At 39.6% G+C, this 116,889-nt stretch overlaps 2 protein-coding genes across 3 annotated transcripts; one reads left to right on the forward strand and one right to left on the reverse strand.

Moving 5' to 3' along the window:
• Window positions 1-236: 236 nt before the first annotated feature.
• Window positions 237-41,237, reverse strand: cers2b (ceramide synthase 2b). Of its 2 annotated transcripts, none has more exons than XM_084385850.1 (11): window positions 40,891-41,237; window positions 18,918-19,094; window positions 16,365-16,482; window positions 16,159-16,277; window positions 14,364-14,421; window positions 14,213-14,263; window positions 13,262-13,354; window positions 8,091-8,219; window positions 7,475-7,581; window positions 4,189-4,342; window positions 237-1,534 (listed from the first exon to the last, which is right to left on the reverse strand). In XM_084385850.1, the coding sequence occupies exons 2-11, from the start codon at window positions 19,088-19,090 to the stop codon at window positions 1,391-1,393; spliced, it is 1,146 nt and encodes a 381-aa protein (XP_084241976.1). In that variant the 5' UTR covers window positions 19,091-19,094; window positions 40,891-41,237; the 3' UTR covers window positions 237-1,390. The 2 variants fall into 2 exon arrangements, with proteins under 2 accessions (XP_084241976.1, XP_084241977.1); XM_084385851.1 differs by having other exon boundaries at window positions 18,918-19,091; window positions 40,891-41,221.
• A 4,983-nt stretch (window positions 41,238-46,220) lies between these two features.
• Window positions 46,221-73,361, forward strand: LOC311276242 (uncharacterized protein). The gene is made up of 14 exons (XM_084385813.1): window positions 46,221-46,323; window positions 48,060-48,137; window positions 51,488-51,664; window positions 54,505-54,681; window positions 57,158-57,334; window positions 60,168-60,344; window positions 62,817-62,993; window positions 70,080-70,229; window positions 70,422-70,516; window positions 70,667-70,717; window positions 70,960-71,338; window positions 71,441-71,617; window positions 71,809-71,958; window positions 72,226-73,361. Exons 1-14 carry the CDS (start codon window positions 46,278-46,280, stop codon window positions 72,270-72,272), a joined length of 2,058 nt encoding a protein of 685 aa, XP_084241939.1. The 5' UTR covers window positions 46,221-46,277; the 3' UTR covers window positions 72,273-73,361.
• Window positions 73,362-116,889: the final 43,528 nt, after the last annotated feature.

Raw genomic sequence — 116,889 nt, forward strand, 5'->3', positions numbered from 1 at the left:
GAATTCATGGTGGAAAACTACATTGCCTGTTATGCTGTACAGAAAATGCCACCAATCAAAGCAAAACACGCCAATAGATCTCTTTAGCTCCGCCCACTCTCACAAAGCACTGCGAATTATGTAATCGAATCTCCCTACACTCTAAAAATACTACAATATTTGCATGTTTTGCAATAAACTTTATATATATGTATCTCAACATTTATAGTTTTATATTTCTCTATCATTTTTTATTTGATTATGCTGTTCACAATGCTTCATCATGGGATTGTAGTTGTTTCTGTCACTAAAGCTGTGAAGTTTTCAAATACTTTTGTGCTTAAAGTCAAAGTTTGTATTTGTAATGTTATTATTCAGCTCATAGCTGGCTGGCTTGGTTCATGGCTTATAGCGCTTTAACAAAGACTTTTTAAAAATTCCTATGGGATTTAATGGAAAGAATACTCCCGGAACCAGCGCCGCTATTCTGAGAGAACTTTATAACTTGCAACTGCGAGTTTATTTCTCATAATTCTGATAAGAAAAAAAAAAAAGAGATTGTGAAATATAAACTTTTTACTTGCAATTGCGAGTTTATTTCATACAATGCTGACTTAATTTCTCATAATTCCGAGTTTCTCACAATTCTGACTTTATTTCACGCAAAGAAATGTGAACTCACAGTTGCGAGTCATAAAGTCCAAATTGCACGAAATAAACTAGAAAAAAGTCAGAATTGTGAGACAAAATATTTTTTATTCCATAGGAAAGAGATTGCAGAAACCCACGAGAAAAGCAAGGCATGAAAAAGAGCAAAGGAAGGCACTATTTAAAGGGACAGCTCACCTAAAATAAGTGTTCTGCTGTCATGTTGTCCACAACCCACATGGCTTTTTTTTTATTTAGGACATAAAAGACTAAAGTTTAGCATAATGTCTGAGCTGCTCTCTTCCATACAATAAAATTTAGCTCTAGAATGCACAAAAATGCACAATAAAAGAAGTCCGCGCGACATGAGCGCTTCATTTCAAGTCGTACAACAACTTCGAGACTGACTTGCTTGACTACTGTGGTCACCATTGACTTTCATTCTATAGGCAAGAGCAGTTTGGACCTTCTGCTATAAATAACTCATAGAGGTTTGGAACAACATCAGTAACTGATATTGATTTTTAGGTGATCTGCTCCTGTAAGGCAGCATTGCTCTCTGTTTGGCACTTGGGATCGATGTGCCTGTGTTCATGTGATGACTGTTACTGTAAGTGTGTGTGTGTGTGCGTGTTTGTACTCTGTAGTGTACAAAGCGATTATCTGTTGGTAAAACTGGGATTGTTCCTCTGTTCTCCACTCCTCTCTGTTCTGCTTCAGGAGGGTTTGTGTTTCTGAGCACTTCTCCTGTCCTCTCAGGACGTCACTCTGTTTTAGAGTGGTTGTTGTTATATGTCGCGTGACCATTCTGAGCTGGTCCGTTTTTCTTTATCTCTCCGTTTTTCATCTCCTCTTCCGACTCCGACTCCGTCTCGTCTCTATCGGACCTCTCGTCTTCAACCGACGACTGTTGGGTAAGAACAGGAGAGGAAATCACAAAGACAGAAAGACAGCCGATTTAAAGGGATGGAAACTTCTGTCACCTGTATGACTGTCTATCTTCCAGGGAACAAAACGTGTGATATTCACACAGCTCACGGACCAACTGTCCAATTCCACACAAAAAAAGCATAAATGTGATAATGACTCATGAAACAGTGAAAAAGAAGTGTGCTTAAAGGGATATTTCACCGCTGGAAAGATGAATGTGTATTTTATGTATTAGAAATGTGTAATTATTTTAGAAGTTGGTGCCTTCTAGACTGAGAAAAGCCAGAAAATGTATTTTTGGCTCATGTGGATGAAAGACAACAACTCCCAGAATGCACTTGCTCCGCTGCCCTACGAGGCCACTCCCAAGCCACGCCTACCGGTTACAGAGGGCAGTATCGGAAGAAATGATACAACTAGGCTACTAGTCGACTCGAAACTGAAAAGACGCCGTTTTATGGTGAGATCCCCCTATGGGCGGGTTGAACACATGCGGGACGAGCTCCTCCTACTGGCTGTAGTCTCTCGCCTCTGGACAGAAAAAGCCTCTGATGAGCTGAATGACGATTTTTGCGACATCAGAGGTTTTTTTCCAGACACACAATACAGAAATCTCTCGTCTCAGGGGGACATGAGGGAGGGAAGCACGGTCACTCGAAAATACTACCGGGTTTCTACTGATACAAAGCTTAATGCTAATCGGTGAAGTATCCCTTTAAGAACGTATTGAATGTGCACTTGTAGTGTGCTTCAAATCTTCTTCTTTTTTTTTAAAACTACTGGCAGATAATACAATATTAATTAAAGCACAACAAAATATTATTAAAACAAAATGATATAAAATGTACTTTAAAGAAAACCTTTATTCTGATATTATTAAAGTGCACTTTTTAAGTGTACTTAAATGTGTTTAACTGTATTAACTGTAGTGTGTTATTCAAAATGACATTTAAAGTTAATATATTTTAAACATACTAAATTCAAACTACATCATTACAAATGTGTAATTACAAATATATTTAAAACCGTGGCACTTTTCGGTAACACTTTATTTTACAGTGTCCTTGTTACATATGTTACATGTACTTACCATAGAAATAACAGTAAATTATGCATAATTACATGCAACTAACCCTCAACCAAACCCTAATCCTACCCTAACCCTATAGTAAGTGCATGTAGTTGCTTAATATTACTCAGTATTTAAATGTATTTTTACAGTGTAGCAAAGGCACCTTAAAATAAAGTGTAACCTTCAAAAAATGACACTAGTTTCAATAGAAACTACATTAAAGTATATATTAGCTTACCATAAATGGCAGTACATTCAGCAGAACACTTTTACCATATTTTAAAGACAATATAAGTTATGAAATAACATATAAATATGTACTTAAGTCCTACATAAGTCGTTCAAAAAATGTCAGCTAATTGCATTTAATATAAATTATAACTATAATACATTTTCATTAAATTGTAATTAAAATGCAATTAAAAGCATTACATTCAGTTCTCACTTAAGTATGTACTTTAGTATGCTAAAGTGTCTTGTTTCTCTGTTCACTCAAACTCTCCTCCTCACCGTCCATTAAGACAATATAGACACACGTCCTCTTCCTGGCAGATTCGTAACATCTTTAGTTGATTATAACTTCTTAATTATTGCCCTGATGGTCAAAATGGGGATTTTCAATTCTTTAGCTATTTTCTTACAGTCACTTTCTATTTTATGACGCTCAACAATCTTTTGCTGCACATCAGAACTATATTCTTTAGTTTTACTCATTGTGATGGATGATTCAGGGAATTTGGCCTTTGTGTTTCCTCATATTTAAACTCCTGTGAAACAAGAAGTCATAGCTGGACAATTTCATGTTCCTAGTCACCCTGGTGTGCTAATGGGAATATACTTCAGAGATATTTTTCTCATAAAAAATGATAGGGGTGCCAACAATTGTGGCCGACGTGTTTTGGAGAAAAACATTTATTTCATAATGTGATTTACCCCCCACTTTCAATTCTTTTACTTCAATGAAAGGTTAGATTTTTGCACATTTTTTGAAGGAAAGATCAAAAGGATAAACAATGCAGATTTATTTTTTACAGCCATTTTTTATCATATTTATCAGGGGTGCCATCAATTCTGACCACCACTGTAAGTCATAAGTCATGACAATAAGTCAAGACATAAGTCATGATCCTACAATATAATTATTTAAATTATAATACAGATAATAATAAAAATAAGGAGAGTTTCAGTCATGTATATAGTAGGCCTAACAGTTGTGATGCAAAACACTAATCTAAATTATATAAAAATTTTTAATAGATATATTTAAATTCACATGCATTTGTGTATTTATTTAAGTGTTATTTTTATTATTTATTTTATGCTGTGGGAATACAAATGTAAGAATCTCTCTTTAAGATCTGCTGATCCTGAACTAATAAACTAAGGACCAAACTGGTAATTGAAAATATGTTAGTCGTACTTTACAGAGAATTTGCCTTTCTCAAATGTGTGTTTAGTCACCCCCGGTCTCCCATGTGTACAACCTTGCACTATTTTCATGAGATAAACGGAAACACTGTTTATCTGTTACTGATAAAACTGAATTCACACAGACGTACATTACTGCTCAAGAAGCGGAAGGCCAGGCGTATGATCAGAGCGGCCCAGAAGATGTGCAGACACAGCAGAACCATCAGCAGCCCGTTAAAGAAGTAATATCCAAAGAAAGGAGGGTACAGGGTCACGGGATACACCCACGTACAGTACATGATCCTGTGAGAGAGACAGAAACACATGAGTTACTGTATATGCAGGGCTTGACATTAAGTTGTTTCCTCAATAACCACTCAGTATTTTCACTGGCCACACTTTTGCTGTTGAGAAATTGCCTTTCATTAGGGGTGTGATGATACACCTAGCTCACGAGATGAGAAGATACATGAAGACAAGACGAGACAATATTTTAATGCTTAATCTTCAATGAGGATATTTGACTGGAAAAATGGTCTTTTATTCCACTGAATGTTACAAAATGCAAAACAATGCGGGTTTTAACTAATCTAGGGCTGCCAGTAATGATTATTTTGGTCATTGAGTAATCAGTCGATTATTTTGACGATTAATCAAGTAACTGGATAATATATTTTTTTGTGTGGTAGTAAAAATAGACCAATAAACCATAGCCTTTAAAGGGGTCCGATTATGCCCTTTTATGAAGTCTTGATATTGTGTTTGGGGTAGTATACTAGAATATGCTTTCATGCTTGATTGTTCAAAAAACATATTTTTTCACATATTTTACATTATTACAGCACCTCTCTCCCCAGTCTGGCCTGAACACGCCGCTTAGTTTCGGTTTAGATGAAGCCCCTCCTTCTGAAATGTGAAATGTTTTGTGATTGGTCAGCTGGCCCAATGTTGTCCAGATTGGCAGCACTAAGTGCGTGTTCGGGAAATGTCACGCCCCTTACCATAACCCGGCAGAGGGGTGACCACCCGAATCCACCATTTAATCACGATACTTGTGGGGAAACTATGGTAACACAAACAGTAACAGTAAAACCTAAGGAGCGGTGAACCATCTTACAAAAGCGTCTCTTTAAAAGCGACAACACTGGCCCCTTTCACACAGCAATCCCGGCAAATTACCGTAAAATTGGCAGAACGGATTTACCGGTAAATTCAAAAATGTGCTGTTCACACAAGCAACGGCGTTCTGGTTTTTTACCGGTAATAGACCATTCACACATCAGTCCCAAAACACTGGTCAACTCTGTGATGATGTCATTAACTGGAACTTTATGCCTTGTTCCAGGAGAAGGCTAGTTATTTTATCATACGTGATAGTATCTCTAACTTTTGTTGCCAAACCTCTTTATCCGCCCGGACGAGGAGAAGCGCTTTAGTTTCAGTATCACTCCAATTTGAAGACATTTGTAAACAGTGCTGAGTAAACGCGTCATAATTTTATGAATGGCCCAGAGTTGCTCTTTCAAACGGCTTCTGATTGGCCCATATAACTTCTTACATCAGCGCGTTCTGACCTCGTACGTGCAAAATTCCGTTAATGTTACAACTTCCCGTATATTTCAAAAGGTCCAGTTCACACATGATCTGTTACCGGTAATTTACAGTAAAGACTGTATGTGTGAAAGAGGCTACTGTCTTCTCTAATGCAGCTCAACCAGGCCACACACCCTTTTTTTTGGCATATCCCGTGGGCAGGGATTATTTAAATGAGTAACATTATGACTTCACAAAGCCCGGAAAAAAATGTGTTGTAGTTCAAACGAGTTATTCGTTGTAGTTCTTGAAAAGTAAATTCTGTTAAATAAAATATCTCTCTTTGAGCTTTGTAACCTTGCAGATCTTTTATTCTCAAACAGAAACACTACACACTAACTAAAGTTAAAAAAAAGTGAAAAAGCATAATAGGACCCCTTTAAAATGGCTTAAAATAATGTATCAAAAGCAAGTAATTACATTATATAAACAATCAACTTTTGTACATTATTTTTTATTTGATGATTTTTGCCTTTATTGTGATAGGATAGTATAGAGTGGACAGGAAGCGAGGTGGGAGAGAGACGGGGGACGGGATCGGGAAAGGTCCACGAGCCGGGATTCGAACTCGGGTCACCTGAAGCACAACGGCGCCATATGTCAGCACGCTGCCCATGAGGCTATCGTGCCGACAACTTTTTGAAAATTCGCATATTCAGAAAAATATTAATGTATTCTGTGTTGGCTGAGGGTTACAAATGATGGTGAAATGTGAAATGTGAAATGACGGTGAAATGACGCATGTTGCGTTTCCAGATGAACGTAATAAGCAACCCAAACTCACAGAGTATACAGAGAGTTTATCAACCGAGCTGCTGAGACGCATGTATATGATAACGCCTCAGACTTTATGCGTTCCCAAATGCACTTTAACCTAAACAAACAGCAAACAGAGACTGAGTTTGTGTGGAGCAGCATTTACTGTGAACGGAGCCGCTCTGAGCCGCTGGAAGAAACACGTAACCTGCAGGCATGTCGAACTTCACTCTGAAACCCGCAGTGCATATATTTATTTAACTGAATATAAAAATTCAGCCTGTAAAATGTGGCTAGTGATTGTGTTACACGCCACTGCTAAAATGTCAAGCCCTGGTTATGTGACACCAACTGTAAGAGCCAATCTGAACAGTTTGTATATTGATTATCATTTCTTTGCTTCTTGTTGTTTGTTTGAGGTAACAGTAAATTTAAGGTGCTGTTCTATATTTTTATTTTGTAATGCACATTATATTCCTGTATTCATGTCTATTTATGTATTTTCTATATTATTTCTTATGTTTATTCTGATGTTTAATTCCTGTTATGTTTCTCTATTTGCCGCTCCTACCTATTTGAATATACACGTTGAGACCGGTTTAGACTTCTTTCGGTCAGACTTTAGGATTAAACTTGTGTTTAAGGTGTATAAGACAACACAAGTAAAACATATCCATTGCATAAAACCATAGGTATATGGAATTCAAAGGATTTTTTATCTTTTTTTTTGTTTGTATTTTGTGGTTTTGTTTTTGATTAAAGTCATACTTTTTCACTTTATGACGAGTAAGAACTGTTCTCCTGCCATGTTACATTAGCTCTGTTGCAAAACCTAGTGAGCTGCCTTGCTGTCTACTGCCTACATAGGCAGCTGCCTTCTAAGGCATCATACTAATTTGCAATGTTTTACAGTATTACACACACTTACTTCTTTGTCTTTGTTCTCAATCAAACAATTTAACACCTGGCTTTACTTATAAAGTATAATCTATCTTATATCCACAGAACAACTGTATCATAATCGAAACTGGTGATGACAACGTGTGTGTGTGAAGAAATTGAGAGAGAGACAGATGAGATGTGTACCGGAAAGGGAAGATGAAGAGGCGTGTGACGATGAAGATCGCAGCAAACAGGATGAAGATGTAGTTGCATGCGTTCTTCCATCTCGCGTAGTTAAACATCTTTGCTGACTGAGAGAGAGAGAGAGAGAGAGAGAGAGAGATGATATGAGGGAGAGAAACTGATGTGTATAGAAGAGGTAGAGGGAGACAGAAATGGTTTTTCTACTGATATACATGTCATGAGTTCTTTATCCAAAATCAAAAGTTTGGGGTCTATACGATTTTTGTAATGTTTCTGAAAGTCTCTTATGCTCACCAAGGCTGAATTCAATTGATCAAAAATACAGTAAACCGACAATATTGTAAAATATAATTGTAATTTTAAAAAGCTGTTTCCTAATTAAATCTATTTTGTAAAGGGTAATTCACTTCTGTGATGCAAAGCTGAATTTTCAGCATCATTACTCCAGTCTTCAGTGTCACATGATCCTTCAGAAATCATTCTAATATATTGATCTGCACAACTAATATGTCCAGATCTTTAACCACTAATATACACAACATCTATCCTAGTCCACTCTCTTGACAATATCACATTGACGTCCCATTGGGTGTCTGTCTCTGGTTGTTCTACTCACCTCTAGTAGATAGTCAGCTGAATCATGCATGAACATGATGAGCGTTCCCGCTCTGATGTAATTAACACACCAGGAGAAACTGATCAGTATGATGGTGGCCACATGATGAATGATCTGCTCATTGAAGTCCTGGAAGAAAGCGTAAGATAACACTGATATCATTATACCATTATGAGATGTTCATACTACGCCTCTCATTTTAATGTGATTCATTATAAAGAAAACAGTGCAATAAAAAGGAACTCAATCATGATCCCTGACTCACTAGTTTAAATTACACACAGCTAATACATTTCATGTGTTTGAACAGTCATTTCAGTTGTTTATCAGGCGCTGTTGCTATTATACCGGCGGGCTAAATGACTCTTGCGCTCAACACAAATCTAAAATGGGTTGGTCTGAAGTAGCTACATTACTCATAGGTGTGGTTTGGGCGTAACGTGAAATAAACCAATCAGAGCGTCATCTCACATTCCCTTGAAGAGCATGCGCGCTTGTTCCATGCCGGTTTACTATTATAACGGCGGATTTGCCAGGCGCACGCCAGGAGCGCTTCACAGCCGAGGAGACCGATGTTCTCGTCAGGGCCATAAAAGACAGAGAAGTGACATTGTATGGGGATGGGAGAAACACATCCAAATAAGCTTCGGTTAAACAGGCGTAGGCCTATAATCATTATGGTAAATGTGTAAGCTAGATTTATGCCTATTTTTTCACATCTTCATGAACACTACAATGATTTCCCTCGTGTGGTATATTTTTCCTTGTAATTATATGTATGGTTTGCAAAAATGGCAATTGCTGCGTCTGTGTGTAGATATGAGAAGCAAAGTGTATGCGCGTTGTGCACACGCTACATTATGGCCAAGCATGCACCCTTAAAATAGCATGCTATAAAAAAACGCATCACTGAAAACGTTTTTGTGTTTCAGAAAACAATTCCGCCACTGACCAGGAAAAACCTGGTCTAAAGTCAGTGGCAGAATTGTTTTCTGAAACTGCAAAATAGCACCAGGGAACGTTAGCGCCGGAACACACCTCCTCTTTTCGCTGAACCGCCCCCGGGAGCGCAAGTTCATTCCCTAATTTACCGACGTGCGTCTGTGGAGGGAAAAGTCTGCTGTGCGTCAGGTGCAAAATAGGAATGATACATGCGTCGGTGTACAAAGTCAGTTGCGCTGGGTGCAAGATAGGGCCCATTATGTTAGTCAATTTATCTTTCATAATTTTGTTTATAATGACCATTTTCCACCCTCCTTGAGTGGATTTGTGTGAATATTAACATATATTTGAACAGAAACTATGACATGGACATGGTTGCTCCTTTGCACTTGCATGAAAATAGCCCAACACCATTGTATAACGAGCACACTCGCGCCCTCAAGAGAGCAACCTGAAAAAACTTTGCACAACTGGAAGAAAACAAAACTAGAGGCATTTCGCATTTCGTGGCAGGAAAGTGTTATAGCACACAGAAATGCCTTAGAAACGACTAGATTTGCTTACTTTTCGACTCTCTTAGAAGAAAACAAACACAACCCTAGGTATTTATTTGATACAGTGGCTAAATTAATGAGCAATAAGGCTTCAAATTCAGACGTTTCCAAACAGAACAGCACTACAGCAGTAACAACTTTATGAATTTCTTTACTTGCAAGATTGATACTATTAGAGAGAAAATTATAACCATGCAACCGTATCAGATGTCATGTCATAGACTCCCTGAGGAACAATTCCATTCATTCTTTGCTAAAGGAGAGGAAGAATTGTCTAAACTTGTTAAATCGCCAAAATCAACAACAATCACAACTGTGTTCCTTTTCAGAAAGAAATGGAATCTGTGAGGATTTCATCCATTACAAATGATTTGCTCTTATCATCCGATCGTGGTTATATCTCTTTATTAGTGTTACTGGATCTTAGTGCTGCATTTGATGTATGGTTCATGGTTCAAATCATACTTATGGTTCAAATCATATTTATCTGACTGTTACCAATGTGTAGCAGTAAATTAAGAGGTTTCATATTGATCACAAGTTCAGTACAGAGTACGGCAAGGTTCAGTACTAGGACCATTTGCTTTTCACCCTGTACATGTTACCCTTGGGAGATATCATTAGGAAGCATGGCATTTATATTTTTTCACGCCCTGACGAAACTTACCAATTCACAAAATTAACGGAATGCATAATTGGATATAAAAAATTGGATGCCTAGTAATTTCCTTCTACTTAATTCTGAAAAAAAAAAACACAGAGATTCTAATTATTGGACCAAAAACCTCTGCATGTAATAACCTAGAAAACTGTCTAACACTTGATGGATGCTCTGTCAAGTCTTCGTCATCAGTTAGGAACCTGGGTGTGCTCTTTGATACCAATCTTTCATTTGAAAGCCACGTTTCTAGCATCTGTAAAACCGTATTCTTCCATATTAATACTGTATATATATATAAATTATGACATGTTGTCAATTATGTTGTAATACTCTACTGGGTGATTGCCCTGCCCTCTGTCATTAATTACTCACTCTCATGGTGTTCCAAACCTGGAAGACCTTCAGATCTTCACCATAACATTAAGATTGAAACACTGTAGTCACATGGACTGGGGGGGTCAGAAAGTTCTCGGATTTCATCAAAAATATCTTAATTTGTGTTTAGAAGATGAACGAAGGTCTTACGGGTTTGTAACAACATGAGGGTGAGTAATTAATGGCAGAATTTTCATTTTTGGGTGAACTAACTCTCTAATAAACAAACTCCAGCTGGTCCAAAATACAGCAGCTCGAGTTCTTACTAGAACCAGGACGTATGACCATATTAGCCCCGTTCTGTCAACACTGCATTGGCTCCCTATTAAACATCACATGCATGTTAAAATCGTACTAATTACCTACAAAGCACTAAATGGTTTAGCTCCTCAGTACTTGAGCAAGCTCTTAACTCATTAAAGTCATTCACTTCTATTGCAATTTCAAAATTCTGGCCAGAATATCAACTGCATATAAATAGGATTTTCCTATTTTGCACCCAAACTCTGGAACAGTCTTCCAAGGCTTGTTCGGGAAGCAGACACACTTTGTCAGTTAAATCTAGACTAAAAACACATCTCTTTAACCTGGCACACACATCACACATTATACATTTCTATTATTCAAATCCCTTAACGGATTGTTAGGCTGCATAAATTACGTCAACCGGAACCGGGAACACTTCCTATAACACCCAATGTACTCATTATTACATCGTAAGAAGAAAGGCATCTACGCTAATATCAGTCTGTCTCATCCTTATCCCGCGGTTACCGTAGTCAGCCGGATCCGGGCCATATCCAGATCAGATGGTGGACCTGCGCCAAGACACGACCACAACGCAGCCCTGAATGTCAGCAAAGACCGTGTCTACTAGACAATCCCCTGTGAAGGCATCGTCGACATGACAGCCATCGGCACTGATCCTCAGCAGAGACCACAAGAGCCATTTCTGACAGGGCAAAAGTGCACTTAGGGCGTGTCCGAATCCATTTTTGCTAGTTTAACGACGGGAAAAATGGTCGGCGCTCCCGGCGCATGGTCTAAAAGGGTTGTCCCTATTCTCTTAATGAGTAATGGGTGTGTTTTGGGCGTAACATGCAAAAAAACCAACCAGATTCTCATCTCCCATTCCCTTCGCTATTTCGTTTTTAAAGATTTCTATTTACATGCCGGAATTTGCAAGCGGAAAAACTGAACGCGTCTCCAGAGCGCAAACGGATCTGCTCGTGCGCGAGGTAAAAGCGTGCAAGCAGATCATCTACGGGACAAGCCGGATTACACCATATCTTTATGTACACAATATTAATCTTTTACATTGTAATCCTTTTATTTTTAATATTTGGCTAGTTTGTGTGCTGTGTGCCCTGTGTGTGTAATACGCATTTGTGGACCCGCCTATAGGTACACAATACTAAAGCGCTCTTTAAATAACAAAAAAAAAATGTGTTGGTCAATGGTGCAGTCTTATTTCAGTTCCCTCAAAATAGCACCACGCCAACAATGCGCCTGAACACACCTCGTTTTCAGCCCAGCAGCCCTTGGGCGCATAAATAGGCGCAAATGCATTTGCAATTTAAACAACGTGGCGCAGGACATGAAAATGATAACTGCGTCGGGCTGAAACTAGCAGAAAACACTTGTGTCGCACTTGGCGCTGCATTGCGCTGGGTGTATGATAGGGCCCTTAATATTCAACAATATCATTTATATGACTGTACTGACGCTGTTGTATGAGAACTGAACTGAGCTGGACGGTGACATCATTTTTTTTGAAGAAGTGCTTTATAGATTAAATGAACTAATTTAATAATTGATGACCTTTGTAAAGGATCTTAATCAACACTCAACTGACAGCTGAACAACAGCAGAAATGCATTTTCTTGTTATCTCTGTAAAGCTGCTTTGAAACAATCTGTATTGTATAAAGCGCTATATAAATAAAGGTGACTTGACACTATAAATTAACCCTTAAAAGCTAAGGTGGTGGTCTAAAAGTCCACATCACAGTTTTTAACTTCCATATGGAAGTAAAATAATGACAAATGTCTTTGAAAAAGCATGTTGTCTTGCACTGAGTTGCAAATGACAAAATAATGCATTGCATTAACAGTGCTTGCATTTTTTATGCATTGTATTTTCGAGGCTTGCATTTTTTGGGGCTGCAATTCAACATGGTTGCATATTTAATCTGTAAATATTCAAAAGGAAACATTTTAACACACAATAGCATTTTTAAAAATACAACAATAAATATTCACAATCATTTAAAAATATTTTATTAAAATTACCACTACAATATTCAACAGGCAAGTTTCGGTTCACTTTTTTTTTGCGTCATAATTCCACAAATTCAGGTTCAAATGTAAATGTGTATAAAGGTTTTCCTTTTTCTAATGTCAGAGAGTTGCACAAGATTTTTTTTTACTATAAGTAGCACATGGAAACATATTCTAAACATCTGTCATCAACCTTGCCGCAAAAACAAAACAGCCTGCAATGATTCCCATAAACTGCTGCTTTGAATACTGTTCTGCTCAAATAACAATAACTAGGTGTTTGAATAAAACGATTAATTGAGATGCAAAGATGAGGTTTGCAGTGTGATATGATGACGGTATGACTTATGGCAGACTTACTTTACGTTTGACATCAGATGCCACACTGAAAAGAAGCGAGGTGTAGAAACCCAGTTCCAGCATGTAGTACCAGTACTGAGACGGCAGGAGGGTCTGAATGAGAGAGATACGGTTCACTGACTCAGAGCTTTCAGCAATCTGACATTTGATGACATGAGCTTTACAAATAATGAGTAAATTATCCTAATCTAATGGCTTATCATCAACAGACTTGGCTGCAAATTCAGTTAGAAACAAATCATATTACGTGAGTAAAAGTGGGTAGTATGACCAAAACCTTTATCAAAGAATTTCTATCACTTTTACGGTATCATTTATCATTGTACTTCAACTACTGTACTTGCAGATAATATAATATTAATGAAATATAAGGCCACTTAAGTGCAGTTTAAGAGAGTACACTTACATGACTGTTTCTTAGCAGACTTAAATGCATTTTTACAAAGTACACTTTTGCAATAATGTGAAATTAAAAGGTTTACTTTAAAGTACATTTTAAATGTGTTTTAATAATCTTTTGTCGTTAAAGAAGTACACTTATTTGATGTGTTTACTAATATACAAAAGCACATGTAAAGTACTTTATAATTTTAACTGCAGTGTGTTATTCAATATTACATGTACAACATTACATTGTTCACACTTAAGTATGTTCTTTTAAAGTATATTATTTCCAGTATTCCAAAGCAAACTTTTTTTTCACAAGGGTTTCTCTCTTTATTTTGAACTTTATGGGTGCTAAAAAAAAAAAAAAAAGATAAAAAAGCTCCTATTCAAATGCTTGGTTCTTATTCACCATATATGCAGTATGTTAAGTTTGTTTCTAATTGTTGTAGGTTCTGTCTAATATATTCCATTCGCTGGAAATGACAAGATGCCCTTTAAAAAATTAGCAGCTCTACATGATGTCTGTCTTTAGTGTGTCATGTTTATAAAGGAGATATAACTCACGAGAGTGGGGAACCCTTTCCACATCTCCTTTAGATCGTACAACCAGGGTTTCTAGAGAAAGAGACAGAGAGGAAGGATTGTGTTATGCAATAAATCAGCAGAAGAAATAAACTCAGAGAGTTAAAACAGGCTGAAACTGCAAATGACTTACATCTATCAGTGCAACAAGACCACCAATGAAGGCGAGAAGATAAAAGGCGAATCTCCAGCTATGAAAGAACAAAAGGGTCAAGGTTAAGTTTAGTTAGTACGGTCCAGTTATTCGCTGCTGGTAGATGCTGTAACAGCACCATTATGGGGTCTTTTTTCCATTTATGGTCATTCTAAAGAAAAGCTGTGCATAAATGTTCTTCAAGTACTGTAACATAAGACAAATATTTCATTATATTACAAGTTAGTGATGCACCGAAATTACGCGCTGCTCAAAAACACTATGTGAACTCACTCGAGGCCCAGAGAGAAGGAAATGAATAGTGGAATAAAGTCGTTATTTTTGTTGATTTTTGCGCACAAAAAGTATTCTCGTCGCTTGATATACTTAAGATTGAGCCACTGGAGTCACTTGGACTATATTAACGATCTCTTTAATAACTTTTCTGAGCCAGCAAGTTTCGGTCACCTAGAAGTCTATGGAGGAGTGATCCAGCTCTCAGATTTAATCAAAAATATCTTAATTTGTGTTCCGAAGATGAACGAAGGTCTTACGGGGTTGGAACAACATGAGGGTGAGTAATTACTGACAGAATTTTCATTTTTGGGTGAACTAACCCTTTAACCCTAGAGAGCAGCAGTTTGATAAATATAAGCATTATATTACATATTTATTATATTTTGACAACCTGTTGTCTTGATGTTTGAAAAAATTCCATCATGAAAACAAGTTTTTATTATAGCCACCATTCAAATTATTATATTTTAACAACGGATTAGAGGAGAAACATAATTATATCATTAAAAAGTTAATATAAAACGCCTTATATGAGATCTAAAGTGACCCTATTATGCTTTAAAGGTTCCTGATTTTGTTTTGGAGGGCTCCTACAACAGGTTTACATGCATTCAAGATAAAAAAACATCACCTCATTTCTCAAAGAGAACTATTAGTTTGAACTATTCATTCTCTGTTGAGATTGGTCTACCGCTTACAGCGCACTAGAAACGAAACGCCTATTACCATAGTTGAATTTCAGCTTCCTCAGAGCTTGATACACAGTGACGTGAACAGTAATGACGATGTCGGGTTTTCAGTATCAATTCCAGCTCGTGTCCTCATCCTTGTATAGTACATCAAAGTGGATTTGCAGTGCTGAAAACAGCACAGTCGACAACACGAATCACTCTTCCAGGCCTCAGCTAAAACTACAGTGTTTGGGGGCGGGTCAAAGTAGACGTGAAAACTTTAGTTTCAGTTTCAGTGTTTCTGTAAAAATAAATTTGACTAATTAGATTTTTTTTCACCACTATTTGATCAGTGACATTATTCAGGGTGGTCCCACACTATAGAGATGAATGGAAATGCTACACATAGAGAACCTCCTTGGTTACTATGCACATCCTGAATGCATAGTTTCTAGCCATAGAATTCAATGTATTAGGCTTTAAAACATTGAGATGGGTGTGTCAAAAAAATGCGCAGTGCTGTGGGCCTCCGAGACCAGGATTGAAAACCACTGCATGTGAAAGAGCCTTTAAAAGTTTTACTAAACATATGAATAATTGAATAAGTGCCAAACACCAGCGGGAACACTTCAGAAGAGAGTCACCTTTTATACAGAATTGACTCAAGCTTATACACGGGCAGTTCACTTACAGAAATTACTTTTAATAAACCTGCCTGTAATGTAATCTCACACATTAGCAGCTAAAGCTCATCTTGTTGTAAATGGTCCACGGTAACAGGACTATAGAAAGTGCATGTGTAGAACAGGGTGTTGATGTGTTTTTACCTGGCCTCACCAAACTTCTTGAGAAGGTTGGGTCTGTCTTGATTCCTGCGCCGCCTGAACCAGCACTGGACCTGTCGCTCTGTCCATCCCGTCTGCTTGCACAGTTTCTCAACTGAACTCTGGATGGTAAAAACAAAATGAAAGCTGTTGTGGTAGTGTGGGGCAATTTGTGATTAATTTATAAGTGCAGTTAGAAGTGTACGCACCTGTGGGGGGTTTTTAGTTGTGTTGCAAAAGTAGGACTCCAGTGTTAGGTTGTGTGTAACTCGCCTTTTGACCGTTTCCTTAATGCCCAACAGAGAAGCTACTGGTGTAGCAACATATCTGAACATACAGGGACATTTTTTTGAAAAGAAATTAATACTTTTATTCTGCAAGGATGCATTAAATTGATACAAAAAATATATATATATTTAGAAATTTCTATTCATCAAAAACAACAGTTCAACAGAGAAGGTAGAGTGGGGGCTCTGGAGGAGGACATGGAGCTGGAGAGAAGCGTGACAGGGTGTGTGTGTGTGTGTGTGTGTGTATGTGTGTGTGTGTGTGTGTGTGGGGGTGGGGGGTCTGACAGAGGGAACCACCACGGAGGAGATGATGGAGGGAGGAGCCAGGAAGGGGATGAAGGCAGGAGGGAACATATAGCATAGCCCAGATGAAGGCCCACGGCAGAACTGATGGTGTGAGGAGCCAAGGTGGAGTCAGAAATCCGACCACCAGCGGTGGAGCCAGAAGAGTTGGAAACCTGGGTGGAGCCGAGGAGACACAGAGACCGGGCGACACCATAGGTCCTGGAGGCCGAGGCGAAGCCAGGGTGCTGGAGAACTAAAGGTCCTTGCAGACTAAAAGAATATAAATATTATATTCGCATATAATAAATATGACCTCACGTTGTGTCAATCACGTTTATACACTACCTTGGAAACTTTTCATCGGTCATAAAAAAATTCGGATTGGGTTTGATTTTGAGCGTTTTTCGCATCCGTAGCTAAGCATTTTGAGAGGTGTTTTGACAATTCAGAGCCACTGAATGACGAATATGAAAAATTTGGACTCAGTGTGCAAGGACCTTAAGGTGGAGGCAAACAGAGCCGGAGGGGTGGAGGGACGAGGCGCAGCCAAAGACCCGGAAGTCCGTGGCATAGACAGAGCAACGACTGACCATGGCGTAGCCAGAAGGACAAGGGATCCCAGTGGAGCCATAAAGACGACGATACCAGATGAAGCAGAGGGAGAGAGGAGACAAGGTGGAGCCGAATGGTCGACGGTTCAAGGTAGAGTGATGGTTCAAGGTAGTCAACGGAGACAGGGGGTCCCCATGCCAAGGCAGAGCTGGAGGCCGGAAGACCCGAGGTGGATCCGCAGAGCAGAGTGGAGCAAACAGAAGAGAAGCAGAGGGACTGAAGGGAACCAGCGGAGGCGGGGCCGATGAACTGAAGAACACCAGGGTGGATGGGATGCCCTGGAAAAACCTCCAATTCTTCACACAGTTATTTGGAAGTTATGCACAGCTCACCCTCAGTGGTGGGAGTATAGGTGAGGCTCCACATCATGCCCATAAACTACACTAACACACTCTCTGGGACGGACATTGATGCCGGCTCACACACCTGGTCAGACTTTTTGTTGGGCTCGGTCTCCAGGACGAGGATGGGCTCAGGCATGGGCTTTGTGGCGGGCTAAGGCTCCAGGGCTCGGGCTCTAGGTCCGTGGAGGATTTGGGTTATGGCCTGGGGAGGACTGGAATAGACAAATGCAATCGGGAAAGGGGCTGGATCTCGAGCACATTCCTCGTCCATTTCCTCCACAACAAAATCAGAACCATCCAGCCAGAGAACATAATTGGTGTACTGGGCTACTGATGTGCTATCATTTCCCGGCGACAGGAAGACATACAGATGGTTATCCAGCCCTTCCGTAAAACATGCTTTGAGTATGTATTTCCTCCAAAAATTCCTCCACGTACCTTTACAGGGGACAACCATTTTGACCACTTAAATTGTAATAATTTTTTACTATATTTCTGTTTTTGCTGTATTTTCATCAAATAAATGCAGCATGGTGAGCATCTTTCAAAACATAAAAAAATCTTACCCACTCTAAACCTTTGAATGGTAGAGTAGTATCTACGTATAGATCATTTTATTATCCATATTTATCGTCAATGGACCATTGTTGTATGTATTCCATTTATTGTACTTTCATGCACTGTTTTCTGTTGCTCCTGTCTTCTTGTTTTTTTGGACTGTGCATTTTAAATGACTGAATGAATTGGTAAATTTGACCCTTTGGACCCTTATTTGATTATTAGTTGGAATTTTAGAGAGCTGCTTTGCAGATTATATATTTCTCTGTATTTTAGTGCATTGATTCCAATTCAGCCTCTTTTTCCTTCTCTTTGATACTCACAGTAATACAAAATAATTACAGGATAAATGAGAAAGAAAACGAGATAAAAGCAAAGACAGCTTAGGATAAGAGAGAGAGAGAAAGAGAGAGAGAGAGAGAGAGAGAGAGAGAGAGAGAGAGAGAGAGAGAGAGAGAGAGAGAGAGTAAAACGAAGGGAGTGACGCAGGGAGAGAAGACATTAAAGAGAAAGCATGTCGACAGAAATAGAACTGAAGACCTATTTATAAGCATGCCAGACAGAGGCCAAGAGAGAGAAAGAGACAAAGCTTATCAAATATCTGAAAAAGAGAAAAACTGAGAAAACAGATAGGAAAAGAAAGATGAGTGTAGTGATGTAGCTTTGGACCCACCTCTCAAAGACCTGTCGAATAGCCATAAACAGGATGGCGATTGGCAATGCCACCCACAAATCCCGTGCCTTCGCATAGATCCGCCCATCACGGTCCTCCAGGTCAGCCCATCCCAAACCCTCTGGGAACCACAGACGCTCCTGCCAGAACACTTCACTCAACCACTGCAACATACTGCTGAACACAAAGACACAAAGATGATGATGAGTCTATCTGTACATCTGTCTGTCTGTCTGTCCATGCATACAATTATCCATCCATCCATCCATCCATCCATCCAAAATGGTCTTGGAAAAAGTGGGGTCTTAGTGTCCAAAAGGTTGAGAACCCCTGCTCTAGATATGGCTCAGGTCTCAGTGAGACCTTTTTCACCCATTTTTTGCTACAGCAAGTGAAAATGGAGCATTTGTGTCTGGAGCAGAAACACTGCAGGATGGCAAACACACTGAACATTGTTTGTTCTAAACCTCTAACCCTCAGTATGAGCAAAAATAGCAGTGTTGCCTTTGCAAACACAACTGTGTTATAACATCTGATATGGGTACATGTACTGGCCCATGTTAAACAGTGACATATGTTCATACAATGCAGTTTTAAAACATCTTTTACTGTTTTTGGCTCCTAGACAACTATACTGATGGATTTACACTCGACTTACACAGATCATCAGATAATGACAGATCACAGGCCTCAAGTGGGTGGAGTGACTGGTTAAGTTACAACCTCAGAACAGACCACAGTTGATCTGTAACCTATATGTTGAGTTAGAATGGTTATTTTTGTCATTTTAAATAGGAAGAGCATGTGTGCTGTATGGCATTACAGGGCAGGGGTCTTGAAATCAGACTGAGGCAGATGTGATGTGTGTGATCTGCCCAGATGCACCTGAGGTTTGTGTGATGTGGTGGTGACTGGTGGACTAATTATTACAAGCGCTTGCTGGAAACATGATCAAAGGGGGAAAACTCTATTCATTCACTCACACTGTTTTTTTACAATCAATTGTACTGACCAAATTCAAACATGTGAATGTGTGATTTCTGCCACTGCTTTTGGTTTTACAATAAGCATGCAGCTTCATTTTCAAAGTTATATTTAAAATCCACCTGCGCTTCTGAATGAACATGATGCTTCTGGCTATTACTCATATTAAGGGTTAAGAATTTTTCACAAGCTCAAATTGAAAGTTTTAAAGTTCAGTGTGTGCGTCATCCTGCAGCGTTTGTGCTCCAGACGTGAACAATCCTCACATCAAACGGCTACAGTCTGAGCTTCAACCACAGACTATGTTAACACACATATCCCAGGTTTCACAGACAAGGCTTAAGTCTCAGACTAAAATGCATGTTTGAGGTGTTTTAACCGAAAGCAACTTGCACTGACATATCTTAAAACATGTCAGTGTCATTGTTTTGTCTCAAGATGCACACCAGTAATGCTTTTTTCCAAGGCATGTTTATAAAAGCTACTAAAATGTGTTAATTGAACTAAGGCCTACTCCTGGCCATAGTCAAATTAAAAACTAAAACTGTGAAACTACACGGTGACAGTACATTTGATGTTTTACGTATTCCAGGGCTAAGCCTGAATCTGCACTCAGTGGCTTTACAACACGGAGAACTAAGATGGAGAACGCAGAGTGGAAGGATGTGGTCACTGATGCTACTGACGGAAGCACTGGAAGATTGTAAAAGACGCAGCATGGGAGGATTCGTTGTTTCTGAAAACACAAAACTTTGCAGGTTTGAAGTGTCATAGTAACAGACCACTCAGTCAGGAAAATGCATGGACCAATGCATTAAAAAACAACCTATCTCACACATACATGATGTAATAGTGCTGCAGTTTATGCGAAGGATTACACAGTCGACAGCAAAGAAATGATTGGGAAATGTGCATTTGTAGTCCGAATGAGGAAATATCTCAGCAGCAAACGTAGTACTTGATGACGTCTCATGGCAACCGCATGAATTACGGGTAGTTCTTCCTCAGAAATGCTCATTATAGCAGTCTGGTTTCTTCCTGATGTTCAATTCAATTCAATTCACAATTATTTGTATAGCGCTTTTCACAATACACATCGTTTCAAAGCAGCTTTACAGAAAATGCACGAGTCCACATTACAATTTAGAGTCATCTATTATCAGAGGAAACTGTCTAAGTTATGTATTTCAGAAATGTACATATACAAATCACAGTTAGCTGTACTAATTTAAACAATGTAATAATGTAAGGCAGAAGCAATGAGCTCATTGAAGTAATGAACACATGATTATGACATAAAGAAAATTGTAGCATTGGTGCGTGTTGTTGACTCAAGAGTTTGCGTCATCTGAAGTCCTCGCAGGAGTTGGCGCCGTCTGATAGATTGATGAAATCTGTGAATCTGACCATCTATTGCACAAATACACTGAAAAGCATCGGCTGGCAACTTCTGAAATTTGGGGTCCAAAGGTTTTAACCAGACCAGGAGTATATTTTAGTTTACCACAAATGCTTGTCAGTACATTTGGCAGTACCATATTTCAAAGAAGATTTAAGTTTTTTATCTATCGATATCATTTAATTACATATAGGCCTGGTTTCAGGATTAGGCATCAATTCAGTTAGGATATTTAAATAGCTTTTATAAAAGTACCATATTTTAAGATATGCCAGTGCAAGTTGCTTTCAGTTAAAACAGCTCAAACATGGATTTTGGTCTGGGACTAGACTTAGGCTAAGCTTTGTCTGTGAAACCGGTGGATAAAGATTAACTTAAGTGTGATTTTTTTTTTTTTTTTACCCACTCAAGTTCACACTTAAGTATATACTTTTAGTCTACTTAAACCCTGTCACTTTCTTACAATCGACTGCAAGCTCTTATTCGTTTTTGAGTGACACTCCCACATTCCAAAAACCAATCAACAAACAATGGAATCAATCAAGGAGGTTAAGCATGGTCTATTTCTGATGGACATTATCAATCACCAGAGCAGTAAACGACATGTGACTGATCCCTCTATACTAGAGCTCCATGTACCGTACAGCTAGTGAAGTGCGCAGAGACACTGATCTGTGTTTCACTGAGAGTGTTTCCTCTCGCTGACCCCTCCGAGAGGACAAGCTCAACCAGATGTGGCCTTCATTGTTATGCTCCACTCACACAATCCATCACAGAAAAATAACACCACACCACTCAGGAGATGAGGAATTGAATTTACAGAATTCAGACAAACGTGATGGGATTAAACATAATTCATTTAAGAAAATGAGTCTTGAATTGTTAATGAGTTTCCAAATGTTTGGTCAAACTTGCTAGAACAGAGGCATAAAGGAAAAAAGCTTGTCGAAGAATCCCCTCAGATTAGGAGAGTATAGGGCAAATGCTCATTTAACTCGAGTCCAGCCTGTAGCACGTCTAAGGCTCTGTTTACACCTGGTGTTAAGATGCGTTTTTGGTCGATCGGATCACAAGTGGACGACGGAGACACATTTCCGTTTACACCTGGTGTTGTAATCTGTCCACTTCCGATCACTTCTGTCCTGATTTCTTAGAGGGGAGGGTCTATGGGGGGTAAATGTATGGACTTTTTCAGATCTTTCGATCTAATGGACAAAATAAACTCATGCAATTGAACACGCCCGGAGACGACGGAAAAACATACGGAGAGCAGCAGCTTTTGTTTCTGCACTGAGAGCCGCAACACTGTGCTTGGTATGTTTTTCATCTTCAACCAAACTTGGGTCTTCAGCCGACAAAGTTTAAATCCTGTCTGGCTACAGCTCTTCCTATAATGTTTAAGCATCAGGTCAGTAGACGGAGAGTAGACGGTCTTTTGCGGCTGTTTGAACACATTCGACCACATGAGCTTCACATGAGCAATCCGGTCAAATGCGTTTTCTACCTCTGGAAGTGGTCAAAAGTGGACAAGCTCAAAACATTTTACACCTATATTTAGATTCGTCCACTTGTGATCCAATAGACAAAAACGCATCTTAATACCAGGTGAAAACGGCCTAAAGATGCCATGTATAATTTGAGAGCTACAGCAGAGAGAAAGATGCTCAACAGTCACAACTTAAATTTCTGTCTGTTCTTCACATAAAACTACTTTGGCAACTCCAAATACTTTTAAAGGTGCTTTTTGGAGATTGTAGGTTCATAAGTCACAGTGAACTTTGCGAGTTCATAGGTTCTTCAAAACTTCTCACTTTTGTGTTCCACAACAGAAAATAACAACATACAAGTTTGGAATGATATTAGAGTGAATAAATGTACATACTTTTCACTTGGCTGAACTGTTCCTTTAAATCCCATGATCTACATTTAACAGATGACAGTTTTACAAAACAGAAGTTGGATTAGTGACATTGTAACACACTTCTGTTTTAAAGTTTAAGTGCTGTTTATGGCCAACACTGATCAAAATCCTGACACATTCAATCTTTCTCATCATCTCTACAGAGCACTGTAATTCAATTTACTGTGACTCACTTCAAATTATACCAGTAATGTATGTAGCAGAGAGTGCCCTTGTGAAAAATAAGTGCGCTTAATTGTATTTAATGTGCACTTGTAGTGTACATCAAATCTTAAAAGTACTTTTAAAAAAACAAACAAATTAAAGGCCACTTAAAGAGAAAGTTCAATTCTTTCTTTTTTTACGGTGTGCATTTAGCCCCGTTGTACCCCTACATATCAATACTGAAAATCAATCTGGAATGCTTTCAATACTCATTTTCTGCAGTATAGATACACGATACCAGTTGCGCTTTCTCGCTCTCTGATCTCTCCGACAGCGATTTGACACACAAACCCGCCTCCCCTGACTCACGCGTTTCACTTGCTACGGATGAATATTGTTGCTGTTACAGGGTTTGAATTTCGACAAGGGATTGTGCGTATTGCGAATAATTTTACTCATTCCCGCAGATTGTCTGCTTACACTTTTCAAGCCGCCTCCCAGTCTAAATTGATTTCATTTTTTGCTTCTTATTGTGCTTAAAATGTCAAACACACACAAAATACTGTCAAAATGCTGGTCTTGGCAAGTAGTATTCACATAAACATAGTCAGTTTTAAGTGAACATATAGAGTTGAGATAGAAAACGCATGTGTAACAGTATAATGGATCCGTGCATTAGCTCTTAAAGTGACAGCAGCCTATTAAACCTGCTGCCAAATTATGAGATAATATAAAAAAAATATCTATATGGCCGTTTTTCCCCATGATATCGATGTCAAAATCATGGCCAGTGAAAATGATGTGTGGCTAGTAACTTTGGAAAACCACTAGCCACTGTGACTGTTGAGCAAAAAAAATGTAAAAGTACTAAAAGCTGCAGTCGGCACGATTTTTTTGATCATATTCACTGAAACCGACAATATGCTCCGACAGAACCACATAAATCAGCCGGTTTTAGAAAAAAACCTGCGCTTCTACCTCCACCTAGAGCCTGTTATTTGTTTTGCAAAAATCCACCGCTCCCGGTTCTTCTGGTCAAATCAGCGCAGGGCTGTGTGAGATCTGACTGTCAATCACAGTTCGTGCACACGCCACAGATCCCCCCCTCCCCCCTCGCGCACGTTACAATATCACATGCACACGCCTGAAGTTCGCAGGTGTGTTGGATTGTACGAAGCGGGATGGCGGAAAGAAAATCTACTAACAAGCTTCCAATTCCTCGGTTAACAACCAGAGCTAGGAGGTCCAAAGCAACCAAGGAAAAGAAAACACCTGTAGAAAATCTGGTGCACACGCACTGACGAGCACGAACTCGATGGGAGGGTGCTCGTGGTAGTGGGGGAGGGGCATACGAGTTGTAAACATTCAACATTTTGGCTAAGTCCCCTCAATCTGCCAGACTTGCCGACTGCAGCTTTAAAGAGAGTACACTTTCATGACTGTTTAACACACTTATGTAAATTTTTAAAAGTGCACTTTGTAATCATTTCAAATTAAAAGTTTTACTTTAAAGTACTGTAGGGTTGAAAATAATCAAAGTTATTTGAAAATGAACAAAGACATTTGCCTTAGTTTTCAACCCCCTCTTTCTTACCCCAAGGGCCATTTGTAATTCCTAAAGACACAGAGGTGCTGATAGTGATCAAGGCCACCTACATCAGGGGGCAACTTTAGGACAGAGGAGGAAGTTGTCATTTTCTGATTGGTCAGTTTGAATGTCTCACAGTTGGGTTACAGTCACATGCTCAAGGAAGGGATAAAAGAATATTGCAACTGTTGCTCTATCTCTTTTATTCGCTGGCTCTTCTTGTCTCTGGTCTCTTCTTTTCCTTCTTTTTTCTTTGTCTCTTTCTCACTCTCTTTCTCTTCACACCTTGGTGAAAAGTAGTGTACTTTTAAGTGGAGTACTTATTACGGAAATAATATACTTGATCTGAATGTAATGTTAATTGCAATTAAACGTTTTATAGTTTAAATAGTTTAAATTCATTTTAAATGCAATTAGCTGAACTTTAGCTTTTTTTATCCACTTAAGTAAGACTTTAGTACATCTTTATATGTATTTTTACAATTACATCTAATGTCTTTGAAATATGGATAAAGTGTACCGCTGAATACTGACAATAATTTATTTGCTTATGTCATTTATTTAGTTAAAGCTGCAGTCCGTAGCTTTTTTGGGTTAAAAAGTATCCCAAATAAATTTTTGAGCAAGTACATAACCAGCCAGTGTTCAAAACTCTCTGCTTGCCGTAGCTCGAAAATGTTAAGCTTGTAATAATGTTTTAATTCCAGTGGTACTGGTGGATTTCCGCGGGAAATTTGAGCATGTCTTTGCGGCATTACGTCACATCTGTCCACGTAAAGAAGAGTCTCGGCTAGTGGGCTATGAGTGTGAGGATGTTGGAGGTGGAGATTTATAGCATATTCTCCTCAAAACACTGGATTCATCCGCGCTGTGCCATGCCGAGGCACAACCCATGTAAAGTTGATTATTCCGCGAATAACTGCAATTGCAGATTTCGAACAGAGATGGCGACAAAGAGGAAAAACTGCGGACTGCAGCTTTAAATTTCTAAGACACATTTGTAATGATGAATTGAGTACATTTAAAGTCCCCCTGTGCTGAAAATCAAGTTTATATTTCTATGTGGTGTTTTTAATATGCTTTAAGACAAACCATGTGCAAATTCATAAGTCGACACCATTGCTGAGTATTTTCTGCTTAAAACTGCAGTGAACCAAAGACAGTCTCAAAAACACGGTTTGAAATCGCTGGTGTTTCTGACGTCACAAACTACCTTGTAACCAATCAGATCAACGTGTGATCGCCAACGAGTGGATCTCTGAGCCGGTGTGAGTGAGTGGAGGCGGGGCTATTATGAATATTCATAGAACCGCGCATACTAAATGAGGCAAGGGTGTAGAGTTACATTCAAGCTATTTTAATTCATGATTTATTTATTTTTATCAAGGAAAAAACGTTTAATTATGCCATTTTGGTGATCAAAGACGAGTTTTAAGGGATAAAATGATTGACTACAGGGGGACTTTAAAATATATTCACTTTAAATGTAGTATTGAATATCACACTACAGTAGATATTACAATCAAGTACTTTACATGTGCTTTATATCTTAGTCAACACATTTACTACTTTAGAGAACAACAAAAGATTAAGAAAACTTGATGTAAAATGTACTGTAAGGGTGGGTTTCCTACAGTGGTTCAGGCTGCAGGACTGTCGAACGACTAAAGAAACATAACTTATCAGCAAAATGGTAGAAAACTGTACCTTTCTTGTCTATTACCACCCCCTGCTACTTTATACCAGCGACGGAAATAAGCGCAGTTACAATCGCAAAATATGTTTGAGAGCGTTGCTATTGTGTGACGATATTGTATTGCAATAGGCAGCACATCAAAGTTAATACCGAATCAAAAGCTTTTGGGTTTAATGACAATATGGTTATGGTTACACTTAAAAATGTGTACCATTAATTGTACCCAGCATATGTTTAATGTTACCTGAGAGATGGGAAGGGAGAGAGAGAAAGAGAGTGAGAAAGAGACAAAGAAAAAAGAAGGAAAAGAAGAGACCAGAGACAAGAAGAGCCAGCGAATAAAAGAGATAGAGCAACAGTTGCAATATTCTTTTATCCCTTCCTTGAGCATGTGACTGTAACCCAACTGTGAGACATTCAAACTGACCAATCAGAAAATGACAACTTCCTCCTCTGTCCTAAAGTTGCCCCCTGATGTAGGTGGCCTTGATCACTATCAGCACCTCTGTGTCTTTAGGAATTACAAATGGCCCTTGGGGTAAGAAAGAGGGGGTTGAAAACTAAGGCAAATGTCTTTGCTAGGTAATAGTGCTCGTGCATCCCTAGTTAACATTAAACATATGCTGGGTACAATTAATGGTACACATTTTTAAGTGTAACCATAACCATATTGTCATTAAACCCAAAAGCTTTTGATTCGGTATTAACTTTGATGTGCTACCTATTGCAATACAATATCATCACACAATAGCAACGCTCTCAAACATATTTTGCGATTGTAACTGCGCTTATTTCCGTCGCTGGTATAAAGTAGCAGGGGGTGGTAATAGACAAGAAAGGTACAGTTTTCTACCATTTTGCTGATAAGTTATGTTTCTTTAGTCGTTCGACAGTCCTGCAGCCTGAACCACTGTAGGAAACCCACCCTTACAGTACATTTTACATCAAGTTTTCTTAATCTTTTGTTGTTCTCTAAAGTAGTAAATGTGTTGACTAAGATATAAAGCACATGTAAAGTACTTGATTGTAATATCTACTGTAGTGTGATATTCAATACTACATTTAAAGTGAATATATTTTAAAGTCCCCCTGTAGTCAATCATTTTATCCCTTAAAACTCGTCTTTGATCACCAAAATGGCATAATTAAACGTTTTTTCCTTGATAAAAATAAATAAATCATGAATTAAAATAGCTTGAATGTAACTCTACACCCTTGCCTCATTTAGTATGCGCGGTTCTATGAATATTCATAATAGCCCCGCCTCCACTCACTCACACCGGCTCAGAGATCCACTCGTTGGCGATCACACGTTGATCTGATTGGTTACAAGGTAGTTTGTGACGTCAGAAACACCAGCGATTTCAAACCGTGTTTTTGAGACTGTCTTTGGTTCACTGCAGTTTTAAGCAGAAAATACTCAGCAATGGTGTCGACTTATGAATTTGCACATGGTTTGTCTTAAAGCATATTAAAAACACCACATAGAAATATAAACTTGATTTTCAGCACAGGGGGACTTTAAATGTACTCAATTCATCATTACAAATGTGTCTTAGAAATTTAAAGCTGCAGTCCGCAGTTTTTCCTCTTTGTCGCCATCTCTGTTCGAAATCTGCAATTGCAGTTATTCGCGGAATAATCAACTTTACGTGGGTTGTGCCTCGGCATGGCACAGCGCGGATGAATCCAGTGTTTTGAGGAGAATATGCTATAAATCTCCACCTCCAACATCCTCACACTCATAGCCCACTAGCCGAGACTCTTCTTTACGTGGACAGATGTGACGTAATGCCGCAAAGACATGCTCAAATTTCCCGCGGAAATCCACCAGTACCACTGGAATTAAAACATTATTACAAGCTTAACATTTTCGAGCTACGGCAAGCAGAGAGTTTTGAACACTGGCTGGTTATGTACTTGCTCAAAAATTTATTTGGGATACTTTTTAACCCAAAAAAGCTACGGACTGCAGCTTTAACTAAATAAATGACATAAGCAAATAAATTATTGTCAGTATTCAGCGGTACACTTTATCCATATTTCAAAGACATTAGATGTAATTGTAAAAATACATATAAAGATGTACTAAAGTCTTACTTAAGTGGATAAAAAAAGCTAAAGTTCAGCTAATTGCATTTAAAATGAATTTAAACTATTTAAACTATAAAACGTTTAATTGCAATTAACATTACATTCAGATCAAGTATATTATTTCCGTAATAAGTACTCCACTTAAAAGTACACTACTTTTCACCAAGGTGTTTTTAGAAGTGAAATGCATCAATACTGCGGACATGCCACGAGTTTGATCAGATAACGTTCAGTTTAACGCTCTTGCTGTGTTGATTCAGAACTTGTGTTAATGCAAGCATTCCTTTTCTGCACAGTCAGACACACATGTGAGGGTCAGACGCCCCTTCCCGCTCACGACAGCTCTGCTCCTCAACTCTCATTGGCTGCTCAGGTCATGTGACTCCACTCTGGCCATTCTCTGCTGAACCTATCAGTGCATTGTGTGTGTTTGTGTGTGTGTGTGTGTCTAGTAAGAGCATGAGGAAGTATGTAAAGCATTTTGTGTGGAACATGGTTTTGTTAAGTGCTGGAAACTCACGCAGACATCGGCGGAGTGTGTGTGTGTGTGTTTGTGTGTGTGTGTGAATGATACATTGTGTGTGTCTGATGATTCTCAGAGTTTTTTAAAACCTTAACAGAGCTGTCCATTGAGTTATCCAGCAAAGACGCCTTAGTCTATATATAGAGCACTAAAGATGCCTATGCCACGCGTTTGACTCATCAGACAAGGTCAAATAAATGATTTATTCAACAAGGTCAAACGCTCTGACACTGGCCGTCCTCTCAATTTACACTAACTGACTGAACAAGATTAAGATGAGCATTGAGCGTTGATTAGATTATCAGTTGATCAGATAGATGAAGAGTGTTGCTCTCGCTATGAAACACTCACAGGGCATAAAATCAACCAAATCAATAAGAAGTATTTATCTGTAAAAGATACATTTAATATCTTCAATTTTAAGACTACTCATTAAATGTCACGACTCTTGTAAACACGCTTTTCTAAGCGATTATACTCATGATTTTGTGCTGCAAAAAAAAAAAAAAAGGTTTTAAAAAAAAATCCCCCATATTTCCTGAGCTGAGTCATAGAGACCAGAAGAGACTTGATGGTGGACCGTTTCAGACAGCAAAAAAACACCTAGCAACTGCATAGCAACATGTCAACAACCACTCAGAACATCATAGCAACCACATAGCAACATGTCAACAACCACTCAGAACATCATAGCAACCACATAGCAATGCCATGTGCTGCGTCCCAATTCGCACACTATCCGTCCTAAATAGCATTCAAAATTAGAATTAGTGTGTCCCGAATCACTGTAAGTTGAAATGAGTATTCCAAAAGATACTGGATGGTTAGATACGAAGTGCAGATCCGTGCACACTCTAACGGCTAATATTTCCCACAACCCATTGCGCGTTGGATGACGATTCGATTACTTCTCTTTTAGTAACTACAAAAAACTACAAACATGGCGGATGTGCGAGTCTGATAAGTAGAGAGGTTTAGATAAAGGGGTTTGAGTGATTGATTAATAATCAGTTTATAACCTGACGAAAAGATATTTACTCAATGACATCCACATTATATTTCATCTGCAACAGCGTTGTGAACTTTTGCAAAGATACGTTTACATTCATTCACTTTTAAATGCATCATTATGCAAACACATGAGGAGAGTCTCCGCATGAAAGACCCACGACTGGCAGATCAACGTGCGACTGCATTTCTCTCCGATACGGTAGGAAATTAAATTAAATTGAAAATGGAGGATTTTAACTGTGAAAAGATGATTGACAGGGCAGTTTGAACTTGTCTAGTGTATTTCATGTTTTTGTGACAGAGTGCTGACACTCCTGTTTTGCCTTGTTTCAAGTGCTTTCATGTTGTCATTTTTTGTGTGGACACGTAGCTTATGAGTGTTCTCATTGGCTGCATGTACATGTCTCGTTTAGCCCCTCCCATCTTGTTACCTGATTATTGATTCATTTGCCCCACCTGTCCTCCCTTGTTCCCTGCTTTGTTTGCTCTCCCTAATTATTCTCCTTGTGTTTTCAGTCCTGTGCTGGTTCGTCGTCTAACCTTGTCTGTCGTCGCCTCTTGTTTCGTGTTCATGCCAAGTCTAATCGAAGTCTTGATTCCTGTCTTGTTTTCCCCCACGGGGTAGTTTTTGTTTTATTTTATACTTAATAAATACCCATTGTTCTGCACTTGAGTCCTCGCTAATTGCACCAACCCAAACCCTGACAGAACTAGGGATGCACTGATATGAACATTTTGGCCGATACCGATAACCGATAATTCTTTATATTTGAAAGCCGATAACCGATATGTTGGTCTATAAATCTAAATTCAAATTTTTCTATAATTTTTGAGAGCCTGAATACAAAAACAAAAGTCTCATGTCCCAATCACACAATTATAATGCTGTTCAATGCCAATCATATTTCAAGCAATTTAAAACTATCATGTTGAACAGTGCGCATCTGAACTGTATCAGCTGTAGGAAATAACCCATTATTTATCGGCTTTAATTTATCGGCCAAATTTTCGCATAAACCGATAAACATAAAAAAATAACTTATATCGTCCGATGCCGATATGGTGGCCGATATATCGTGCATCCCTAGTTTAAACGTTGGCAGGATGAATGTAACTAAGTGTTAAAGACGCAATTATGACCAAGTAGTACTGTATGTCCCAAAGCTTGCATACTCTTCTGCTACACACTCAAAAGTATGTATTTTTCTTCACAAAAACAGTACGTACTTATAGGGCATAGTGAAAGTAGGCGGATTGGGACGCAGTACTGGAAACCACTCACAACAACACCTCACCATCGAGGCCCTGGGTTTTGCACAGACAAGCACCACATCATTTGCTTCAGAAAAACAAAAACAATTACTATTGCAAGGAGAATTTGCATAATTATATTCCTGGCTCATTAACATCACTGTAATCCGTGGAATCACAGCTGTTTCAACAAACTCGAGTGACGGACGAGACCAGGTGGAGGAGCTGTCAAATTTCCACCTGTTGAGGTTTTGCTTAGTAATGCTGAGGTGGTTTGTTAGTCATTCATGCCGGTCAATGATGAGCCAAGAACCGAACCCGAGTAAATTAATCAACAGCAGAGTATGTGCTGGTCTGGTCAGTGTTTGTAAAGAGAGCAATAAATATTTGGGAGTCAAATGTCTATCACTGGTCTTGTGTAAACGGGTTTGTTGTGTGTAGTAATTACTTTGCCTGGTGAGGCTGTATAGCGGGGTGATTTCTGCTGATGATATGTCTGTTCAGGCAGCTGAACCAACACCAGTGTGTCTGTATAATAGCATGCCCACTGTCAATCAACGAAATCATCGGTTTCTAATTCTACTCCACAAGGATCCCGTGTCAAAGAGTTCTTGCTCCTGTTCTGAATAGGGCCCTATGAAATCCATTTTATTTTGTCCCAAATTCCATTTTTTTCTTCTTCTTCAAATTCTTCTTTTTTTCATTAAAATTTTTTAATTATTTTTTCTGTCCATTTTGATAAAAAAAAAAAAAAAAAAAAATCAAAAAGCATGTCTGATTAATTGAAATCATGAATACAATGTATTAAAAGTTTATCAAAAATGACATGTTTAGGGCCCTATGAAATAAGTTTTTTCCCCTCAAATTCCATTTTATTTTTTACCAAATTCTCTGTTTTCTGTTTTAAGTTTTTCAGATTCCATTTGAATGGTTTAATTAAATTTGAATAATCACAAAAGCATGTCTAATTAATTGAATTCATAAAAACAACAAATTATTACATTACGCTTTTTATTGTATTTTATTCATTTCTATTAAGTGTGTTTTTCTGGCAGTCAAATGAAGGCATAAAACATTAATTGAACTTTATCTTTTAATCAAATTAATTTAAAAAACTTGTTTTTGTCAAAGTGCTGCACAACAGAGCTTTTCTGTTAAAATTAAAACATGGTAGAACAATGTATTATTCCTTAAAAAATAGTTATAACAATAATTTATATTATTATTATTAGTGTTAGGATTATAGCAAAATTCTACTGTACAACAGTAATATATTTCTGTCACAATTTCTTCAAGTTGAACCAAACTTTTATTTTGCTGGGTTGCCGTTAAGACCTCTGAGGAAATTTTGTGAGCTCAAAGACTAAACTAGTAGAACTACTTCAGAATAATAACACTGCACAGACTGAATATATATCTGTGGCTTCGTTCACATTGCAAACCTCAGTACTCAAGTATGATTTATTGCTCAGATTTTGTTTGGCTGTTTACATTCTTTTTTTCAATGTGGCTAATATCAGATCAGAGTTTGAACTGATCATTTGAACCCGCATGCACAAAAGATCAATAACGAGATGGACATAAACATGGAGGACACTGAAATCAGTGTTTATCTGAGTCACAGATGAGCGGGGGGAAAATCTGTGGTTTTGGGCCACTTTTGCCTGCAGTCTGAACATGGCCTTTTTAAACTCTGAATACTCCTGTAATTGAATCAGACATTGTCAGTCCTCTCATTGTCAGTTTCATCGGTGGTCCCTGTAAAGGCTGATCAGAAGACACTAAACGTTTCTACGTGCAGCTAAAATGACTTCACTAAATTCACCGATCTGACAGTTCTACCAAAAGACCATCAATTTGCAGTGTGTGTGCTAAGGAAATCCCACGGGGCAGAAAGCACAAAAAACCTTTTAACGCCACCAACCTCGTCAGACATTTGAAGGCTTTTTCATATAGCCTAAAGGAATAAGAGCAGTTTTTAAAGTACTAAGACTGTCTGACAGAAAGAGAACGGGGCCGTTTAGAAATTCAACTGTCGGTAACAAAGACATTGCAATGACAGCAAGAAACTAGGGCTGAGATTAATTGAATTCTACTTTCGATTTTGGCATCTAACGACTATGAAAATATGATAATCGAGGAGAAAAGATTATTGTGACACAATCCGTCTAGCGAACATTTCTTTCCTCCACAGCGGTGCACTTTTGTTCCTCCCTAAAAGCCCAAACTTAACGTCCAAATCAGCTAAATCAGAGATAGTTGTAAAATGAAGTCTACTGCTGCCAGACTGCGGGACGTGCTTGATAATAAAAAGAGTTTGGTTACACTTTATTTTAAGGCGTCTTTGTTACAGTGTAATTATACATTTAAAGGGGTGGTATAATGTCCCTTTCACAAGATGTAAAATAAGTCTTTGATGTCCCCAGAGTCTGTATGTTAAGTTTTAGCTCAAAATACCCCACAGATATTTTTATATAGCATGTTAAAGTTGTCACTTTTTGAGGGTGAGCAAAAACGCACTGTTTTGTGTTTGTCTCTTTAAATGCAAATGAGCTGCTGCTCCCGGCACAGGGGGGCGGAGCTTCAAGAGCTCGTGTCCTTTTACCTCACACAGACATGCACTGAAATTCTCAAAAACTTTTAGCCTTTTATTTTCAAACCGGAGTCAGACAATGATGGAGAGACTCAAGAAGTGACAACATGTAGAAGCAACAGGACATTTCTGAATGGTTAGTTGGTTAATTTATTTAGCTTATGTGTAGTAATATTCAAGTCATTGATTAGCATTTTCTTGATAATCTATAAATCGTGTTCTGGGGGCGGGGTTTATGCAAATTATAGGGTTGGTGATGTCACTAACCCCGGAGGAATGTCGTGTAGTCCCTGCCGTTTAGTCCTTTTAACAATTTCTTTAAAATAAAAGTTCTCCCTTTGCTTTGAATTTTGAGCGTCGTAACTTTGCAGATGTTGTTTACGCTCAAACAGCAACATTACACACTAACTAAAGTTAGAAAAGTAAAATCATAATCAACCACCCCTTTAAGTACTCAGTAATATTAATTAACTACATGTACTTACTGTAAGGTTAGGATTAGGGTTTGGGTGCATTTGCATAATTTACTGTTATTACTATAGTAAGCACATGCAACATGTAACAAGGATACTGTAAAATAGTGACTGACATGACGTGAAGGCCAAGTATGGTACTCAGAACTTGTCCTCTACATTTCACCCATCCACACACATTAGGAGCAGTGAGTAGTGAGGACACACACACACACACACCAGGAGCAGGGGGCAACCATTTTTTGCTGCAACAAAAGCAGTTTTCTGTGCACCCGCTCCAAGACGGGACAACCAAAGTATGGTAAAAAATCCAGCATTGCTGATCACCAGCATGTACTTTCTCATCTCTTAGTTTTAATACTTAACATGCATTGTTGTTAAGAATAGCTAAATACATAAATCATAATAATAAGTAACACTAAACAGAAGGCTTTAAATAGTCACGACTGAAACTGCTTCCAGTTGTCAGTGATCAGCCCAAACAATCCAGATGGGAGCAACCCTTAACTTCATACAGCAAACCATCAAACCAGAGATGATGAATGGAAAGTTTAAAACAGCATCACGGATGTAGGAAAAAAAAGTGTGTTAAACCCATCTGAACATCTAACAGCAGATGTTCTCACATGAAGATGAGACATTGAGGGAGTGATTTTGCATTGCTCATTTGAGTATTAAAATCAGACTCATTTCAATGTGACTTTGAATTTCATTTTAGTGCTTCACAAATGTTGTGCTTTTAAATGGAAAACATTCAAGCCAAATAATGGCAGGCGTTTTCATTCAGAGCTGAAGTTGAACAGCTCTGGCACTGAGATTCCCACTGCATCTCCATAATGATGGGTTATTATTAGTAATGACACCTAGACAAGCGTTGGTGACACTTTACAATAAAGTCCAAATTATTCACATTAGTTAATGCATTAACAAAAAATACATTACAGTATTTATCGTCTCTTTGTTAACGTTGTTAATAAAAACACTGTTCATTGTTAGTTCATGCAGCTCAGGTCCATTAACTTTTGATTTTAATAATGTATTAGTAAAAGTTCTCATGTTAACTATAAATGGAACATTATCGTAAAGTGTAACCCACGACTTTTTGTCATATTGAGAGCTTGTGAATGATGAGACTTAATGAAGACTTTTGCTGTTTAGCCTTTAATCAGGTCAAAGGTATAAGAGCAGATGTTTAAAGATGTGACGTGTCATGCTGGCCTTTAGCTAATGGTTTATTAGTCACATAATTAGTCACATGTCTATTTATTTTGAGAAAGTTCCAATGTAAGATGAAATCTCCGTGTGCTGCAGCTGAAGTGAGTGTTGGGTAAATGTTTCATAGCAGATGGACAGAAAGAGCTGACGAAAGGAAAACACATGGACTCTTGAACTGTGGTCCATCATACAATCCAGCTCAGTGGACATGAATGCACACACACACACACACACACACACACACACACTTGCATGTGTCTATCTGGCTGTCTAAATGGGGATTCCCATTAAAGTCACCATGAAATCAAAATAGACAATTCTAATATTTTTATGGAATATTTCAGTATTTATTATAAATGTTTATAAAAATTCATGTCCTCTCGTAATCTTAAATCAAAATAACTTCTCCCTCTTGCAGCGACATCTCTTCTCTTCTCTAATGACATGTTTACTGGCACGAGGGCGGGGCAACCTGTCACTCACATGAGATCCACCAATAGCAAACCACAACCATCCAATGAATTGCCCACGGACAAAATCAAGTTCCGCCCTGCATTTTTTTCTGGTTCCAGAAGCCGTTTCACTCTGATATCCGTCACAATAGGGAAAAGACACGCACAACTTCTGTTTAATACCAACTTTAAATTACTAGTATAAACTCTAATCAACTCTACCCTTAAAAACAGCTCATTATTTAAATGAAAAAGAATGCGGGCGCTGTGTGCTCAGGCTCTGGCGTTCTCAGCGCCGTCAAAATAAACGTCACAACGAGCGCGGCTTACGTCACTTCAGAGTTCCTACTGGCTCGTTGTCCTTCATGTCCTCAGGTAATCTTAATCAAAATAACTTCTCCCTCTTGCAGCAACATCTCTTTTGATGTCCTTTTCAATGCAACCAGGAAAACGTTCCTAGGGGAGCCATTAGTCGTCGATGAACCACTCGGGTGGCTCGTTCCTAGAACTCTACCCTTAAAAACAGTTCATTATTTAAATTAAAAATACATATTTTATAACATTTTTAACTGTAAGGCACACCTAAGGAGCTTTCTAGGGCTTTCGTTCCTAGAACTATTGGCGGAAGATTGTGGCGCGTTCGCACTGCAGGAACTAGGAATGATTTTAGTTGTAGGAACTCCTTTTGGAGGAACTAATGTAGCTCCTACTTCAGAGTCGGGTCTAAACCAGCACTTATAGGACCTACCAGTGACGTTAGTGTTCACTGATTGGCTGAACGCACGCGAGACACCAGCACCCGCCATTTTTAAAAAGCTGTGTAAACACACAGATTATAGCCTATATATTTACTCCACAAACTAACTCTACGAACATGGGAAACAGTGATAGATGGACCTCTTAACCTTTAAGCTAAGGAGAAAATCCAACACAACTTTTAGGGGACCAAGAGAAACATGATTATGTATTTCTGCTCAGCTAGCAACCCTGTACATCAACCACACGGCATACGCTAATACCATTTCATATACTGTCTTTCTATCTATAACAGTTCTATCTAATAACGTATTAGACAGGACTGTTAGACAGGTCATAAACTAATGAACTCGGAGAATGCGAGCGCAGTGTGTTCAGGCTCTGGCGTTCTCAGCGCTGTCAAAATAAAAGTCACAACAACAAGCGCGGCTTACGTCAGAGTACCTACTGGCTCATTGTCCTTCATGTCCTCTTGCTCCCTCTTGCAGCAACACCTCTGTTGATGTCCTTTTCAATGCAACCAGGAAAACGTTCCTAGGAGAGCCATTAGTCCTCGATGAACCACCCGAGTGGCTCGTTCCTAGAACTAAGTTCCTAGAACTATCCGGTGCGAAAGCCCCTCTAAAGTCCTCCTGTAGTAAACAACTCCCCCCTTTTTTATTTTCCCACTAAATAGCAACAAACACCATCACAGCACTTAAACACCTGGAGATTTTGAGACAGAAGCCTTCTTGGTGTTGAGAGTAAAGACTAAAGTAAGGGGAGATTGATGAGTTGTGGAGGATGTGAAAGTGGACTCATACTGACTGATCAAATTTAGGAAAATAAATATGCCTGGAGAAATGGAGAAATTTTGTTGCTTCAAGATGTACACCGGTCATGTACTAAAAACAGAATAATATGTGTGGGTTCTTAGAAAATACTAGATATGATGCAATGCCAAAAGTGATTAAATAAAGAGAACATTTGGTCAATGATTATATCATTAACTACTATGTACTTAGATAAAAAAAAAAAATATATACAGTGCTATGCATAAGTTTAGGCAACCATGCTAAAGTTGACTAAAAAGAGGAATAAAAAATCATATTTTGCAAATTTAACTTAATGCCTTATTTTAAAAAATTAGGAAAAATCCAACCTTTAAGGACACCAATTTTCTTTGTGAATGAATAATGTATCGTAAATAAATAAATGTTCTTCCTTAAAAAACAGGGTGCATAAGTTTGGGCACCACTATGTTAAATTCCCATAGAGGCAGGCAGATTTTTATTTTTAAGTATTTTTATTTTTATTTTTTTTAGGATACTATGCATCCTGATAAAGTTCCCTTGGCCTTTGGAATTAAAATAGCCCCACATCATCACATATCCTTCACCATACCTAGAGATTGGCATGGAGTACTTTCCATAAGATCATCTCTCAATGCAAATCAAACTAGCTATTAGGCTAACTGAAATAAAATCATGCCAATCTCTAGGTATAGTGAAGGCTATGTGATGATGTGGGGCTATTTTAATTCCAAAGGCCAAGGGAACTTTATCAGGATGCATAGTATCCTAAAAAAAAAAAAAAAAAAATACTTAAAAATAAAAATCTGCCTGCCTCTATGGGAATTTAACATAGTGGTGCCCAAACTTATGCACCCTGTTTTTTAAGGAAGAACATTTATTTATTTACGATACATTATTCATTCACAAAGAAAATTGGTGTCCTTAAAGGTTGGATTTTTCCTAATTTTTTAAAATAAGGCATTAAGTTAAATTTGCAAAATATGATTTTTTATTCCTCTTTTTAGTCAACTTTAGCATGGTTGCCTAAACTTATGCATAGCACTGTATATATATATATTCACGTTGGGAGGGATATGGGTAAGGTTAGGAACGGGTTTGGTGGTATGGGTAGGTTTAAGGTTTAAATTACATCTATAATTGGACTGGTGACCTTTCCCTTAACTCTTAATCCACGGGTTAAGGGAAAGGTCAACGGTGCAATTATAGATGTAATTACAGACATTAAATACAGCTGTAATTACATCCAGGTGTTTTTTTAATAAAGACAATGTAAAATATATATGTGCACAATAGGAGCATTAAATACATTCATATAATATAGTATATTAATATAAAGTAGCTAACTTTTGAAAACGGGATTCAAAGTGCAAGTTTTTGAAAACGATACCGTTATCGTCTCCATGTGAACTACAAAAACGTGATTTGAATTTGTGAAAACAGTGAAGTCATGCCTATTACGTGTTCAGCCTATAGGCACGTAGTGTTTCTTTACAAAGTGACATCGCCAACTACTGGCCTGACAGCAGAACACAGCATTTTTAGTCGTTTTCGTGAACGAGGATCTTTTTTCTTGCCTAATGAGTGAAAAAAAAGTCCTAGCTGTGAGACCAGCTCAGACCACATGATCAAAATTGGATGCCCTCGTTGGTATGACATCATGTAGGTGAGTGGGGCATGGATCAAACAGGAAGTTGACCCTGAAATGCATAAAGTGAGGAAAATGACGTAGGCCTAAGCTTTTGCCAGTTTTCATAATAAGGTCGTAAAATTGTCATAGCTACTATTTTACACAAACCTTTGATGGAAACATGAATATGATGCACTACTGCAACAAAATCAGTAAAAATGTGTTTTAATTTCATTTTTCTATTTTCAGAATTAGGTTGTTTTTATTTTGTCCCATCCACCAAAACACAGATGGAACAGCATGGTTGTGGGTGATTGGGACAGTGCTCAAAGACTTAGCTAATGAAGAAAATGATTAACCTTACAATAACCATTGTGCATGCTCTGCTCTAAATTGGTGTTTCCCAACCTTTTCAATTGTGCAACCCCTAATCAACCACAAAAATGTGAAATATAATAGAAATATAATAGTACAACATTTGTTTTTGGTACTTATTTTGTTGCATTAATTCATCATATTCATGATTCCAAAAAGGTTTGTGCAGGTTAGTGTTTGTCAATGTATGGGTAATGGGGCCACCCAACCTTTCATTAGAATGGCACCACTCACCAACAAACAAACAAAAAAGAAAAGAAGAAGAAGGAGAAGAAAAAAAGAAGAAGAAGGAAATGGGTCAGTGGGTTTTTAGGTCAGTGTACTAGTCATTTTAGACCTGAAACCTTTTTTTTTTTTTTTTTTTTTACTAGTTTACACTTTTCAATGACTTTTGGACTTATTTTACCTCAATTCACCTACATGTGTTACATGTGTTCCTGTTCATATGGATAGGATATATATATTCAGTATTAAAGAAATCTATCATGTGTTGGGCTAATGTTTATGGCAATTTATGGCAAGGAACCTTACACAAGGCAGAAATTCAAAAACTGTACCAGTCATCCTTAATTCACGTCTAAGTTCACATTTACGTACAATAGCTTTATAAATGGGGACATCCCATAGACTTGTATTGTTTGTATATAGCCTACAGCTAGTATTTAAGGACGTAGCAAAAAAAGATGTCTTGTCAGGTAGGTTTAGCTCACTTCTGGATACAAATGTCTCCCCAAAATATGGTTAAGTACACACTCACAAACTTTTTTTTATATCTTTACGTAGACTCTCCATAGATGTAATTGTTTTTATACTGTACAAACGGTAGGCCTATATTCAATCCCCTAACCCTGACCCTAACACTACCCATCTCACAGAAAACTTTCTGCATTTTTACATTTTCAGAATACTTTATTTCATATGATTTATAAGCTGTTTATAAGCAAAAAATATTTGGTCCCCGTAAAGTATGGAGTAACGTTACCAGGTAGGCTACACACACACACACACACACACACACACAAAGTAATTGCTGTAATAAATGTCACACCCTGTAATAACAACAGGCGAGAGACTCACTTCAGTCGGTCAACAGACACAGCGGACCGTGGTGATGTTCGTCGCTCCAGAAGCTGTTTTCTCTCTGCTGGTTTTTCGGCTCCGTTAGTGGGTTTGCGGTTCGGCCAGACTGTTTACCACCCACATCTCTTCTCTCAAGACAGAAAAGTTTTCAACTTGGTAAGAATCGGTGTAACGGAGAAAGTGCTCAACAAAGCACTAGATGTGGCGAGTTTGAATGGTATTTCCTGATTGTGGGATTTCAAAGCCGTTTCAGAGAGTTTCTTCCGCTTGGCTTCGAGGATGAACGCGAGCGCACGGGAGTGGGACAGGCGTCGGTACTGAGAGAGACGAATAACGGAACGGGCGGGACTTAAAAATCATGACGCTCAAACGAGAGAGAGAGAGAGAGAGAGAGAGAGAGAGAGAGAGAGAGAGAGAGAGAGAGAGAGAGACTCATCACACTCTTCCGGATTCGAAAAGCTATTATGTTCGACACATTTTTTTTTTTTTTTTTTTTTTTACATTTTTAAAAATGTTAGTTCAATATTTAAAACATTTCAGAAAAAAAAGTTGTTTTTGTAGGCCTACTAACTTTTTAAGAACATGATTAAAGACCAGATAACTTTGAAGGAACGTTACTGGAATAACTTTGCCAGAACGTTAGCCGACTGGTAGAAATGACATATAGGCTACTATTTAAAAACATCTTCTGCCAGATAGCCTGTCCTTAAAATGTATTATCAATGTTTCCCACACTTTATGACCATGTCATAAACAATGAACTGATAACAACGAGTTAAATAATTAACTGATATCATACATAAATACTAAATGATTGTTGTTGTGTCCCAAATGACAAATGCATTATACGCAGGTGTGGCCATTATGTTTAAGATTTTTTTTTATGAAAATGAAAAGAGGCAGAGTGGTGGTTTATAATATATTTTGTTTTATTCGTAGTAGTGGCGGTTCTAGACCATTTCAACTGGGGGGCCAAGCTGGGGCCAGTTGTACTGTTAGAGGGGCCAGTTATATTTAGACCTTATTGTTGTCATATCATTTTCTGCACTGCACTGTAGGCATTAACAGGCATGTTTACAATCATTCAACAATGTATTTGCATTTCCATTATATTTTTTACATTTGCATTACATATTCAGAATCAGTCACATTAACTGTATTCTACGATTTTGGTGTTTTTTTGCAAAAAGATCAGCAAATTCATCTAGATTTAAGGCCTTTGCCCTTGACTCAATACTTAGAACACCTAAATTGCTTAATCTGTCATCTGACATTGTGGACCTGAGATAAGTTTTCACCAGCTTTAGTGCATACAATATAATATACAATTAAATTATGCTTATTTTAAATGTATTGTAGGCTAAAGGCTAGGTATAAAAAATATAGGAAAAAACATGATAATATGAAACGCTTCAAAACAGGGCCCACAAAGCGCATCACGGGTGCAGAATGATGTGCTCAAAGCAACGTGGAGTCACAGTAGTGCGCATTTAAAAGTTCACGGCACAAAGCGAAGAAAAGTCGAGCGCACAAATCCTAGTGTATATCTGTCCAACAGTTAAGTTTATTGATCATTTGTTTCTTCACAGTTAGGCACACGGTAGCGAGTCGTTTAAAAACAGCAACAAACATAAAATACAAATACACAAAATAAAGTCATTTTATGCAAATCCACAGCCTTTTATCTACAGATCATGCATTATATGAATATATCATATTGGAGAGAGTTTTACCGTGCATCCTGCTGTAACCGGACGAGGCGCGCGCGCTGTTTGAATACTGAATGGAGATTATGGACAGCCGCAGAGGAGGGAAAACGAGTTTCCGTAAACTTTAATTTAATGATGTAAATAGACTTCTGTCCCTCACATTAAGCTATGGAATGGCTTCAGGTGACTTTGTGAAATTATAATCAGATCAGACCCAAGTCACCCAAACGGACGTGAAAAAGAGGCGCAGAAAAGCGAGCTGTTTGCATCCCTGTTTAAGTAAAAATACTCAGCACCATGAGTTTGTTGATCATATATTTGATCCTTTTTCAAACTGCCACAAACTAACAAACGGCCAGGTTCTAACGTTACACTTCTGTAATGCATTTAATACAAATACAACATATTAACAACTTTACTCACCTATTTCCTTCTTTGCTTAGGCTATAATATTCGCGCAAAACGTCCACCAACTTCTGAATAGAAAAAAACCCTGCAGATCCGATTTAAGCAGTCCCTCTCTAGGGTTACATTTGTGTTCCGTGTTGCCACTGTCTAATAACGGATGTGAAAAATAACGATAGCAAAAAATAGTTTATAAATTATTTCACACTCCACATTTAGGGGGGCCACAAGGGGGTCCAAGCTTGTTGTCACAGGGGCACTGGCCCCCCCTGGCCCCCCTCTAGAACCGCCACTGATTCGTAGACTAGATATAGCCTACATAAAGAGATAACCGGATAGCCAGAGCGAGCCGAGTGACATTATCAAGTACGCCGCTGTTCCATTTGCAGAATTATCGGACTTGCGTCCTCCCGTCCTCGGGAGTTCGTTCTCCTGAGTCGAACTTGTCAAGTCCGAACTACCAAGGACTCAAGTCCGAACTTCACCTTATTCCGCCCCGCCCACTTTTACTTCTGTCCAGTACTTCCGTTGTAAACCAACTTCCGGTTTAGCGGACCCTCATTCAATTTCGAGGAGAACTGCAGAGAAGTCTCACTGATAAAATGTCACATAAGATAAGCTAATTTGTGCCAAATGTGCTATGTACGTGTGTACCAACAGCACAGCAATGCACTGTTTCTCGGGGTAATTTTTAAACGACTTTTAGGTGTTTATATGACCCGTCTGCCTGTCTGATCGCAGCCCGGCCGATGTGTAGTGTTTAGCCTACATTAGCCACAAACATCTAACGTAATGTTGTAATGGTCTCACTACAGGACACATACATATGCTATACCTTGTTTGAAAGCTATGGTCCTCTAGAATTCAGTCGCTGGATTTATTTTACAGCCATTACTAGTGTTAGAGATCAAAGCATAAGAAATTGCAGCTAGCAGTTAGCTAAGCTAACGTTACCCTCTTGTTCATCTAGTTGAGGCTCTACTTTCTTTCTACACCAGTTCGTGGCTATTTTTTTCTCATCTGTTGGCTATACACTGCAAATGTATCTGGTGATTAAGCAAACAAACTGGTGTAATAATGTTTCAAACTTTACATGTAGTTTGTGCACATCTTCATAACTAAGTAATAGCTATTAGAAAGACAGCTATTAAATAATTTGATTGTGGCATTGTTTCAAAAGCTTCAAGTGAAATGTACTTTAGTACGTTGCATCAGTTGTTAATAACCATAGGCCAACGCATTTGGCTATAATATTATAGTCTATCTACTACTTATATCAAGACAGATAACAGATTGGACCAGGGCAAACAAAGCGCTAAGTAGCTAAACCAGGAAGTGAGATTACGCGGATGGCGCCACCCAGTGCTACTTCCGGAATAAGGTGAACACAGTCACGTGACCCCTAGCCGCGTGTCAGCCATTTTGACGGAATACTTCAGCGGACCTACATACATGAGAATGCGGGTTATCACATGTTTTATGGCTGCGAATTGATTAAAATAATATAATAGTATATAATGGTCATTGTATTAATTATCTTGAACCTGCTGAAATGTTCCTATAAATATATTTTCTTTACAACTGTGCAATCTGAATAATAAATAGGCTTCCCATTAACAGTTTTTTTTCTCTTTCTGACATTTCATACCTGTTGGGTTTACATTTTTTAATTAAATTGACTATAAAAAGATTGCTTGTGTGTGCTGGTGTTTATTCCAGTCTTTTAAAATAGTTGAATGAATGAATGAATGCTCGCGATCGTGCCTGTAACGATGTTAAATAGGCTAGGCTATTTAATCAATAACGTACACAGCATAGAGGAGAATGACAGTCAACTACTTTGAATAATATAGCATTTTGGGCATAAACATGTAAATAATGAAAAGATTGACATTGAAAAATGACACAGAATGATTAAAATTTAAATATTTAATCCACATAAACAAATGTTCGTGGTTCACACTGATGTTATTCATTTGTTCTCACACACTTCAGCGTCGCGGTCACTGGTTTAGACGAACACTGACCACTATCTATTATTAGCACATCGGCCGTCAGCTAACTGTTCACGTCATGTCATCACAAAAAGAAATATACAAGAGGAAGATAAAGGAATTAGGAATCATAGATCCATATGAAGCACCACAAGTTCTTTTTACAGGCATTAAATGTGGAAAAACGTCCTGACATTGAGTTCGGTGCGTCTATGGTTCGGTGACATTTACAGCTAAGTTACCTTATCCACTTCCCATCACGCTACACCGGAGCTTCATTAAAAGCATACACAAGCTTAGCAGGCTATCGGTATCACAGCATCGCTCGGGCATGATAGAAGAATAGATGAATATTTCGCGACGAGCTGTATCAATCAGAGCCCGTCTCTGGCTGTATTATCCATAGACAGTAAAAGAAATGGACACAGCGACCCCATTGGATTCAACGGAGACAAAGTGAAGCCCATTAGAAACTTTTACTTCCTGGGGGTCCAGCGTACTGCGCAGACTCAAACTGAGCTCGACGACGTAGATGTGACGTGAGCAAACCGTCTGTCTTCTAGTAGCTGTGCCAAGATCAATCTGAATCATTACCTTCCGAAACTCGCAGAGACGGAGAGCGTGAGTATGAGCTGTCCATGATCTTGGAGCAGGAGAAACTTTTTGTAGGTGTTCTGATTAATTACTTTGTCATTTTGCCTCGACGTCCTCCCGATTGCCCGCGAGCTTCTCTTCCTGTCCATACGGTAATTTCCTACTGTGCGACAGAGAGTCGCATGGCTGTGACGCAATCGTTAGCCTACTTTTACAAAAACTGCTTCTACAGGGCCATAACGTAAGCTACAAGGTAATGGAGCCTTTTATACATTTTCGTGTTTCTTTAGAAATAAATAATGGACAAATGGAGTCTTTAAACGCCTCAGATGTAAAGTTATGCGCTGTCAAAGTGACGCCAAAATGAATGGGAGTCAATGGGATGCTAACTGCAGGTGGGGTTCCGTTAGCCAATGGCGGCGTCCGGGGGTGCTTCAAAATAATACAAATCGCTGCACCCTTGGTATTATCACCAGCGGTTTAGCATTTTCTATTCCGTCAAGATGGCTGCTCCAAATGGCGTGACGTCACGCGGGACATCCCTATACATAGTTCCCACATGACGTCCCAACATACGGGCATTTGCCGACCCGGCGCCATTTCTGAGGGCAGAACACAACATTCTTACAATGCAGAACATGAGAAGAAGCTGAAACGGAAATTTTGTGATTAAAAAGTGAAAATGGTCATCTCCTGCTGGGTCAATGGATGTTCCAATCGTGCCGGAGGTTCAGTTAAATTTAGTTTTTTAGCATTTGCCGACCCGGCGCCATTTCTGAGGGCAGAACAATAGTAGAAGCTGAAGCGAGTTAATTTCGTGATAAAAAGTGAAAATGGTGATCTCCTGCTGGGTCAATGGATGTTTAAATCGTGTCGGAGGTTCAGTTAAATTTGGATTTTACAGTATACCCGTCATTAGACTTCGTGAATGTGAGAAGACTAAGCTTTTGTCAGAACAATGACTGAGGTTATGGCTGGCGAGGATAAACAGGAAAGAAACTACCTCAAAACACGCAAGAATTTGTTGTTTTTTATTGCGAGTGTACACAAATATAAGTTAACACTTTGCAGTTTGAATTATGTCCTGTATGAACAAAATGACGAGATATTAAAAACATACAAAAACAACATTGTTTCCACTGTTCGATCGCGCCCGCGACTCTCTCACACACACACACACACACACACACACTCACATTCCAGCACGGCAATCTCAGATTATGTCCCTAAAGAACCCGCGTATAAAGTAGTTCCGCATTACATTAATTAATTTGCACGCGAGTTTTATTTATTTTCATACCGTGTATATTCATATTCATGCACATATTTCCAGGCTCGGAATTGCTCACATGTATTAAAACTCCTAGCCAATACCAGATAATGATACACATGATAATACTGTATCTGAGGCAAAGCTGCATAATCAGTGCTCAGTGCTTCCTTTGTTAGCGCATACGGATCCACACCATTTATGACAGAAATTTTCGCATTGTACCTCTCTCTGTCTTGTGTTAATAGAGTCTCTTTATAATCTCTGTCACTTTGTCTCTTCATGATTTTCGTAACATTATAAATGGAAAGAAATATTCGAAATTTGCTTGTAAAACTCATAGACAGTATGGTAAAACATTGTAAACACAGCAGCTTTTGCCCTCAAAGATGGCGTCTCCGGGGAGGTCAACGCACATTTCCACGGGTTTTAATAATAAAACTGGTCTGAAAGAATGAATATCATATTAAAGAAAACGTCGACATTAAGTTTGTAATTATTTAATAAATCGGAGTCGATGCGTGATTCGAATTTGAGTTGCTATGAAGGACTGCATATATATTTACATTTGAATCGATCGCTGTCTGTACGTGCATAGTGTTTTAAAATCTTAGATGCTGTGACGTCAGCGACGGCGTGCATGCTGTGATTAGAATTTTAGTTGCCATAGCGACTTGTGTTATGAATTCTGCAGAGACCAGGCGAAAACAAACTTTTGCAGAGAATTTTCTGTGCGAAACTTGAGACTTTGAAGCTGATTTCTGAGAGGAGACTTATTGTAGAAGGACATAGGAGGATATCTCCTTTATATAGAGTTACATTTTTGAAAGCGTCATAATTTCTGAGAATACTTTTATATATTTTTTTATAGTATTTCTGAGGAGATTTGTATTGTATTGTATTGTATTGTGTTGTGTTGTATTTTGTACTGATTTTATTGCAGTTTGGAGGTGGATGTCGATCATGTATCACAATCACATGATGGGTGAAACTGAAAGAGGAAGTGAGTGCTTTAATTTTTCAGTAAGGTACAGATACTCTAAAAGTGTACTTAAGTACAGTAAGTTACTCAAATAAATGTACTTTGCTACTGTCCACCTCTGCCGCTGCCAGACCCGACCCAGACACAGAGCCAGGATCGTCCTGGATATTTAACATCTCTGTCTTCTGAGTTTTCTGTTTCTGTGTCCACAGGTCAGGCTCACGGGACGAGGGTGAAGCAGAACCCAGATGATGGACGTCCGTCCACTTCATCTAAACACTCTCGCAGAGGTCAGAATAGGCTTTTACGTAATAAAGAAGTAATGGCTTAGTTTTCTATTTCTATTTTCAATGGCTGATTTGTCAACTAAACCAACTAAAGTAACGGTAAAACTTTATTTTGATGGTCCCTTTTGAACATTCTGTCGACTATAAGTAACTTTGCAACTACATGTCGACTAACTCTCATTAGAGTATCAGTAACGTTAGACTCTCTCCTTAATATCTGCAAACTCTTTATTGTGATGCTCCAACAACAGACACTCTACTGACAATAAGTAACTTTTCAACTACATGTCAACTTTACAATTCTAACCCTAACGGTCTACTAACTTACTCTAATGAGAGTTAGTCGACATGTGATAGGTGCAATGTTACTTATAGACAACTGAATGTCTGTTGGAGGAGCATCACAATAAAGAGTTTGCTGATATTAAGCAGAGACTCTGTTACACTATTAAGATTTTAATAGTAAAGTCAAAGTCAACTTTATTGTCGATTCTTCACATGTTCCAGACATACAAAGCAATCGAAATGACGTTTCCCTCCATCCCACGGTGAAGACAAAAACATGTAGTTAAAACTAGACTAGAGTTAAAAAACTAGACATAGCTAAAAACTATGTAACTATCACTATATATAGGCATCAATAAAATAGACATTTAAATTAAGTCTGCAAGTGACATGATAGTGCAAAAACAGTTTCGGTCATAGCAAACATCAGAAGTGTGCAAATGGCACTGTAGTGCAAAGACAGTTCAGTCATAGCAGCATCAAAAGTGTGCAAAATTGCCGTTTTTTCAATTGCCGTAAGTGGGGTTAATGTCAATTAACAGTAAGGATGAAATACTACAACTATGGTAAACAGAATAGAACATTTTATAAGGCCAGAAAATAGAATAACAAGTTAAAAATAGAGACGATAACAATATAACCTGTATTTCATATTGTAGGCCTAGACGTCGGGCGACAAGCCTATTCCACGGGGAGCAGTGCGATTAAAAAAAAACACACACACACAAAAAAAACACACAAACAAATTTAATACTAAAAATAACAAACAAAAGTAAATTATGTGCAATGAAGCTGATTATTTGTACTATTCTATTGAGGAATGAGACGAATGAAGAGCGCTTCTCGCTCGTGTGAGCGAACACACATTGGAACGTTTGGGCATTTCGTAACGAGTAAAGTCATGTGACGCGCAGTTCCTGGAGACAGAGACGACAGACAAACTCTTTGTTTTAAGTCAGTCTCAAACTCATATCCTGTGGGGGGTTTGGAGAAGGCATAGTTGCTTTATCGTGGGGGTGCAGGACCAACCCGAATAGGTGTTAAAGGGATACTCCACCGTTTTTTCATATTAAACTATGTTATTCCCTTAACTAAGACGAGTTGATACATACCTCTCTCGTCTCAGTGCGTGCACTAAATCGCTCTGTCTTGCGGCAAAACTTTGTTAGCACTTAGCTTAGCCCAGTTCATTCAATATGGGCCAAGCAGAGAAGCTACCAAACACCTCCACGTTTTCCCTATTTAAATACAGTTACTCGCGTAGTGTAACTCGACCTAGGACGGTGACACAAAACAAAACGTTGCGCTTTTCTAAGCGTGTAAAATGGATAACTATATTGTATGGCTGAATACCATAGCAAGTGCTTGTGAGCACTTCGACTTGGCGCAGTAATATCCATATGTAGGCCCTATATCTTAGTAAATTATAAATATTGTAGTTTTATTGATTGTATTTAAAGGTTTTCCACACACAATTCCAATTTAGCAGATACAGACCTCGCGATCAACCTCGTTTTATTGTAAGGTGAATTCAGCAAGGCATGCTGTACCTATCTTCTTCTTCTTCTTCTTCTTCTTCTTGTTTAATGGCGATTAACTCCAAAGGAGCATTACCGCCACCTACTGTGCTGTGCTGGATGGCAAATTAACCTTGGGTGATAAGTCTGAAGTTTAAAACTATTTCCTCTTTCTTCTTTCACAAATGGACCATTAACTATATTTCCTTGTTGAACCCTACTCTATCATCCCACATACATCATCATTATTTATCATACCTGTACCTATCTTTGAAGCAACAAAGGCTATTTGTTACAGTTTTTTCTTTCGTGATTTGTGTGGATGACACGCAGCGACATATACAGTATTATCAGCTGTATGGTGTGTTTTTACCCTGAAATGTTTAATTTCGAGACAGACCCGGCGCGCGCAGTGAGGGAGACAAAAGAAACGTACAAAAAAAAAGATCCAGCGCGAGAGCGAGGCAAAGAAAAACGCCTGTTCTTAATTTATGTTGCTTTGAACTGTTTTCGTTTTGTACCGTTTTCAATTTTAAACTTAGCTGCAATTTCTTTGACAATAGAAATTTAAAATGTTGCAAGAATAAGATTCTGTGTTTCTTACTTTGCATCGCAAAGGGAATAAACTCTATCGATGCAACCCTGTTTTAAATAAATAAACTGTCCCGACACTTTATTTATACCTTGAAATGTGCGATGGGTTTTCAAACTTAATTAATTGTATTTTTCTTTTACATTTTCATTGTTTATTTTTTTAATTGAAAGCAATACTGTATTGAAAGTATTTTTCCGATTTGTTCGATCTGTTTTGAAAAATGTCTTGCGTTGCTTTGGCCGGGTATCACTGTCAGTCATCTCAATTTCGTGAATGATTCACAAAAAAATAATTTAGCAGATTAAAGACGAGCTTCATCATCTTCATTTTCTGGTGCGATCGGCTGACAGTCTTCCTTCATCAGATGCGTCGTCTTTGCAGCGGCTCAACCGGAATGTTGCAAATTTATGTTGTAATGTACAATTGATAATTAAACAGATACATATTTAAGCATCAAGAACGGAAAAACATAAACACTGTCGGCTACACTGAGATTTGATCTCAAATCGCTTGAAGCGATGAGAAGCTCATGTTGATGCGTTGACCACAGAGCTATCGTCTGAATACTGTTAAACGCATGTCTTATGCTCTTACAAAGCCTCATTGATGTGGCCTAATATTTTTCTATTGCAATGTTTTATGTAGAATTTTTTTTTCATTATTCAATTTATTCAATTTAATTTCAGTATTGTGATTATGAATTCGTTCAATGTTTCATTTGAATTGATTTGCTACCAGCTTTCAATCGCTCTCAATGAGCCGCGGCGCGGCGGCAGATTACGCAATCAAGAGAATAAACTGACACTTTGCAAAGTCTGTGATTGTAGCGCCTCTTAGCAGTAAGAGGCTGCAAATACACACCCGCAATTTATCGCCACGGGAACGGTGGCGGTAAAAGTATTATTCTGGTTGAGTACCATCTGTAGTTGTTTTCATTTGTTTTTTCTTCATTTCAGAAAAAGCTCCAGGACGTATAAAGAAACCTGGTTTTTCTCTCAAGTCCTGGGTGACTAAGAAGTGCTCTTCCAGTAGTGCTGTGACTGTTGTGGAGCCTTTTATTCCTCCAGCAGATCCTGTTCCTGAACCATCATCACCACCTGCTCCAGATCACTCCAGCGTCAAGCCAAATAATGGTAAATTATTATTTCTCCATTATTTTAAACAGTATTATCTTGATATACACTCAAAATAAGGCTTGTTTTTACAGAATGTTCAAATTATTTCCCCCATTATAATATGTTCTCGACCAGAGCTGACATTAGATGAGTCTAATGGGTCTAATACAGATGGTAACTAACCAGAATGCCTATTACCGCGGCAAAAATAAACCAGTCGCATTTCAAATTCATTCGCGAAATGACCGCCAGGTGGCGCAAAGGGATATTGTGCAAAACAGCAGCAATTGCTGCATTTTTTTCAATTGCCGTAAGTGGGGTTAATGTCAATTAACAGTAAGGATGAAATACTACAACTATGGTAAACAGAATAGAACATTTTATAAGGCCAGAAAAATAGAATAACAAGTTAAAAATAGAGACGATAACAATATAACCTGTATTTCATATTGTAGGCCTAGACGTCGGTGGGCGACAAGCCTATTCCCCGGGGAGCAGTGCGATTAAATAAAAAACACACACACACAAAAAAAACACAAAAACAAATTTAATACCAAAAATAACAAACAAAAGTAAATGATGTGCAATGAAGCTGATTATTTGTACTATTCTATTGAGGAATGAGACGAATGAAGAGCGCTTCTCGCTCGTGTGAGCGAACACACATTGGAACGTTTGGGCATTTCGTAACGAGTAAAGTCATGTGACGCGCAGTTCCTGGAGACAGAGACGACAGACAAACTCTTTGTTTTAAGTCAGTCTCAAACTCATATCCTGTGGGGGGTTTGGAGAAGGCATAGTTGCTTTATCGTGGGGGTGCAGGACCAACCCGAATAGGTGTTAAAGGGATACTCCACCGTTTTTTCATATTAAACTATGTTATTCCCTTAACTAAGACGAGTTGATACATACCTCTCTCGTCTCAGTGCGTGCACTAAATCGCTCTGTCTTGCGGCAAAACTTTGTTAGCACTTAGCTTAGCCCAGTTCATTCAATATGGGCCAAGCAGAGAAGCTACCAAACACCTCCACGTTTTCCCTATTTAAATACAGTTACTCGCGTAGTGTAACTCGACCTAGGACGGTGACACAAAACAAAACGTTGCGCTTTTCTAAGCGTGTAAAATGGATAACTATATTGTATGGCTGAATACCATAGCAAGTGCTTGTGAGCACTTCGACTTGGCGCAGTAATATCCATATGTAGGCCCTATATCTTAGTAAATTATAAATATTGTAGTTTTATTGATTGTATTTAAAGGTTTTCCACACACAATTCCAATTTAGCAGATACAGACCTCGCGATCAACCTCGTTTTATTGTAAGGTGAATTCAGCAAGGCATGCTGTACCTATCTTCTTCTTCTTCTTCTTCTTCTTCTTGTTTAATGGCGATTAACTCCAAAGGAGCATTACCGCCACCTACTGTGCTGTGCTGGATGGCAAATTAACCTTGGGTGATAAGTCTGAAGTTTAAAACTATTTCCTCTTTCTTCTTTCACAAATGGACCATTAACTATATTTCCTTGTTGAACCCTACTCTATCATCCCACATACATCATCATTATTTATCATACCTGTACCTATCTTTGAAGCAACAAAGGCTATTTGTTACAGTTTTTTCTTTCGTGATTTGTGTGGATGACACGCAGCGACATATACAGTATTATCAGCTGTATGGTGTGTTTTTACCCTGAAATGTTTAATTTCGAGACAGACCCGGCGCGCGCAGTGAGGGAGACAAAAGAAACGTACTAAAAAAAGATCCAGCGCGAGAGCGAGGCAAAGAAAAACGCCTGTTCTTAATTTATGTTGCTTTGAACTGTTTTCGTTTTGTACCGTTTTCAATTTTAAACTTAGCTGCAATTTCTTTGACAATAGAAATTTAAAATGTTGCAAGAATAAGATTCTGTGTTTCTTACTTTGCATCGCAAAGGGAATAAACTCTATCGATGCAACCCTGTTTTAAATAAATAAACTGTCCCGACACTTTATTTATACCTTGAAATGTGCGATGGGTTTTCAAACTTAATTAATTGTATTTTTCTTTTACATTTTCATTGTTTATTTTTTTAATTGAAAGCAATACTGTATTGAAAGTATTTTTCCGATTTGTTCGATCTGTTTTGAAAAATGTCTTGCGTTGCTTTGGCCGGGTATCACTGTCAGTCATCTCAATTTCGTGAATGATTCACAAAAAAATTATTTAGCAGATTAAAGACGAGCTTCATCATCTTCATTTTCTGGTGCGATCGGCTGACAGTCTTCCTTCATCAGATGCGTCGTCTTTGCAGCGGCTCAACCGGAATGTTGCAAATTTATGTTGTAATGTACAATTGATAATTAAACAGATACATATTTAAGCATCAAGAACGGAAAAACATAAACACTGTCGGCTACACTGAGATTTGATCTCAAATCGCTTGAAGCGATGAGAAACTCATGTTGATGCGTTGACCACAGAGCTATCGTCTGAATACTGTTAAACGCATGTCTTATGCTCTTACAAAGCCTCATTGATGTGGCCTAATATTTTTCTATTGCAATGTTTTATGTTGAATTTTTTTTTATTATTCAATTTAATTTCAGTATTGTGATTATGAATTTCGTTCAATGTTTCATTTGAATTGATTTGCTACCAGCTTTCAATCGCTCTCAATGAGCCGCGGCGCGGCGGCAGATTACGCAATCAAGAGAATAAACTGACACTTTGCAAAGTCTGTGATTGTAGCGCCTCTTAGCAGTAAGAGGCTGCAAATACACACCCGCAATTTACCGCCGCGGGAACGGTGGCGGTAAAAGTATTATTCTGGTTGAGTACCATCTGTAGTTGTTTTCATTTGTTTTTTCTTCATTTCAGAAAAAGCTCCAGGACGTATAAAGAAACCTGGTTTTTCTCTCAAGTCCTGGGTGACTAAGAAGTGCTCTTCCAGTAGTGCTGTGACTGTTGTGGAGCCTTTTATTCCTCCAGCAGATCCTGTTCCTGAACCATCATCACCACCTGCTCCAGATCACTCCGGCGTCAAGCCAAATAATGGTAAATTATTATTTCTCCATTATTTTAAACAGTATTATCTTGATATACACTCAAAATAAGGCTTGTTTTTACAGAATATTCAAATTATTTCCCCCATTATAATATGTTCTCGACCAGAGCTGACATTAGATGAGTCTAATGGGTCTAATACAGATGGTAACTAACCAGAATGCCTATTACCGCGGCAAAAATAAACCAGTCGCATTTCAAAGTCATTCACGAAATGACCGCCAGGTGGCGCAAAGGGATATTGTGCAAAACAGCAACAATTGCTGCATTTTTTTCAATTGCCGTAAGTGGGGTTAATGTCAATTAACAGTAAGGATGAAATACTACAACTATGGTAAACAGAATAGAACATTTTATAAGGCCAGAAAAATAGAATAACAAGTTAAAAATAGAGACGATAACAATATAACCTGTATTTCATATTGTAGGCCTAGACGTCGGTGGGCGACAAGCCTATTCCCCGGGGAGCAGTGCGATTTAAAAAAAACACACACACACAAAAAAAACACAAAAACAAATTTAATACCAAAAATAACAAACAAAAGTAAATGATGTGCAATGAAGCTGATTATTTGTACTATTCTATTGAGGAATGAGACGAATGAAGAGCGCTTCTCGCTCGTGTGAGCGAACACACATTGGAACGTTTGGGCATTTCGTAACGAGTAAAGTCATGTGACGCGCAGTTCCTGGAGACAGAGACGACAGACAAACTTTTGTCGTTAGCCTAATGTGAATTAAAGTTTACAGTTTTGAACGATGTAGGCTACTCTACTCTTATCTGTATGACCGAAAAACTACAGAGTAGCCTATTAAGTTATTTTAGCTTGCAAACTCTTTATTTTAAGTCAGTCTCAAACTCATATCCTGTGGGGGGTTTGGAGAAGGCATAGTTGCTTTATCGTGGGGGTGCAGGACCAACCTGAATAGGTGTTAATGTTCCGTCTTTCATATGGAGAGTGTCGGATAGCCAGCCTGATGAGCAGGCAAAATTCTTTTAAGGATAAATCTCAAAATCTCCAAAAGTCCATATGTAGGCCCTATATCTTAGTAAATTATAAATATTGTAGTTTTATTCATTGTATTTAAAGGTTTTCCACACACAATTTCAATTTAGCAGATACAGACCTCGCGATCAACCTCGTTTTATTGTAAGGTGAATTCAGCAAGGCATGCTGTACCTATCTTTGAAGCAACAAAGGCTATTTGTTACAGTTTTTTCTTTCGTGATTTGTGTGGATGACACGCAGCGACATATACAGTATTATCAGCTGTATGGTGTGTTTTTACCCTGAAATGTTTAATTTCGAGACAGACCCGGCGCGCGCAGTGAGGGAGACAAAAGAAACGTACTAAAAAAAGATCCAGCGCGAGAGCGAGGCAAAGAAAAACGCCTGTTCTTAATTTATGTTGCTTTGAACTGTTTTCGTTTTGTACCGTTTTCAATTTTAAACTTAGCTGCAATTTCTTTGACAATAGAAATTTAAAATGTTGCAAGAATAAGATTCTGTGTTTCTTACTTTGCATCGCAAAGGGAATAAACTCTATCGATGCAACCCTGTTTTAAATAAATAAACTGTCCCGACACTTTATTTATACCTTGAAATGTGCGATGGGTTTTCAAACTTAATTAATTGTATTTTTCTTTTACATTTTCATTGTTTATTTTTTTAATTGAAAGCAATACTGTATTGAAAGTATTTTTCCGATTTGTTCGATCTGTTTTGAAAAATGTCTTGCGTTGCTTTGGCCGGGTATCACTGTCAGTCATCTCAATTTCGTGAATGATTCACAAAAAAATAATTTAGCAGATTAAAGACGAGCTTCATCATCTTCATTTTCTGGTGCGATCGGCTGACAGTCTTCCTTCATCAGATGCGTCGTCTTTGCAGCGGCTCAACCGGAATGTTGCAAATTTATGTTGTAATGTACAATTGATAATTAAACAGATACATATTTAAGCATCAAGAACGGAAAAACATAAACACTGTCGGCTACACTGAGATTTGATCTCAAATCGCTTGAAGCGATGAGAAACTCATGTTGATGCGTTGACCACAGAGCTATCGTCTGAATACTGTTAAACGCATGTCTTATGCTCTTACAAAGCCTCATTGATGTGGCCTAATATTTTTCTATTGCAATGTTTTATGTAGAATTTTTTTTTCATTATTCAATTTATTCAATTTAATTTCAGTATTGTGATTATGAATTCGTTCAATGTTTCATTTGAATTGATTTGCTACCAGCTTTCAATCGCTCTCAATGAGCCGCGGCGCGGCGGCAGATTACGCAATCAAGAGAATAAACTGACACTTTGCAAAGTCTGTGATTGTAGCGCCTCTTAGCAGTAAGAGGCTGCAAATACACACCCGCAATTTACCGCCACGGGAACGGTGGCGGTAAAAGTATTATTCTGGTTGAGTACCATCTGTAGTTGTTTTCATTTGTTTTTTCTTCATTTCAGAAAAAGCTCCAGGACGTATAAAGAAACCTGGTTTTTCTCTCAAGTCCTGGGTGACTAAGAAGTGCTCTTCCAGTAGTGCTGTGACTGTTGTGGAGCCTTTTATTCCTCCAGCAGATCCTGTTCCTGAACCATCATCACCACCTGCTCCAGATCACTCCGGCGTCAAGCCAAATAATGGTAAATTATTATTTCTCCATTATTTTAAACAGTATTATCTTGATATACACTCAAAATAAGGCTTGTTTTTACAGAATATTCAAATTATTTCCCCCATTATAATATGTTCTCGATCAGAGCTGACATTAGATGAGTCTAATGGGTCTAATACAGATGGTAACTAACCAGAATGCCTATTACCGCGGCAAAAATAAACCAGTCGCATTTCAAATTCATTCGCGAAATGACCGCCAGGTGGCGCAAAGGGATATTGTGCAAAACAGCAGCAATTGCTGCATTTTTTTCAATTGCCGTAAGTGGGGTTAATGTCAATTAACAGTAAGGATGAAATACTACAACTATGGTAAACAGAATAGAACATTTTATAAGGCCAGAAAAATAGAATAACAAGTTAAAAATAGAGACGATAACAATATAACCTGTATTTCATATTGTAGGCCTAGACGTCGGGCGACAAGCCTATTCCCCGGGGAGCAGTGCGATTAAATAAAAAACACACAAACACAAAAAAAACACAAAAACAAATTTAATACCAAAAATAACAAACAAAAGTAAATGATGTGCAATGAAGCTGATTATTTGTACTATTCTATTGAGGAATGAGACGAATGAAGAGCGCTTCTCGCTCGTGTGAGCGAACAGACATTGGAACGTTTGGGCATTTCGTAACGAGTAAAGTCATGTGACGCGCAGTTCCTGGAGACAGAGACGACAGACAAACTCTTTGTTTTAAGTCAGTCTCAAACTCATATCCTGTGGAGGGTTTGGAGAAGGCATAGTTGCTTTATCGTGGGGGTGCAGGACCAACCCGAATAGGTGTTAAAGGGATACTCCACCGTTTTTTCATATTAAACTATGTTATTCCCTTAACTAAGACGAGTTGATGCATACCTCTCTCGTCTCAGTGCGTGCACTAAATCGCTCTGTCTTGCGGCAAAACTTTGTTAGCACTTAGCTTAGCCCAGTTCATTCAATATGGGCCAAGCAGAGAAGCTACCAAACACCTCCACGTTTTCCCTATTTAAATACAGTTACTCGCGTAGTGTAACTCGACCTAGGACGGTGACACAAAACAAAACGTTGCGCTTTTCTAAGCGTGTAAAATGGATAACTATATTGTATGGCTGAATACCATAGCAAGTGCTTGTGAGCACTTCGACTTGGCGCAGTAATATCCATATGTAGGCCCTATATCTTAGTAAATTATAAATATTGTAGTTTTATTGATTGTATTTAAAGGTTTTCCACACACAATTCCAATTTAGCAGATACAGACCTCGCGATCAACCTCGTTTTATTGTAAGGTGAATTCAGCAAGGCATGCTGTACCTATCTTCTTCTTCTTCTTCTTCTTCTTGTTTAATGGCGATTAACTCCAAAGGAGCATTACCGCCACCTACTGTGCTGTGCTGGATGGCAAATTAACCTTGGGTGATAAGTCTGAAGTTTAAAACTATTTCCTCTTTCTTCTTTCACAAATGGACCATTAACTATATTTCCTTGTTGAACCCTACTCTATCATCCCACATACATCATCATTATTTATCATACCTGTACCTATCTTTGAAGCAACAAAGGCTATTTGTTACAGTTTTTTCTTTCGTGATTTGTGTGGATGACACGCAGCGACATATACAGTATTATCAGCTGTATGGTGTGTTTTTACCCTGAAATGTTTAATTTCGAGACAGACCCGGCGCGCGCAGTGAGGGAGACAAAAGAAACGTACTAAAAAAAGATCCAGCGCGAGAGCGAGGCAAAGAAAAACGCCTGTTCTTAATTTATGTTGCTTTGAACTGTTTTCGTTTTATACCGTTTTCAATTTTAAACTTAGCTGCAATTTCTTTGACAATAGAAATTTAAAATGTTGCAAGAAAAAGATTCTGTGTTTCTTACTTTGCATCGCAAAGGGAATAAACTCTATCGATGCAACCCTGTTTTAAATAAATAAACTGTCCCGACACTTTATTTATACCTTGAAATGTGCGATGGGTTTTCAAACTTAATTAATTGTATTTTTCTTTTACATTTTCATTGTTTATTTTTTTAATTGAAAGCAATACTGTATTGAAAGTATTTTTCCGATTTGTTCGATCTGTTTTGAAAAATGTCTTGCGTTGCTTTGGCCGGGTATCACTGTCAGTCATCTCAATTTCGTGAATGATTCACAAAAAAATAATTTAGCAGATTAAAGACGAGCTTCATCATCTTCATTTTCTGGTGCGATCGGCTGACAGTCTTCCTTCATCAGATGCGTCGTCTTTGCAGCGGCTCAACCGGAATGTTGCAAATTTATGTTGTAATGTACAATTGATAATTAAACAGATACATATTTAAGCATCAAGAACGGAAAAACATAAACACTGTCGGCTACACTGAGATTTGATCTCAAATCGCTTGAAGCGATGAGAAACTCATGTTGATGCGTTGACCACAGAGCTATCGTCTGAATACTGTTAAACGCATGTCTTATGCTCTTACAAAGCCTCATTGATGTGGCCTAATATTTTTCTATTGCAATGTTTTATGTTGAATTTTTTTTCATTATTCAATTTAATTTCAGTATTGTGATTATGAATTCGTTCAATGTTTCATTTGAATTGATTTGCTACCAGCTTTCAATCGCTCTCAATGAGCCGCGGCGCGGCAGCAGATTACGCAATCAAGAGAATAAACTGACACTTTGCAAAGTCTGTGATTGTAGCGCCTCTTAGCAGTAAGAGGCTGCAAATACACACCCGCAATTTACCGCCGCGGGAACGGTGGCGGTAAAAGTATTATTCTGGTTGAGTACCATCTGTAGTTGTTTTCATTTGTTTTTTCTTCATTTCAGAAAAAGCTCCAGGACGTATAAAGAAACCTGGTTTTTCTCTCAAGTCCTGGGTGACTAAGAAGTGCTCTTCCAGTAGTGCTGTGACTGTTGTGGAGCCTTTTATTCCTCCAGCAGATCCTGTTCCTGAACCATCATCACCACCTGCTCCAGATCACTCCAGCGTCAAGCCAAATAATGGTAAATTATTATTTCTCCATTATTTTAAACAGTATTATCTTGATATACACTCAAAATAAGGCTTGTTTTTACAGAATATTCAAATTATTTCCCCCATTATAATATGTTCTCGACCAGAGCTGACATTAGATGAGTCTAATGGGTCTAATACAGATGGTAACTAACCAGAATGCCTATTACCGCGGCAAAAATAAACCAGTCGCATTTCAAAGTCATTCGCGAAATGACCGCCAGGTGGCGCAAAGGGATATTGTGCAAAACAGCAGCAATTGCTGCATTTTTTTCAATTGCCGTAAGTGGGGTTAATGTCAATTAACAGTAAGGATGAAATACTACAACTATGGTAAACAGAATAGAACATTTTATAAGGCCAGAAAAATAGAATAACAAGTTAAAAATAGAGACGATAACAATATAACCTGTATTTCATATTGTAGGCCTAGACGTCGGGCGACAAGCCTATTCCCCGGGGAGCAGTGCGATTTAAAAAAAACACACACACACAAAAAAAACACAAAAACAAATTTAATACCAAAAATAACAAACAAAAGTAAATGATGTGCAATGAAGCTGATTATTTGTACTATTCTATTGAGGAATGAGACGAATGAAGAGCGCTTCTCGCTCGTGTGAGCGAACACACATTGGAACGTTTGGGCATTTCGTAACGAGTAAAGTCATGTGACGCGCAGTTCCTGGAGACAGAGACGACAGACAAACTTTTGTCGTTAGCCTAATGTGAATTAAAGTTTACAGTTTTGAACGATGTAGGCTACTCTACTCTTATCTGTATGACCGAAAAACTACAGAGTAGCCTATTAAGTTATTTTAGCTTGCAAACTCTTTATTTTAAGTCAGTCTCAAACTCATATCCTGTGGGGGGTTTGGAGAAGGCATAGTTGCTTTATCGTGGGGGTGCAGGACCAACCTGAATGGGTGTTAATGTTCCGTCTTTCATATGGAGAGTGTCGGATAGCCAGCCTGATGAGCAGGCAAAATTCTTTTAAGGATAAATCTCAAAATCTCCAAAAGTCCATATGTAGGCCCTATATCTTAGTAAATTATAAATATTGTAGTTTTATTGATTGTATTTAAAGGTTTTCCACACACAATTTCAATTTAGCAGATACAGACCTCGCGATCAACCTCGTTTTATTGTAAGGTGAATTCAGCAAGGCATGCTGTACCTATCTTTGAAGCAACAAAGGCTATTTGTTACAGTTTTTTCTTTCGTGATTTGTGTGGATGACACGCAGCGACATATACAGTATTATCAGCTGTATGGTGTGTTTTACCCTGAAATGTTTAATTTCGAGACAGACCCGGCGCGCGCAGTGAGGGAGACAAAAGAAACGTACTAAAAAAAGATCCAGCGCGAGAGCGAGGCAAAGAAAAACGCCTGTTCTTAATTTATGTTGCTTTGAACTGTTTTCGTTTTGTACCGTTTTCAATTTTAAACTTAGCTGCAATTTCTTTGACAATAGAAATTTAAAATGTTGCAAGAATAAGATTCTGTGTTTCTTACTTTGCATCGCAAAGGGAATAAACTCTATCGATGCAACCCTGTTTTAAATAAATAAACTGTCCCGACACTTTATTTATACCTTGAAATGTGCGATGGGTTTTCAAACTTAATTAATTGTATTTTTCTTTTACATTTTCATTGTTTATTTTTTTAATTGAAAGCAATACTGTATTGAAAGTATTTTTCCGATTTGTTCGATCTGTTTTGAAAAATGTCTTGCGTTGCTTTGGCCGGGTATCACTGTCAGTCATCTCAATTTCGTGAATGATTCACAAAAAAATAATATAGCAGATTAAAGAAGAGCTTCATCATCTTCATTTTCTGGTGCGATCGGCTGACAGTCTTCCTTCATCAGATGTGTCGTCTTTGCAGCGGCTCAACCGGAATGTTGCAAATTTATGTTGTAATGTACAATTGATAATTAAACAGATACATATTTAAGCATCAAGAACGGAAAAACATAAACACTGTCGGCTACACTGAGATTTGATCTCAAATCGCTTGAAGCGATGAGAAACTCATGTTGATGCGTTGACCACAGAGCTATCGTCTGAATACTGTTAAACGCATGTCTTATGCTCTTACAAAGCCTCATTGATGTGGCCTAATATTTTTCTATTGCAATGTTTTATGTAGAATTTTTTTTTCATTATTCAATTTATTCAATTTAATTTCAGTATTGTGATTATGAATTCGTTCAATGTTTCATTTGAATTGATTTGCTACCAGCTTTCAATCGCTCTCAATGAGCCGCGGCGCGGCAGCAGATTACGCAATCAAGAGAATAAACTGACACTTTGCAAAGTCTGTGATTGTAGCGCCTCTTAGCAGTAAGAGGCTGCAAATACACACCCGCAATTTATCGCCACGGGAACGGTGGCGGTAAAAGTATTATTCTGGTTGAGTACCATCTGTAGTTGTTTTCATTTGTTTTTTCTTCATTTCAGAAAAAGCTCCAGGACGTATAAAGAAACCTGGTTTTTCTCTCAAGTCCTGGGTGACTAAGAAGTGCTCTTCCAGTAGTGCTGTGACTGTTGTGGAGCCTTTTATTCCTCCAGCAGATCCTGTTCCTGAACCATCATCACCACCTGCTCCAGATCACTCCGGCGTCAAGCCAAATAATGGTAAATTATTATTTCTCCATTATTTTAAACAGTATTATCTTGATATACACTCAAAATAAGGCTTGTTTTTACAGAATATTCAAATTATTTCCCCCATTATAATATGTTCTCGATCAGAGCTGACATTAGATGAGTCTAATGGGTCTAATACAGATGGTAACTAACCAGAATGCCTATTACCGCGGCAAAAATAAACCAGTCGCATTTCAAAGTCATTCGCGAAATGACCGCCAGGTGGCGCAAAGGGATATTGTGCAAAACAGCAGCAATTGCTGCATTTTTTTCAATTGCCGTAAGTGGGGTTAATGTCAATTAACAGTAAGGATGAAATACTACAACTATGGTAAACAGAATAGAACATTTTATAAGGCCAGAAAAATAGAATAAGTTAAAAATAGAGACGATAACAATATAACCTGTATTTCATACAGTGGCGGTTCTAGACCACAGTAACTGGGGGGGCCAGCCAGGGGCCACTTGTGCTTTTAGGGGGCACACCTTTAACATTCATCTTAACCTATTTTCAGTATTATTTCAAGTCATTTTTCACCATGTCATGTACAGGGTACCCGCGGGGTCTTAAAAGCATTGAAAAAGTCTTAAATTTGATAATCTCAAATTAAGGCCTTAAAAGCCTTGAATTTGGTATACAAAGTCTTGAATTTCGTTACAAAGGTCTTAATTTTTGTTTGCCTTTTCTATGATTAAATTCAAACCGTAACAAAATTAGCTGTTACTAATGTAGACTAATTAAAAATTAGTCGCGTAACGTTGAGTGCACCTCGCGCTTCACGTCATAGAAGAACGCGCGAAAGCGCGCGCACCCGTTACGATGGTTACTAATCAGAGCTTTTCTGTTAAAAGAGCATGTTTTCTACCCGGTCTTTTCAGTAGTATCTGGCCATAACCATCCACGCGCGCTCTCTCTACATTGTTGAAGAAGCGCGGATGATCTGAAAACACAGACAAGCTGGAGTTCAGCGATCTTCATTTGAGAATATCTGTCACGAGCCGCTTGCGCTGTTTGTGCGACTAAATCTGCGATCAAAATGCAGGCTGATATACAGCAGTGTTTTTAATGTTGATCATTATGCGAGCAAGAATGCAATGTTTCCCAACTATCCACACGATTTCAAATGTGACAATGATTTTATACAACAGTAAAAAAAAAAAAGTAAAAAAAAAGGGTAACATTAAGTGATGTACTAAATTTTAAACAGGCTTATTGCTCTATTTTGCAACAAAATCTGTGGCTTTGACAAAGACAATGAGTTACCGCCACCTACTGGCGATTTTAATATCATATTTTTATTAATATTAAACGTTTTTTAACATTGAATATTTATTGAACATTGTTTTATTTAAAGCATTATTTATTTTTAAAAGTATTATAAAGGTGAAAAATGAAATGGAAAAATCGATTAAATGGGGCAAATATTGTCCCTTAATGGAAAGATGTGACTGCAGTCGTGGAAGAGAGGGGGTACGGCACTCAAAAAAATTGGAGAACTAAGGAAAAGGGATATGTAGAATTGCACAAGTGCTACTGCTAAAGAGTGCAATGTCAATACAGCCTGTTAGCTTAATTTTAATTTCTCATAAGCTTAATCGAATTGGCCTAGAGAGAATAATTGACATTTTCTGTCTAAAGACTACATATAAAATAGTTACCAAAATTAAAGTAACTGCAGTTTGACTAAAAGTAATGACTAAACGTTGACAAAAAATGCAAACACATTTCGTCAACTAAAACTATGAAAGGCAGAATGACTCAAATGTGACTAAGACCAATAAGCATTTTCGTCTGAAGATGAAGAGTAAGACTAAATCAAAAATGGCTGCCAAAATTAACATTGGGCTACACACGTGCACGCTACAACGCTGCTGCGTATGTATTAAATATGACTGATAATTTAAATAAAATGTTTTATTTAATTGAAATAGTCTACTTGTACATAATTATTTTTTAGGGTTTAAAATGTATACAGATTTGACATTTTCCCCTCATACTTCTGTCGGAATTGGTACGAAGTTGGGATTGAATTTCGTTTGAAATGGTATTAAAAAGGTCTTAAAAAGCCTTGAATTTAAGTTGGAGGATCCTGGGGGTACCCTGATGTATGACTGCAATCTCTAGAAAAAGCTAATAAATTATATTAGCTAAGCTAATAAAACAATTTCAATTCAAATGAATGTTTCATTATGTTTAATTGTAGTGTGATATAATGATCAATAATAACACATTTTTAGCATCTAAGCACATCTAGGCACTTTTTTTACACCTGGGGTGGGCGATATGGCAATAATATCATATTACGATTTTTTTTTTTTTTTCAGGAAAATCACGATTTTATCACGATTCTTTTTTCATGTTGGTTTTACTATTTTGCAAGTGACTGAGCATTACAGCCAAACTAATTTCCCTATTTTAAAAACAAAGCCTTATAGGTAACAAAATATAAAATAAAAAAGAATGGCAGACATTTAGGCCAAAGTCGCGAAGATAAAAATCTTTATAATAAAAGTAATTATTTTCTTTGTTATTAAAAATTAAGAACAGAGATACATATTACACATACACAACTTAATATACAAATGAAATAAACTGCTTTATTTTTTCAGCTATAGGTGTATTTAACAGTATGAGAAAGTAATTAAATGAACAAATATGAAAATAAAACACAACAGACTTAAAGTTCTCAGTCAAGAGCAGTGAATGATTTCCTCTGTGTGTTTTGTTGTTTTATTAACATTAAAGGGATAATTCTCCCCCAAAAAAGTCATAATTTACTCTCTTAAGTTGTTTTAAACCCGAATAAGTTTATTTCTTCTGTTGAAAATAAACGTTATTTGAAAGAATGTGAGTAACCACAACAGTTGATGTACCCCTGTGACTTCCATAGTATATATTTTTTCCTACTATGTATGGAAGTCAATGGGGACCAGCAACTGTTTGGTTTTGGGTGAACTATCTCTTTAAGGACAAGCGGCAGCATGTTTATTATTAGGGCTACTGTCTCTTTAAGAACTGCACGCGACACGTCTAATATACACGCATATGACAAGCAGATTTTAATTAATTTTCTCTGTTTGCTTTCACTTTAGACATAACCAACTTTGTTAATGTAAACAATGTCTGTATTTGACAGTATTAGCGCAATATAAGACTCAAAAGATAACTTAGTCCAGTAACAGGCTTTTAGTGCATGTGCGCGTCGAGTGTACGCGCTCAGTAAAGCGCATGTTTGAACAGCGCATCAGCAGCGAATGACATGTTTAACCGGCAAGGCTTTAAAGCACATGAAAATAATGAACTTTTGTGAACTGCAGTGTCCCGTTCCTCTGCGTTAACATTTGATGTGAATATACGTCGTGCTGCAGTGTAGCCTAGATGAAGGCGCCGCAACTGAATAAATGCGCAGTTGTTTGGTGTGATTTTACGATTCCAAATTTAGGGGGGCCAGAGGGGCGCCTGAAAATAGGTCTAATAGGTTAGACAAACTTAGTCCCGGTCACGTTGGAAGAAGTTACCGAGCTGGGGACTATTTTCAGGCGCTGCGTCATATCATTACGCCTGCTGCACTCATGGTACAGCCACATAGTTCCTTGATTATTACGCTGGAATGAGAGTAGTTCCTAGCCATATAGGCTTAGAAAATCGCAACTTTTCATTTTCCGTCGATCTTGGTACACGGTTTAACTACAGAAGAGTCAAGTTTTAAATAGGAAAAATATTGAAACTCTTTGGTCATTTTGAAAGAAATGCTACTGGACTCATCAGAATCAATGATCTGTGCTAAGCTATGCTAAAAGTGGTACCGTCAGACCCGGAGTTCGGCTGAATGGATTCTAAAACGGTAAAACTCAACTGTTTAACTCTGGGGGAGTTGTAAAATGAGCTTATTTCCGAAAAAAGTGGAGTATCCCTTTAATGAGCCGCGGCGCGGCGGCAGATTACGCAATCGAGAGAATAAACTGACACTTTGCAAAGTCTGTGATTGTAGCGCCTCTTAGCAGTAAGAGGCTGCAAATACACACCCGCAATTTATCGCCACGGGAACATAGTGCCATATGTTTTTGAAACAAAAAAAGCCTGTTCAGTGTTGAAATGCACTGCTTGAAAAAAATAGGCATTGCATTAACCATGCTTGCATTTTAATGCATTGTATTTTTAGGGCTTGCATTTTTATGGGCTGAAATTCAACATGGTTGAATATTTAAGCTGTGAATATTTCAATTAAAAACATTTCAAACACATTTTCATTATTAAAAATTCAATAATCCATATTCACCTTTCATATTTCACTTCCAAAATATTCAAACTGTTTAAAAATACAACCTATAATATTCAACAGGCATTTTTCAGTCTATTTTATTTCGCTTTGCAAATTCGCTTCCACAAATTCAGTGGTTCAAATTCGACATTGACATCCAGGAACTGCAGGAAAAGCAGTAGATTACCGAGCATACTCTCCATCTGCTGTTAGTCAATCTCACCAGCAGGTGGTGCAAAAGCGCGTGCTGTTGACGAAGACCAGCAACAGTTAGAAAAAGCCATTCATTCATAAAATGAAAATGATTATCTGTGTCAGTATATATGCGGAAAAGATGATAAATACACAAAAGCTGTGTTTGTTTCATTCAATAACTTCATTGTTACTTTCCCTGTGTAGCCTACATGTTATCAGCTTTCTCTACCATGAACGGGATTATAATCGGTTTCCCTCAATACCTCATACTCAAGGATTCCCCTTCCGTCGGGACAAAACGCTTAACGTAGCTTAATGGACTAATACAGTGATATAAGACCAAACTCACACCTTATTGGGGATGTAGGCTGTAGGCTTCTATATAGGCTACAGGCAAGCAGATGGACTAAGAATATGAACTTAACGTGCAAAGTTTCATGCTCAGCGTTTTCCAGTGATATACTGGCATAAAATCAACACTTGATCAATTAATACTAACACTTTCTCTTCTCTTCTCTTCTCTTCTCTTCTCTTCTCTTCTCTTCTCTTCTCTTCTCTTCTCTTCTCTTCTCTTCTCTTCTCTTCTCTTCTATTCTATTCTATTCTATTCTATTCTCTCTCTCTATATGTATATATATATTAGTATGCCTACGTGTACTGCATTAGGTTAAACTGGGAAGAGTCATAGCACTTGCATAATTGTTGTCCTCCTATTGTTAGTTTAACTGTAAATCGTTTTGGATAAAAGCGTCTGCTAAATTACTAAATGTAGCCTAAATGTAAAATTGGCTTGACATTGGACATTCGCACATTTAGGGACCGTCTCCAAAGTTGCATACAACATTAGCATACACGTTTCTAACTTCAATAGCAAACTTCAATTTATTTGAATAAATATCAAAAATCTAAAGGGTGCGCATTATGCCTGACACTACATGAACACTTTACAGTTGGTTTTATGACTGTAAGTCGTTCTATTCAAATGCTATTTAAGTTAGAAACGTGTATACCAATGTCGTATACACTTTAGAGACGGTCCCTAAATGTGCGACTGTCCAACGTCAAGCCAACTTTATGCCAGTCTATCACTGGGAAACGCTCAGCATTAAGCTTTGCGCGTTATTCTGAGTCCATCTGCTTGCCTGCGAGTTTGGTCTTTTAAATCACTGTAATTAGTCCATTAAGCTACGTTAAGCGTTTTATATGTCCAGCAGGGGAATCCTAGCCTGGTAATACCAAACTCTGCTACTTCGCTTTGCTTTGTAGACAGAGTCTGGCATGGCATAATTGAAAAGCGTTTTCTTTCTCGCGGGGAGGCGCTTGTCTGAAGTTTAAAATCATTGGTTCCCGTAAGCCAATCACATAACGTTTGGTTATGGTGTGTGTTATGCACATGCTCAGCCGCATCTAACTTCCACTGTAAACACATGTAGTATGATGCGAAACATCGAGCGAAATACCGGAGTGAACATGGCTGTGAACGACTTTTGTAGATTATGTGAAGTAAATCTACGCATCCACGGTCCAATCAGTGTCTACGTCACGGCTCTCAGCCCGCCCTCTGTTCCTTGATTGGCCGGCTGTTTTCAGGCCGGAGCAAAACGGAAAGCTATTACGCTGTCTCAGACTGAGTACAGAAGCGAAATGAAATTGAAAGGAAGTAAGAAGTCTGACGTAGTCAGGCTAGGGGAATCCTGAAGTATTGAGGGAAACCCTAATAGCCTGCATGCAGCACATTGCTGCAATATAAAGTTAAGGCAACTAAACAACCAAGAGAAATATATGTCAACCTCAAAAATGTAACATTGGATCTGTATCCGAATCGGGGAATAACATTATAATCTCGTTCACGGTAGAGAAAGATGCATGTAGGCTACACAGGAAAAGTAACCGTGAAGACACTGAATTTAACATAAAACAGCCGTCATAATAATCACAAATACACTTACATTGCTGTAAATGAGTTTTATGAATGAATGGCTTGCTCTAACTGTTGGTGGTCTTCGTCAACAACACGCGCTTTTGCACCACCTGCTGGTGAGATTGACTAACAGCAGATGGAGAGTATGCTCGGTAATCTACTGCTTTTCCTGCAGTTCCTGGATGTCAACGTAGTATTTTCTGTCGAATTTGAACCACTGAATTTGTGGAAGCGGATTTGCAAAGCGAAATAAAATGGACCGGAAATTGCCTGTTGAATATTTTAGGTTGTATTTTTAAACATTTTGAATATTTTGGAAGTGAAATATGAAAGGTGAATATGGATTATTGAATTTTTAATCATGAAAATGTGTTTGAAATGTTTTGAATTGAAATATTCACAGCTTAAATATTCAACCATGCTGAATTTCAGCCCATAAAAATGCAAGCCCTAAAAATACAATGCATTAAAATGCTTGCATGGTTAATGCAATGCATATTTTTACAAGTAGTGCAATTCAACAGGCTTTTTTGTTTCAAGAACATTTGGCATTATTTTACTTCCATACTTGTAGAATGTCTTAAAGGGACCAAAATAAAGTGAAACCAAAGTAACAATGTGATGTGACCGCTGACATTGATAATTAATATTATAAAAAAAATTAAATGTCTGATGTCTGAACTGTTCCATCCTCAGGCCAACAGGGTTTGTTCAGGTTCGACAGCCTCGAAGGGTTTCTGTGTCCTCCGCTGCCGGGTCAAGTTCCTGTCGAGCCAACAGAGACATCAACTGGCCGAACTGCTCAGGGTGCCGTGGAGGCTTCTCCCGTGAACAAGAGCTCAACAGGTGAGACTGAAATAAGGCTGGGCAGTGCAAAGTCTACAGATAGAGATTTTGCTATTTCATGCATAACTGAGTCAAGTTTTTAACATGTCCGGTCACATTTACTGTTGCTCGACCAGAACTGATATTTTTTAAAATAAAACAATGGATCTAGCAAGCTAATAATTGTCTCATATTTTTCTGTTTGTTTTTCAGAGTCCTTTGAGTCTCTCTATAACATGGAAAAATGTATTGGATCCGGACAATTTGGCAGTGTGTACCTGGGAACACGCAAATTTGATGGCAAAAAGGTAAATCTTACTGAATTGTACAAACATTTTTCTCTTGCATGCATCAAAACACATTTAAAACAATTTACAGATGGTTTAATACTTAGTACAAGGCCAGGTGCTTTAATACTGTTACTGTTATTGAAACTGTTTATTTATTTTTTTGTGCAGGTTGCCATCAAGCAGATATACAAGACTGACGATGATTGTTATCTTAATATTGTAAGTTGGCCAAAACCTGAATGTGTATCGAGTTGTTTAAGTGCAGATTACTGTAGTTAACACACCCGTAGGAAGCATTAGGTATAAATGTGATCAACAAATAAACCTAGAGGCACCAAATAACTTTGAGCTGAAAAGGCTCTTTTGAACGCATCTAAAAAGATCAAAGAATAGTACATTTCAAAATGATGTTTTCTTCAGATTTTTAACCAGCTAACATTCTGTCTGCTTCTTCTCTCTAGCCTGGGAATCCCAAACCTCTCCTTACAGAAGTGGCGCTGCTGCTGATGATGAAGCGAGAACCCATAAGCCCCTTCGTCATACAACTGTGCGAGTGGTTTGAACATCCTATAGAATTCAATCTGGTTATGGAGTATCCGGAGCCCTGCGAGACCTTGCATGACACAATCACTCGTCTACCTTGGAGTGACTCTTTCTCATGGGTCATCATGAGACAGGCTGTGCAGGCAGTGCAACACTGCATCCAACGTGGTGTTTTCCATAGTGACATTTATACGAAGAATATCCTGATTAATAAAAACACGCTAAAGCTCAAGCTGATAGATTTTGGCTGCGGTCAGCTATTTAGTAGTGAAGGCTACGAGAGCGACACATACAGGGGTGAGCATTGGGAGTGTGGAAACCTGAAGGTAGTGACTTACTAATTATTTGATGATGCTTTAAAAAAAAAAGCTCAACAATGTGCAAATGTCTTTCTTACAGGATTTATGGATTACACCCCACCTGAAGTCTTTACAGAACCTCGATTCCACGCCGTCCCAGCAAATATCTGGTCTCTTGGAGTGTTGCTGTACGAGTTGTCAAGCAGATGTCGTCCTTTTGATGGTGTAAAGGAAATCACACATGCCAAAGTTTCACTTCACCCCAAATTACCCATTGGTGAGTGAATATTGATGATAACATTGATAAACACACACATAAAGCAAACAATTTGTACAGAAAGTTAAAGGTTGTAGTGTGTCAGAATTTTCATATATAGCTCAACATACAGCGAGAGCATCGCTGTTTTCAAAAATGCCAGGTCATATGGTCATGACTAACCAGCTCTCTCCTTATTAAAATGTGTACAGAGTGCAGGAATCTGATTAGAAAGTGTCTAGTCCGGGATCCAACTAAACGCCCCAGCTTAGAGGAGATGTTACAACATCCATGGTTTGAACCAAACAACATATTTGTGATGTCGAGGAGACTCAAATCAGTGAGGAAAGATAACAGTCAGGGTATGATTATTATCTTTTGTCTTAAATTCTGGATTATTTGTAGTGAGATTTTCTAATTTTTGTTCATTGTAATGTTCTTGTTATAGTCAAATCAGCTTCATTTATATAGTTGTCAGGTTTAGAGATGAGTCGGACAGGTGAGTAGAATAAACAGTAGTTTATTAGGAACAGAAGCAAGGAACCATCAGATGTATAATTGAGTTGATATTGGCAATGTGGAATTGAATGAAGAATTTAGCTGGAGAAATAACAGAATGTCTTTTGCAGATGGAAGTAGACCAGGCTGGAAAACGGAGGATGAAGATCAACGGTGATGGCAGATGGTAAATAGGAACACAGACTGAAGATTAGTATTGCAGGTAATTAGAACAGGTAAGTCTTGGGAGTGAGTCTTGCATGGGTGCATGGGGGGCTGTTACTCCTATCAACAAGAGGAGTAACAGTGAGGCCAGCAGCGGAGAAGCTAAGAGAGCGAAGGGTTAGCAAAGAGGCCTTTTAAAGCCTGGTAAAGGTAACACCTTGCAGGGCTGGCATAACCAATGAGAAGGGTGGAATTTCTGGCGGGAGTTTCCTCTGTGGGAAAGATTTATGAGTCAATGGCACGCTGGATTGGTTTCTGAAGATGAAACTAAGAAAGATTCTTGTAATACTAATATGTTGCACAACTATCGGCATATCATGTACAAAATCATTTCGATCTTCAAAGTACCAATTTATAGAGACCAAACATGGTATGCGTGGGGTTACGTTGACTGTGGTTTCTATAATAAGATTAGGGCTGCACGATTAATCGCAATAAAACCGCACGCGATTTGGCAAAGGCTGCGATTATTTTAAGCGCAGCTTGTCAGTGGAGTGCGGCTGATCGGTAGTAAACACTGCCCCATTTGAACACCAGAGGGCGCTCTCACGCAAACACGCTAAATATGCCCCGCCGCAGAAGTACAATAACGGCGCATCATTCCAGGAAATCCCTGTCGCTGTAGCTGAATAGTCAGAAGATTGAAACGCTTTGATTAAACATGACTTATAAATGCACGACTGCCTTATTCTGTGTCAGAAGCTCATCATCTCACAGAAGGAGGAGCTCAACTGTCCTTATGAAGTGAGTTTGGAGTAAATGCATGTTATTAAATGTTGCATGTTATTAAAACGAGGTTCATAAAAGATTCTCGTGTTTGGAAAGATATTTGACTCGTGTTGTTTTTTTCAAATGCACGTTATAAGTGACTCAAACTCACAGTGCTTTCAGATGGAGCAGCGTTTACAGAGCCGTACATCAATGACAAACTGCGCATAAAAAAATAATCGCAGCCTTTGCGATTTTAAAATCGCGATAAGCGATCTCGATTTAAGTGCGATTACATGGAAATTGCGATTAATCGTGCAGCCCTAAATAAGATATATAGTATCAAAGAGATAATAGTATTAACAGATAATAGTATTAAAAGACACAACACAAGATAGTAATTCATTCACAAAATGTTCTGGAATGCATGTTAATTTCATATGAATCAGTTCATCGATAAATTAATGCAGGAAAGTCTGTTCTAATATCTGTAGGTTTTGTAGCAGGACCCTATTCACATTGCTACGGGTCATAAAACAATACTCGGTTACTAACGTAACCTCGGTTCTCTCTAGAAGAGGGAACGAGTATTGCGTAAGTTAGCTTACGCTACGGGTAAAGTCATCTTTTCTCGAGATATGAAGCCAAAAAATTATCCTTAATTTTTTATATGTTGTCAACGCAGTGCAGCAGCTAGCAGACCTAGAGCGGGCTATCTAGCGCGCTCATTGGCTGCTCCGCGGCAACTGCAGCAGCCTACCACTGAGCCTGGCGTGACATCACGCCCAATGAGGGGGCGCTCTCTTCTAGAGAGAACCGAGGTTACATTAGTAACCGAGTATCGTTCTCTTACGAGAGGTTCTCTCGTATTGTGTAAGTTAGCTTACGCTACGGGAACCCCTTGTCAACGCCGTGCGCGCCTAGCATCCACTACATGAGTCCCAGGGGAAACCCAGGGAACACAGAAAAGTGGGAATCAAGCGGCCAACAGAGTGGGCCAGCACATGTTCATAAGCACACAGTAGGGAGTGTAGAGTGGCTCGGCTGACTTAACACAACCCTTTATAGTGCAGCTCAACCAGGAGAGCTAAATCGAGTAAAGTGGCCCGCGCATGATAAATCTGGGCAGGGCACACACACGACTTAGACTGATAGAAGTTTAGCCTGCAGGGCGGGAACTTCCAGGTTGTAAAACCTAACAAATGTAGAGGGGGAGGCCCAGCCTGCCGCTGTACAGATGTCATGAATGGAAATCCCGCTGGACCAAGCCCACGATGAGGCCATGCCTCTGGTGGAATGAGCCCTGATGCCCAAAGGGCACTGCAGGTTTTTAGACGCATAAGCTACCGCAATAGAGTCCACTATCCATCTGGACAGGCTGTGTTTCGAGGCGGCGAGACCTTTGGTGCGCCCTCCAAACGAAACGAAAAGCTGCTCCGAGCGCCTGATAGCGGCGGAGCGCATGATGTAATTTCTCAGTGCTCTGACAGGGCAGAGGAGGTTACTATCGACCTCGCTGCCGGATGCCGGCAGGGCTGAGAGGGAAATGACCTGCGCTCTGAAAGGAGTGCCCATCACTTTGGGGACATAACCATGCCTCTGTTTGAGAATGACTTTAGAGTCATTAGGTCCGAACTCGAGACACGCAGCGTTAACTGATAACGCGTGTAAGTCACCCACACGTTTGACTGATGACAGGGCTATCAGAAAAACGGTTTTGAGCGTGAGGTATTTCAGATCCACAGTCTCTAGAGGTTCGAAGGGATGAGCTTTCAGGGCCTCCAGGGCCAGAGAAAGATCCCAACTAGGAACCGATGGGGGCCGCGGGGGATTCATCCTCCTAGAGGGGTAGAATGGCCTCTGGGTTCCGATCGCCGCACTGCGTAGGGTCGAGGTATCGGCGCGGCGTGTGCGCGCTTTCAATGCCTGAATAGGGCGACTCGCTGACAGCGATGGCTGGCCGCTTTACACTTAACGACTCGATCACTTTGGACGGAGAACATTCTGTGACGGGAAAAGCGGGGGCGCGTGAGCGTCGCGGGGGGGAACGGTGTTTATCAGTAAGTGTGAGCGCTCGTGAGCGGGCACAGGGCTTTTGTTCACAACACAGCCGGTATGTGGCATTAAAGGTTCCGTCCCCTGGGATAACCGTGTAACAGAGCGGGCAGTGAGTAGATGTGGGCACTGTTTTGTGGGCACATTTCCTACATTTAACACTCGAGCGGCATATGCCAGCTCTAGAGTGGGCTCTGCATGAGTGAATGACACAGGGGGAATCGTGCTTGTGTGTAGGAGTGAACACTGGGAAGCGGGCACATTTTCTACACAAGACACCATCGGCGTGAGCCATATAACCAGAATTGTACTCTTATGAGATTTCTCTGGGGTGCCGTAAAAACGGTGTTTGGGTGCAGGCGAGCGGGTTGTACCACGCGCTCGTTGGCTGCAAAATACACATCTGCAGTCGCCTTTTAAGGGGACTGACAGAGCGAAATGCTTTGACGGCTCAAATGTTTAGACACTCATAATTACTCGAGCACCATCACTGAGCCACAGGGGGAAAACACATAGGCTTTCGGTTAGCGCGAGCATATGAGAGAGCGTCGTCATGTTTTGTGTCTGCGCTTGTTTGCAGGCGTGCGTGTATTATAACAGGCTCGTTTACTGCAGTATTAATATTTCCAGCTGCCTGAACTTAGAGGGGACTGAGAAATGTGTGAGAATTGGAGGTTGGTCCGGCCTCGGCGGGACTAAAAACACTATCTCTTCTCCTTTCGCCGGTGAGTGAGGCACGCGGGGTGCTGAACATTGCTCGTGACTGTCCGCTCTGACATCCCTTGTGAACGGCGCAGTTTGCGCGGCTCGAACAAAGGAAGAGAGAACAGGAAGAGGGGTCGTAATAGGCGAATAGCCAGAGAGCGTCATTATGTCTTGTGACGGCGTTCGTTTGCAGGCGTGCATGTACCATAACAGGCTCATTTACTGCAGTATTGATATTTCCAGTCGCCTGAACTTAGGAGGGGACTGAGAAATATGTGAGAAATGGAGGTTGGTCCGGCCTCGGCGGGACTAAAACACTCTCGTAAAGAAAACTAGCCCCGTGACCGTCCGCTTCTGACATCCCTTGTGAGCGGCGCAGTTTGCGCGGCTCGAACAGAGGGAGAGAGAGTGCGAGGAAGCTAGCCTCGTGATCGTCCGCTTCTGACATCCCTTGTGAACGGCGCAGTTTACGCGGCTCGAACAGAGGGAGAGAGAGAGCGGGGAGTGGTGCGAGGCATTTGAAACAACGCCTCGTAGGAAATTTCTCTTTTAGAAGAAGCGAGAGTGTGTGTCGCAGTGGCGAACACACACAGCAGTAAAAGGATATGACGCCGGATAGCGTAGCAGGCACGGATGGCTGAAGGCGGCGAAGAATCGTCCGGCTTCCTCAGGCGCTGTCCTCTGCAGCGCGCGCGCGCCCCCTCATTGGGCGTGATGTCACGCCAGGCTCAGTGGTAGGCTGCTGCAGTTGCCGCGGAGCAGCCAATGAGCGGGCTAGATAGCCCCCTGTAGGTCTGCAAGCTGCAGCACTGCGTTGACAATATATAAAAAATGAAGGATAATTTTTTGGCTTCATATCTCGAGAACAGATGACTTTACCCGTAGCGTAAGCTAACTTACGCAATACGAGAGAACCTCTCGTAAGAGAACTAACTTATCTGATCGTGGCCATGGTAACAAGAAGACCTTCTTGCCCTGTTTGGGGGGATGGGACCACAGATCCCAGAGAGAAGTTTGAAGATTTTTATGGTACATGTACCAAATAATTGTGTCTGATTTGGTATCAGTCGTTACGGATTCCCCCCTTTCGATCGTTGTTGTCCCTCTCAAGGACAACCACGAACGACGTTGAAAGTGCAGAAAGATCAGACACACCTCTGTCATACAAGAAATTGTGACCATTATGCTCCTGAAATTTTATCTGTGCGACCTAAAAATATATTTGGGAGCATTTGTGCGAGTGCAAATAATGGTTGTGGTGCGACCTGTTTTCATTTCTCTAAAAAACGTTTGCAAATGACTTCACAGTGTGTACCTTATGTGCGCTGATACGCGATGGCCGGAGCATCATTCTATCCAACGTTATACAGTGAGGAAAATAAGTATTTGAACACCCTGCTATTTTGCAAGTTCTCCCACTTGGAAATCATGGAGGGGTCTGAAATTGTCATCGTAGGTGCATGTCCACTGTGAGAGACATAATCTAAAAAAAAAAATCCAGAAATCACAATATATGATTTTTAAACTATTTATTTGTATGATAAAGCTGCAAATAAGTATTTGAACACCTGTCTATCAGCTAGAATTCTGACCCTCAAAGACCTGTTAGTCTGCCTTTAAAATGTCCACCTCCACTCCATTTATTATCCTAAATTAGATGCACCTTTTTGAGGTCGTTAGCTGCATAAAGACACCTGTCCACCCCATACAATCAGTAAGAATCCAACTACTAACATGGCCAAGACCTAAGAGCTGTCCAAAGACACTAGAGACAAAATTGTACACCTCCACAAGGCTGGAAAGGGCTACGGGGAAATTGCCAAGCAGCTTGGTGAAAAAAGGTCCACTGTTGGAGCAATCATTAGAAAATGGAAGAAGCTAAACATGACTGTCAATCTCCCTCGGACTGGGGCTCCATGCAAGATCTCACCTCGTGGGGTCTCAATGATCCTAAGAAAGGTGAGAAATCAGCCCAGAACTACACGGGAGGAGCTGGTCAATGACCTGAAAAGAGCTGGGACCACCATTTCCAAGGTTACTGTTGGTAATACATTAATACGTCATGGTTTGAAATCATGCATGGCACGGAAGGTTCCCCTGCTTAAACCAGCACATGTCAAGGCCCGTCTTAAGTTTGCCAATGACCATTTGGATGATCCAGAGGAGTCATGGGAGAAAGTCATGTGGTCAGATGAGACCAAAATAGAACTTTTTGGTCATAATTCCACTAAACGTGTTTGGAGGAAGAAGAAGGATGAGTACCATCCCAAGAACACCATCCCTACTGTGAAGCATGAGGGTGGTAGCATCATGCTTTGGGGGTGTTTTTCTGCACACGGGACAGGGCGACTGCACTGTATTAAGGAGAGGATGACCGGGGCCATGTATTGCGAGATTTTGGGGAACAACCTCCTTCCCTCAGTTAGAGCACTGAAGATGGGTCGAGGCTGGGTCTTCCAACATGACAATGACCCGAAGCACACAGCCAGGATAACCAAGGAGTGGCTCTGTAAGAAGCATATCAAGGTTCTGGCGTGGCCTAGCCAGTCTCCAGACCTAAACCCAATAGAGAATCTTTGGAGGGAGCTCAAACTCCGTGTTTCTCAGCGACAGCCCAGAAACCTGACTGATCTAGAGAAGATCTGTGTGGAGGAGTGGGCCAAAATCCCTCCTGCAGTGTGTGCAAACCTGGTGAAAAACTACAGGAAACGTTTGACCTCTGTAATTGCAAACAAAGGCTACTGTACCAACTATTAACATTGATTTTCTCAGGTGTTCAAATACTTATTTGCAGCTGTATCATACAAATAAATAGTTAAAAAATCATACATTGTGATTTCTGGATTTTTTTTTTTAGATTATGTCTCTCACAGTGGACATGCACCTACGATGACAATTTCAGACCCCTCCATGATTTCTAAGTGGGAGAACTTGCAAAATAGCAGGGTGTTCAAATACTTATTTTCCTCACTGTATAACCAATCCAGGGGTTTTCCTGCATTGAATTTTTTTTTGGCGGCCGCCAAACCCTTATTTGATCGGTGAGTGATGTCGAATAGAATGACTGCTGCGCTTGACAGGGCGCGCGCGCACGCGCACTCTCACGTCTTCAAACAACACGAGCGCTGTCTTGCTCTCTCTCCCTCGCGCATATTAATCAAAATAATTTGACACGATAGAAAAAGGGCGGAAGACCGAAGTTTCACGTGGAGCATTCAGAGATTTTTTTTTTTTCCTGAATTACCGCGGAGTGTGAATTGTGCTAAAAAATAAACTGCCGGGATAATCACACAACGCGTGTCGTAGGCTACATGTCCACTAATGACACGTCCGATTCGCGAACTAATGACTCATTTGAACCGATTCACTTTTATGAAAGGTTACTTTCAAAGGTAATGAAACCTGCACTATTAATAAACTGCACTTTGTTAATTTGTTAACCACTAGTGCAAAATGCCCGTATAAAAGTTTTTGTGTGCACAATCAGTTTTTGTGTGTTTTTAGTAATTGTTGGTTTGGTGTGTTTGAGTGCTCATTGTTACAATTGCACAGCAAAAGTTCAGTGACATTTTTATTTGTGCATGGTAGAAAGCACACAGTGAACTCCGAGAAAACACTTCGCTTGAGCAAACAGTTTGTGAATAGGCAACTACAAATGATGCCCGTGAAAGAGACTGTGAACGCATTGAATAGGATATGTTTAGTTGGTGAATAGCATAGGCTACTATTACACAGTAGCGATAACGTTAAGCGCACCAGAATGAAATATAATATTCAGAAGTAAACAGCATAGCTGACTTACAGATTCAGTTAACATACACAAATGAATAAGCGCGTCGATTCAGGGAGCAGTGCAAAGTGCCCGTGCAAAATCAGTTTTTTGCAAAGTGTGTGCAAAGTTTTGTGTGTGTTTTTAGTAATTGACCTATGGCTAAGCCACGCCCCCAAACGCGATGAGCCAATCACAGTGCGCATAGCTAACCCAATACACTCGGACATTCTCTGCTTCCACGTCCATTGAAATGCATTGCAGTTAGTCAGTTTTCATTCGTTTTTATATGTTTTTTCTTGTCATTTTAAGTTTAAAATGGTCAAACGGTGTGCATGGGGTACATGCAACTCCGACACTAGGTATCCTGAGAGGCTGGGCTACAGTGTGTATTTTTTACCCTTTCCCAAGCCACATCTCAACCGAGATAAGTGTCAGCTCTGGATTAAGTTATGCGGTAACTTAGACCACAACACCAACTAAACGTGGATAAATTAAACAAGGATGTCTGCATCTGTTCTAAGGTAAGTCAGGAACGTATTTGAACGTTATCTTTAACGTAACGTTAGCCTAGCTTCTAGCTGAACAAAATGATGGAGTATGTTTTTATGTTTCCACTGTTCGATCGCGCCCGCGCCTCTCTCTCTCTGACACACACACACACACACACACACACTTCAGCATTGCAATCTTGACATGTTCAAGCCTGTTCATTATGCTGCATTCACACCAAACGCGAATAGAGCGTCAAATTCACGCGTATCGCGTCTAGTTCGACGCTTGAACATTTTGAATCCATTAGCGCGTCCAAAGCGTTTAAAGCAAAATAGCACCAAACTATAACGTTTACACTGTGACCTGTAAATCTTTGTCTGGAGCTGAAGCTTTTCATCGACCTTCTCAACAATAAAATGATTAATATAACCCTCCAATGCATAGTTAAGGCCCTTTTGGTAACTTCGAGATGATATATAATCTTTCTGTCTCCAAAAATCATCAATTGCCTCCTGTGAAATGTCTCCTACTGTGACAGCTGCCATAGCGCCTGTTACCGAATGTTGACTGTTTGTCCGAGTGAGTGGAGGGGGCGTGGCTTAGCCATAGGTCAATTGTTGGTTTGATGTATTTGAGTGCTCATTGTTACAATTACACAGCAAAAGTTCAGTGACATTTTAATTTGTGCATGGTAGAGAGCAAATACTTATACTGACATAATGACATACAATAAATGTGGAAAAGTGAACTACACGATTCAGGGAGCAGGCTACACAGTGAACTCCAAGCTACTTAAGCTCCACTGCTTTCTTCGACCCTCTCTGTGAGGGTCAAAAGCCAGAGTGGCTAGGGTGGCAAAAGCCAGTGTGTGCTTCTTTTACCGATATATATTTACCAATATCTTTTGCATTTCTAATCCAAACAATGTCAAACTTGGCACTGACTTACTCATGCCCGTAGCGAGACACCTGTCAAGTTTGAAATCCATCGGACTAACGGTTCGAGAGATATGCGAATAACACACACACACACACAGACAGAAAGACGTTCCAGTAATTTATAGATAGATATAATAATAACAGAAGTAAACGGCGTAAGTGACTTACAGATTCAGTTAACATCCACAAATGAATAAGCGCGACGATTCAGGGAGCAGGCTACACAGTGAACTCCGAAAAAACGCTACGCTTGAGCAAACAGTTTGTGAATAGGTTACTACAAATGATGGCCGTGAATAAAATATAATATTCAGAAGTAAACAGTGTAGCTGACAGAGTGTTTATGTCAGAATGTTTCTTTTTAAACCACAACCTTCTTGGGGCTTCTTTGACCGATACAACCCTCTAATGTCAGAATGTTTATTTTTAAACCACAACCTTCTAAGTGCTTCTTTTACTGATATTTTAACGATATCTTTTGCATTTCTAATCCATACAACGTCAAACTTGGCACTGCCCGTGGCAAGACACCTGTCAAGTTTGAAATCCAGCGGACTAACGGTTCGAGAGATATGCGAAATAACAGACAGACAGACAGAAAGACAGACAGAGAATGCAGTGTAGCGTTGCAATGTGAAAGTTTGAAACAGAAAATAGTGGTTTTCATCTTGCCACTTTCTTGGTAAAGAAAACACATTTTTACTCAAATAAATCAAAATGGATTTATCACGTTCTGGAACCAAACTATAATATTCAGAAGTAAACAGTGTAGCTGAGTGTTTATGTCAGAATGTTTATTTTTAAACCACAAACTTCTTGGGGCTTCTTTGACCGATACAACCCTCTAATGTCAGAATGTTTATTTTTAAACCACAACCTTCTAAAAATGATATATTTAACAATATATTTTGCAATTCTCATCCAAACAACGTCAAACTTGGCACTGCACTTACTTGTGACCGTAGCGAGACACCTGTCAAGTTTGAAATCCATCAGACTAACGGTTCGAGAGATATGCGGTTAACAGACACACACACACACACACAGACAGACAGACAGACGTTTCTGTAATTTATAGATTTATAGATAGATAGATAGATAGATAGATAGATAGATAGATAGATAGATTGTTAACGTTAATTTCAACATTTAGACTACTAATAGCCTGCATTATTGATTTTTTTATTTTATTTGTTAACATAGTTAATGCTCTGTGAAGTAACATGAACGAACAATGAACAGCTATATTTTTATTAACTAAGATTAAAGGTATAGCGGAGGATTTTCCTGAATTTTAGAAACGAACCGCCCTCTCCACTTTTTGAAAAAATGCACATGCGCAACACTCTACCTGCTCCCGAGAGGGAACGCCTATTAAACGTGTGCACGAGAGAGCATGCACGAGCCTAGTTCTCCTCGTGCACGCTCTGTTTACAAGTTGCTGCGTGGCTTGTGCCAGGGCTAGCATCGCTAATCATAGCTTACATTAACTTTTACTAGCAGTGATTTTAAATGGATTTCTCCAAATAGCATGCCAAACTTTACCTGTCGAGTAGAAACTTTGCGACTGAGGCATCAGTGGGAAGCCAAACCTGTGCTTTTAGCGCACGCCAGCGTGTGAAATATTCTCCCAAAAACACTCTGGTCTTGTTTCTTTCTTCAGAGGCCTTTCTCTTCTTGTCATACAATTCGTAGACACTTTTTCTCTTGCGATACTCAGACATTTTGAAAAAACCCGGTGAGAACGGCGAGCTTCAATGAATGGCTGAAACCGTAGCTCACCACACATACAGTGGGTACGGAAAGTATTCAGACCCCCTTAAATTTTTCACTCTTTGTTATATTGCAGCCATTTGCTAAAATCATTTAAGTTATTTTTTTTCCCTCATTATTGTACACACAGCATCCCATATTGACAGAAAAACACAGAATTGTTGACATTTTTGCACATTTATTAAAAAAGAAAAACTGAAATATCACATGGTCCTAAGTAGTGATGGGGACGAGACCGCCTATGCCGAGTCCGAGTCAAGACCGAGTCTTTGAAGGGTCGAGTCCAAGTCGAGACCGAGTCCGTTGGTTTTCAAATTCAGTCGAGTCCGAGTCAAGACCGAGTCTTTGAAGGGTCGAGTCCGAGTCGAGACCGAGTCTTTAGGAGTCGAGACCAAGACCATAAAAACATGTCAGTTTTCATATTCATGATTTAATATCACCCCAGTTAATAATCAACAGTTACAGTAGGCCTACAGACTAAGCTAGATTGGGAATTGTTTAGAGGAGCAGTCTTAACGTCTTAATATGGACTATGCTTTTACTATCATTAAAAAAATCCCTACCACATGCATCATCTTCTGCCTATTTTTCTAAACTGCTTAAACAATGCTGCTCTGTAATCAACATGTTAAGCCCACCCTAACTTTTTTAATCATAGTTAGGACATGCAGAGCAAACTAAAATTTTCTAGTGGTATGTATTCTAGTGGACTAGTGATGGGGACGAGACCGCCTATGCCGAGTCCGAGTCAAGACCGAGTCTTTGAAGGAACAAGTCCGAGTCGAGTCAGAGAAAGCAGAAATCGGTCTCGAGACCAGACTCGAGTCCGAGACCGGACTCGAGTACTACATCACTAGTCCTAAGTATTCAGACCCATTGCTGTGACACTCATATATTTAACTCAGGTGCTGTCCATTTCTTCTGATCATCCTTGAGATGGTTCTACACCTTCATTTGAGTCCAGCTGTTTGATTATACAGATTGGACTTGATTAGGAAAGCCACACACCTGTCTATATAAGACCTTACAGCTCACAGTGCATGTCAGAGCAAATGAGAATCATGAGGTCAAAGGAACTGCCTGAAGAGCTCAGAAACAGAATTGTGGCAAGGCACAGATCTGGCCAAGGTTACAAAAAAATTTCTGCTGCACTTAAGGTTCCTAAGAGCACAGTGGCCTCCATAATCCTTAAATGGAAGACGTTTGGGACGACCAGAACCCTTCCTAGAGCTGGCCGTCCGGCCAAACTGAGCTATCGGGGGAGAAGAGCCTTGGTGAGAGAGGTAAAGAAGAACCAAAAGATCACTGTGGCTGAGCTCCAGAGATGCAGTCGGGAGATGGGAGAAAGTTGTAGTCAACCATCACTGCAGCCATCCACCAGTCGGGGCTTTATGGCAGAGTGGCCCGACGGAAGCCTCTCCTCAGTGCAAGACACATGAAAGCACACCTGAAGGACTCCAATATGGTGATAAATAAGATTCTCTGGTCTGATGAGACCAAGATAGAACTTTTTGGCCTTAATTCTAAGCGGTATGTGTGGAGAAAACCAGGCACTGCTCATCACCTGTCCAATACAGTCTCAACAGTGAAGCATGGTGGTGGCAGCATCATGCTGTGGGGGTGTTTTTCAGCTGCAGGGACGGGACGACTGGTTGCAATCGAGGGAAAGATGAATGCGGCCAAGTACAGGGATATCCTGGACGAAAACCTTCTCCAGAGTGCTCTGGACCTCAGACTGGGCCGAAGGTTCACCTTCCAACAAGACAATGACCCTAAGCACACAGCTAAAATAACGAAGGAGTGGCTTCACAACAACTCCGTGACTGTTCTTGAATGGCCCAGCCAGAGCCCTGACTTAAACCCAATTGAGCATCTCTGGAGAGACCTGAAAATGGCTGTCCACCAATGTTTACCATCCAACCTGACAGAACTGGAGAGGATCTGCAAGGAGGAATGGCAGAGGATACCCAAATCCAGGTGTGAAAAACTTGTTGCATCTTTCCCAAAAAGACTCATGGCTGTATTAGATCAAAAGGGTGCTTCTGCTAAATACTGAGCAAAGGGTCTGAATACTTAGGACCATGTGATATTTCAGTTTTTCTTTTTTAATAAATGTGCAAAAATGTCAACAATTCTGTGTTTTTCTGTCAATATGGGGTGCTGTGTGTACAATAATGAGAAAAAAAAAGAACTTAAATGATTTTAGCAAATGGCTGCAATATAACAAAGAGTGAAAAATGTAAGGGGGTCTGAATACTTTCCGTACCCACTGTATACACCTGAAAGTGCGCATGCGCAGAAAGCGAAAACTACCTAGGGACGAGCACGTACGACGGCCTTACGTAAACATATCACCAGAATGATTGACAACTAGGAGGACCAATAGTCTTGATGATCCACCCGGAAAAAGAAAATCCTCCACTATACCTTTAACAAAGATTAATACAGCATATTAATAGCAATAGAGTGCCAAGTGCCAAGCAAAAAATGCAGGGACAGGTGTGTGGCAAACAAATCAGGTTCATCAGGTTCGATTATTAAGGCTTTTAATCGGCAGGATGCTGCTGGTCATTCCCCTCTATTGGCAGAGCTAATTAAATATAACACCGCATACACCATCGCCAAAGAAGAGCTTGCCTTCACTAAATTTAAACCTATGTTGCAGCTCATGGAAAAGGAGTTGCGATTAACATGACGTATGCAAATGAATCATGTGCCAATATCATCGGGGTGAGATGATATAGAGCCAGAAGACCAAATTTCAAATATTGGCCACAGAATGTGTAAAGCCCCAGTGAAATGAAATCTGTTAATATATAATTTGTAGTTGTGGTGCTCCTTAATTTTTGGTGGGTGCTCCTACATTTTTGCTGGTGCTCCTAACTTTTTGAAGTTGGGAGCACCAGTGCTACCAAGTAAAAAGGTTAATTTCGAGCCCTGTGGCCTCTGGTTGCTTGTTTGCTGGAGCGGTGGTTGTTCCATCAGGTGATGTAGACAGTAGCCAAGTCCAGGTCTTTGAGTTGGTGCAGCAGGTGTTGAGGCAGCAGGTGCCTTGACAGGATGTCACCTGTCATTCTGAAGTCCATTAGTTTTGGGGCAGGTGTTTGCTTGTGGTTGCCGGGAGTTGTTAGGGCTCTATGTAGCATAGAGAGGTTTTCAGGCCGACCTAGTGCTGGTGGCAGGAGGTCAGAAGTTAGTTGTTAACCTCTCAGTCACGAGAAGTCTGAAGGATTGAAGTAGGGCTGCACGGTATTGGAAAAAAATTGCATTGCGATATTTTTTTCCCAACGATATATATTGTGATATTGCGAGCCATCAATCCAGGCTGAAGTCAATAATTACCATTCCATGATATTAATAATTTCACTAATAAGCAAGCTTCATTACAAGTGACAAAAAGGTCACTTAATATTTTATTCCAAAATTAGAACATATTTCTGTCAGAATTCGGTGAACATTCTACGCAATCTAACGTGAGGGCACTCTTAACAGATATTTGTTTGTTCATTAGGTTATAATTCCTCAAAATAAATAATCTCATTCTCTCTCTCTCTCGCGCGCGATCTTCGCAGTAGTGAACGCGCCGGAGATAAATGCACATTACATACGGATTACATAGTTTTATTTTGTTTTGAATGGTTCTGTTTAAAAGTAGAGATTTCTGTAGATAATAGATATATTTCTATTTTATTTATTTTTTTAGGTGTGTGAGGCGAGTAGGCTACCTTATACGCTGAGTTTCGGTTTGTGGATGATAGCTTATAAGCTCCAGTTCAGGCGCTGGCGCCTCCGTTTCGTGATTATCTATTGTCTGCTATATTTACTTTTTATTTATTAAATCCAGGAAATTGGATAATGAAACACTGATTAAAATTAAGATACAATTAATACAAAACGTTTTTTTCCTCATAAATGCGAACACGAAAAAAAAAAGACAATTTCTTCTTCTTTTTTTAAGACAACCATCCACAACTTTAGAATACTCCATGCAAAGTACCTATTTTTGGTAAACATCCTCCTTTTTGTAGCCGAAATAGTCCCACATAGCTGATTTTGACTTTCTTTTGGTACGGAATCATAATTTTTTTGCGGCGGATCCTCTTCGTCGCCCATTTTTAGCTATAGGATTGCCAGTGAATGTTGGCTGTGAGCAGTGAGCAGCGGCACAGCGAACCAATCACTGTGCAGGCACTATTTTAATGTTAAAATAGAATATCGTTCAGCCCTAGAATGAAGTGTTGCTCTGTCCTTATGGCGGTGCTGATGTGAGCTTGCCTAAGCTGGGGTAGGCAAGGAGTCAGACGCTTGTTCTTTTACAGGACTCCTCGGGTGAGTCCTGTTCAGGGAGCTGGTTTGCGTGTGTCAGCAGCTCCTGTAGCTCTGAATCAGGTGCGTCCAGCTGTCCTTGTGGAGCCCTTCGATTGGCCCCTGTGTGAATGGTGTGGAGGAGGATGTTGTCGTTGACAGCACCCTCCATGGAGGACAACACCCTCAACCAGCAAAAAACCACAGGATGACCAATGGGTCATCCTGTGGTTTTTTGCTGGTTGAGGGTGTTGTCCTCCATGGATTCTCCAAGGGGCTTGGCTGGTACCTGGGTTGTTGCCATGGTGACAGTTCTGTGCTGGTCCTAAGCATGCTCAGTCCAGCTGCGTTGAATCTGGTTTGAACCTCAGTCTCTAGCTGGTGTGTGAGGCTTTGAGCACAGGTCCGCTCCTTGTGGGACGCTGTGATCTGTTATGTGAGGTTGTTTACCTTCAAGTCAAGTCAAGTAATCCTAATTTATATAGCGCTTTTAACAATGTAGATTGTTTCAAAGCAGCTTTACAGAGATAAACGTATAATTTAGGGTAACAGATTGTTTTGGCTTTATAGCGGCTCTTTTATAAAGTTATTTTCCAGCTAAAGTTAGTTTTGATTGATTCGCTTCCGTCGCAACGATCATTTGTTATTAAATTAGGAGCCGCTAAGACAACACCATTCTCTCTACATAGACTATAAATGCGAACCTGTGAGAAACGCTGATGGCGTTCACATGCGCATTAAGAATTGGTTCTATAGTTTTTTTTTTTTTATACAACAATTTTTATTATACAGACAAAAGTTTACATTAATCATTAAAGAGACGAGCATAAAAGAAAAAACATTGTCTGCACTTTTTTCTTTTTACACATTCCTTAAAAAAATAAATAAATAAATAAATAAAATAAAATCACACAAACAACAGAGTAACCACCATGCCGAACCCCTCCCCCCACCCACCCAGGAGGATTAGAAAATAATCGGTAGTCTCTACAACCAATTATACTAATACTAATACTAAAAAAAAAAAACAACAAAAAAAAAACAGTAATTGTGTTATCACTTGTATGAAAAACATGCCTAGATGAAAAAAAATTAAATAAAACACTTGCTCAACCATTATATAACTAAGTCAGAATCTAGAGAGGATACAGAGTCGTAAAGATTAAAAATAGGGGTCCAAGTTTTATAAAATTGATCAGTTGAGCCCCGAGTCGAATATTTCAATTTTTCAAGTGAAAGGAATGACATCAGATACTTTAACCAAGAGGTAGTTGGAGGGGGGGTTGGACACTTCCAATGCAACAAGATGCACCTTCTAGCAATAAGAGAAGCAAAAGCGATAACATCTGCTTTCTGTCTCGTAATGGATGACAATTGAGATACACCAAAGATGGCGACTAGGGGACATGGAGATAGAGAAATGTGCAGAGCCCTAGACATGAAGTCAAAAAAAGAAGACCAATAAGAGGCCAGTTTTGGGCAGCTAAAGAAAGTATGGGTGTGATCGGCAGGAGAAAATGAGCATCTGAAAATGAGTCCTCTGTTTCTGGAAACAGTTTATGGAGTTTAGCTTTGGTAAGATGAATTCGATGAAAGACTTTTAGCTGAATCAGACTTAGCCGAGCACATACAGAAGTAGAATTAACTCTAGCAAGGGCCTCAGACCATAGCTCTTCCGAAAACTTAATTTGCAGCTCATTTTCCCAAGTCATCTTTAGGCAGGAGAGAGAGGACGTATTAGATGAGAGTAACATGGTGTAGACAGAGGATATACGACTACCACCTGTAGGGGCCGACAATAAGTTCTCAACCAGAGACTTTTCTGGTAATTGAGGGAAACTAGGGAAGTTAGTCTTAACAAAATTGCGGAGTTGAAAATACCTGAATAAGCCTGTAGTATGCAGGTTAAATTTGGACATAAGATTGGTGAATGTGGCAAAATAATTATCAATAAAAAGATCTGAAAAACAGGCCATACCATTATCTTTCCATCTTTTAAAAGTGTGATCAATAGCTGGTGGTAAAAACAAGTGATTGTTGCAAATAGGACTTAAAACAGATAGTGACTCCAACCGAAAATGTTGTCGAAATTGTTTCCAGATTTTTAAAGTCGATAGCACGATAGGATTACTAATATAATTGGAAGGACGCATGGACAAAGGAGCAAAGACAAGAGCAGGAAGAGAAGAGGAAAGACAAGTAGCAGCTTCTAGAGTACACCAGTTAACCTCCGGCGAATTACACCACAAGAAAATCTTCGAAATATTGGCGGACCAGTAATAATAAAGAAAATTTGGCAGAGCTAAACCTCCATCACGTTTATTTCGTTGCAGGATAATTTTATTCACTTTAGGAGTTTTACCAGCCCAGATAAAAGAGGAGATAATTTTATCTAGGCACTTAAAAAAAGATTTAGGTAGAAAAAGAGGGAGGGACTGGAAGAGGAATAAAAGTCGCGGCAAAACATTCATTTTAATGGTCTCCACTCTCCCAACAAGAGAAAGAGGTAGGCTGTCCCAACGCTTTAAGTCTAGTTTAATTTGATCAACCAAATTCGTAAAGTTATTCTTAAGGAGAGAACCGAAAGAGTGTGAAATGATTACACCTAAATAACGAAACCCTGAAGGTGAAAAATTAAAAGGTAGAGTGCTTTTCTGAATTTTTTTAGCCATGTCATTTATGGGGAAACATTCACTTTTGGTAAAGTTTAATTTGTAACCTGAAAAAGAGCCAAAGGTGTCGAGCAAGTGCATAATCTTGTTAGCGCAGCCAACTGGATCCTGTACATACAGCAACAAGTCGTCAGCATAGAGAGAAACACGATGTTCTGTGCCTCCCCTTTGGATCCCGCGTATAGATGAAGATACTTTTAAGGCGATCGAAAGCGGCTCAATAGCTAAAGCGAAGAGCAGAGGGGACAGAGGGCAACCCTGCCGTGTCCCACGGGAAAGAGGAAAGAATGACGAACTATCAGCATTAGTTTTAACACTTGCAGAGGGAGCCGAATATAGGAGTCGAATCCAAGAGATAATATTGTGCCCAAAGCCAAACTTTTCTAATACAGTAAATAAATAATTCCATTCCACACGGTCAAATGCTTTTTCAGCATCAAGAGAGATTATCATTTCAGAAGTCTTAGACATAGATGGACTAAAAAGTATATTTAGCAATCGCCGGATATTAGATGACATCTGACGTCCCCTAATAAAGCCGGTCTGATCCTCAGAAATAATATCAGGAAGACATGCATCGATGCGCTTTGCCAGCACCTTCGCTAGAATTTTTATGTCAGCATTCAATAAACTAATAGGTCTATAGCTACTACATAAAGTTGGGTCTTTATTTTTTTTTTAATAAAAGGGAGATAGATGCTTGATTTAATGAAGCTGGAAGAAAACCTTGCTCAAATGACTCCACATACATATCAAACAGTAAGGGGGCTAACTGCGCTGAGAATTTTTTATAAAAGTCTAAGGGGAAGCCATCCGGCCCTGGAGCCTTGTTACACTGCATGAGACCAATGCAGGTGGTGATTTCATCTAGCCTGAGAGGTAAATCTAAAGTCTCCTCTGTTAATGTATTAATAGTGGGTATATTTAAATTTTGTAGGAAAGACTCCATTAAAGAAGGATCAGAAGGAGGTTGAGAAGAATAAAGACTGGAGTAAAAGGAGGAAAAGACAGAGTTAATTTTTTGAGGGTCAGTAACAAGCTCATTAGAATTGTTATCATAAATCTGTGCGATATAGCGTGAAGCTGACTGATGTTTAAGCTGGGAAGCAAGAAGACGGCCTGCTCTATCCCCATGTTCGTAGTATGTGGCTTTAGTTCTTTTAATTAAATATTCTGCTTTATTTATTGAAAGCAAATCAAATTCAGTTTGTAACTTTGATCGTTTTAACTTAAGATCAGGTTTGGGATCGTTTGAATACTGTCTATCTATCTCTAAGATTGAACGGACAAGCTCTTGTTGCCGAGATTTTCTAGTCTTGGCTAAGTGAGCACTAAAGGAAATGATTCGGCCACGAATAAACGCTTTGAATGTCTCCCATAGAAGGGAAGCAGACACGGTTTCTGATTTGTTCGTCTCAATGAAAAAAACTATATTTTCAGATAAAAATTCACAAAAGTCAGTTCTTGCAAGAAGCCCTACATCAAATTTCCACTGAGGTCGGCTCTTAAAAGCGGGCAAAAAGGAGATATCTAACATATGCGGGGCATGATCGGAAATAACAATGGCAGAGTAATCTGAAGAAATAACCGAAGAAAGTAGGGCTTTATCAAGGAAAAAATAATCAATCCGAGAGTAAACATGGTGTACATTAGAGAAGAAAGAAAATACCTTATCAGAGGGATGAAAAAAGCGCCAGGGATCTATACAGCCTATTTGATTTGTCAGCGAAATTAGAGACCTAGACATAGCAGAGAGAGAAGATGATTTAGTCGCAGATTTATCAAGATTATTATCAATAACACAGTTAAGGTCCCCTCCAAAAATAAGGCGATGAGTGTCAAGATTTGGTATTTTTGAGAAAAGCATAGACATAAAAGTAGGGTTATCCCAATTTGGGGCATATACGTTTACTAACACTACTGGAGTTTGAAAAAGAGTGCCACTGACGATTACAAAGCGTCCTTCAGGATCTGAAAGTACTTGTTCTGCTAGAAACATGACTCTTTTATGTATCAGAATTGCAGTACCTCTTGATTTGCTATTAAAACTAGAATGAAATATTTGGCCCACCCATTGTTTACGAAGTCTGGTGTGATCACATGTACGCAAATGTGTCTCCTGAAGAAACATAATATCAGAGGACAGTGATTTTAGATGGGAAAAAACTCTGGAGCGTTTAATTTGGCCACCCAACCCACGTACATTCCAAGTAGTGAATCTGATATTGTGTCCAACCCCTCCCCCCTTAGAATTAACAGGAGGTTTGTTCATAAAACTGCAGGACATATTAATCTAAATAAAGTGTAAAAAAAAAAAAAAAAAAAAAAGAAAGCTTTTTCTTTTTTTTTCCCCTCTTCCTCTTTCCCCTTTTTTTTTTCCTTTTTCCTTTTCTTCTTTCAAGCTCAAGCAGGTTAGCATGTGTAAGAGACAACAATAAATGCCAAGTAAGACAAAAAAAAATCCTCCATCAAACATAACCCCCGAACATACCCGGAACAGAACAAAAACACAAGTATGTTCAAAAATATCAAAAGAAAATCCCTTCTGATACTCGTCCACTTGGACATGGCGAGTTGCCAGAAAAACGTTATCACAACCGATTGTGTAGTGGAGTTGACTCCAACAAACATAAAGATTTTAACACTAATAAGAGAATTCACTCCTGAAAGAGAATGGACAGGGTGCCGTTCATCAAATGTGCAGAACGAGGGCACATAGCGAAGCTAGCGACTGTAAAATTGACAAGGAAGGATATTTAAAGATTATCTGACTGTCCAGCACTCCCCCCCCCCCCCACCCCACCCCACCCCACCCCACCCCACCCCACATAATATAAAAGAGAAAAATAAAATAAAAAAATAATGTAAATTAATTAATAAGTGAAATGAAATGTGCATGTGTATAAATATACATAGGCGACGTACATACATATGCACCCATACACATTGCTCCATGAAGGAGACGAAAAAAAAAAGAAAAAAAAAGTTTAAGGCATTAGAGAGAGAGAGAGAGAGAGAGAGAGAGAGAGAGAGAGAGAGAGAGAGAGAGAGAGAGATGTACTGTATCTCCTTGTCAACGCCGCTCCTCAAAAGTTACTCAGCAAAATTTTGGTGGTAGAATTTTTCTGCTGCCTCAGGAGAGTCAAAATAGTGTTCTGTGTTGTTGTAAGACACGCGTAGTCTGGCCGGGTAAATCATGCCAAAACGAACACCGCGTTTATACAACAGGCCCTTGATGTTGTTGAACGCAGCTCTCCTGTTAGCCACCGAAACGCAAAAGTCCTCATAGAACTTGATTCTGTGACCCTTGAAAGTAATTTCCTTTGACGATTTCGCGAATTTGAGCACAGCCTCCTTCTCCACGTAACGATGAAATCTCACTATAATCGGACGGGGATTTTGACCTGAGCGCGGTTTGGGCCTTAAACTCCGATGGGCGCGATCAAGCTCCGGTGGAGAGGGAAGAGCGTCGCCCGCGACCTCGGTGAATAATTCTGTCATAAACTGTCTGGTGTCCTTTCCCTCAATATCCTCCGGAAGGCCAACCACACGAATATTCTGCCGTTTGGACCGAGAAACGAGATCTTCCACGTTAGCTCTTAAAGCGACATTCTCCTCCGTCACAGACACCAACTTCGACTGAAGGGTAGAGACCTCCTGTTCGAGATGTGTAATCCTGTCGCTGTGGTCGGATAAGCTAGTTTCCATATCAGTGATTGTAGTCGCTTGAGTCGCCAGGGTAGACCCAATAGAAGCAATGGATGAGTGAATTGATTCCAACGACGAATTCAACAGCGCGGTGAGTTCACCAGTCATGTTTCTCCTTAGTTTATCAAGTTCGCTCACCAGTGTGTCAGTCGTTAACGGACTTGCGGCGTCGTCCGACATCTTGCCGCTTTCATGCCCAGAATTAGGCGCCTTGGTTTGAGGGTTGATTTTACCACCAGCTCGCGTACCCTTACTCATCAGGAACATGTAATGTTAACAAATGCCAACCGTCGCACTAAAATAGCTAAAAAGCCCCAAATGTAGTGTTATGAGGGGAAAAAAAAAGTGAAATTTTAGTCGGAGCACTAACACCACGCGTCTCTCCACTACATGGCAAAACCGGAAGTATTCAAATGGTTCTATAGTTATGTGCGTTTGAAAATATGTACGCAGGTTTGGAATTCCCTACAGACCAAGTCTAAACAAAGTACTGGTCTTTCCATATAAATTTTGATACAGAGTTTTTTTATTTTGTCACTTCGGGGTAGGTACGCGAAACGAATTTTCCGGCAACGCTTTATCTGTAGAGTGGTAAAGGGATCCTCCATAGGGAGAGACTAGTTGGCTCTTCAGCACTGCGTTGACATCGGGTCCAGGCGAAGGTCCTTCGTCAGATCTGGATACGGTCTGGATCCGGCAGGCTGCGGGAAAACCTCAGGATAAACAAAGACAGTAAAATTAGCGTAGATGTCATTCTTCTTATGATGTAACGAGTACATCAGGATTTATGGGAAGTGTTCCCGGTTCCAGCTGACCTAATCTATGCAGCCTAACATTGAATTATAGAAGTCTATAATGTATTATGTGAATTCTAGGTCAAAGAGATGTGTCTTTAATCTAGCTTTGAACTGACAGAGTGTGTCTGCTTTCCGGACAATGTTAGGAAGACTGTTCCAAAGTTTTGGTGCTAAATAGGAAAAGGATCTACCGCCAGCAGTCGATTTTGATATTCTTATTTGATATTATTAACTGGCCGGAATTTTGAGATCGCAATAGACGTGAAGGACTATAATGCGTTAAGAGCTAAACCATTTAGTGCTTTGTAAGTAATCAGCAATATTTTTTAATTTGTGCGATGTTTAATAGGCAGCCAATGCAGTGTTGACAGAACCGGGCTAATTATGGTCATACTTCCTGGTTCTGGTAAGAATTCGAGCTGCTGCATTTTGGACCAGCTGTATTTTGTTTATTAAGCGTGCAGGGCAACCACCCAGTAGAGCATTACAATAATCTAGCCTTGAGGTCGGAATGCCCACATCAGACATATAACTACTAAAGTCTTCAAAAGTCTTGCTATAATTAGTAGTTAAACATATCTTTGATTATAATGCACTCCATACCTTGTATTGTTCTTTAATACAGCCATATCTAACCTACTGTGTAGAGGTATGGGGCAATAATTACAAAAATGTAATAGTCACTTTTTTTGCTACAGAAAAGGGCTGTACGAATTATACACAAGGCCGCCTATTTTGAACACACAAATCCTCTCTTTCTCAAATCAAAGTTATTAAAAATGCAGGATCTTGTAAAATTATATAATGCACAGTTCATGTTCAAAGCTTATCACTATTTATTACCTGTGAACATTCACAAAATGTTTTCTCATAAAGAGCAGTCGTACAGTTTGAGAGGATTTGGGAACTTTGTGTATGATTTAAAACTTGCTAGTGCAATTCCACTAATGCCAACATAATTTTCGGGTCTATTTAAAAGAATGTTATGGTCGATAGTGTCAAATGCAGCACTTAGATCGAGTAACACTAATAGCGAGATACAACCACGATCGGATAATAGGAGCAAATCATTTGTGACTCTAATGAGAGCTGTCTCAGTACTATGGTATGGTCTAAAAAATCCTGATTGAAAATCCTCACAGATATCATTTCTTTCTAAAAAGGAACATAGTTGTGAGGATACTGCCTTTTCTAGTATCTTTGACAGAAAAGGTAGATTCGAGATCGGCCTGTAATTGACTAATTCTGTAGGATCAAGTTGCGTTTTTTTAACAAGCGGTTTAATCATAGCCAGCTTAAAAGTTTTCGGTTTTCCTAGTGACAAAGATGAATTAATGATATTAAGAAGAGGATCTATGACCTCTGGAAGCATCTCTTTCAGTAGCTTAGTCAGTATAGGGTCTAACATATAGGGTCTCTGTATGCAATCGAACTGTCTTTAGTTCCGTCCTCTAGTTTTGTTTTCTTCCAGTTGCGCTCCATTTTTCTGGCTGCTCTCTTTAGGGCCTGAGTGTGCTCGTTGTACCACGGCGTTGGACTATTTTCTTTAATCTTCTTTAAGCGCACAGGAGCAACTGTGTCTAAAGTGCTGGAAAATACAGTAGAGAGTTAAGAGTTTCTGTCGCAATATCTAGTTCTTCTAAGCTATCTGGGATGCTGAGATGATGAAACTGATCAGGAAGATCATTAATAAAGCAACCTTTAGTGGCAGAAGTGATAGGTCTAACATGTTTGTAACACAGAGTCGGCTTTGCAGCCTTGGCTAAATATAATTTACATGAGACTAGATAATGATCTGAGATGTCATCGCTCTGCTGCAGAATTTCAACGGCATCAACATTTTTTCCATGTGATAATATTAGATCTAGAGTATGATTACAGGAATGACTAGGTCCTGACACGTGTTGTCTAACTCCAGTTGAGTTCAGAATGTCTTTAAATGCCAATCCTAATGCATCTTTTTTGTTATCCACATGTATATTAAAATCACCAACAATTAGGACTTTATCTGCTGCCAGTACTAACTCTGATAGAAAATCAGCAAATTCTTTGATAAAGTCTGTATGGTGCCCTGGTGGCCTGTATGCAGTAGCTAGCACAAATGTTAAACGTGATTTATCATTTACACTAGATAGTATTACTTTTAGCAACAACACTTCAAAAGAATTATATTTAAAACAAGACTTTGCAGTAATTCTTAAGATGTTACTATAAATTACAGCAACACCTCCCCCTTTGCCTTTCAGACGAGGTTCATGTTTATAACAGCAATCTTGCGGGGTGGACTCATTTAAAGTAATATAATTGTCTGGTTTTAGCCAGGTTTCTGTCAAACATAGCACATCTAGGTTTTAGTCTGTAATCATATCATTAACAATAAGTGCTTTTGAAGTAAGGGATTGAATATTCAGCAATCCGAGCTTTATCATTTGTTCATCCGTATTATATCTGTTTTTTTATTTGTTGAACATCAATTAAATATTTACCCTTCAATGGGTTTAGGAGTTTTTTGTATGTCCTAATTCGGGGAACAGACACAGTCTCTATTGGCGCTTTTCCGCCAGTGGAGTGTGTTACAGACCTATATACTGTATATGGTCTGTGTTTGGAGCTCCGTCGAATTGATTCCTAATCCTTGATTTTCTTCTTTCACATTTATTTATAAACCAAAATTTTCTAATTTTACAAGCGTGTGAACATATCTCCGATACTACTCTTTATAAAAAACAATCAGATTGCTTTGATATCGCTACTTATATCCAACTTTCCGAACTTCCGCTACTAGCCTTAGCCCGCTAGCATTGCACGCGTGGTCTCGCCTATCGATCGTCTTATTTACACCCGTATCATTGAAAGCTATAATTCGCCATTATAACACATCTGCTATAATGGCGAATATATCGGATGTGTGTCTAACGTTACCTTTGAGTGCAGGTGAGGACACGTTCGAGCTGCATTCTGTGCAGTTAGAGCTTGAGTCCGTCGAGAAGCAGATCCGCAACCTACTAAAGAGGCAGGCCAAGCTGCGAGATCGGCGATCCGCGCTTGAAACATCACGCGCCGATGCTCACAAGTCAGTGGTTAGTAATTTTTTTACTCCGACCTCGTCTACTCCATGTGTTTCTCTGCACAGCACCCAAGTGCACAGGACCCGAGCACCCAGGACGCGATCATCCCTGGTTTCATTCACTCCGGCACCGACACAACACCACGGACTCTGGGTGATTCCACAGCGGAAGACGTGAGCCAGGACCAGAGCAAGGACCTCTCCGCCCCTCCCGGCCTTCGAGATCTCCACCCGGAACCGCTTTTCCCCTCTACGCGAGATGGAACGCGACGCTGTGATCATCGTCAGTTCCATCGTCCGGCATGTCCATGCTACCTCAGGTAAAAGTAAGGTGCGCACACACTGCTTTCCTGGTGCTCGTGTTCTCGATGCAGCTGCGCAGGTTCCCAAGATCCTAAGCGGTGACGAGCGCGTCGGAGCTGTCGTGCTGCACGCGGGAACGAACGACATCAGGCTGCGGCAGACGGAGGTTCTGAAGAAGGACTACAGGAGCCTGATCGAGACGGTACGCAGCACATTGCCTGAAACAACGGTCATCGTGTCTGGACAGCTTCCCACGTACCGACTAGGACATGAAAGGTTCAGTAGATTATTTGCTCTAAATGAATGGCTAATGACATGGCGTAATGAACAGAGACTGCTCTTTGTAAATAATTGGAATCTGTTCTGGGAGCGACCTAGGCTCTTCCGTGCTGATGGCCGTCACCCCAGCAGAATCGGAGCGGCTCTTCTGTCGGACAACATCTCCAAGGCGTTACACACCATATGACTAGTAAGTCAAAGTCCAAATCACAGTCTTTGCTGTCCCAACTTAATTGATATAAGTACCAATGTAGAACATTGTAACGAGGTTCAGATGTTATGGGAAGAAGGAGGCGGGAACCGGCGAACATTCAACATTTTAATGATAAAAATAAAACAAATACAAAATGAAAGTAAAAGCCAGCAGCCCCTCACGGACGACTGCTGGCAACACAAAACAAAAACAACACATCAAATAAAATTCAGGCCTGTCCTCTCTCGCTCTTCACTGTCGTCGCTCCTCCTTTATGCTTCCGCTCCTCCGTGAGAGGTGCGAGACCGGTGCGTCGCGCAGGTGTGGCTCATCATTAATCACGCCACCGGCCTCGTGCCGCTCTCCCACGGCCCTCGGCCTCGTCCTGCTCGCCACAAACATTATATAGAAACTGTGTCTATTCCTCGTTTAGTGAGGTCAAACATTAAAGGGGCATTCCACCCATTTGAACATTGTTTTTTATTTAAAGTGGGTCATATATGTAGCCGAAATGTAAAATAAATTTTGAATTTGGTGCCTTCGTGACCGAGGAAAGACAAAAAATAACTTCAGGACGCATTTGTGTGAAAGACAACAACTCCCACAATGCACCACATTGCACAGCTCCGCAAGCCACTCCCACTAATCCAGAAAGCGCCTATCTGCCTATAATAGAAATCAATCTTCCCTCTACAAGGCTAGCTACCACCAGAGCTTGAAATTCATTTCACACAAAATGTCTAGTTAGTTGGCGAACTCATTAGTGCATTACTCCTCGTTTGTATTTCTTTCGAAAAGGTGAATTATTGCATGGTACCTGGATGTTCAGTCAGAGCATATGCGGTGCGAAACTAGGATAGTTCACAACACAAACATCTGTGTCCTCGTCTGATTCAGAGATTTCGTCCAGGAGAAATTGTCATCGTTGAAATTCTTTGCCGCAGACTGTCTCTATCTCTGTGTTCGTAGTTGCATAGTGAGATCACCGGCGCCACCAGTCCGCCCTAACTCGAGTCAGTCCGGGCTCCTCGTCCGCGGCAGGCAGGTCTTCTGCCTCGGCGGCTCTTCGCTATAATGCGGCTTGTAAAGGTAGCCACAAACACCTGATTCAAGCATCAGACTTCCGAAATCCTCTTCTTCTATATCATATTGAGCACTCTCCTCCGCTATTGTCATAACTTTACATCTGTCTCCACAGCGCCTGTTAGCTTAGCTTCAAACAAGATGGAGGATATTGCTTTCAGTTTCAGAGAGTAAAGTCCCACCCACTGATCTGTAATAGGTCTGTAGCGTGAGCGGATCCCGCCCCCTGGGAAAGATGAGGAACGAGTGTCTGTAGTCTCAACAGAAATCCCCCTCTCTTACACTTCCTCCTACAATGACGCAAAATGACGATTTTTGCGTCATTGTAGGAGGAAGTGTAAGAGGTAAATAACGGATTTCTCCCGTCTCAGGGGACAATGAGAGAGTGTTGCACGACCATTCAATAGTATGACTGGGTTTCTAACAATGCAAAGCTTAATGCAAATGGGTGGAGTGTCCCTTTAAATCTACTGTAGGATCTAGGAAAAATCTAATTGTGATTAAACCAGAAAATCTCAATATTAGTGAACAAAAACAATTTATAAAGCTAGGTCTTCTAAACATTAGATCGCTCACACCTAAGGCGGTTATTGTAAATGAAATGGTCACAGATAATAGTTTCGATGTACTTTGCCTTACTGAAACCTGGCTTAAACCAAATGATTATTTCGGTCTTAATGAGTCTACTCCACCAGGATACTGTTATAAGCATGAGCCCCGTCTGATTGGTCGTGGCGGCGGTGTTGCAACAATCTATAGAGATATTCTTAATGTTACTCAGAAAACAGGTCACAGGTTTAATTCGTTTGAAGTACTTGTGCTAAATATTACGCTCTTAGATGTAAGAAAGAAATCCCTATTATCTCTAGCCTTGGCTACTGTATATAGACCTCCAGGGCCCTATGCTGATTTCCTAAAAGAGTTTGCAGACTTTCTCTCAGATCTATTGGTCAATGTCGATAAAGCATTAATTGTTGGAGATTTTAACTTACACGTGGATAACACAAATGATGCGTTAGGAGCTGCGTTTACAGATTTATTAAACTCCTTTGGGGTCAAGCAAAACGTCACTGGTCCCACTCATCGTCTTAATCATACGCTAGATTTAATTATATCACATGGAACCAATCCAACCGATATAGATATTATACCGCAAAGTGATGATGTCACTGATCATTACATGGTAACTTCCATACTACGTAGTACGTACTGCTGAAATTTGTCATGTTGCACCACGTTATCGACCAGGCAGAACAATCCTTCCAACCACTATAGATAGATTCTCAAATAGCTTACCTGATCTATCTCGGGTGCTCAGTGAACCCAAACAAACAGATGAACTAGAGGAAATGACTAGCACTATGAGCACCATTTTCTCTAGTACATTAGACATTGTTGCACCAATTAAATTAAAAAAGGTTAGAGAGAAAACTAAAGCACCATGGTACAACAGTGCTACGCATGTTATCAAGAGAGAAACCCGTAATTTAGAGCGTAGATGGAAACAAACTAATTTAGAGGTCTTTAGAACCGTGTGGAAAGACAGTATGTCACATTATAAAAAGGCCCTAAAAGCAGCCAGGGCTGAGCATCTCCGCAAACTAATAGAAAATAACCAAAATAATCCAAGGTTTTTTTTCAACACCGTGGCTAGACTAACAAATAACCAGACATCACCTGAGCAAAATATTCCGCTACAGTGTAGTAGTAATGATTTTATGATTTTCTTCACTGAGAAAAAAGAAAGCATCAGAAACACAATTGTAAATGTACAATCTTTAATGGTGTCTTATGATTCAGCCTCAATTATCACCCCTCAAGAACAACTACACCGCTTTACAACTATAGGACAGGAAGAGCTAAATAAACGTATCATTGCATCTAAACCAACAACATGTTTATTAGATCCAATACCCACTAAACTACTGAAAGAAGTGTTACCTGTAGTGGAAGAGCCTCTTCTTAATATTATTAACTCGTCTTTATCTTTAGGTCACGTTCCAAAAATATTCAAGTTGGCAGTTATAAAACCTCTCATTAAGAAACCGCAATTAGATCATAATAACCTAGCAAATTACAGACCCATTTCAAATCTTCCATTTATGTCTAAAATACTAGAAAAAGTTGTCTGCTCAATTGTGCTCTTTCTTGCAAGAAAATGATATCTATGATAATTTTCAGTCAGGATTCAGGCCGCATCATAGCGCAGAAACTGCGCTCGTTAAAATTACAAATGATTTACTTCTAGCTTCTGACCAAGGCTGTATCTCAATACTAGTTTTACTCAATCTTAGCGCTGCGTTCGACACTATAGATCACACAATACTCTTAGATCGACTACAAAACTACACTGGTGTTCATGGACAGGCATTAAGCTGGTTTAGATCGTACTTATCAGACCGCTACCATTTTGTCTGTTTAAATGGGGAAAAATCGAAGATAACGTCAGTAAACTATGGAGTGCCGCAAGGATCTGTGTTAGGCCCTCTGCTATTCTCAATATATATGCTGCCACTTGGTAATATTATAAGAAAACATGGAATTCATTTCCACTGTTATGCTGATGACACTCAATTATATATTTCATCACGACCAGATGAAAACACTAAATTATCTAAATTGACAGACTGTGTTAAAGATATAAAATACTGGATGACGTGTAATTTTCTGCTATTAAATTCAGATAAAACGGAGGTATTACTTATTGGCCCAAAAAACTGCCCACAAAACCTCTTACAATACAACTTTAATTTAGAAGGATGTCCTGTTACTTTATCCACTACAGTAAAAGACCTGGGTGTTATGTTAGACCGCAACTTGTCTTTCGAAAATCATATTTCATATGTTACAAGAACAGCCTTTTTCCACCTTAGAAACATTGCTAAGCTACGTAACATGCTATCTGTTTCTGATGCAGAAAGATTAGTTCATGCATTCATGACCTCGAGACTAGATTACTGTAATGCTTTATTAGCTGGTTGTCCTGAATCCTCAATAAACAAGCTACAGTTAGTCCAGTATGCCGCCGCTAGAGTTCTTACCAGGTCAAGAAAATATGATCATATAACACCAATTCTATCATCTCTACACTGGTTACCTATTAAGTTCCGTATCAATTACAAAGTATTACTAATGACCTATAAAGCCCTAAATGGTTTAGCTCCTGGGTATTTAACGGAACTTCTATCGCCCTACAATCCATCTCGCTCTTTAAGATCACTAAATTCGAGGCTTCTGGTCATTCCTAGGATATCCAAGTCCACTAAAGGAGGGAGGGCGTTTTCACATTTAGCTCCTAAACTGTGGAACGGCCTTCCTGATATTGTTCGAGGCTCAGACTCGCTGTCCCAGTTTAAAACTAGATTAAAGACGCATCTCTTTAGCCAAGCGTTCGCATAATACTACCTTTTATACTACAGTTGAATCATATCGAATGCATTAATATTATGAACAGCAGCTATGCTAATTATTTCCCATCTGCTTTTCTGTCGTTAAATAGAGTTCGTCAGTTCCAGTTTGTATCCAGCCTCACATGGAACCTTCAGATGCCCCAACACCCGTGAAGAGACGACTCGACGCCTGTGAAGAGACGACTCAACGCTGGCGATATGTTATGCCCTAAATTAATACATGATTAACTAACTGTATTTTTCTATGTACATTTCTGAAATGCACTCTCTGTAAAGCTGCTTTGAGACAATATGTATTGTGAAAAGCGCTATACAAATAAATTTGAATCGAATTGAATTTTTCACTGCATGGTACGGTTCGGCTCGGTATGGTTCAGCTAGCTTCGCTTTTCCACTGCGTGGTACGACTCGACTCGACTCGGTACGGCACGGCTCGGTTCGCTTTAGCTCGGTTGCTTTTCCACTGCAGTTAGTACCGCTTCAAAATGGGTGGGACTGATCGTTATAGTTGCCGTCTCTGCTGCCATGACATCATCATATTAAATGCGAATTTTTCATTCTGTGTTGCCCCATCCGCTCCTCGGCAACCAACGAGAGGAACGTCTGCACCTCGTCCACTGACCACGATTCAGCAATTTCTAAGTTTATACTTGGAACCTCAACAGAGGTGGTACCATTTAAAGCGAGCTGAAGCGAGCCGTACTGTACCATGCAGTGGAAATGCGCCATAAGTGAGCCGTACCGAACCGAGCCGTACCATACCATGCAGTGGAAAAGCGCCATGTATGATGATATCTAGGTGAAAGAGGCTCTGTGTGATGGGATTTATCTGACCTTGGTGACGTGAGACAGCTAGCAGACGGTTGGTTAAGCCAGTCTGTCTGCTTCCTGACCTGAGCCCCAGATTGTCATATTTGACACCTTCTGTTTCATACCCATAAGGTGGGGTAAGGAGATGATAATCTTGCTCAGCTCGGTGTGGCTGTAACTCTGGCTTGGTTCATGGGTCGTTGGTCCTCTTCTCTCATGATGCAGCTACGTTTGGCTCTGGTGCCATAGGATGTCTGCAGTCATGGGTGGAACAGTGTTCCTCGCGATGGCTTGTCAGTCCTTTCGGTCTCCTGTCTGGTTAAGGTCAGGTTAAGCAGAGGATCTGCGACATTTTTGGCACACTAGTGGTGAGAGACTAATGCATGACCCTAAAGAGTTCAGAGCTAAGGTTTGATAGGTTAACTAGGTTTGTAGCATAAAGCTAGGTGTTTCATGTGTAGCTAGCTTGTCAAGTGTGTCTTGTATCCTTATCTTAGCTGTGGATGTTAGGAGGCTAAGACTTGTGTGGTTCCGAGAGTATTTTCTGGAAAAGGCGTAAGCCGAGAGGAAATAAATAGTTCTTATGGCTAAATTATTTCTCTGGACTTAACTGGTGGTTCACAACGGGCTTGACAAAGTGAAGGATAGGAGGAAAAAGGACTTGAAAGGAATTGAAAATAAGGAAAGAGAAAGTGAAAAATCAGAACCCTAACTGGGGTTAAAGGAAAAGTATTTTAGATCACTTTGCACTGTGTACAGCACAAGCTGTAGTTAAAGGCTTCAAGTAAATGATGCTAACCGCTAACTGTAGAAGTTATTATTTAGCTTAGCCTAAGCTGAATGGACGTTAGGTTAGCTTAGCTATCTAGGCTGGTTTGTTTACAATATGACGTCACAAGTTTGCACTTCCTGTGACAAGTCATTGTCATGGGAACCAGTGCATGTCAGAGCAATTCAACAGTCTATGAAGAATGTCTGCAAATTTTAAATGAGTTATACGTGTTTAAACGAGTTAAAATGTGGCGTCTATACTTTGAGTCTTCCAAAAACTTGATGTTACATTCAGTAAAATGCAAATGTGGTTTGGCATTTGCCAATTTTACTCAGGTAACTCTTTTCTTTACTTTAAACAACTTCTTCTACTTGTTTAAAAGGTAAGGAAATAGATTTGCTTTAAGTCGAAGCTTGTCTAAGCATACAAGGTTACGTCCATCTCATGCATAAATTTTGACTTTTCAGCGAGTGAAACAATTTTGATCACTAGGTAGCTCTGCTTGTAGATGCAGCCAAAATTTAGATGAATTACATCAATCTAACAATAATTTTTCAGGCCTTTACATTGTAGAAAGGGGGGATTCACCCAAGTCTACGAACACTGTACTGAGATTTCTTCGTCAGAAACAGATTAAACAATGCTGCACTTTGGATTTCTCCAATCAAGCAGAATAATAAATACCGGTACAGCATGCCGCTGAGTTGAGCTTCCTTTGTCAAACAGATTTACACTTTAATGCTGAAATTACCGATACTAGTTAAAAATCTAAGACTTTTTCATTTTTAGTAGAGATGTTAATTCCAGCTATCGTTTTATCTGCATTTAAACAAGCCAGTAACCAGTGATCAAAATGCGTATCGCATGTTGCGTCCTATTTGGATCGAAATAATCAAATGCGCACTTTTAGGATAACAGTAGTTTAAACGAAGGACCGCTAGGTCATGTTAGTTTACGCAGCTCAGGTGGTTTGCTTACTATCTGGCGTCAGGGTGACGAGTCATTGTCATGGAAACGAATATGCAGCAGTGCCAATTTCAACCAGCAGGTGGCAAATGTCTGTATATTCTAAAAAGCAGTGCATAGTCTGTTGGCACGTGAGGCTTACACATGCATTCAAGATTTCTTTAAATCAGTAAAATTCAAATTTTACTAATGCAGCTTCCTGCTTATTTTTGAGCACACATTTTTTTGTCGCAGAGGCTTGCATTATGGTCGTGCTGTGTGCCTTCTGATCTTTGCAGTTCAGAGTCAATGGGGTTTTAGGAACCCTTTCTGAGGAGGCCTTGTGTGTTAAAGGCCTTCTGCGTCAGATCACACATCGTTGAGTGGGCATTGCGTGGAGCGGCCAGAAATGTTTGACTAACTGGTTTTGGAGGAAAAGGTTCTTGGAGCTGGTGTCTTCCTCTGTCACAGGTTCGTTGTAAGCTCGTTCGGAGTCTGTGGTAGTAGCACAGGCACTTTTAGGTCTGTTTGGTGTCTGGGCAGTGCCCAGTCTGCATTCAGACTCTTAAGTCTGAGAATCCTGTTATGATGGCTTGTTCCAGCTGCTGGTAGTGCCACAGCCAAAGCCAGAACGCGGTGCCACTCTGGGCTGGATGTGATCCAGAGCAGATGGAGTCTGTCTTGGTGTGTCACACCGGTCGAAGACTGCAGGTGAAAATCAATGTCTCATAGATTGGCAGGGACGTTGTGGTCTCCTGCAAGCTCTGGTGTAAAGGCAGGGATGTTTCTGACCATTCGCTTGAGATCTTTGAGTATCACTTCATGTGCCGTTTCAAGGTTTGTCTGAATTAAACCTTTTCCTCTGCGGCTGCTGAGGCTCTCAGGACACTGGTGGGTGAATGTTAAGCCGAGGGTTTGGCTCACATCAGCCTGGGTTTCAACTAACTATCTGGGTTTCAACTAAAAAGAGAAACTAATAGGAAGGGGTCGAGAGAGAGAGAGAGGACGGAGTAGTTTAAACCGCCTATGAGACATGCTTCGTGAAGCTCTGAAACTAGTGTGAATCATTTGTCTCAAATCAGTGATTCTGATCGTGTATCAGACTGCTAAAGTCACGGGATTTCAGTAAACGGGCTTCGTTGCGTGTCATAGCTGTTTCGAAATTATTCTAAATTTCAACGGTTCGTTAACCAGTGTGTATTTGATTTATATGTGATCTTGTATCACTTTAAAGACAACTGAAAACCCTTTTCTTCTGTGAGCAATTAACCTCATAAAAAAAAAAAAAAAAAAGTTCCTTTTCCTTTATATCCTCACTTATCGGGCTTATGCTACTCTGAACAATGCCTGAACTTCGTATTTTGAGCACTTCTTGCGTTGTTTTTTGCCTCTTCACGATGACTCGCTTAATTTAGTCCTAATTTGTAAGTCGCTTTGGACAAAAGCGTCTGCTAAATGACTAAATGTAAATGTATTCTTCTTTTGATCTTGATGTGTGAGGTGTCCCTGCTAGCTTAGTCTATAGACTTTGGGCCTTGAAACAAAGGGATAGTGATTTGAACACGAGTCAAAGAGTCAAAGCTCCTCGAGGCTTTGAATCAAAGGAGTCAATTGCATCACAAATGATTCTTTGTTTTGAAGCGCCCTCGCTGGTGACCCCTGCTGGTCAGAACAGTGTAAGTGTAGAGAAAACAACTCAATGAAACACCTTTCACAAACCAACAATGCACAAACTATTTAATACCTTTTAATATGAGGTGTCTTTCAAGGCACAATAACTTAGTAAACTGTAGGGCTCGTTTTATGAAAGCTTGGTCAATCAGACCAATAAGAGACTATTAAATTCGCCTCTTCCTTTTATCAACCGTCCTGACTCTGCAGCCTTTAATAGCCTCCAAAAGGTTGTCCTGAACAGGCAGCTCCTCCAAAATCTTAACAGGGTGACAGAGGGCATCCACACAGGTGAATTAGAGAGTGTTCATGCTCTTTATAATAAGTATGCAACAAAGAGAAAGGCCTTCAGCTATGAAAGCTTTGAAGTGCGTCTTCGCCTGGCTGCACTGGACAACAACATCAACATAGAGAGAGAGAGGGCAACAAGACAGGTGGACACAGATTTTCAAAGGCTGCCGGTCAGTACGTGGTGGCACAAATAAAAGAGCAGAAAGCCTTCAGTTTCCGAAAGGATATCGTCAATGGAGCCACCTTAAGACGGAAGGAGTCCAGCACCATACAGGCTACCTTACAGAAACAGATACAGGAAGCTCACCCTACCAACACAGGGTCAACACAGAGGGCTTACCAAACCGGACAAAGAGCATTCTGTGGCACAACACCTTAGCCGGTTCACTAAGTAGGAAAAATTAAACCGTCAAATCAAAATCACATTTAACATATACTGTATAATCCCTACAACATACATTTTATATATATATATATATATATATAATATAATTAAATATATTATATTTTTGTACATTTATATTATTTATAATATATATATTATCTTTATATATATATATATATGAAGAGTTACTAAGTGCCATCTGAAATTTTCTTCTTGAATGATAATTATTATCAAGCTCGTATATTTAAGTTCAGTAATTTCACTTAAATAGCAATGAAAATGACCTATTAATTGTCATTTAAGTGAAACTACTGAACTTAAATATACGAGCTTGATAAAAATTATCATTCAAGAAGAAAATTTCAGATGGCACTTAGTAACTCTTCATATATATATATATAAATATATATACACACACACACACACACACACCTAAAGGATTATTAGGAACACCTGTTCAATTTCTCATTAATGCAATTATCTAATCAACCAATCACATGGCAGTTGCTTCAATGCATTTAGGGGTGTGGTCCTGGTCAAGACAATCTCCTGAACTCAAACTGAATGTCAGAATGGGAAAGAAAGGTGATTTAAGCTATTTTGAGCGTGGCATGGTTGTTGGTGCCAGACAGGCCGGTCTGAGTATTTCACAATCTGCTCAGTTACTGGGATTTTCACGCACAACCATTTCTAGGGTTCACAAAGAATGGTGTGAAAAGGGGAAAAACATCCAGTATGCGGCAGTCCTGTGGGCGAAAATGCCTTGCGAAAATGATGCTAGAGGTCAGAGGAGAATGGGCCGACTGATTCAAGCTGATAGAAGAGCAACTTTGACTGAAATAACCACTCGTTACAACCGAGGTATGCAGCAAAGCATTTGTGAAGCCACAACACGCACAACCTTGAGGCGGATGGGCTACAACAGCAGAAGACCCCACCGGGTACCACTCATCTCCACTACAAATAGGAAAAAGAGGCTACAATTTGCACGAGCTCACCAAAATTGGACAGTTGAAGACTGGAAAAATGTTGCCTGGTCTGATGAGTCTCGATTTCTGTTGAGACATTCAGATTTTAGAGTCAGAATTTGGCGTAAACAGAATGAGAACATGGATCCATCATGCCTTGTTACCACTGTGCAGGCTGGTGGTGGTGGTGTAATGGTGTGGGGGATGTTTTCTTGGCACACTTTAGGCCCCTTAGTGCCAATTGGGCATTGTTTAAATGCCACGGCCTACCTGAGCATTGTTTCTGACCATGTCCATCCCTTTATGACCACCATGTACCCATCCTCTGATGGCTACTTCCAGCAGGATAATGCACCATGTCACAAAGCTCAAATCATTTCAAATTGGTTTCTTGAACATGGCAATGAGTTCACTGTACTAAAATGGCCCCCACAGTCACCAGATCTCAACCCAATAGAGCATCTTTGGGATGTGGTGGAACGGGAGCTTCGTGCCCTGGATGTGCATCCCACAAATCTCCATCAACTGCAAGATGCTATCCTATCAATATGGGCCAACATTTCTAAAGAATGCTTTCAGCACCTTGTTGAATCAATGCCACGTAGAATTAAGGCAGTTCTGAAGGCGAAAGGGGGTCAAACACAGTATTAGTATGGTGTTCCTAATAATCCTTTAGGTGAGTGTATATATATATACAGTATATATATATATATATATGTATATGTATAATTTATTATCTATACTAACTCTTATTCCTACATATAATATTTATGTTCATCTATAATAGTCCTACTGCATAACCATATTCCTTTAGGCAATATCAGTTCAAATTTGTTATATTTTTTTATATGCTTAGTAAAGTTACTTTTCAGTTATTTTATATTATCCAATAAAATGATGACTTTACATGTACGTGTCTGACTTCAAATGTTTTATTATTAAAATTGACTACAAGTCCAACGCATACTCGAATCCTTGATATTCGGCTGAGGGGAAAAGGTCCCTGATGTAGTTCACTGCTATTCCTTCTTTCCAAATGCCCCCTCGCCCAAAGAGTGAACTGCCGGTACGCTGTTAACCTAAACAGTCTGAGAAAAGGATATAACAAGTTAGCCTAGCCTAGCCCAGTCGCCAATTCATAAAATACACTGTTACATACCTGCTACTTATGGGGCGCTCCAGCGTCTCAGCTCGGACATCCCTTAGAGATAGCATAGCCACCTCCAACACGTCTCTCTCACCGCACAGCATCCGAAATGAACGGTGCATGGTGATGCATTTTTCACCGTTCAATAAATGTTCCAGGTTGACCTCTCTGCAACAGATCGATCCCGGTGCAGTGTCCATGCTCCGGCAGCGCCCGCACCCACACCAGTCACTTCCCCCCAAACGATCCTGTACTATAGGTGGAGCCTGAAACTGATCGTCCTCCATGTGGTCGTAGTCACGTACTACTGGCCTGTCCCTCACAGGCTCAAATGCGTAACCCAGGCCATTAAAATTACTCATTTTCGTGTGTATAGGAAATGCAGCTGCAGCTATATACTGTACCTTCGCAGGTTCTACCATGCCAGTGATGTCATCAGAATTGCCAGCGTTCTTATACTAACAAACGCAATTTTTGTGTTGCTTAAAAAAAAGCTATATTGATATTTGTAATAATTTTTTCATAAACAACACGTTATCAATGTTGATTTTTTCAGTTCAGTTCATCTTTAATATTAGTTTTTTTAAATGCCTGTTTGAGATCTTGTGAAAGTTTTAATTGTAGGTTCGTGGCCCTGAGTGTCGCGATTTCGGTTCCATTTCGCATATAGCCTACAGCCCTTATAATCATAGATGATGCCAGGGGGTTTTATTTAAAAGAAAGAGCTATAGCCTACGTTTGTATGTAGGCCTATATATATGGGCAATTTATTTACACAATACTTACTAAAATATAATTAATATCATTTTATTGCATTTGTATTAGTTATTTGAAGAGTAAAAAATAAATAAAAAATCAGTCAGTCTTAACGCAAGTTTACAACCGGCAAGTCGGTCGGACTAAAACGGGGACTAAATTGTCAGGGTCGGTTGGGTTACGGCAAACAAAAATATTTGAAGGATGGCCTGACTAAAACACATATTTGCGTATGTGTAATAGTAATTTAGACATACAAATATTGCACATATTTTTCATCCGCTACCCGCCCGCATCCCCGGTCCCGCCCTATTCACTATATCAATATCCTTTTGAGTTTTACATTAATCCTATAACATGTACTAATCAAATTATAATCATAATGTGATCCATATGTAGTGTTAATCCTATTTTGCTGTCAGCAGTTCTGCCTATATTTTGCTATATTTTTAAGACATAACTATGTGTGACAAACATTTTATGGCCCTGGATGAGGATCTTGAGAACAGGTTCTTTGTATTGGGGAAAACAGCTAATTATTAAAAGAAGACCGCACGCTGGAAGACTTATTAGATGGCTCTGTGTCTTCCTTTGTTGACCAAATTAATGTGACTTACATGATCTAGTCCACAGCTAGTTCACAGAATTGTATTTCTTTCATGTGTCTTTCTCTAGAGAATAAAGTGAAGATTATCTGTACTACTTCTGAGTAGGGAAGGTGTTATCAGTATGTTTCGGGTATTCTGACCTGATAATAATGAGCTCAGGCTCCTTACAACCTTGGTGGAATTGTTATTCTCTTTGTGCTTTTGTGTATGCTTTTGCATGTTCTGTGCAGGTCTCGTGGTATGTACAAGCAGATCTCGGGACCCTTTCAACGACCTCCGAGGTCATCATGGAACCCTCAGGGACTCTGACGACAAATTATCTTGATTAATGTCAACGTACCCTACTGTCTATCTATAAGTGTATCATTGTTTAGACTTTATGTTCTCTCAGCCAATCAGAAGTGAACGTTTATGTAATGCATGTCCTTGTATAATTGGTGTAAGATTTCTGTGTAAGGTAGAGTTAGCTTGCGACCTCCTCGTGAGACTTTTAACGCTGGCTCTACCAATTGAACTGCAAACTATTCTTCAGTAAATTTTACTTATTTGATTGAACTTCACGACTCCTGGTCTTCTTTCATCATATCTGGTCCTGGGTCTGATAACTGTACCCCCCTTACACACCCCATCAAGGTCGGTCAGAAATCTTGGAGTGATATTGGATGGCCAGCTGACCTTCACAGATCACATTTCAAAGACAGCTCGATCATGCAGGTTTGCACTGCGCAACATCAGGAAGATCAGGCCTTTCCTAACTGAGCATGCAACACAACTTCTCGTCCAGGCCCTGGTCATCTCTAGGCTTGATTACTGCAATGCTCTTCTGGCTAGATTTCCATCATGTGCAACTAAACCTCTACAAATGATTCAGAATGCTGCAGCTCGTCTTGTCTTCAACGAGCCCAAGAGGGCCCACGTCACTCCTCTGTTCATCACTTTGCACTGGCTACCTCTCGCTGCTCGCATCAAGTTCAAGGCATTGACGCTTGCTTATAGATCTATCACAGGCTCAGCTCCCTCCTACTTTCACTCACTCCTACAAGTCTACATCCCTACCAGAAGACTACGATCGGTCAACGAGCGACGTCTTGTGGTTCCATTACAGAGAGCCACAAAATCACTTTCCAGAACATTCTCATTCACAGTTCCATGCTGGTGGAATGCTCTCCCCACCCCCATCCGGAATGCAGAATCCCTGCCACGGGCGCCTGCTCTCCTCATCTGGGGTGTAGGGAGGGTGGTCACATTTTGTTACTGTTTCCCCGGTCACCCACTCATGAACATTTGTTATGTGGTGTAGCAGAGATATCCACCTTTCCCTGAGTCTTACTCTATCTCCCCCACAAGAGGAAACAGAATACCACAAGTGATTAGTTATCATCCGGATCCACTCACTCAGATCAGGATTTTTGCATCTTAAAATGTTCTTTTTTACATTCTTGACAATGTGCCACAGATCATACTCATGTTTGATTTCCTGATGTTTCTCTCTTAGTACCTTCTGCACAGATGGGTGGCAGTCAGTGGCCAACACAGAGACGGAGACTCCGTGGTCCGCAAGCTTGGCCAGGCATCTCTCCATACCCTCTACCTCGAGCCAGTAGCTATTTTTCACGTCAGTCACCCGCACAGTTTCCTGAGCCACGATCATCTTTGATTCTGTGTCAAACAGAGAGTAGGTGCCGAAGGTTGCATTATAGCCAGGGCTGTCATACCGTGCATCCCCTGAGACAGTGATCGGCTTCTCACTCACAGCACTCATGACCCCCTCATTGTGGATAGCCCAGGCATAGTTGACCTCCGGTATGACGTAGGCTTTCTGGATCTTATACCACTGCCTCTCTGACATGGCCTCCAAACCAATTGTTTCGCATACCTCTAGGAAAGGACTGCACTCATTCCCTGTCACAAACACAGCAGCCGGAACAGTGATGTTGCACTCCATGACTCCCCTGATTTGATTTTGTGAATGCCAAATGTAATTATGGCCATCCACACAGTGTGTTTTTACAGTCACCCCAAAACCACTGTTGGTTCTTCTAGGCATTTGCCACAACCCTCCCAGTGACACATAGAAAATAACATTAACAACTGCTTGTTAGAGACGATGCTTTTTCTGTCCATTTGTAAGGAGCTCTGAGAAACCATTTATGCACTACACACTTACAAACTAATACACATTGTGCTTATGAACTACTAGTAATTGTTTTCTTGTGGTTTATGTTTCCTAATGTATTATAACGCATCAATTAATTTTGTCTCAAAATGTAGAAGGTGTGAGGGGATGGGCTAGAGGGCAGGACGGGTGGTAGGATGACTGGAGAGGAGAAGTTTAGATACTTCTTCATCGGTTAGCAGAGAGAAGGAGGAGGGTTATTGGCTATGGAAGGGGTCGGTCTGGGTTCCTGTGTGTGTGGAGCTGAGAACTGACTGCTGATAGAAGTTGTTTTGTTGAAGAAGTTAGCAAAATCGTCAGCAGTTAAAGAGGAGGCGGGTGGAGGTGGAGGTGGAGGTGGACAGAGCAGAGCCATAGAGAGAAAGAGTTGCGACACTCTTTGATGTCGCCGCTATGGCTGTCACGTGGTTCATGTAAGCCCCAATAGTTCCAAAACATACGCTGGCTGTGTCATGTTCTTCTATGGGACAGACAGCAGCGATTTCTTGAACGGTAAATATAAAATAAAACACACACCCAAGTACTTTTTCAGCTGTTATTGCATTATTGCATTTTGTTAATGTCAGTTTTGCATTTGGAGAGGCAGGGTGACAACGAAATACTGTATATTACTTAGATATATAAGTTTTAGGCTATATTTTTGGAGGGAAAAGCTTAGTGTTCATGTTCGCATGGGTAGTAGCACTGGCTTTAGCGGCTCTAACTTAACTTTTCCATATCATTCATCTGATGATGGACGTCTCATGATATTTATTTTAGCACAACTGGGCTGTATTAGGCTATTGATTCCCGTGATTTTGCTTATAAATTCTGATTCAGCCATTAGCCTACCTTCGTGATCACGCAAAGAGGTCTGCCGTGGCGGTCCGTTCAGAATTCACTTAGAAGCTAGCTCACTTCTTCTGATGAAAGTGGCCACCCCCAGGACCACAACGTGAAACATGATCAAGTTAAGACTAAGAATATAATTTTAAGATTAAGCCATACACATATTATCAAAACTATAACAGATTAAAAACGAATTTACGCTTTTATGTTTGGGTCTATAGGTAAGTGCAGAGTGAAGATTTTTCTCTATGGCTCTGGGTTAGTGTACAGAGTAGGCTAAGAGTAAGGGTAGCTGTAACTCAATCCAAGTACTATCAAGCACTTCTGTTACAGCTATTGAGACATCAATTAAGTATGGCTGATACAAATGAAGGTTTTCAAATAAAATATTTTTTTATTAAACAATGACAGACAACAAAAATGTGTGCTTGTGTGAGTGTGTGTGAACAAGAAAAACAAAAACCAGGGGCAGGTGATCCATGAAACTGACAGGACTGGTGCTGGCCATAACAATCCTAGAGGTCCAGCATTGTTCTCACAAGCCGCTTCACTCAAGACAACAAAACAAACAGTGGGGCAAAGAAACCATAAAGGCATACAAATGAGATGGTCTGGCACAACTGGGTGCAAAACCCTTAAGCCTTGAATCACTGCCTGACATCAGGACCAGTCAGAGGAGGATGCAGCATGTTAAACTGGAGCCAGGAGTGTTGGGGGAGGTGTTTGATAGGCAGAGGCTGAAGGCAGATGCAAACAGGGGGGTTCAAATTATTAAAAGTATTTAATAAATCCTTGATTCACTGCTGTAGAGTAGCCTGTCAAGTAGTCTACTATTTGTTTTAAGACTACTGAATAATACCTTGAATAATACTTAAAATTGAAGAACAATCATTAAACTAGTGTGGATATTACAATACAAAGTTTCCTCACAGTAAATGAGTATCTGAGATGGGCTCTGATACAAATTAAGTACAGCCAACATGTATTTTTATTTTTTTTAATAAGATGAAGTCTATATAACTCCTTACCTGGCAATTGAAAATACAGTAGTAGATTAGTCAAGTCAAGTCAAGTCATTTTCATTTATATAGCGCTTTTAACAATGTAGATTGTCTCAAAGCAGCTTTACAGAGATAAATGTATAATTTAACGTAAGATTGTTTTGGCTTTATAGCGGTTCTTTAATAAAGTTATTTTCCAGCTAAAGTTAGTTTTGATTGATTCGCTTCCGTCGCAACGATCATTTGTTTTTAAATTAGGGCCGCCAAGACGACACCATTCTCTCTACACAGACTTTAAACGCGAACCTGTGAGAAACGCTGATGGCGTTCACATGCGCATTAAGAACGGGTTCTATAGTTATGTGCGTTTGAATATATGTGTGCAGGTTTGGAATTCCCTACAAACCAAACCTAATCAAATTACTGGTGTTTCCTTATAGTTTTGATTCAGAATTTAATTTTATTTTATCAATTCGGGGTAGATACGCAAATTGAGTTTTCCCGACGACGCGTTATCTGTAGAGTGGGAAAGGGATCCTCCATAGGGAGAGACTAGTTGGCACTTCAGCACTGCGTTGTCATCGGTCCAGGCGAAGGTCCTTCATCAGATCTGGAAACGGCCTGGATCCGGCAGGCTGCGGGAAAACCTCAGGATAAACAAAGACACTAAAATTAGCGTAGATGCCATTCTTCTCATGATGTAACAAGTACATCAGGATTTATGGGAAGTGTTCCCGGTTCCAGCTGACCTAATCTATGCAGCCTAATATTGAATTATAGAAGTCTATAATGTTTTATGTGAACGCTATGTCAAAGAGATGTGTCTTTAATCTAGATTTGAACTGACAGAGTGTGTCTGCTTCCCGGACAATGGTAGGAAGGCTGTTCCAAAGTTTTGGTGCTAAATAGGAAAAGGATCTACCGCCAGCAGTTGATTTTGATATTCTAGGTATTATCAACTGGCCGGAATTTTGAGATCGCAATAGACGTGAAGGAGTATAATGCGTTAAGAGCTCGCTCAAGTACTGCGGAGCTAAACCATTTAGTGCTTTGTAAGTAATCAGCAATATTTTAAAATTGATGCGATGTTTAATAGGGAGCCAGTGCAGTTTTGACAGAACCGGGCTAATATGCTCATACTTCCTGGTTCTGGTAAGAACTCGAGCTGCTGCGTTTTGAACTAGCTGTAGTTTGTTTATTAAGCGTGCAGGGCAACCACCCAGTAGAGCATTACAATAATCTAGCCTTGAGGTCATGAACGCATGGACTAATTGTTCCGCATTTGTCAATGAGAGCATATGACGTAATTTAGATATATTTTTAAGATGGAAAAATGCGGTTTTACAGATACTAGACACGTGACTTTCAAATTAGAGTTAGATTAGAGTTACATAATGTAGTTGTAAACAAATTCTATAGAATTCAACTGGCATTTACTGAGAATCACTGAACTGTGTTGATCTGTGCAGCAGAAGTTGATGGACCGTCCTCCTGCTGTTCTTCCACACTCTATAAGGCAGGGGGAGCACGGGCGTGGCCACAAGGGTGGCACGGGGTGGCAGCTGCCACCCTAAAAATGAGCTTTGCCACCCCATTTGCCACCCCAGATGACAGCTTGGATACTGATGTAATGTACAAACAGTTTTCGGAATTTGTTTATGGGTGGGCGTCGACTTACCTCCCCCCCCCCCCCATCGGCTAATATTTTTAAAAAATCAGTCGATCAACTGCGTCACGAAAAGCACTTATCAAATATGATCTATATAAGGCAGATCGGAGTGAATCAATGCAGTACTGTACTGCTATACTCAACTAGGCTATCTATAGTGTAGTGTATAAGGTTTAAAAGTGTAATGTTTTCATCCAACATCGTAGTCTGACATCATGGGCTGTGTCTAAAATCGCATACTATTGAGTAGCTACTTATTTTGAATAAGTAAATACTTCAAGAC

Source organism: Rutilus rutilus (genome assembly GCF_951802725.1).
Source record: "Rutilus rutilus genome assembly, chromosome: 17".
Taxonomy (NCBI): Eukaryota; Metazoa; Chordata; class Actinopteri; order Cypriniformes; family Leuciscidae; genus Rutilus; species Rutilus rutilus.

Coding starts and splice junctions, on each gene's coding strand:
- cers2b (XM_084385850.1), bottom strand. CDS start 19,090: ATGTTGCAGTGGTTGAGTGAAGTGTTCTGGCAGGAGCGTCTGTGGTTC. Junction 14,264..14,363: donor GTCTTGTTGCACTGATAGAT/GTAAGTCATTTG, acceptor CTCTTTCTCTAG/AAACCCTGGTTGTACGATCT. Junction 7,582..8,090: donor CAGCTGACTATCTACTAGAG/GTGAGTAGAACA, acceptor TCTCTCTCTCAG/TCAGCAAAGATGTTTAACTA.
- LOC311276242 (XM_084385813.1), top strand. CDS start 46,278: ATGGTCATCTCCTGCTGGGTCAATGGATGTTCCAATCGTGCCGGAG. Junction 46,324..48,059: donor ATGTTCCAATCGTGCCGGAG/GTTCAGTTAAAT, acceptor CTGTGTCCACAG/GTCAGGCTCACGGGACGAGG. Junction 71,959..72,225: donor GAGGAAAGATAACAGTCAGG/GTATGATTATTA, acceptor TGTCTTTTGCAG/ATGGAAGTAGACCAGGCTGG.